At 33.0% G+C, this 122493-nt stretch overlaps 4 protein-coding genes across 4 annotated transcripts; 3 read left to right on the forward strand and 1 right to left on the reverse strand.

The window, feature by feature from the left end:
* Nucleotides 1-16509: 16509 nt before the first annotated feature.
* On the forward strand, nt 16510-64836 carry LOC123668919 (discoidin domain-containing receptor 2-like). The gene is made up of 14 exons (XM_045602611.1): nt 16510-16607; nt 32729-32960; nt 34161-34308; nt 38458-38608; nt 39709-39853; nt 40307-40514; nt 48897-49343; nt 49745-49920; nt 50714-50836; nt 53089-53207; nt 58964-59082; nt 61721-61859; nt 62133-62379; nt 64648-64836. The coding sequence occupies exons 1-14, from the start codon at nt 16525-16527 to the stop codon at nt 64834-64836; spliced, it is 2526 nt and encodes an 841-aa protein (XP_045458567.1). The 5' UTR covers nt 16510-16524.
* Nucleotides 64837-74877: 10041 nt separating this feature from the next.
* LOC123668920 lies at nt 74878-76952 on the forward strand. Its single transcript, XM_045602612.1, has 4 exons — nt 74878-75213; nt 75354-75485; nt 75984-76139; nt 76626-76952. The coding sequence occupies exons 1-4, from the start codon at nt 74878-74880 to the stop codon at nt 76935-76937; spliced, it is 936 nt and encodes a 311-aa protein (XP_045458568.1). The 3' UTR covers nt 76938-76952.
* Nucleotides 76953-77449: 497 nt separating this feature from the next.
* On the reverse strand, nt 77450-106970 carry LOC123669011 (exosome component 10). The gene is made up of 15 exons (XM_045602687.1): nt 106792-106970; nt 105628-105809; nt 100022-100196; nt 87657-87829; nt 86704-86918; nt 86080-86198; nt 84947-85110; nt 84291-84474; nt 82990-83138; nt 82266-82404; nt 81657-81772; nt 80194-80293; nt 79215-79292; nt 78343-78651; nt 77450-77613 (listed from the first exon to the last, which is right to left on the reverse strand). The coding sequence occupies exons 1-15, from the start codon at nt 106852-106854 to the stop codon at nt 77485-77487; spliced, it is 2295 nt and encodes a 764-aa protein (XP_045458643.1). The 5' UTR covers nt 106855-106970; the 3' UTR covers nt 77450-77484.
* Nucleotides 106915-115601, forward strand: LOC123668921 (syntaxin-6). The gene is made up of 7 exons (XM_045602613.1): nt 106915-106941; nt 107514-107623; nt 109377-109547; nt 111297-111390; nt 111670-111983; nt 112883-112977; nt 114575-115601. The coding sequence occupies exons 1-7, from the start codon at nt 106915-106917 to the stop codon at nt 114649-114651; spliced, it is 888 nt and encodes a 295-aa protein (XP_045458569.1). The 3' UTR covers nt 114652-115601.
* The last annotated feature ends 6892 nt before the right edge of the window (nt 115602-122493 follow it).

Below are 122493 nucleotides of genomic sequence, written 5' to 3' on the forward strand. Positions count from 1 at the left end.
ACCGTAGTTTGTAACTTTACATACATACCTACATACATATAATCACGCCTCTTTCCTGTAGGGGTAGGCAGAGACCACTTCTTTCCACTTACTACGATCCTTACATACTTCTTTCGCTTCGGCTACTTTCATTATTCCCTTCATACATGCTCTTCGGTTTAGGGTACTCTTGGCCTTTTTTCAAGACATCCCTTATTTGGTTAGGAACGTCCGCCTGGGTCTACCCCTTCCAACCCTTCCATCCCTTCTCTACTCTCTTTCATGGAAGGTGCGTATGTTGTAACCTGCACTTCCTCTCTTTCGAACAAACTTTCAAAATACTCTTTCCATCTCTTTAACACACATTCTTCTCCTTTTATAATGCTCCCATCTTGACTCCTGATTGTACTCAGTTCCGAGGTAGAAGTTTCTCCTCTGGCTGTTTTGATGGAATTCCAGAAAAACTTGATGTTTGACTGGAAATCTTCAGTGAGCCTTCTATCAAAATCATCATTTCGTTCTTCTTTCTTTCTAGACACAACTTCTTTCGCCGCTAATTTCAATCTTTTATACTTCGTTCTTGCTTCCTTTATCTCGTCATCCGTTGCCTTTTGAACTTTTTGGTTAGCTTTTGTCGCTAACCAATCCAACCACGCTTTCTTCTTTTCTTGCACAGCCTTTTGTACATCTTTATCCATCCACACATTATAGTTCTTTCTTGTTTGTAACTTTGCGTAGGTTATTTTGTTTTAAATGCAGTCAGTGATGTAACTTATTGCCAAATATAGTTCTTTTGAAAGGATTTGAGATTTAATTTCATCATTATTTTTTTTTAAATTAAAATTAAGCTTAGGATATAACGTCAGTTCCATGACTAACTTCTAATATGAAATAGGAGAGATTTTTTTTACAGACTTGTTAATATTGAAGTCGCTGTGTTAAAGTAAACAAATGATACAATTAAGATTATATTCATGTACATACATAAATCATTGATACCATTCATTGAAACTCAATATTCTGGCACTATTTCTAGCGCCAAACCTACGGGTGCTCTACCAACACCATGGCTAATAACTGTTACTGCTATTAGTCTATATAAATAAAACGTCTAACCTTACACTCGACAACCCCGCTAGGATTTGCTCCTGTGTTGAAGGTCAGGAAACACATAATACACAAGCTTAAAGGCTCAGAATAGAGCTAATATCTGTAGTCAATACAAAGTATGCTATGTGCAATTAAACCTCCAACCGCCAGTGCAAAAGCCATATGCCAGTACTGTGACCGTTGCGCTACCGCGTCGTCGATATGAAATAGTAGTCTTTAAATGTTTTTGAAATTAATTATCTCATTCGAAAAGCGGTCGAGTCGTGTCAACGCAGCACATAATTTAATGTATTACAAAGTAGCAATAACAAACACGGCGACTGATTTGAAAGCCTAGACCGTTGGTGCTGGCCACTTTCAATGCAAATCGAGACAGAACCTGTATAAAATTCCTGCCTCGCAGAACTACCGTTTACATAGCGGCCTTGTAGGAATATAATAGCGGATAACAGTCTCGATTAAATAATTCTATATGTTTTCTATTCTAAATAAAGAAAAATTAATTTTCGAAATGTATGTACTTGCATAAGAAAGACTGCGCTAAATTTTTTTTTTTTTTTTTTTTGTAAAGACAATGTTAATATAAAACAAAACTAAAGAATATTATATTCACGAAAAAAAAAAAGTTTGCTGTGTCAGTTTCTTCGATATAAAAGAATTGGTCAAGTTTGTTCTTAAACTTTTTTATACACAATTGTAATGTTAAACAATGCCTGTTTGTTCGGATCGTTAAAAACACGTTTTCACGTTTTTATGTGGGCATCCCCTTTACTTTCAACTTCGTTTTGTTTTTAGTCGTTTGTATAAAAGGTTATTGAGTAAGAAAATTTTAAAATGGTTAGCGGTCGTGACTTATGAAACCTACAAAAAACAAAGTTCCTCCATCCGTCAGTAGCATGTGAATCCTAACTGAAATCGGACACAATACAGTCACAAACCTTAAGATTGTGGCGGACCTACATATATACCTACGAACTCTTTAGATTGGGATAATATAAAACCTTACTTTCGTTTGTATGTTTTATAAAAATAATTTTTTGATACATTTCAAGGATTTATATTTTAAATTTATTGATTACAATTTATATTTTACGACCTACGTCATATTACTTTCTGGTTGTGTCATCCTTTAATAAAACTTTAGCAAAAATTTTAAGGATGTATTATCCATTTCCACTGAATTGGTGACACCGTATTTTAAAGAAAAAAATAAACGACAATATTTCATTTCACGTACACCAAGAGATAATTATTCATTATCTGTTAGACCCTTATTTACAAACTTTTTTTTTTTTGTGTTGGGATCTCGCTCCCTTTAATGCATCAGCTGTATTACGATACTGTAACTACGCTAACTCCTTGTCTTTTTAAAGGGTTCTACTGACATCTTCTATATTTTTTTTTTATATAATGAAAACCAATAATTAAAAAAAATAGAAATTATTAATATTTTTAAACTGTAGAAATAATCTAATATGTATTAAGTTAGTAAACCAATTAAATCAATACATATAATAAAAATGTAATGTGTTTGCGCAACCTAATCTCAGAAACGGCTAATCCGACATAGATGCGGTTTTCACTGTCAATCGGTTCATAAATAAAAAAGGTATGCCAATTTAAAAATCACGTTGAACATGTAAATATCCAAACGACGGTGTTTATAATCCAAATTAAACCAAAATATATATTCAAAAAACGTTGTCCAAAGTCACTATTTTATTATAGTAAATAAATATATAGACTCAACAAACATAAAATTATAGTTTAACTTCTCAAGATGCATTTATTAACATCGCTAGTGACAATAATTAGTAAAACAGTTCAAATTAAAATGAATTACGTCATCTTCGTAAAGCCGGTAAACATCTTCTAAGCCAGGTATTCGCGTGACAGCAGCCAGCATCACATTTTCCTACCTAAGTGGCTGATAGCTATTATCTCATACATAAGTTACTGATGGGTTTTATCAGTAAGAGCTAAAATGGGTACTAATTCACTACGACTTAGATTTACTAAATATGAATAGATATTTACTAATGCAAGTCTCGTGTGATTGTTAGTTTTTTTTTTATCAGACACATCTATTTGATAACGTTTATTTAATAAATTTAACAAACAAACCACATTAAACCGCGCGGACTTATTTTAATTATTGATCCGCGCGCGTTGATTTTCTATCAGAATTAACGTTTGATAACCATTACATGATGTTATCTGTAACCGTTGTTTTAAATCATTATTTGTTAATATTTGAATTTCAACAGTTAATTAGTAATTATTAAAAGCCTGCGTAAATATTATTATGGTTACCGTAGATAGAATCTTGACATAATTCGTGTGTTTGATTTAATAATTTAATAATTTGTCCAAACAATTTATGTTATAGATATACAATTATGTAATATAGCTTCCTAATATTAAAAGAATTATTTAAATCAGTTTGATAGTTTCAAAGACTCAAAAACATTTTTTTTTTATCTACAACACTAGATATCCTACGTAAGGTACTAAAAAACAGGAACCAATTTTTATCTATACTAATTTTATTTATAATTATTTGTTTGTAGATTTAACAGTTCTTATTCCGAAACCATATTTTTATATTTAATATATAGAATAATGTGTTAAAAATTATATATAATGTATTCTATATAAGCAATCAACTAGCCATATACTCGTAAGGCCATAATCGTTAGTATAAACAATAACGCATGTAAAACCACGCAGTTTGTCTAGTACCTATTCGATAAAAAAAAATATAGTTAAATAAATAGAGTAGAATTGAAACAGCGCAGGTGGTACGTGTAGTGGGTCTAACCGTTTGTGATCTACGTGTCACGGATAAATTCACATCCAGATTTCAGAGTTTTTAATTTTTTGAAGCTCTCTCTCCTCGTCGTCATTCAAAAGTAGAAACAGGTGCAGCAAACAGCGTGCTTTCTATTTTGCAATAGTTATAATTCAAACTGTTATCTGCACAGACGTGCGGTTGTTAGAATACGATATTTTGTTTAATAGTGAAGTCTAACTGTAGTAGGTTTAATCGTACTTTTAGTGTTAGATACTTAAGTAAAATAGCGTTTAGGTTTTATAACGAAACTAAAATTAACTAAGATAATAATGAATTAGATGATTTCATTGAAATAGTACACAGCAGAAATTATCCCGCACAAGATCTGAAGCAGTAAGCATACAGAAGATCACAGCGACATAAATATTACTTCTCTCAACTAGTGTCGAGTTCCTGTGATGAGTGAGATGGTCAGACTTTCTGGGGAGGGTCAGGGGGTAGGCTCGGTAAGCTCTTGAGGTGAGCCGTACGCTTGTTTATGCGAACTAAACTGTTCTAAAAAGGAGAATGAGAGTAGATGTGGAGAAGAAAAATATTGATAAACGTATAAGTCTCAAGTTTACCTGTTGCCCTGCAAAGTTTTTGTTCATTGGGAACTATACTTTAAAGATTAAAAGTTTTTAAAATCAATAATGTCAACCTAAGTCAGACTCTGCCACCATCTCTTCCATAACCACTTTATCAAATTATTAATAACTAATAAAATATGTAATTTTATAATGTATTTTTTTTAATGTAAATATTAATACGTATCTATACATCTATGTCTACACAAATAAATAAAATTGAAGAGTCTGTTTGTAATATTAAAATAACTGCTTTTTACTAAATGCATGTAATGGATGTATACACGCTAAATATATCAAAATAACATTTTTTAGAATTATTCGAAGCAGATTTTTTTCTGTAACATATACTGCTTTTATGGGTATGAGAGCGATGAGTTTGTCTAAAGAACTGGGATAACTTAATTAACATATAAATCACTATTTTTTTCAGACCGCTCTTGTAGTTGGCTTTTAATTATAAAATCGAAGTCGAACTAATGACACTTCAATACACATACACACACATACATACACTAGCCTGTCATCACGCCGTTGAGTTTAAGGACACGAATCTAAATATACAGTACAAAGTTCTATTCTAGGACTCAAATGTTTTACAATTATATCATAATAGTCAAGTAAACGCTTACAATAAATAGTTTCTCCAGTTATAGCATTCTAAAAATGTCATAATAAGTTAATCATAGTATTAACGGTGGTAATAATTTGGCCCATACAGTATCATATTTCCAATACAAACACATACACACACAGTCTACAATATTGCATTACATTATTTAAGTAAGCAGAATCAATTATGCTCTCGAATGAAAGCTACCAGTTATCATTATGTGATTTAAAGAGCTTTAAGCTTCGAAGGTTTTTTTTATGTCACTAGGTCGACAAACAAGCGTACGGCTCACCTGATGGTAAGCGATTACCGTAACTTATAGACGCCTGCAACACCAGAAGCATCGCAAGCGCATAGCCGACCCAATCCCCAATTCCCCCCACGAGCTCTGGTCACTTTACTCACCAACAGGAACACAATACTGCTTGAAAACAGTATTATTTAGCTGTGGTCTTCTGTTAGGTCGAGGTACTACCCCAGTCGGGCTACTCCATATTTTGAGCAGGAAATTCCTGCTGTGCCCTACCTCAGTTCAGTCAGCAGAAGGTGATTAATTTTCACTAATCGTTCAGAAACTTTAACATTTCCTGTATTCAACATTTATAATTGTGTTTGTTTGCAGACGAAAAAACCGATTTCAATTACATCTGTTCATCTCATTTAAATTTAACTGAGGTTGGGCACAGCAGGAAATTTCCTGTTCAAAATATGGAGCAGCCCAACTGGGGTTAGTACCTCGAGCTTAAAGATAATCACAGCTAAATAACACTGTTTTCAAGCAGTGTTTTGTTCCTGTTGGTGAGTAAGGGGACCAGAGCTCCTGGAGGAAACTGGGGATGAGGTCGGCAACGCCTTTGCGAAGCTTCTCGTGTTGCATGGTCACAAGTCTGCAATTGTCTATAAGCTACAGTAATCGCTTACCATCAGGTGAGACGTACGCTTGTTTGCCGACCTAGTTACATAAAAAAAAAAAACATCGACAAGTAATACGATTTAAGTAGTCGATAAAACAGTCAATTAAATACGCATTATTAGATATAATTCAAAAATTGCTCGTTAGATCTCTGTCAAATTCAAACGCAACTACACGACAAGCACCAGCTTTCAATTAAAGAATCATTAAAATCGGTACACGCACTAAATTTATGAAGTGGCAAATTTAAAAATGCAGTCGAATTGAGAACCTCCTTCTTTTGTCGAATTCGGTTAAAAACTTTTCGTTTGTATTTATGATAGTGCGTACTTCATTCTTTACGTGCAATAAATTCAGAAATAACGATCCGATCAAAAACTGTAAACATAACATAAGGAAAGAGATAAAAATTAAGGTAAACCGCATTCGACGCACTTATATTTATTTTTTCTACATACGAGCGCCTCTCGCACCGCCGATCGTAGCTCGAACGTACCCATTCGGTTTAAGTAAAACCACCTCCGTACATTACCCTTACCATCCAGCAAAAAGCGGCGATATACATTGCTATATATTACATTTACATTTACCATAGATGTGCAAAAGAATTACCAAAGTTACGCCGTGACATGTGAAAAAAAAGTTTGCACCAATAGCGAAGAGTTACGCTACGTTTCCAGTGGATGAATCACCCAGCGGTATATGGACGCCTTTAATATTTAATGAGAAACTTCCTCGCTCCGGACGCCTCGCCTCACTCCGATCAAGTTATACGAAGAATTATAAATTTACTAAGTATTCGCACTTTGTCTTACGATATTTGAATGAAAGCCGGGAACACTTTACTTGTACGACTTCCGTAAAAGTTGTACGAAAGTTGACAATTTTTGTTTTTATTCTGACAAACGTCGAAAGAGACGGGTTTGTTGTTTACGTTAATTTTACGCAACTGCTTCTGATGTACGCGTTTTGGTGTTGTTTGTCAGGCTTTTCAAATTGCAGATTTGTGAAGTCGAATACAGTTCACGTATAGGCGGTGAACAATGGCGGTCACGGGTGACTATTTTGAAGAATGTAAACGGAAGTCGCAAACTCCCTCGTGTTCCGAGCGATCGCTTCGCATAAAACAAGCGACTCGACGCGCGTTGCTAAATTTTGCAGATTCCAGATGCACGTACCGACGTTTCGTGGAAGCCGTCCTCACGCTTTATTATTCGGCGGGTATCGATTTCGAGAAAAAGTCATAAAAAATACAGTTTTCGTTCCTAAAACGTGGTCGATCGAAATCGCCTAAAGCATGATTTACAGTCGTCCATTACCGCACGGTGCGATATCGGCTTCCATATCGATCATCGAAACGTGTAATTATTACCGACGCATTTACAATTATATCTATGTATTGAATATGAATAGTTTTGAAAGTCATTACCGAAGCACCTCAGGGACCGTTAGCTTTGATCGATACGGAGCGACCGACTGAAAATTAGTGATCCGGCAAATATAAAAGAAGTCGAGCGGTGACGGCCCTCGCCGTACGAAAGTAATTAAAATAATAGTTTCGACGACATCACGCAAACTTGTTCACTCGTAAACCTCTTTGTGTACGTACGAGGCAACTTTCAAAACGTTTGTTTATATACGTGCCGTAGGTACGTGACCGAGTGACGGTACGTTCGCGGAGCCGCGGATGCTCCGATATTTATTCGAGCCGGTGCCAATATTGTAGGGGATTTAAGTCGACAACCAATCGTATTATGCTAAAAATATTATTGCCTAATGTGGATATTTATGAATGAGTAGCAAGTCGCCACTGCGCTGTTTATTATTCATTAGACGACTACATGTCACGCAAGAGCATAGGCACGCACGGGCACGCCGTTTCTCAAACTTTCTTCGTTCTATAAATTCGTTATTACCTCGCTGAATAGTGCAGTACGCGGCCGGGCTAAGATTTTATAATTACGCCGGCCGGCCCGGATCGATTCGTTGTTCGAGCTCGTAATTCGAACGTTCGTCCGTCGTTCCGACGATTCGCTTTATTACGAGCGAACTTTGAGAACGAGTGGTCGAAGTAAATGGTATTGCTTAAAGCGGGATCATTTATTCGCGTTTATTAATATTCAAAACTGGCTTTATGACGTTTGCAATTTGTTCCCGAGTTCGGTCCTCGCGACGAGAGGTGGTCGGTGCTCGGCGGGTACTTAAGCGTCGAGACACGCAAAAAGCGAACCCTATTTACATTTGACCTAAAACTGCCTTTTGTACCGCGCACAATGAGATTCTATTCGCTTGGAGACAAACTTTTAGTGCTGTTTTATCAAGTTTTCAATTACACCTTCGAAACGACATTTCTTTTAAAGTTCAACATGAATTCTCAAATGTTGCTTCGGTTATTACCAGCCAATCTTAATTCGACAAGATGCATTTTTATTATTAAATACTATTCATAGGTTAGTAAATACTATTCTCGTTGAACTCCTTATTGTTTTACTAGCGAAAATATTTATAAAATAATTTTCCTCGTAGTATTAAACATTATTATAATAGTTTTAGATATAATAAGACTTTCATAATTCATAACGTGCTTTTGCACGAGAGAGTTATTTTTATAGAGAGACGTGGTCTAAACTCATTGATTAGAAAGGCACGGTGAGGAACGAAAAAAAAATTGTTCATTTTTCCGCAAGAGAAAAGCGTTCAATGGTTATTATTTATCGTAGTTCAAACCTCTTGATCGCTGGAAGGCGGTCTCTCTTAGCGCCACTTAGGGGAGTCGCCGAGGTGGGGTGGGTCGGAGGTGTTTCCCGCGGACGTGAGCGACATTCGATACCCAAATTACTTTGATAGTTACTCCGATACCCGGCGATGTAGGATGATCTTTGCTACCACCTCGCATGCACAACGTTGAGCCTTTAAAATGCCACAGACAGCCGACTCTACCCCACACGTCTATTTATAGTTCGACGGCACACGATGCTTCCGTAACCGTATCTTAACATCATATTTAAAAAAAAACAGTAATCGTGAAACGTTTATGCTTTCCTAGGAGTAGCGAACGTAAATGGAATGTTATTTCCATACTTATCAGTGTATTCTAAAGCCATTGTTCGCGTCCACGTGTGGACGAGGCCGGGTTTACACAACACTCATCGGTCCGACTGATTAATATATATCTTTCTTCGGTCCCTTATATTACGAGGCATCGTAACACAATGAATATCAATTACGAAAAGTTGACTCGCGTTTGTCTAAAGCCGGGCGCAGATAAGACGGAGGCGTGCGAATGCAAATTATTTGTCGTTGTCGACGCCTCAACGCCGGACAAGAACTTACATATTTATCAATTTGAAATTAAAACCAATTGCAAGAGTACCTATATTATGGTATGATTCAGATATCGTTTTATTTCTTATGTATGTATATTTTAAATCATAATATAGCAGGTTAAAGGTTATAAATTAATCACGTAGAAAGAAACGAAATGTTAGTTCTCTTGCTTTATAAAAATATATCGAAGTTCAATAACACTCGAAATGTCTGAGTAGTATTGAGATGATATTATCTTAATTGACATAAATCGTTCACGAGCTAAAAAACGTACAAACCCAAATATAGGTCAATAAAGAAGGCACTATAATTAAAATTTTAAATGAATTTATCGTTTTATTCGCGGTATTGCGAGCACTTTAACTCGAGGTAAAAATATTTTAATGGAAAAAAAGCTAGTCTATTTTCTAATGACCAGTAGGGTACACCTGTGCTGGATTCCAGTACAGTACTCTATAATAATAGCTCGTGATGATTGGTACACTTCCCTTGTATCGTAATATTTGTACGTACCTACTCGTATTATTTGTAGACTTGTATTTGTTTCGCGACAATGGATTTTTATGTAAATTGATTTGTAATTTCGTATCGTCTATTGTTTTAGATTCATTTTGCTTTTTCATCGTTACTTATTTTATTATAATATCTTTCTATTCCATAAAATCCAACGTTTCTGAGTAATTTTTCATGTATGTGTACAGACTAAAAATGTTAAGGTATAAGGTGTGATATAATAATACTATTTTATCTAATAAAATTACATACATTCATCTACATGTACATATTATTGACTTTAATATTAAATTTAAATAATGTAAAATCCGAAATTGACTTCTGTTTAGATGCTCTGTATTGGTTTAAGAAACATAAAATGTAGCTGTGGATTTTTGTACAAATAAATGAATAAATAAATGAGTAAATAAATAAATAAATAAAAAAAATATGGTCGGTGTCTAGTATGTAATTCATATGTACATATTTAAACAAGAATAATATCAAAGTTGCATTGTTTTATACCGATTTGCCCCCAACTTAGACTAGAGTACGGCGTGTATTTTTTCGTCTATTTGTCCCTAGGGAGCTATTTCGGTTCCCGGGATGAAAAATGTCCTATCCTTTAATCTGGGGAAAGCTTTTGAAATGCCTAGTTTCATTAAAATCAATCCATCTGCGGTACATAAACAAACAAGATATTTACATACATTGCTCCCTTTGACGCAATATTGATATTTACTTTAAATTTGTATACAGCGAAATATTAAATAAATAATTTTGCATGTAAAGATGTATACACATTGAACTAATGGCTCCGCACGGTTTTTGTCTGCGTTAAAATTCAGTTTGTTTTTTGTTTTTTGTTTTTTTTTTAATTGACTTTTTAGTTTCTGCTGTAAATCTTAAATTATAATGCGATATTTTGTAGCTTACTGGCTGTGTCCTGCGGTTTAACATGCGTTGAGGTAAAAAATTGCCCCTAGCCTTCCTCGGTAAATATGATATATAACACAAAAACAGTTCTTCAGTTCGAAACACTACTTCCTGAGATTATTCAATTACAAAAGTTATTATTAAAGTTCTATTGACATTATTATTTTCTAATTTAAATAGAAGATATAAAACTACGTCACGTCACGCCACGTCTATGAGAATTATATCTGAATAATGTTAAAATGTTTCGCCTTTCTTGAATCTAATACGATTTCCCACAATTTATTGACAATTCAATCGCCTCAAGTTACAAACGGGCAGCGTGTTTTGATCACTGACAAATTTTTTTAATAGTATTCGACTACCTCATTGGTATAGTATTATAGAAATAATTTATTATAATATATTATATTTAGCGCTTATAGATTAGTGTGCGTTCGAGACACATTTCTGTTATCAAAGATAAATACATTGTTTAAATTTTTTTGAATTGTACACATGTGAACAGGCTACTAATGTAATGCCACAGATAACGTGTATTTTACGCACGTCAAAGCTTAGTATTTTGATGGCACGGTAAAATCGAACATTGTGTTCTATCCTTATTTGCAACGCTGTCAAACAGGGCTATTTCACTAGAAGTTGATTATGTTTTGACGTTCCAACGCAACTCTAATCACGCAACCAGTTTGACTAACGCATCGATATTTTTAAATATTTTACTTAATAAATCTTTGTCCGATATTTAAGCATTTGTAATATTTCAATAAATATTTATAATTTACAAGGTGAGTAAAAGTAACGTCGCCAGCGCTTCTGTCAGCTAATCATATATTCCGTTGACGACCCGAGTTATCAGCGACGCCACTGACCAATTAAGCACTGTGGTGGCATGCTATCCACGAATATGTATATACGAGTATCTTAGAGTGGTCCGTCTGTACATTTTCAATTAAAGAGCTCACGCCGCGACGAGTGTGGTCAGCTCAGTGTGATATTTATGTCGTGACTTTCGTTTACACTTAATCTGTTAACATATTACTCCTTAGAGACATTCGTTTCTACATATCTATATTTCTACATTGCTACGTATTTACATCTGGATACTTATTTAATTTCTAAAGTTAATTTATTAGCAGGTACTATATTTAATTATAAACGTAAGTGAAAATGATATTCAAATCAACAAAAAGCTTTAACGAGTTTATTAGTTAGTGCATGCTAGTATTTCATTATTAACTAGAAGTACGAAAAGTATAACTGTAGTTGGGCGTTGTTACCTAACATTATATTAAATTTGGACAGGATGCACTTTAATAACTCGTTACGAGCTGTTTCTGACGGCTTTAGTCTGAACCTTAAAGTTTGAACAACACGTAAGCCGCATTTCATCACTGTTCGCGATGGCCCAGCAGACAGCGCCGTGTGTGCTCGTATGTACATTTGTGTGTACTCACGCCCACATCGCACGCGATATCATTTGATAGATTGACTAATGGTTGACCCCTCGGAAATTATAATATACATGCCCGATGAGAAGTTCGCCTGACGAGTCGACTTCGGTTTATACAATTTCAATTATTTTCCCTCCCGTTTTTTACTTAATTCGTTAGCTGCTTAGTATTCTTCGATAACGTTTGTTTAGCTGGTATTTTGGTCGAGATGCCGCTTAAAAACAAGGGGATTAATTGCTTTGAATATTTTTATTTCAAATTAAGATTCTCTCAGTTTTTGTTATCAATACAGAGTTTATACGATGTCATTTTTTACAGACTGCCCAAAATGTCTAATGTTTTCCGCTTATTATGTATGTTTTAAGTTTTTTCTAATAAATATAAATCGGACAATTTATTTTGATATGTATTGATTTGAATAAAGAGTGTTTGACCTGTTAAAGTCTAAGACCTGGAATTCGATTGGCTATAAAAATGAGTTCAGTGGATTTTTGTGCATCTAATTTGACGTATTCTAATATTAAATCGATCGATTTTATATTAAAAAAAACCGCTACCTTTCTATTCTGAAATCATTTATGTTCCATTTTTACGCATCCATATCATTATGCAACGAGCTGTTTTCATTGTTTTATTAAAATGTACTGAAATTAATTATATAACGCGAAGCGCTGTGCGTTCTTTATTCCTCCTAAGGTAACTCTGATGAAATTGTTAGACGAGTCGGAATATATAACGTTTGCGAACATTAAACAAACTATGTCACCGGGAAAGCTTAGCGAACGTTCACAGAGGCGACTGTACCTCAGGAATCATTTCGACAATATTTAATATGAACATAACGTTTTGCTATGAGAGAAAACATCGTTAGGGAACAAATATTTTGTGATATATACGTTTGAAAATATTTATTTCGTTTGTCGAGATAATTAGCAAAGGAACGTATAAAGTTAAGTTTCAGAAATTTTTAAATTTTAAATAAGTAACAGTGCACATTTAGTCTATGACATACTAAGATCTTGTTTTATCGGTAGCTATTACTGTTTATGTTACACATAAGTTACTGTCAACTGATTGGTAAGTCAAGTAATAAACTAAAATTTCTAGATTCGTAGAAATAAAAAAAAATGTTACTTTGATGGCGAGGAGGAAAAATACATCATAAACTTTTATCTTTTAGATAAGGTTATGCATCAGATAGATGCGGTATGTGTCTGGATACGAATATGACTCGGTGACACAAAGTTCAATGTCGCCCGCTCTATCTTTCAAGTGTAAACAGTATAGAAATCAAAGTCTGATATTTCTGTGGCAATTTATATATCTTGTAGTCGAAATGAACGTTCGACGTTTTTATGATAATTATGTTTTTAGTTTGAAATTGAATGGTAAACAAAATTACCTTTATGTCTGTGTTTTTAACTCGGCGGTTTGTAATATTTGCCCCGCAAATGTTTATCGACGCGAGCCTTGCGAATGTTATGTAAGTGGCAAAGCGTCTGTGTATAATTGTGTATCCTGTGTATCTCTGTGCCGTCAATATTCTGCATAAAGTCATCGTTATATTCTTGACACGATTATGTGAATAACTTTTGACATCAAAGACTATGTTAAACTTGTATCCGTTTGAAAACAATTTGTGTGTTCTTTGTAAGAAATATGATTGTTACATTACTACGTCATTGCAATATATTATTTTACTTGAAGCGTTCTTTTGTTTGTTATAAATTTTGAAATTTATTTTTCGAAAATTTCTTGCTGGCGTTCCTTTGAGTAATATGTGTTTAACTGATTGTGTATGTTTGGTGACGATGCAATGATTTAATAGTAGTACCATGTTTTGTAAATCATCAAAATTATTTGTTTCAAAATCTATTCAATTTTTTATTTTATTTTAGTCTTGTTTTTTATTGTTTTTGTCATGTTTGTGTACGTGACATGTGTTTTACGTTTTTATTTTAATGTTTATAATAGACACAATAAAATGGTTTGTATATATGATCTACATTCGTGTTTAATTTAATGCAAGTCTGTTGTGTGCGGCTCACGACATGAACTTTCCGCAGCGTTATTTAATTAATACCGAAGATTTGATTGGATAAATACTGCAGTTTAATGTACCATCTGAGTCAGGCGGCGGGCGAATAGGCGACATAGTCTTACGATGACTTTGCTAACTTTTCTATGTGTATATTTATGTATTAATAAATGATTAAGTTAAGAAAAGTGATGATTCGCTCAAATTTTAATAGACTTGAGGTCCCTAACGCTATATGAATATTTTGAATATTTTGAGTCTTTGCCTAAAAGCACTAATCTTGGAACCTGACGTTCTTATGCCTGTCTAACAATTAAGGTTGTAGGTAAACCAAAAACGTTTGTGACGTCTAAATTATCTGCAATATAATAAATTTAATACTCGTAATAAGAGCATAAATTGTAAAATTTCTAACAGCAGAAAATACGTAGGACTTGTTAATTAATAAAGGATATGCTCCGCCGTAATGTATCTAAATAAAAATAAAAAAATGAACTTTTATAGACATTTCGCTCTTATAAAATATTGTGTTTATTTCGTTTCCGCGCGGCGCTCGAGTGATTTGTGAAAATCTCCGGAATGTTCCGAGTTACAGTGATATAAATGCAATTATAACAGATTGACCGACTTCCTTAACATGGCGGTTTATGATATAAACTTAGCGTATTTATAAATCTGACTTCCATTCGTCGCAGATCTTATCGTGATGTTTAAAAATATAACCGACGCCGGCGCAGTTTGCATTTCAATCATTTCTTTTTGACGATAGCCGATCACGAGCGCGATCGATTCACGAATATTCGTCTATGCGTGCAGTGAATAAATCGACGTTATTTGATCGACATAATCACTGGAACGGAAGTGGAAGCGCCGTGACGCGGTCGGATGATCGCTGGAACGAACGATCATCTTCGACGTATCGTGAAATAATAATGGTGACGGTCGATACACGATCGATTATATCGTATTTTAATTACCCGTTATGTTAGATTGATTTGATTTTGAGGTTCAATTACCTTATTTGTTAAGAATGTCATAAATCAAGTTGTCGATATTATAGCAGAAGGTATACCAACGATTTCGCCAGATTCGTTAAAAGTTTTCAGGTCGGTTTTCAAGGATGTATGTAGAGAACTAAAGATTGACGAATAAATATAAATAAGCTATAAGATTCATTAGAATTGGCTTTTGCCCATATTGATTGATCTAAAAGCTTTTTCATATATTTTTTCTTTCGGAGTGATATCTAGTATTTTTCAATAATAACACTTATTGAAATTTTCCCGTTTTATGATTTAAAAAAAAAACCTTGTTATTTATTTTAGCCTAATTCCGTGCTGCAACACGGAATTAGGTTCTTTATTGCAGTGTATTTTAAATATTTAATTCTGATAAATTATTTTCCGCTCTGTTTTATGAAATTCTCGTGAACTTTTATTCTTTTATATAACCCTCATTGTTCCGTTGCATGCATTGAAATGTAATGCTTACCAGGAATTATTGAAATTGTTGTTACGTATTTATTTTATATTGTATTTCTATTTTATGCTTTCTTTATATAATTAAAAGAAATAATTATGTATAATAAATAGTTCGTTTGAGAGTAAACGAGTGTTAAAGTTAATAGAAAAGTGGAAATTAGGTTTAAAATTTCAGTTTAATAAATATTATATTTCATAAATTTCAAAATGACGAGCGTAAAGTAATGGAATTGTGAACTCCAAACCATGGTCTGTTTATCTAATTCTGATAATTCAAAATTATGGAATCTATTCCAATGCGTTGTTGTAACAAGACCTAATCGGTGTTGGGTAAAAAGTAAATGTTAGCTACCAAACTTATCGTTTAAACATTAAAAAATAATTTCCGTAGCTACAAAAATAAATAATATGTAATCGTAAGTAGCTCCCAAATATATACCTATATTATACACAAACACAGCTCTTTAATATTTTTTATCAAAGTTCCGCATACTGGTACAACTTTTCCACTAGAAAATTCTAAATCCAAGCAAGAACTATAAAGTGGACGACGCCGAAAATTTCTGATAGTTGACATTAAGTCTAAAAAAGCTTTCCTTTAATTGACGTTTAGTTTCGAAGCGGAAACACGGTAGCTTGACATAAAATCAATACTTAAGAATCAGGAGTCCAAAATTTTTTCAATCATTAAATAAATATTAATTAATATGTTTGAACATGTTGGCCGTTTTCTTTCAGCCCAATGCATCGCACCCCTCGGCATGGAGAGCGGGATGATCCCCGACCGAGACATTACAGCCAGTTCATCCTTCAACGATGGCAACGTCGCACCACAGAACGGACGGTGAGTACTACTATACCAATCGACCAACACGACCAATACTTTCGAGACTGATTGGCATATTGGCCAAAACTACTTTCCTTTAAACTATCAAGCCAGCAATCATCAACCAACGTTGGCTATTCTTTTGGTCATATTTTGATTCTTGCAAAGAGCTGCTGCCATTAACTCTAACAATAGCATAGGCCGTTTGGGTGACCGGTCATTCACCTTTGCCAGTCAGTTAAAAACAATTTACTGATTTCCTTTTTTATAGTAATATACCCACTAATGATTATTGTGCACCAGTGTGTTTCAAATGTAATTTTACCCAGCTGTTGCGCTAATTAAATTCTAGCTCACAATCTTTAACTTATTCTGGAAGAAAGAGTCACCCTCTTCACTACAATAGGGAAACGAAATATATCATTATTGAAGAATTTTAGCTCTGCGCTATTTTTTATTAACTTAGTTAAAACTTTAATTGGAATTCGGTTTGCGATTATTACTTCGGGGGGTCGTTGTAACATGTTCCACGCCAAAGGTTTACGCAAGCGAAGTTGCACATGTTCATTGTTGAATATAAGTTTCCTCTGTTATATTAATATTTACTTGTTAGCATTCATTATGTGTTGCGTCCGCTTCGTATCTAAGGGCCGCCATTGTGATGCGCTCTCGGTCGCTTCAGATTTAGCAAAAGTGAATGTTATCTTGTACGTGCGACAATTTCGTTCCAAGTTTGAAATTACTTAAAGCGTATTTTACTTGTTTTAACAATTTTAACCGACTTCAAAAAAGTTGGAGGCTCTCAATTCGATTGTATTTTTTATTTTTGTTACATAATTATTACTGGGCATGCCGATTGTGATAGTCCTTTTTTAAATCGTAAGCTGGTGCTTGTCACGTGGTCCCGTTTTAATTTGATCGATATTTGATGTTTTTGAGTTGTCGCTAATAATACGTATTTAATTGACTTTTTATCGACTAATTACATCGTGTTACTTGTCGATGTAATTGAAGTCGACCTTTTTCGTTTGCGAGCAAACACAATTATTAACAGTGTTTTTGAATCAATACAATCGCGTCCAAGTATTTTTGTTAAAATATTCTCAATATCTTGATTTTATACTAATCTTCGCCTATTAACTTATTATTTAACATAAGCATAATAAAATTTTGTGACCCATACCTTAAAATACCCTACAATCATGAACCTAAACTGAACCCTATAAATAAAATATACTCTTCGTTGAGATAGAACGGAACGAATATAACGCTTAAATTTTTTAAATTATATCGGTTCCAACAAAAGTTAAAACTTGTAATAGTATAGCGTGTTCTCGTTCTCCCAAAAGAAAAAAGTAATCTTGCACTGTAAGTCTATTCCGCCCGATTACAACTCGCCGTTTTTTTTTTTTAACCGACTTCCAAAAAAGGAGGAGGTTCTCAATTCGACTGTATTTTTTTTTTTTTTTTTTTTTTTTTTTTATGTATGTTACATCAGAACTTTTGACCAGGTAGACCGATTTCGACAAATTTTGTTTTAATCGAAAGGTGGTGTGTGCCGATTGGTCCCATTTAAATTTATTTGAGATCTAACAACTACTTTTCGAATTATATCTAATAATGCGTTTTTACTTGACGCTTTTTTCGTCGACCTACGTTGTATTATACCACATAACTTTCTACTGGGTGTACCAATTTTGATAATTCTTTTTTTCTTGGAAAGGGGATATCCCTAGTTTGGTACCATGATAAGGAAACCAGGATCTGATGATGGGATCCCAGAGAAATCGAGAGAAACTCTTGAAAATCCGCAATAACTTTTTACTGGGTGTATCGATTTTGATAATTTTTACTTTAATCGAAAGCTGATGTTTATCATGTGGTCACATATAAATTTTATCGAGATCTGATAACTACTTTTTGATTAATCTTTGATAACGCGTATTTACTTGACATTATTTTCGTCACCTTACGTTGTATTATACCTCATAACTTTTTACTGGGTGCACCGATTTTGACGTTTCTTATATAAATTAAAAGCTACTATTCGTCACGTGGTCCTATTCAAATTTAATTGAGATTTGATTCGTAATTTGTGAGTTATATCTAATATTGCGTATTTACTTGACGGTTTTTTCGTCACCCTACGTAGTATTATACGTTATATCTTTTTACTGGGTGCACTGATTTTGATCTTTTTTGTATAAATCAAAAGCTAATACTTGTCATGTCGTCCGTTTTAAATATGATTGAGATATAATTAGCAATTTTTGAGTAATCTTTGATGACACGTATTTACATGACGATGTTAAGACGACTGTGGTCATGTTCAATACTTTGCCACAACGCCATCTATCAAAATGTTATGAAATTACTTCGTTCACTATCGATCAAATTACAATATTCCACTAGAGTAGAGAGTAGCAGTTTATTCGTTATAAATATATTTGAGCTTTTAATTTTTGAGTTATCGCTAATACTGGGTATTTACTTGGCTATTTTACGTCGACCAACGTTATATTAACCTCATTACTATTTTACTGGGTGGACCGATATCAATGATTCTTTTTTTAATCGATAGGTGGTGCTTGTCATGTGGTCCCATTTAAATATAATTGAGATTTGAGTCGAACTTTTTGAGCTATATCTGATATGGCGTATTTACTTGACTGTTTTTGGAGTTTTCTCCTTAAGAATCGATTTTCATTTAAGGCCCCGGAATGAAAAAATTGAACAGTAAAATCTACTGAACGAATGACCTTGTTAGAGATGGCGTTCAGACGTTTTCTAATAACGCAATTAAGTTCCGATAGATGGCGTTATTGCATTCATTTATTTACAATTTGATATAGTAATAATATATTTCTTAGACTAGTAAGCCTTTTTGTGCCTATTTAGACAGTTGATCTGAAGGGGTAAACTCTAGTCGTGCATCGGAGCTGTGTGAAAACATGAACATTACATATTTTTAATAAAAAAGACATAAACCGTAATTCAATATAAATCCGCTTCAACTAAAAAACCCGCCGTAATAAGCGAAGTCAGCGCTTCGCGCGAATCGACGACGGGCCTTTTATGAAATTTCTGCCTACAATCGCTAACAAAATGTTAGAAATAACAGTAGAACATTATATAATTCTACAATTTTAGAATGTCGCGTTATATGGAATACGAACAAAGTATTACTATTTTTTCGTCGATCTACGTTGTATTACTCTTCGATGTAATTGAAGTCGGTTTTTTTTTCGTTTGCGAGCAAACACAATTATTTTTTTTTTTTAATATATTTCAACCATTCATTTTTCAATCTCGATCGAAGCGTATTGATAAATAGAAAGGTTTTACAAATCTCGGTTATGACTAATTGATATACCGCAAATCGAATAACAATCGTTTGTTACTTAAAATATACAGTAGGTACTGTCTGTATTTGAACGTTTTCGATCATTTTTTTTTCTGTTCACTATGAATAAAAATAGCATAATAATGCTATCGATTTTCAAATGGAATAATAAACGCCTCATGAGATTTATTCATTTATCGCGGATCCAGAACACACAAAACGCAAGCACTAATGCCGAGACCAGAGCGGAGATGAAACTCGCGACGCGCGCACGAGTTTTCAACTCCGAATACTTGTGATGTGACAAAACTATTTCATATTATTTCATTTTTATAAGTAAAACAATCATTCTTAGTTTTTCTTTTAAACATCAAACCGGTTTCAGTAAATAATCTTTGTTTACTAAGAAAAGAATTTAGACATCAAACTAAATGCGAATTTCTAATGAAATCAGTTAGGAATCAACCGTGAGAGGATAAATTAAAAAACGACAATGCTATGTATTATTTATATCGCGCTAAATGACTAAGCCCGTTTATGTAAAGACTGTACATACTAAATTAGCATTCCCATAAACCGTTATTCAGATGCAATGATCAACACTAAAATACAAATTCTTAACCTTTTAAACAATATACGATGCTTAATTTAGCACTCTTTCTATTGTTATGAAGTTTTATGTCCTGACTTTTTGATAATTATATGAATAGAATGGTTACTATTTTAACTGCATTTACACAAGGCTAAAAATGTCTACCAATACTCCAAATATTAAATGGCATACAAATACGCTAGAGATATCTAGTAAAAAATATATAGAAGTATTAAATGACCACAATTCAGGTCAAAAGTACTTTATTCACACATATTGCAACGCATACAATAGGTATTTTCAAAGTAAACAAAAAATACAGCAATGAATCTATTACTCGGGGCATCACGTGATTTTTCAAAGCCTCCTCGCTGGCGCCGAACGACTTTTTATTTTCACAGAAGTCCAAACGACATCTATATATTTTTTTTTGAATTTACAATATTATTATGGATTTTCGTTTTGCTTTCATTATGTTTCATTGCGTTTACGAGGTTTGGTCTGTTTTAAATTTTTCAAGATTCGCTATGAGTACTAAAACTAACTCGTTGTTTATTACAACTATTATTAAAAAAAATCGTTCGGAAATTGAAAAACAGTTTCAATGACTATTATTTTTTTTTTACGAAAATGAATACATCGAATATAAGGATATATGCAGATAGAGATTTAATTTCATACAATGTAGTGATTAAAAATGTAAAAAATGCAAATTCCATAAGATTTTCATATTAATTTGACCCACTGCAATCGAAAGAGTACTTTATTAGGTCGTATGAGGATAAAAGCTATTGTTACCGAACGCTTAGTAACCAATTTAGTCGCCTGAATGGCTTTTTAAAACAATGCATGCCGTGCGTACGTTTATGATTACAGCTCGGCGAACTTAACGACCGCGCTCAAGCAATGCTATCGATCAGGCAAAAAATGTGCCGTACGATATTAACATACTTTAAAAACTAAGATTTTACAGCAAACAGTGTAATCTTTGAGCTTGTTTTATTTAAAGCCATTAAATATATCCACCGTCGACTGACGCTCTTGTCTTACAAGCGATTGAACATTTTAGCGCTTAACGTTACAAGTATTATAGCTTAGTTTTGTTTGATACGGTCGCGTTGTGAAATGAGTACGGGATGATATCAATTACGAGAGGCGCTCCTTAACGCATCATTGATATTTCGGGTGGCCACATAGGGGTACGACGGTTACGGGACATTATCTCGGTTAATACGCTAATTTCGACCCACTGACCTTTTGACTGTTCGACAGTAAACTCTTAGTCTGTTCACTCGTACAAATATTTAGAAAACATTTTAAAAATTATTCTATTTTTAAATTTGACAATATTCTTTTTGTGTTTATTTTTTTGTTCTAGGCAAATGTGTTTTTTTTTTTTTTTTTAAATATAAGAAAGTTAATATGTCATGTGTCTTGTCCGTCATCCGTTTTATAATCTGGTAACCCTACCGACACGTCAAGTTGAGCGCGCGCCAATAAGCATTAATAAGTGAAGCGAGTCACTTTGATTGGCCGGCGATCGCCGCGACACGTCGAGTATGCACAAATAACTCTGGAGTATACAATTGTCAGAAGTGTTTTATGTTCGACCATACGGAATTTATTTAAAAGTCGAGCTTCATGCTGTGTTACTTTTTACAGTTTTGTACTCATTTTATAATGATTCGTTAACTGTTACATTTTTGACGGCTATTTTCAGTAGAATCTATATTCCAAAATGAAGTTTATAAAATTTCGATTGAAAAATGAGTCTTGATGTGAAATAATTTTTCATTTTATAATCGATAAGTTGATATCAAGCTAAAAATAAATTCGTCATTACTTACCTACCTTACCTTACCTTATAGCCTTTTTGGTTTGCAGTAGGTAGGCAGGTTCGATTCCTGATTGGAGTGGCTATTTATTATTTATATTTTTTTCCGGTTTAGATGTCTGTCCTTGTAGATCTCCCCTATGGAGAGCACGTTAAGTTGTCGGTTTCGGTTGTTATCATAATTATACACCTACTAGGGATCGTTACTTGAAATAGTGTGTATCCACCAACGCAATGGAGCAGCGTAATGATTAGGCTCGGATCCATCTCCTACAAGGAGATAGATGATTTAGCCCAACAGTGAATGATACAAGCTGAACCTTACGTTACATTACTTCTGACTAAACATTTTGTATGATGTTTAAAAATGTATATTACTAAGAACAAAATATTAAAACCTTATCAAATCACTTAAATTGATATCAACGGTAGCAGGCGTAACTTTAAATAATACCCATTCTCTTGAAACATATTCGCGGATCAAGTGTGTCACTGTGACTGGCGTGTGTAGAACTGACAGGCGTCAAGTGGCGAGGGTATAATATTAAATAATATTTCATTACGTAATTCGCTAACTTTAGTTGCTAAGGCGTTTTCTAAGTGTGTACTCATAGTAATCAACGAGCTGTGAACCGCGGATTCACCCGCTTTAATTTAAGCACGTATTAAAATATATATAGTCTCCATCATCCTCGGTAAATGGATTATCCAACAAAAATGTTTTATTTTTTAATTTCGTCTCAATTTAATATCTATTACATTTTTTTTTTTTGTCAAATAAGTTATATTTCGAAGTTATCTTATGCGTCTGTGCTCTGCTAAGCATACGATTCGTGCAAGGCTCCCGATCATCGTTCGCGGTCGGCGCGGGAAATGGTTGCGACATTTCGTCCAAAAGCCGCCATCGTTCGCGGTTTCGACACTCCACTCACTAACATAGTCGAGGAAATCTTCGATTTTCTGTTTTGATATTTGTAATGAAATTCATACTAAATTAATAATCGACATCTCTACCAGAATTGTAAAGTTGAAAAGCTTTTTTTTATTTGTTTAAACGCGCTAATCTCGCTACTGGTTCGAATTGAAAAAATATTTTTGTGTTGGATAGCCCATTCACCGAGGAAGGCTATAGGCTATAGAATATTTTAATACGTTGAAATTGTCGCGTTCAAGCAAACTCTTCAGATTTTTAATATTAGTATAGATACATGTACATAATAAATGAGTAAAACTTTCATAAGAAGCCGTTCTAAGTCGATATATCTATGATGCAATACTTCATCTCAGCCGCATAAGTTCCACATAGCACGTGTTAGGAATGTGTGTCTGAACTAGATTTAACAATGTGTGAACAATTTGAGGCGGTGATAATATACGTAACTAGACATCGTCTGCGGTTTCGCCCGCGTTCATATTCGATACTTTTAAGGCTGTTTGGTGATGTGCTTCTTTTCTATGTAATTATATAGGAGATATATTTTTCTTTTATATACTAATATTTTATCTTGAAACAGCGTAATGATGAAGCTCAAATCCTTCTCCTACGTGGAGTAAGAGGCCTATGTCCAGCAGTTCAATGTTAGAGGCTGAATTAATCGTGATGGATACTGATTTCTTAATTTTTTAACTTCTTGCTCTATCTGTCACCGTATAAAGGGGAAGACGCAGTTTTTTGTTCTTAACCGACTTCCAAAAAAGGAGGAGGTTCTCAATTCGACTGTATTTTTTTTTTTTTTTTTTTATGTATGTTACATCAGAACTTTTGACCAGGTAGACCGATTTCGACAAATTTTGTTTTAATCGAAAGGTGGTGTGTGCCGATTGGTCCCATTTAAATTTATTTGAGATCTAACAACTACTTTTCGAATTATATCTAATAATGCGTTTTTACTTGACGCTTTTTTCGTCGACCTACGTTGTATTATACCACATAACTTTCTACTGGGTGTACCGATTTTGATAATTCTTTTTTTGTTGGAAAGAGGATATCCCTAGTTTGGTACCATGATAAGGAAACCAGGATCTGATGATGGGATCCCAGAGAAATCGAGGGAAACTCTTGAAAATCCGCAATAACTTTTTACTGGGTGTATCGATTTTGATAATTTTTACTTTAATCGAAAGCTGATGTTTATCATGTGGTCACATATAAATTTTATCGAGATCTGATAACTACTTTTTGATTAATCTTTGATAACGCGTATTTACTTGACATTATTTTCGTCACCTTACGTTGTATTATACCTCATAACTTTTTACTGGGTGCACCGATTTTGACGTTTCTTATATAAATTAAAAGCTACTATTCGTCACGTGGTCCCATTCAAATTTAATTGAGATTTGATTCGTAATTTGTGAGTTATATCTAATATTGCGTATTTACTTGACAGTTTTTTCGTCACCCTCCGTTGTATTATACGTTATATCTTTTTACTGGGTGCACTGATTTTAATCTTTTTTGTTTAAATCAAAAGCTAATACTTGTCATGTCGTCCGTTTTAAATATGATTGAGATATAATGAGCAATTTTTGAGTTATCTTTGATGACACGTATTTACATGACGATGTTAAGACGACTGTGGTCATGTTCAATACTTTGCCACAACGCCATCTATCAAAATGTAATGAAATTACTTCGTTCACTATCGATCAAATTACAATATTCCACTAGAGTAGAGAGTAGCAGTTTATTCGTTATAAATATATTTGAGCTTTTAATTTTTGAGTTATCGCTAATACTGGGTATTTACTTGGCTATTTTACGTCGACCAACGTTATATTAACCTCATTACTATTTTACTGGGTGGACCGATATCGATGATTCTTTTTTTAATCGATAGGTGGTGCTTGTCATGTGGTCCCATTTAAATATAATTGAGATTTGACTCGAACTTTTTGAGCTATATCTGATATGGCGTATTTACTTGACTGTTTTTGGAGTTTTCTCCTTAAGAATCGATTTTCATTTAAGGCCCCGGAATGAAAAAATTGAACATTAAAATCTACTGAACGAATGACCTTGTTAGAGATGGCGTTCAGACGTTTTCTAATAACGCAATTAGGTTCCGATAGATGGCGTTATTGCATTCATTTATTTACAATTTGATATAGTAATAATATATTTCTTAGACTAGTAAGCCTTTTTGTGCCTATTTAGACAGTTGATCTGAAGGGGTAAACTCCAGTCGTGCATCGGAGCTGTGTGAAAACATGAACATTACATATTTTTAATAAAAAAGACATAAACCGTAATTCAATATAAATCCGCTTCAACTAAAAAACCCGGCGTAATAAGCGATGTCAGCGCTTCGCGCGAATCGACGACGGGCCTTTTATGAAATTTCTGCCTACAATCGCTAACAAAATGTTAGAAATAACAGTAGAACATTATATAATTCTACAATTTTATAATGTTGCGTTATATGGAATACGAACAAAGTATTACTATTTTTTCGTCGATCTACGTTGTATTACTCTGCGATGTAATTGAAGTCGGTTTTTTTTTTCGTTTGCGAGCAAACACAATTATTTTTTTTGCAATTTATAGACTTGAAAGTTGTAACATCCCGCGGAGCAGAACGCAGAGTCACTATAAACTGAAATAATACTTATGTATGGATCTCAAATTAATAATATTGGTATATAAATATACAATTATGGTAGACATAGTCATACAAATAAGGCAAGTAATGCATAAATAAAAGGATGGAAAGTTAAGGGAAAAATAATATATTTTTAAAAAAAATATTCTCTACTAATAAATGTAGTCGGAAATTCAAACAACAATGTTGCTTGAGCTACGATGTGACCTAGATTGTAAAGCCTTTTGCTATATTATTCAATAAAATAAATACATAGTTTCAATTCCTTTATAGTGCCTATGTATCAACTCTTTATATTTCTTTTTATTAATAATTGTGTCCTTACATTTATACATAGGCAATAATTGTGTTTGCTCGCTAACAAAAATAACCGACTTCAATTATATCGACTAACTTAGTACAATGAAAAGAAAAGTCAGGTGTATACGTATTATCAAAGATACCGCAAAAAGTACCCGTCAGATATCAATCAAATTAAAATAATACAACATGACAAGCACAGTCGAATTGAGAATCTCTTTTTTTGAAGTCATTTAAAAATTAAAATACAATTATTTTTCCAATAATAATAAAATTATTATTACTATTAAAGTAGACTAGACGACGTATAAGAGACTTTCGATTTCAAACTTATATTAACATACCTTAGACTTTTACCCGATACTGCTTTAAAAAAAATAGGTCGTTTCACAGTTGGCTATGATGTCACAAACATACACAAAATATGTTCTAAGGAAACTAATCAACAACTGGCTGGATAGGTTTTCATAAAAAAGCAAATCTTAATCATAAAACACAGAGAATTTTAAAAATAGAACTCTAACATCTCGCAGACAAAAGCTATTGTTATAAAAAACTCGATACTTAAATACTTATAATATAAACAAAATGTGCCTGTGTGTGTTTGAAACGCAGTGAAACTGCCTTAGTGTGTGGTCATAGTAACATGTGTAGATAAAAATGTTTGTTCTCGGAAACGTTACACGAGATATTGTTTAAGTTACGAAATATTTATATTAGAATTTAGAACGATTAAGGTACGCCAACGTAACGTATTGAATGTACTGGTTGACTTTATATAATGATTGTTGCAATGAAAATGAAGTACATTTTTCGAAGCTTAAATTTTTTTATATAAATTGACGATACAAATTTTCAAAATTTCACAGTCACTAAACACTTTTATTTATACGGGGCTTGCGATTGTCTCTGTCTATTGATGTTTGTAACCAATATAAAATTTCTTTTCACACAGTATGTATATATGTGCATAACAAAAGTGTTTAGGTTGTACATAGTTAAAAAATAGCCTATTTTAACGAGTAGTGCTTTCAGAGTTGAGTTGCAATTGTGCAAAAATAGACTTCATTATGTTTGATAATTACCTTCCCGTCTATAAATTATTTTGTTGATTATATACCTCTTGTATGATGTATTTGTATGAGATGTTTACCTTTTGACTAGCCAGTCCTTAATGATAACAACCGAAAAGGGTTAACGTGCTCTCCGTAAGACGATGTAGATTGGAGATATATGTAGTTAGTAGGACTACCTATATATCTTAATATTTAGTAAGAGTACTATAATACAATACGTATATCTGTTCGTTTTAAGAAATCATCTTAAGCGATTAACTAAACGAATCAAGTGTTAGAATTAACACTATTTGGCGACTGATCAAATATCACACTAAAACAGCTAATTTAATAAGTCAAATTATCATTAAAAATGTGACGTCAGATTGTTATCGTAACAAAAACATTGTCTACGATATGAATAGACGAGCGTGTAGTTTTGCATTTAACTGACAGACATAGTCTTAGTAACATCACCCCTATAATGCAAAACCCTAAAACAACAAGTAATTGAAATCATACGAAAACGCCTTAAAATTGATACGGAATCCGTACCAGTGGCCCTAGGTCTCGACGCGTCGAATACTAAGGAAAACTGAGGAATACCGAAGAGTACTGAGGAATTAGGCGTAAGCCCCCCTCGTGACCGATTAACGCGCGATAAGGAGCGGGATTAAAAGTACTCGAGTTACCTCCGCGTTAGACTTCTTTTTAAATTTTAATACTCACCTTTATCGTTCGGGTTAAGCTCTGATAAGACTGTAATGTTGGGTACACTTTCACACTTTCTTGTATTGTAAACTGTTATTCGTATTTAATATTAATTAATTAATTAATAGTATATAAACATCTATGTTTAGTACATACACATAATACAGTAAGTACATATATTCTTCACACGCACATATCTCATTTCTCATTTCAATATGGTTCCTGGTTGTTATCAAAAATATCTGATAGCGATTTTTACTCATAGTAGGGAACATATCTAGCAACTAGCAGTGAAATATCGTGTTAGATTAAGCTCCAACATGAAGAAAGAGGCCTATGCCCAGCAGTGGGATATTACAAGCTGAATCATCACATATACCTATTCTTTATTGTATCAGGCTTTGTCGGTTGACTGGTATAGCGATCTTTACCATTCAACCCGTGATAGTTAAAGATGATGTGAACATGAATCAAAGTAGTGCAGGAATAGAAGAAGAAAAATTGCGGATAAAACATATACTACATAATAAAATATATATTTATAATAATAATAATAATAATTCAAACTATTAAGTGAAATAAAATAAAAACATGTCTCTATTTTTTTTTTTTCGACAGTATAAAATTACATAAATAATTTAAAAAAAAGGTTTACTAGTAATATTTTAGTTTTACAAACGTCATATTATACACTCGTGTGACTGATATTACGTCACTTCCGTTATATATATTTTTCTTACGGTTTTAGTATCACATTTTTTTTCAGTTCGGTCGCCCAGCCAAATGTCAAGCCTGCCGTAAGGACGTCCCTTACTCGAACTTTGTAAATTCATTTGTATATTTATATTGTCCATAAAATCCTATCGCTATAACACATATTTATCTCAATGTATTTATGTATCGATAAACAATAAAGTCGATTTTCTATTAAGTTCTCACATTGTGTGTGTCAACAAGTATTTTATGCCACTCTGATTGTACGGAGACGAAGCGATGGTAAACAGTCAGTAAGTAATCTAGAAGAAATCATATCGAAACGCAATTGCTCTCTGTCCCCTGATACATAGGAATTCAATTCAATCTGCGCCAGCGGTAAACGACTGAAAAACAATAATATACATTGCTGAAATGAAAATATCACATAGAAAAATAAATACTGTGTGTTATTGAATGTATTATTTTATTATTACTTAATGTAAATGAATAAAAAAAAACGCATATAGTGACTTCATTCGATTTTCAAAAACTTCTCTATAGACTAATATTAAATAAAGAATCAACTAACTATCGCTATGAAATGCCTAACAGACGCTTGGGTCAGTAAGTTCTTATATTGGATTTAATCTCTAAGATTTTGTTAAAAAATGATAAACTAAAGATCGGACTGCATTTTTACTTATGTATACTTTACTGAAGATCATTGCCAAAGCAGTGTCGTGTTCCTGTTGTGAGTAGCCAGAACAAAATCTCTGAAGGGAATAATGAAGGCGAGGTCGGCGACGCATTTGAGATGTAGCTAGTCATGCAGGCGTCCATGTCTAAGATAACCCTATCAAGTGGACCGTAGACGTATTGGCCGTCCTAGTGGTTTTAAAAATCTAAGAAAAATTCATTCAATGTAGTTACTGGTTTGGTAAAGTTTTCAATTTTATTCTGTGTCAAAGAAAGGTTGTATATCCTGTAAAATTAAGGAAATTAAACATTTATTACTATACTTGCTTTCGTAAAAAGTGTAATTAACTTTTCGTCCTAATCTACCACGAACAATATAAACGGAAAGTATTTTTTTATTTGTTTTTAACTATCACAAAGTATATGACGTTACCATTGCGTGTACGAAAAAAAAACCTGTCTCTATGCCTGTAATAAAACTGTAACAAAAAAAAAAAGTAAACCAACCTATTTTGAACTTTGCAAATATATAAAAAAAAATTGGTACTTAATCGTCGGTACTAAAGCCGAAACTATGTTTATTCATACCTGTATGAATATATCTCGATCGCGCATTACGCTAAAACTACTAACGGCCGGTTTCAGTAACTGGTGTTGCCTACAAGTGATAGTTTTTTGACACTAATTATATGGAGTTTAGACTTTAAAAAAAAATATCTCTGGTAAGCAAATTCAAATATAGAATATTGTAACTAGCCGTAAGTGAATTTCGATGAAACTCCGAATTTCCGTCCATACTACGTAGACCTATACCTAGGATACTACAATAAATACTAATGATGAAATGCAAGATATATGATGAGGAACAAAGTCGTCAGTCTTAGCTAGTATAATTATAATAAAAAAAGCTCCGTGTAACAAGCGTGCGTGCTTAAACCGCAGCCGCGCGATAATGACATCGCATGTTTTAACAAGTCGTATCCTTAACCCAAATGTACTGACATATTTACAGCGGGAAAGGACTTCTGCCGCCTGAAACATGGAATATGACAATGACTACAATTACAGAGAGTGACTCGTAAGCTATATATCGCAAGTACGATCAAAATACTGGATGCAGTATGTTGATATCGCACTGCTGGACCTCTTGCCCGTGTATGTTGAATTCGTTATTAAGGCGAAGAGTATCTCTTTTTTTCCTCAAGATATCCATTAAATAATTATTGTCATACTAGCAACCCTTGCTTCGCACGGGTACAATGCTGATATTAAATAAAAAATAAATATTATATATACTATATGCGCAAAAAATGTGTTTATTTACGACATCACATTAGAAACCTCTTAAACTAGCAGTGTTCCTCTACTATTTTATGCGTGTATTATACATATAAACCTTCCTCTGGGATCACTCTATTTATTAAAGAAATCGCTTCAAAATCCGTTGCGTAGTTTTAAAGATCTAAGCATACAGAAAGCGGGAAGCGACTTTGTTTTATACTATGTTGTGCTTTAGGTAAATTACTATTGGTTTTTAATGTTTTTCGATGGAGACTCACAATGGCAAATAGATATAAAAGAAACAGTTATTTTAATTAAAATGAACATTAAATCTCGAAATGGAATAATAATCACGACAGTCTTTTCCTGTACATACCTGTGTGTACCTGTAGTCATTACTGGAATATAATACGTACTGTTTTATTAAACAACTACTTCATAAGTGCTTCATAATAAACATTAAAAAGCTAACGACCGTTATATGAAAGTATCATTTTATATTAAATATGTTAGAACCTACAGTTAATTTAATGCCAATCATCGATCCAATTAGAATTTACGTATATATAAATAGCCAGTGATATTCAACTTTTTACTTTCATAGCAATCGATTTCGTAGTTTTGCGTGATAGAGTTATAAAAAACTATTTACATATTTCTTTCTAAAATAGTAATCACATTCAAAAAAAAAAAAATAATCATAGTGGGGAATTGTTAAAATACCTTATACTCGTATTCAAAGAGGAGTCAGAGTATAATCAGTTCGAGTGCTTTTTAATGTAATATAAATTCTATTTGTTAACAAAAATTAGCATATAAGTATTTTAATTATCAAGATACGTTCTGAAAGTAAAATAATAGTAATTATTTACTAACTTTTTTTTATGTATGCGTATAAAACCACTTTACATCATAAAACCTTTAATATTTTTTTATCACGAATTTAAAAAAAAAATTAGCTTAAACCCATGTTGTTTTAGGTTTAAGCTGTTTAAGCGTTGAAAAAAAAGCGCATCAACGCCCGTCAATGACGCTACGTCACGAAAATTTTAATTAATCTCAAATTCGTATACATTTATATAAAAAAGCTGCTCGAAATCGGACCGGTGATAATGGACTTTCGCTGTCCCTCAAAAAAACAACTACCTTAAAACTCCTGGAAGCGATACCATCGACCTATTTGAAATGATTTAAAAAAGAAATATAACTAAAGCAAGAACATTCGCATACTCATAGATACTTCGATTAATAACAGATCGTACAGAGGTATTACCAAACATCCGGTACAGGTACAAAGCTCTGACCACTGCAAATATTTGTCGAAAGCAAATATTAATATAGCTACAAAGTCCTCAGTCAGTCGTTTCGTATCCAAGCAATATTTGCTTACACGGCAGCCACGCGAGTTGTTTGTGAAATGTTAATTAAAAAAAACGTAAAACTTTATAACAAATACGTGTTTATTACGATATCGTTCGTACTCGTGATTATAAATTATAAGCTAACGTGTTACAGAGCCTATTAAATGTTCGAATAATTAAATTCAAACACCTATAAGTGCGTTTATTGTAAGGTTTTATTAATATTAGTGACCTCATCTAGATTAAGAGTAGCCGGGTCGCCGGTCGGTGTAGTGATTAAATGATGAGTTTAATGAAAGTCACGAACTCAAATCTCGACGGCGGACGAGGTTTTGAAATGCTAAGTTTATGTTTACGTTTAATCTCGTGCTCGCTGGGGGAGGAAAAATCGTGAAGATTGAAGAAGCGGTCTGGTTGATTTCAACCAGTATTTTTATGTTAAAATACTAATAAAGTTTTGTTCTGTTACTGTATTGGCTGTCACTTTATAAATGTAGTGAGTAACCACTGTTACTTATCTTAACCATAACAACCAATTAAAGCCTATAGTAAACTAGAACTCATTTCAAATGGTAATTTTTTAAGTCATAACTTTGAATAAGTCTGAGCCAAAATTATAAAAAGTGTTATTGAAAACACTGAAATAACTAAAATATAAATATTTACAGATTGAACCAAGAGATTAAGGGCGGTGCGTGGTGTCCGAAGCCTCAAATCACGACGGAATCGACGGAGTGGCTGGAGATAGACCTCCACAATGTGCACGTGATCACGGGGGCGGGGACGCAGGGGAGGTTTGGGAACGGCCAGGGTGCGGAGTATGCGGAGGCGTACATACTGGAATACTGGAGACCGAAGTTGGGGAAGTGGGTCCGGTACCGCGCTGCTGATGGACAAGAGGTAAGACAAAGGATTTTTCTAGATTGGTCTAGATGCTGAAGTAAATGAAAAGTTCAACTTGTAGTACGTGGCCCAAACCAGGAGCTCTCTTGTCTTATATAAGATAAAAAAGCAGTTTAAAAAATCTATATTACTTATCAGTTGGATAATTGTTTATAACTAAAAACAGAAATAAATCATGAACCGGAAATTGTTTACTAATGTCACGGACAAGGTGTGACAGCTTGGCGACGAGTTTACGAAACAAATTTGAGGGGGAAATAATCAAATCAATATTAATATTCATAATATCTCTCTGTTATTTTGCAGTATCTTCGTTCAAAGCGTAAGAACTGTACAAATGACTACAAATTATAATGAACTTTGTTTCAAATACAATATATTAGATTAATATAAGAGCGCTTTTGAATCATTTTTCCATCAAATAATAGTTATTCGTCGATTGTTTTAAAATAAAAGCAAGATAAATCTAAAGCATAGTACATAAGTGCATACGTGCTAGCCCTTTGTTAAGGTCAAGGATAATCAAATTCAGCCTGCTGTAAGTCTAGTTAAAGTTCCGCAGTATCTAAACGAATTATGGAAGATTTTATCATGGTCTAGTGTAGCTTGCCTTGCATTAAGTAAATTGTATTTTAGTTGAAACTTTTTTTTCTATATTCAGTGACGAACCGAAAATAAACTGCTGTTTAGAAAAGTTCTAAAACCATGGTATACTTCTTCTTCTTTTATAATGGGGCTCTCATAGGAATTGCCAAAGTCAGAGTGTTTTACCTCAATTGGTTTTGAAGACTCTGTTCATAAGATTTGATTCTGATTAGCGTTGTAATACTACAAGGTTATGTACAGTTTGCTTCACACCATTTATTCGTCTAAAAAAGCAAACACTACAAATGTTAGTATATTAGAAAAAAACTTTAGAATTGAATATTGTTAGCTAAAATAAATGTACTTAAAATATTTAACCATGGTATTGTTGTTACCATACCATACCATATTAAATTACCAAATTGGCAGAAAGTGATAACAAAAGAAATTGATACAAAGTAACAAGACGAAAACAATAGTTAAAAATACTTGAAAATATTACTATAGAATTGGGTATATCAACTAATTTTCTATCTCTCAAGAACTTTGTCCTCGCTCTCTGGACATATTCTAGAAGCAAAGTAACACGATACATCTTTCGTTCTCTTCTAGATCCTTTCGGGCAACACGAACACGTACTTAGAAAAGAAGAACCACCTGGAGCCGCCGATATGGGCGTCGAAGATCCGCTTCATACCCTACAGTTCCCATCGACGTACAGTCTGCATGAGGGTCGAGCTCTATGGGTGCTATTGGAGCGGTGAGTCCATATGAACTATAGATGATTAGTACGATTTTACTCACCTTCATGGTTTGGTTACAGCGCGATATTTTATAGCCAACATTATTCGATTTCTAGTATGTTCTAAAGATTTGAAGAAGCTTCGTGTATCACAACAACCTTTAAAAAAATTACAAATATTTAAAAATAGGCTAAATAAGTATTTCAACTTGTAAAAGTGAAAAAGCTATAAACGTGTCATGAATATTTCACCTTTTATAAGTTACACGAAATAAATAAAGATTATACCTTTTATTCCCTCTGTGTTAAGTTTTGTCGTCCGGTAGTGTGACTTTTACTCACGCAACTCGTAAGGCAGTTTTGTACCTAATTTGTATATTTCAGTAAAAATTGTTAACAATTATCGTTATTATATAATAATTGACACGTTGACTGCAATCTAATATATAAAATTCTCGTGTCGTGGTGTTTGTAGTTAAACTCCTCCGGCTTGACCAATTTTTCATAAAATTTTGTGTGCATATTGGGTTGGTCTGAGAATCAAACAACATCTATTTTTCATCTCCTTAAATGTTAAGGGTAATCCACCCCAATTTTTTTTTCTTTTTAATTTTTAAATAAATTATTTATTCTTTATTTTATTATGATTTGGCGTTGAAAAATACATACAACCCTAAATTTTCACCCTTTTTCGGCAAGACAACGTTTGCCGAGTCAGCTAGTAATTGTATATTATGATCGTGCTGTCATTCCATTAAATAATTTTTATTCGTATTCCATTCAGTGTAAGTCTGGCGATAGATTTTTTTGTCATTATCTGTACTTATAAAAAAAACTGTCTCAAATCCCCTTCTCTACATTTAACGTATTTCATTGCTTTTTTTTAAACTAGCTTGTCTATAAAAATATAAAACCAAAAGATAGTCATAGTTTTACGTTTAAATTACGTATAAAATGTAGAAAACTATTAGATCTACCAGCTAACCCCGCAAACGTTGTTTTGCCATTACACAAAATTTCAAATATTTTTCTCAATTTGATCGCAGCACGAACTGTCAGGACAATGTGAAATTAAAATAGAATAATATTTAATATTTTATGCTGCGATGGTAGCGCAGTCTACCGGATCCAATGTAAAACATTCCAAAATTAACAACTACTTATAAATGAAAAATTAGTTAAATAAACATTTCCCAAAGGACCAAATTGTGAATCTAAACCATCCTCGAATCCCCTTGAACTTACACAAAAAATTTCATTAAAATCCGTCCAGCCGCCTAGGAGGAGTTCAGTGATATACACACGCACACAAGAAATATATATATATAAAGATGTACAACAGTTAAAGGTTAGCACGAAGGTATATTATACGTGAAGAACTAAACAATTTTAGCAAATTCCGGTTGCAGAATACACGATTGAGGGCTTGTTTAGTGCTGAACTGAGTTCGTATTGAAAAGAGAATTATAAAAAAAAAAAAAACTGAGAGACTTTTAGTCAAGCTACTATCAGATTATTTCCAATATTATGTCTCCTAACGCAAAAAATATTGTATACCACAGCTTAAAAAAAAATTATAACACAATAAAAATCATTTTATAATAAAATTGTTTTAATATTTTTGACGACCTAAAAACAATTTACTTGAATGAATTTCCCTTATATAATGTATTCGACTTGTGAAATTCATCCATTACTTCCGATATTATGCAAGTCGAACAAAAACCGTACAGCTTGTACGATAACCCTTATGATAAGGGACAGGGTTGACGCGCTACAAGAATTTAAACGAAATTTTTATATAAAAATAATTGTTTTTATTTATTTATATGACTTTGTCTTTGTAGAATAGTACTGAACTGAACTCTTGTGAATGATAATTTGACTTATTATTTTCATATGGTTGTGATTTTGTGGTTGTGCTTTCGATTCTTATTCATAATAAAAGTTTTAGTCGTGTATATAAATGCCGTTGAGTGAAAGACGCTGTTTTTTATTTTCCTTTGACTGATTATTATTTATTTGATTGTTATTTTGTAAATATGAAATAGTGGCTTTGAATTCGATTCTCACTCATAAAATGAATGAATGAATGAATGAATGAAGTTTATTTTCATATGTAGAGGCGGTTGAGTGAACGGCGCTTATTTACCTATATTTATATGAATAATTATTATTAATAAATTATTAATATATTTTATGCTGATTTGATCATTATCTTAAATTAATAATTTAAAGCATTTTTTCTACATACCTGAGTATATATAAAGAACATAATGAATTTATTTAGGTTCTAGGAATGAACGAATAAAACTAAAATAATTACGTAAATAAAAAAAAAACTCGTAGTGTCATCAACCCTGACGAAATGTCAACAAAAGGCACGAATTCGAACATATCTTTCATCAATACAGTAATAGTCATACATAGAATAATTGTTCGTATGCTAATACCGGGTAATACTCGGAAACTATCGTTCTAAAGCATGCAATGTATGCAGAAAATTGCTCCTAATCATACGTCTAGAAATTTCGAGCGTTTTTTTTTTTATATTTTTCATCCACTGAAATTGTAAAACGAGGCGGCAATTTTCGAAATGTCACGAAACAATGACGGACTTTTCGATCTTTATAGGTTTTAAGGAATGTGCATTTTTTGTGAAATTATTAAAAATACGTTAAATACTATTTATTTTTATGGAATCAGATTAAATTGTAACATGAAAAGTTATGTATTAAGGTGTTTTTCATTATTGTAGGAACAGTAAAAATACATGTGACATGATTATAATCCTTTTTTATTTATTTAATTACAAGTATTGTTTTTAGTATTTTTTATATTTGGAGTTAATTTGAAAGGTTTTTGTTTTCTAGATATTTAAAAAGTAACTTCTAAAACGTATGTGTATGCATTAAAACTATTATATGTATGTATGAATAACACCAATAATACAACTCTTTGTCTATTCAACCTTTTTTGGTTATATTTTTTAAATTTACTAAAGAGAAAAATATACCTATTTACGTCGGCTGCTAACCATAAAACAGACATTAACCTCAGAAACAGACGACCATCTATGTACATTAAACATATTAATATTTAAAAACGGAAACGGAAAGCAAATTTAGGGGCAGTTTAAAGTACCTTTAAAAACTTGTATGCAGTGAAAAAAAAACTAATTTTCAAAGCGCACTTTTCTCTAACGTAACTCAAAGTCGACGTCACGTAAGACAAAGCTCGCTAGCCCTACACATTAAACATTAGCGACTGTGTGGAAAAACCGCTGTTGTTATCATAATATTCACATAAAACAATACCTCTTATATAAATCAAGTGTACGGGAATATACATGCCCTCACCTGCTATATACATACGTATTATATAAGCTTATACTTTATTATATAATATGATTTTATTGTGTTGTAATTGAGACAAAAACAGTCTTACAATATAATTTACTTTACAAATATTTTTACAATTATTTTGTAACTCTGCTAACTGAAATATGTTTTTTTTTTTTAAATCACAGATAGTTTATAATAAAATACTGTCGAAAGCAAACGATAGCAAATATAAAAAAAAGTATTACTAGGCAAGAGATCTGACAAGTGTTTTTCGAAATTTCTCTAGTAATGCGCATTTACTTGACTGTTTTTTTCATTGTATTACATGTAATTGCAGTCGGTTTTATTTTAGTTTGCAAGAAAACACAATTATTGTAATTTTTTTCACCTATAATGAAGTATAAAATACAATAGTAAAATAGGCTATAAAATATCACTTACCAAAAAATAAATATATGCCTATTTTATGTATAGATTTTTCTAAAGTAGCTCTGAAATAATTATAATAGGTTAATGAATATTTGAGTTGATTTCGACACTTGAAAAAGGATAACTATATCAACTGTATTTTAGAGATTTTCTGTTTTACAAGAGGAACTAATCCCAATTTTAATTAGTAATATGAGAAAGTAAAGAATCTTAAGCCATATTTGGAGCAAAATAAGGTTACTCCTCTTTAGCTATGAATATATATTTGGGTAGTATTCCTTGGAGGTGACTCTTTGTACTCTGGTGTACGCTGGCATTCCACAAATAAATAAATAATATATAAATATAATAATATCCGCAGCCGTATCAATAATAATTTACTTTTGTTCCCCAGTGGGTATCGTGTCATACTCGATACCGAAAGGTGACAAACGCAGCAACGGTATCGAACTAACCGACATGATATACGATGGGCAGTGGGGTGATGAACTTCGCGGCGGTCTGGGGCAGTTGCTCGATGGGCAGTTTGGAGGAGATGAGATAAGGTATGATATTTGACAATCCATAACAGAATTTTGTTATCACTGGGATTTTCGAAGTGAAACTACTTTGGAGTCTTTGAGTTTTGAAACTCAGAGAAATGAAAATATGTCACGAGAAGGAATACAATACACAGTATTTTATATTATCGGTGAAAAAAATCACTTGTTGCCTCAAAGGGCGAATATATGAGACTCTGACGCAGATGGAATATTCCAAAATACCTACTATAATCCAATGAAACTATTCCACCATAGGAAGACGCTATGGGACTATACTGACTGAAAAAATAATATCTTGAAATGAATTTAGTGTCACTAAATTATAGCACAAACTAAGCTTAAAACATAAATAATGTGGTATTTTTATGAATTAGCAAACCCAAAAAACGTTACCCTGTATTGTTAACTATAAAAAGTGTGGATCTGATCGTTACGTTTACTGATATTTTCCAAAATTTGTATGCGAGGAACATTAAAAAGACTGGATGAACTACAGTTTGGACACAAAATAGGTTTACAATTTATGAATACTGCTTATATGTGACTGATGTTCCATATATTGAATTATGAAATGCGGCTTATTTTTTATTATTTTCTGGAAGTTATACTTCTTTTGGTGTGTTAGGGAAAAATGATACACAAAAAACCGACACCCTGAAGTTAGCTAGTCAACGAAGACGAAGTTAGCAACGTGAAGTTAGCTAACCAATGAAGCATAACTTCATACGTGCGTACATAAGTACACACACACACCCTTTTTTTACTATAAACAAGCATATATGTCGCCTGATGTTGAACTCACGTAGTAGGCTATGAACAGGACATTGCAATTGCGTTGGCAACCCTTACCCCGACCAACTCCAGGAGCTTTGACCACCTTACTCAATACAGGAACACAACACTTATTAAGAGCAGTGCTATTTAGCTGTGATCTTTCGTAAAGTTTAGGTCTTCAGTCTGCAAGATGCTCGAAATTTTGAGCAAGACATTTCCTACTGCCAACCTCAATAATTTGATGACTTTCTACTCTGAATATGATTTGGTATAGTTTTAGAACCATCGAAAGGGCTTAATTAATAATATTACGTAATAAACTTTTAAAGGGAAGCGGCTAAGAGTTCAGCCTGGGTGGGTTGGAGAAACGACTCGAGGCCGAATCCGCCCGTCCTTATCTTCGAGTTTGATAAAGTGAGAGAATTCAGCGCCGTTCACCTCTACTGCAATAACAAGTTCATGAGAGATGTCCAGGTAAGAACTGACGAACAGGATTTTATATAAGTCACCATCTGACCTAATATGTAATGTAATATGTCTGACAAAATTAGAAACTAGGCGGTTAAGTCAGCTTCAAAACATTTTTTGGCACATGCCATATTGCTGTTTCGTGGTTGTGATGCGATAATGAATCTCCGCAACGGCGTGTCACTGAAAATTAGAACTATAAATTTACGTAATCAACTTATCGATTTCACACGATTTCACTCCTCACAACTTTTTGCCTTTATATTTCACTCCTCACAACTTTTTGCCTTTTATATTTTTACTCCAAAAAAATATTGAAAAATCATAAAAATATACTTGATTGTGGAAACTCTATTACTTCATTCGTGTTTTTTTTATATATTTTTATTAAATAATTGTTTGTTACCCGAACGAAACAAAGAAATAAATCATGGTTTAAAATCATCTAACTTCCTCCAGGTATTCTCCGAAGCGATAATAACATTCTCAATAGGAGGTCGACATTTCCAAGACGAACCCATCCGCTACACAACAGTCGAAGACAATATATTCGAAACATCTAGAAACGTTAGCATCAAACTACACCATCGTATAGGGAAGTGGGTTCGGATAGAGCTGCGCTTCTCAGCGAGGTGGATCCTCATTAGTGAGGTGCTGTTTGACTCTGGTGAGGATATTGGGTATTTTTTTTTTATTTATTCCTTTTCTGAGTAGGGCAAAAGATCCGTGACTGTCCAGCTTAAGAGTGTATGTTACCTCAAATTGCTTATTTTCCACTCGGCAGGATGTCCATATCTTCCAAACTACTGAATATTTAAGTTTGAAATTTATGTATGGTAAAGTTTAGGACATAAACTATCTTTCATATGTTTCGAAAACACGATTCCATAAAATTTTCTCGATACAAAAAAATCGCAAAATTACCTCTATTTTTGTATTAAAACCCTAAAATCTCACTTGAGAGCCAGAGTATGGACTTAAGCATGGTAATTAAAATAAGTATGAAGAACATTTTATATGTTTCGTTTTTTAAAAAATAACTATTGGTAATGTTTGTGGGGAGAAAATACATATAATTCGCGCGATGAACAACCAAGCGCTAGTTAAGGTTGATGCTCCCTGCCAAATATCCTTTGTCAGCACTCCCACTACCAAGGCAACGTTAAGCTGACTATACATTTATAATTACTATAAATACTTGTAAATTAGTTAATAGAATGGATTTTGTATTGGAATTAATACATAGCTGTAGTCTTTGTTTCAATAAATAATTATATTTTTTAATCTCCGTGTTCTCAATAACTTAATTGGCGCAGCCGGTAGGATCCCTGTAGTCTGTACCAGAGGGTTACTGCGTCATTTGATAAAATTCTCAAAGACAAGTAACAGTACGGAACGTCCGTTTTTACGGTTAGATAGGGATCGCCGAACAAATAAATATATTAAGAAGAGGACACCGAGGACAAGGACCAGCAAAATCCAGGAAGACATGAGACGAGTCGGACAACTGTGAGTAGATCTTTTTCACCAATTCCGATACTCTGTTTCCTTCCTTTATTTTGTATTGTAAGGATATACATCTCCGGTACAATACCGTTTGCTGTACAATAAAATCTTGTCGGTAAACTTAGTATTTATTTTTTTTATTATTTTTTATTTTTATATTTTTGTACTGCCGTAATTCACAATGGAAAATATTGTAAGGGTTCCCGTAGAGATGGTAAAAATCATCCCTACTTTCGATGGTGATGCTAGATTATTACCATTATTTATTAAAAAATGTGAATACATTTTACAGACATTTCAAGGGGGTAATTTACAAAATGAATATTTATTTCACGTAATTACCAGTCGTTTAGCAGGGGAAGCTGCTAATTTAGTGGGAGAACGGGAACAAATCCAGAACTGGGATGAGCTAAAGCTGCTTCTAAATCAGCACTTTGGTGACCCTAGGTCTGAGGAGTGTTTAGCTTTGGAATTAGAAACTTTAAAAATTTATAAAAATGAAAGTTATTTAGAATTTTGCCATAGGATACAACACATACGAAGTATATTATTTTCAAAAATTAATGAGACGATTACTGATATCAACTTACGGCAAGCGAAACAAGCCATATACAATAATAGTTCATTGAATGTTTTTCTGTATAATTTACCCTATTATTTAGTTAGGCTTGTTAGGTTACGACAAGTTTTAACATTAGAGGACGCTCTTAAAACTGTACTGGAAGAACAAAACTTTCAAACAGTTTACGATAGTAAAAATTCAAGGTTTAATCAAAATTTTAAACCGACTTTTCAAGCTAATAATTACAATAACGCTAGTCCCCCTAGGCAAATATTTTCATATCAACCCAATCATCAGATCGACAATCGTAGGAGAATAAATAATATGAATAGTTTTTCTCCGAATAATTCTCAACAGTTACGAAATCGACAAAATTCATTTAATAATCATAACAATCAGTTACAAACAACAACTAGGTCACCGCGACCGTCGCCACAACAGCAACGTCGGCAATTTGCGGACAATACGCGTGTAGGTTCTTTCACAACACCGACGACGTCGGAAAATAATACCGACGTCACAATGAGAACAGCTAGCTCACGTCGAATAAATTATATTGATTATAACAATATACAACCTTGTTCTTCGCGAGATTGTAACGAAACAAATCAAAATATGGACAGTACTCAGATTGGAAATTTTTACATAAGGGCCTCAACGAAACCTATAGAATAAAAATTAATTGCACAAAACTCCTTAATCTTCCTCACATTTTTATACCAGAATTAACGGCATTTTTTATGATAGACACGGGTAGCACTAGATCTTTTATAAGTCCTAAATTAGCGGATCAATTTTACAGTAATTTTAAGCAAAAGGAAACGTTCGAAGTAATTAGTACCCATGCAACAAGTAAACATGGAGAAGTCGTTTATATACAATTGCCAAAAATTTTTAAAAGTAATTTAAGACATAAATTTTATATATACAGTGTAGACGACAGATATGATGGTTTGATAGGAAGTGACTTGTTAAAATTACTTGACGCCTCTATCGACATGAAATCCTTAAGTTTATTTACGAACAACACTGTTATTCCTATTATATATTCTAATACCTCTTTACCAATGAAAGAAACATATATTTTGCCTCCCCGTTGCGAATTAAAGGTTAATTTACCAGTTAATTTAAAACAAGGTGAAGCGATATTAGATTTTCAACAATTTTCGGAAGGGGTTCGAATGCCCACCGCATTAGTCAACTGTGTGAACGGTTTCGCATCAACCGTCATACAAAACTGTACCGAATTAGAACAGACTTTAACTATTATTGCGCCTTTTAAAGTAGAACCGTATATTGAAAATAAGCAGTTTACAAATTTAAATTTTACGTATGATCCAAATAGTATAGATAGTTTATTGGAAAACAATCTAAAAAAGATAAGATTGGAACATATGAATGAAGAAGAAAAAAATATTATTGAAAAATTATGTAGGGAATATAAAGATATATTTTATTGCGAAAATATTCCGTTATCATTTAGCAATGAGGTCAAACATTGTATTCGCACAAAGAATGAAGACCCGATTAATATTAAAGCACATCGGCTACCGCCAACTCAAGCAAAGGAAATTAAAAAACATGTAGATAAAATGTTACGAGATAATATTATACAAGAGTCACATTCACCTTGGAGTGCTCCGGTACACTTGGTGCCAAAGAAAAGCGACTCATCAGGGGAACAAAAATGGAGAATGGTAGTTGACTATAGACGGCTGAATGATATAACAGTAGACGATAAATACCCTCTACCAAATATCAATGACCTTTTTGATATGTTAGGAAAAAGTATATATTTTACTACATTAGATTTAGCATCTGGATACCATCAATTAGAGGTCCGTGATGAGGATAAGCCAAAAACCGCATTTAGCACACTTTTTGGACACTATGAATTTAATAGAATGCCGTTCGGGTTAAAAACAGCACCTGCAACTTTCCAACGAGCAATGGATAACGTGCTGCGAGGGTTGCAAGGTATACATTGCTTGGTATATCTCGATGACGTCATAATTTTTTCAAAAAGTTTACACGAACATGTTGAAAAATTAAAAGCTGTTTTTGATAGGTTTCGAAAAACAAATCTTAAAGTACAACTAGATAAATCCCATTTTTTACGTAAAGAAGTATTGTACTTAGGTCACACAATAACGAGCGAAGGTCTTAAACCAAACGACGATAAAATCAGTGCCATTCTGAATTACCCGATACCTAAAACAATTTCTGAAATCAAAAGCTTTTTAGGTTTAGTAGGATATTATCGCAAGTTTATTAAAGATTTTGCCAAAGTAACACAACCAATGACAGCATGTTTAAAAAAAGGTAGAAAAATAGTTATAGATAGTAAATATAAAGAAAGTTTTGAAACATGTAAAAAGCTTCTAACAAATGCACCATTATTACAATTCCCGGATTTCGAGAAACCTTTTGTATTAACGACCGATGCATCAAATTTTGCAATCGGTGCAGTTTTGTCACAAGGAACAATAGGTAGTGATAAACCTATTGCTTATGCAAGTAGAACCCTAAGTGAAACAGAATGTCGTTATAGTACTATAGAGAAAGAGCTTCTCGCAGTGGTATGGGCAGTCAAACATTTTCGGCCATACCTATACGGCAATAAATTCACAATATATACTGACCATAGACCATTAGCATGGCTGTATTCATTAAAAGAACCGAATAGCAAACTAACTCGTTGGAGACTAAGACTCGAAGAATATAATTTTGAAATTAAGTACAAGAAAGGACAACAAAATACAAATGCAGATGCACTTTCTAGAATTAGGATTAACGCTTTAGGTGATGATATCGAGTCTATGATAGCTAACATAGATAATGATGATGAACGAATTAAAGAAATTATTGATGAATTAAATTCAGAATTTGTAACAGCTAGGAATAAAAATAGGAAAAGAATAAATGAAAATGAAGAAAGAATTTTATCATCAGACACGGACAATGAAGTAGAACCTGTAATGATCGATATTTCAGATGACGGTGCTACTGCTAATTCAGTGTCAAATAGGGAACATGAAGGAATACCTATATTAAAAGAGGCTATAGATACAAAACCTAAACAAATATTAGTCTATAAATGGAACTTAGATAAATTTACTGTAAAAGATAGTTCAAACAATAAGCAAAGAATTTTAAAAGTACATTTACCAATAAATAATGAGAAATTAGTTAAAGAATTTTTAAAGGAATATGTTGATTTTAAACATAAATACTTTATTTATTTTGAAGATAGTAGTTTTAGAAAAACATTTGCAAATGTAGTAATTAATCTGTACAAAAAGGGAACCTGTAAGTTAATAGAATGCACAGAAAGGGTAATAAACTTGACAGGATCAGAAAGCGATCAACGTGATGTAGTTTTAAAATATCACGAAGGGAAAACTTGCCACAGAGGCATAAATGAAACATTAGCTAAATTAAAAAGACATTACTGGTGGCAAAATATGAAAGAAACAATAACTGCTATAATTAACTCTTGTGAAGAATGTAAGAAAATGAAGTATGATCGAAAACCAATAAAACCATCTATTCAATTAACACAAAATCAAAATTCACCTTTGCAGGAAGCTTTTATGGATGTATTATATATTGAAAGTAAATATTATCTCACTATTGTAGACGCATTCAGTAAATTAGGACAAGCTATTGAGATTCCGAATCGAAGTACACCCGAAGTAGTTCGAGCTTTAATTAAATATTTTAGCATGTATGGATTGCCACGAAAAATAAATTGTGATTCAGGAACAGAATTTAATAACGAATTAATCAAAGAACTTTTAGCTTTATATAAAATTGAACTACACATTAGTACTCCAAACAACCCAAACTCTATGGCTATTGTTGAGAGATTTCATTCTACTCTTATCGAAATTTATCGTTTAGCGAAATATGAAAAGAGTGATCTCGACGCAGCTTCCGTAATGACATACGCTATCATGGCATATAATAACTCGATACATTCAGCAACTGATTTTACGCCATTTGAAATAGTCTTTGGAAACACTGATTCTCTTAACGTTTTTGACTTAGATAAAGAACGTAATTTAATGCAAAAGTTAGTCCAAGATCATAGAAAACGTCTCAAAGTATTGTACGAGTATGTCGCAGAAAAGTTAAGTGGAAATAAAATTATAGTTCGAAATAAGAAAGGCGGAGAAGAACCTCCGGAAATTGAAGTAGGAGATACTATTTTTATGAAAAACACCAGAAATAGAAAAGCCAAGAATTTACCACGATACGAGAAAGCTAAAGTCATAGGAGAACCATGTAGAAATATAATACCTGTTCAATTAAAAAAACGTAACACTAGAGTAGCAATTAAGAATATTAAACGTCCTCCACAGATCATGGCTAGTACTTCTAGTACTAACGAACCGGTCGAGCAGCCTGGAACTCCAGAATTTGAACACGAATCTGGGAATAGCAGCTCTGAAAGTTGGAACGGCAGTGACTAGGAGCGATTCGTGGGTTATATTTAAAACTCTAGAATTAGATTATTTGTTAGACCAAGTTAGCATTAGTAGTAAAGAATATAGTAAGGTAAAAAATTTAATAAATAATAATACTGAGTATAATAATGAATTAGTTGGATTAAGTAGACAAGTAGAATCATTGATCGAAAATACGTTTAGTAGGATTAAACAAATTTTACCAAGTAGGCTATCTAAACGAGCAATTTTTAGTTCATTAGGATCTTTAGTTAAAGTTATTTCAGGAAATTTAGATGAACAAGACGCCATACGTTACGATTCTGAAATAAATAAATTATCAAATAAAGAACATTCAATAGAAAATAAAGTTTCATTAATAGAAAACGCTTTCGATAAGTTTCTTAATGTTTCTGAAAACATGAACACAAACAATATTATACTGACCAAAAAGATAGATAAAGAAATAAAAGAGGAAAATAAACTTCGTGTTGTCGTATCACTTTTTAATAAATTATACCAAATTTTAAATAACTTTCATATTATTTTTAACATAATACAAGAAGTAGAGACAGCAATTGCATTTAGTAAATTACATACTCTTCACCAATCAATTATTAATTCTACGGAACTTTTAGCAATCCTTTCTAATGTTGAAAAATATTCTAAACTCATTTACCCTGTTAGTAAAGATAACCTTGTAAAATTAGAGAAAAATATTATAGTTAAATCGTATAGTAATTTAGATAAACTTGTATTTGTACTTGAAGTACCGTTAGTAGAACCAGATGTATACTTATATTACAAAATAATCCCTATTCCTATTATTGATACTAATATCCATAAAACCTACACTATAATTCCTAAATATCCCTACCTATTGGTGAATAGATCGAAATACAGACCTCTGAGTAGTCCGTGTGAAGAAATAGATAGTGAAAAATTACTCTGTAAGGAAGAACAAATTGTGCAGAGCCCAGACGAAACTTGCATTGAACAAATTATGATGATTAAGAACAATTACACCAGCTGTCACCAGCATTTTATAGAAATTGAAAAAATTAAAGTTCAGAAGATACTCAATAACTATTGGCTGTTATATACTGAAAACAATTTTATAATTTCTGAACAATGTAATGATTCTGTGAAGAAATATAAAGTTCAAGGAACTTATTTAATATCTCCAAACCCGAGCTGTAGAACAGTATTAGGAGATACCAGTATAATAATCAACCCTGCAACAAATGCTTCACCAGTCAGGGTAGAAATTCCAGTTCTCCAGATTCCAGACGAGAAGCCGGATATACAGAAATCCACCGCCCAGTTGAACATGAAGAACGTCGATTTCAGTGACATAAAAGACATCGTTAACAGTGCTAAATTCAGTGCAAGTGAAATAGAATCGGACTTTGTAGTAAAAAAGGATATAAGTGTATGGACTATAAGTTTATATTTAATGTTAATGTGTTTTATGATTGTTTTGATTGTAATAAAATTTAATTTAAAGTCATATTTTCATAATCGAAATTCTCCGAAGCTTTCTACGACACCTTCGGATAATTTCTCTCTTAAGGGGGGAGGAGTTAAGGTTGATGCTCCCTGCCAAATATCCTTTGTCAGCACTCCCACTACCAAGGCAACGTTAAGCTGACTATACATTTATAATTACTATAAATACTTGTAAATTAGTTAATAGAATGGATTTTGTATTAGAATTAATACATAGCTGTAGTCTTTGTTTCAATAAATAATTATATTTTTTAATCTCCGTGTTCTCAATAACTTAATTCGCTCTCAATTCTCATGTGTTTTTAGTACGGGTGAAATCTGAATTCGAGCTGAGGTAGTGTAGCCCCTTAATAAAAAAAATTACATCGGATTGTCTAATTTGTTAGATAGATTATAAAAAAAAATTGGTTCTCAATTCGACTGTTTTTTTTTTATGTGTGCTGCTTAATAACATTTTACTGTGTGTGTCGATTTCGATCATTCTTTTTTTAAACGAATGTTGATGAGGTCTGACGATTATTTTTTGATTTATCTGTAATAAAACGTGATTGACTCACCGTTTTATCGACTACCCACGTCTTATTACTCGTCGATGTAATTAAAGTTGTGACAAGTGTGATTATTTGTACATTTTTGTGCACATTTATATAAATATGGTTACTAAAAAGTTAAAAAATTGTAATGAGATCGAAAAGAAATAATATCATATGCATCATTTATTGAATAAAATTCCAATTTTCCCTAGATCTTTTTGACCATATATCATATTCAACTAACAGTACTATAATTATATTTGCTCGCAAACGAAAAAAAACCGACTTCCATAACATCTACAAGTATTACTACGTAAGTAGACGAAAAAAATTAACAAACGCACTAATCGTTACTACAATTTTCGAAGGTTCTCCTCGATTTCTCTGGAATGCCGTCATCAGATCCTGGTTTCCTTATCCTCCTCCTTTTTTGGAGTCGGTTAAAAAGAAATAATCGTAATTAATAATTTAATATTTAACTTTGTCAACAGATGTCGCTCAAGGCAACTACACGCCAGAGATCCTCAAGCCCACAACTAAGGACAAAACAAAAATACCCCCCACGAAAGACTTACCAATATCAACCGCCCGTCAAGAAGACCCGTTATACATGGCTATAGTAGTCGGAGTACTAACTGCTCTAGTAATACTGTTAGCAGTCGCAGTATTCCTGATCATACATAGACATAGGCACAGGAAATGCTTTGCATCGCCCTTAGCTAAAACGGCTATAGCACAAAAGAGGACGGTCGAGAATTACAATCCGTGTGGCACTTCCATGTTACCTGAGAACAAGATGATAATAGAATGTCCGGACGTCAAATCGGATGAGTATCAGGAACCGTACCAAGCTTTAAAATGCGCTCCGTATTTCAATTATAGCACCGTCTTGTTGGAAATGAAGGACTTCGTAAAGGATTCGAATACCGCTTTGTCTGGTAAGAACTATATTTAAATTTGTTGTGTCTCCGCTACGGATAAGGGGGTAATTTCCCGATTGGATTATATGGGAGGTGTTTATTATAACAATCGGGGGCCAGCTTAATATGTTATCTGAGGCTCGGTGTGGGTTCCAACTAGGACAGACACCAACGCAATACAACCTTTCCTTCAATTCTCGAACTTAACCATCATCGTCGCCACTACCTGAATGTTTCTTAATTACGCATTGCAGACAAATAACTTCGCATGGTAGGTCATCCATAATTCTTCAAGTTCTAATGCCATGCACATTAAATTTACCAACTATTTAAGTGACTATTGCTATTAATTAATAATAAAATTATTACAGTAATTGTATTAAGTTAATTTTTATAGTCTTATTCTATTCCCCCATTAGATAGTTCAAATTACGACTACGCAGTCCCTGAACTCAGCTCAGCTCCACTTCTTACCAAGCGGAGGTTAGACAGCCTCTCAGATCGAGCCACTGAGCTGGTCAGCGACCACATGGAGACCCTGGAACTGGAGACGAGGAGGTCAGCTGGGTCCATCAGATCGAAACATAGCACCAGGGTGAGTAGAAATTTCTTGATAAAAATGGCCTATTTTTGATATTTGAGGAAAATATTTTTTTAGTTTATTATGGTATAAAAAAATAATAACATTTAAAAAAGTCAACGCCTAATATAGTTCAGCTAATATGATTACTTAATTTCATTGTGGTAAGGTAGTGTGCACAGCATAACAAAACAAAATGAAGCTTTATCACGCCTTGGTCACGTCCGTGTGATAAGATGGAATATTTTTTATCAGTTTTTATAGAAACAATCATAATAATATTCTTTACTACACACCAGAGAAGTGTGTGTGCGCAGTTCACACGCGGCAGAAGTGAAACTTCTGAAAAGTCGTAGGATATCGCCGTTGCGATTTGTTCTATCGACGATGACCACGGTCTCGTAAAATGAGGTCGGAAGTGCCAGACAAAACGATTCGCTTACGCGTTTTGAAGAGTACATTTATGTTTTTTTATTTCTTTATCGTGACGCATTTTCGTTTCATCTAGTTTTAATAACGATTCTAATTAAGTTTCACTTCAAAAGTTACAGAAACAAGAAAAAGTACAAAAGGCGACCTTACCGCATAAAACAATTTCTTCCAGGCAACCTTACTTCAGAAAACGATTAGCGAATACGTGTTCACCATCTTCTAAATGTTATGACATATTAGAGTCGTGTAGTGTGACATATAGACATGTATTTATCAGATTCAAATTCAACGTTTTATAATTTGTTTCGTTTATATGTTAAATGACAAGATATTTTGTTTAATTTGATATGTTAATAATTAATAATTCTATACACAGTCTCCCAGCCAGCAAGAAGTCCTGATCGATCTGAAGCGTCGTCTGGAAAATACGAATGTTATCGAGTTCCCTCGACATCGCCTTCGCATGATATCGAAACTAGCTGAAGGTGCATTTGGCACTGTGAGTACTAAAATTATCGTAATTTACTTAGCTCAATCAATCAATCATTACAGCCTATACAGTCCACTGCTGGACATAGGCCTCCACAAGTTTACGCCAAAAACAACGTGAACTCATGTGTTTTGCCCATAGTCACCACGCTGGGCAGGCGGGTTGGTGACCGCAGTACAGGCTTTGTCGCACCGAAGACGCTGCTGCCCGTCTTCGGCCTGTGTATTTCAAAGCCAGCAGTCGGATGGTTATCCCGCCATCGGTCGGCTTCTTAAGTTCCAAGATGGTTGTGGAACCTTGTTATCCCTTAGTCGCCTCTTACGACACCCACGGGAAGAGAGGGGGTGGCTAAATTCTTTAGTGCCGTAGCCACACAGCACATTACTTAGCTCATTTGGAGGAAATATTTGTATGAGTCATACGGATTTTTATATTGGTCATACAAATTTTTCAGTGTTGATTGGTCGTTTGTGTTTTTACTGTGCGTGTCTCTTAGGGTTGCCAACCATACTTTATAATAAAGTATTTTACTTTATTTTTGGTAAATATACTTTATACTTTTGCATACAAATAAAGTATATGAAAATACTTTATTTTCAATCTTTACTGTGATGCGTGAAACAAGATACTCATTATGGGTACTTAACTATTTAACGGTACACATAAGGTAAAACGGATGATGGAAAGGATTTAAAATTACTGAACGAAATGTTAGATGACAGATGTGGTGTTTTGAATGTGACAGGACAGGTGACAATCTGACATTTGTCACAGATGTCACTACTCACTATCAACGATATTGTAGAAAAATTGACCGTTGGCTTTGTTTATATGCAGTTAAGGAATCAATGGTTGGAAAAATTGTTTGACCTTAGCGAAGATAACTGGCTTTCAATACTCCCTAACGTGTCCTTAAAAAATGCGGTTAAATTTGAAAATTTTGAAATGATAATTATAAAAACTAAATTACAAGACGGATTAAATGTTAAGATGCAGGATATATATTCCGAATGTATAAGACAAAAAAAAATCACTAATGATGATAAAAAAATTTCAGTGAAAAGTACAGTTGAAAAATGGCAATATATACTTAAAAATGCACCTGATAGCTTACCAAATATAAAAAAAAATTCTTACTTACTTTCTGTTCCCACTACTTAAGCTTTTACTGAAAGGGTTTTTTTAGTAATGAATCTAAAGTAGCGAGAAGAGAGAAATATAGCGTCAATAAATTTAATTAGAAACGAATTTTTATTTATATAAATTTAAATAATGATTTTTAAACAAGTTTGAAACATTTAAATATAACAAAAAATTGTTAGCATGTGCTAAAGGCACACAAAAATACGTTTTTAAAGCAATAAAAACATAAAATTTGAAAAATACTTTTTTTTTCTTCCAAATACTTTATTTTTTCCTATCCAAACCATTTTATACGTTTTTTTTTGTCAAAAAAAGTTGGCAACCCTAGTGTCTCTAGATGTCTTACGATGAATCCTGTCTTACAATAGTTACTTACTAAATATTATTTATAATTATTATCTATACATATAATAAAATGGTAGGAAAGTCAAAACTGTACATTGAATATTTTTTTAAAAAAATACTTAAGGTGTGATCAATAATCGATACCGAAGCCAAAAATATGGTTTTTAGGATTTTTGTCTATTTGTCTGTTTGTCTATATGTATTTTCAGAAATAAACTCAAAAAGTACTGCATGGATTTTCTTCAAATTTGGCACGAATATTATTAAGAAGTCGGGTCAACATATAGGCTACATATTATCACGCTATCACCTACGGGGAACGAGCAGTGAACCTTTATTTCTTCAACGCATTCTGTAACAACGTGTAATCTAACGACGCATATTTGAATGTTGTTGTTATTATGTTAATAACCATGCTATAAGCTAGCTTCACACTATAAATAAAGACATTCTGTAGTGTATTTAGTATAAGCATTACACCCGTGCGAAGCCGGGGCGGGTCGCTAGTTAATAATAAACCGACCAATAACATATACGAGTATATAGGTTTTAATATATTTTTTTATTAATTTAATGTGTGCAAGTTGTCCGAAATAAAAGGATTTTTATAATATTTATTTGCTTATAGTTGATGTTACTATAAATTCGTAACGGAATGTTTTACGTATACGATTTATACTAATTAAATTCGTTCAATTATAAAAATTCGTTCAGTCAAATAGCGATTTAAATCAAATATAAAAACATTATTCTCACTATAACTGATCCTCCAGGTATACGTAGCTGAAGCAGATGGCGTACCAGAATACAACGGTACCATAACGTCGGAAAAACGCCTAGTGGCTGTCAAGTTTCTCTGCCACGACGCATCGGCCAAGGAGAGGTATATCATGTATGCGCTTCTTTTCATTATATTTTATTACTATATAAATAACCATAGAAAAGGTTCCTTGGTTCTGTATGTCATGGAATATAGCCTATATATGGGGGTAGATTTATATTTTTTTATTAATCTGTCAGTTGTAGCCTGATATTGGTAATATTACTAGTTTGTTCGATAAAACTAAATTTTACACAAGTTTTACCCATGACTTTACCTCTCTGCAACAATACAATACAAATATACTTTATTGTACAACCAAAAACAATACAAGTAACATAAAAGAAAAAGAAACAAGCGAGACATAATAATAATAACAAAAAAAAGGAATGTACAAAAGGCGGTCTTATCGCTAAAGAGCGATCTCTTTCAGACAACCTTTAGAAAAAGGACATGAATAAGAATAAAGCGGCAAAGAGGTGTACTTTAAAATAATATCATCAATATCATCTATCTCTAATATAATATCATCAATTAAAATACTTCTTATCAATATCCATAAATAAGCTTAACACTGACATACATACAATCTGCTACCCAAACATAATTACTCAAACAACACTCTCATACACTTCATATCACAAACATACACATATACACTACTATTCTACACATGCACAAACTCTTTCCATTATTGTAGTCTTTAGACCGTCTACAAATCTTGAATATAATTTTGTTTTTGTCAAACATTCGATAACATAATGAATTTACAGAAAAATATTGATCAGTTATCCGTATCACACTCACAAACCGCGGAGCTTGATGAATGTCATAATATCATTACTTCCTCTTCTGATCAGTTAGTTATATTGACACAAAATATACGTAGCATAAACTGTAACCTATCCGGCCTAGAAGTTTTACTCCAACGACTTAATCTAAAATGTGATATACTCATTTTAACAGAGTGCTGGCTCAAAAACTCAACTGTGATCCCTAGCTTACCTGGCTACTCTCACTCAGCAACAAACGTAAATCCTTTACAAAATGACGGAGTAATCATTTACTACAAAGATACTTTTGACGTAACTATAAAAGAACCAGAGTTTCATGAAAGTAATTGTCTACTAGCCACCATAGGAAAACATGTAGCCATACTTGCCTTATACAGATCGCCCTCTTACACTAAATTGGAGCCGTTTCTCATGTCATTGGACAAATCTTTACAATCTGTGTCTTTTTTTGAGCACATCGTTGTTATAGGTGATATGAATATAGCGATTAATTCTGATAAAATTAAGTTTGAAGGGGAACAATATTTAACATTAGCTGCTTCACACGGCCTCCTTCCAGCGCACACGTTAGTTACACGTAGTGCTCACCAGACATGCATTGACCATGTCCTTATTAAAACTAAAGTTTCATCCATTACCATAGTCCCAAACACCTCACTTACTGACCACCACCCCGTCTTGTTCTGTTTAAATTTAAAAAATAAACGAATATACGCAAATGAAACAAAGGCTGTAGTTGATGATAAAAGATTAGCATATGACTTACTACAAATAAATTTTGATCTCATTTATCAAACAAATAACCCTAATACTAGTTTACAATACCTAACACAATGCTTACAAAATGTTATAGAGAAGAATACGAAAATTATTACACTTTCCAGACGTCAAAAAATCATTAAGCCATGGATAACACCTGGACTACTAAGATGCATGCGAAACAGGGACCGATTACACAAAAAAACTACCACTGACCCAGACAACGTAGTCTTGAAAATAACTTATAAACGATACAGAAATTTCTGTAACAGTTTATTACGAAGATTAAAAATAAATTACGAACAATCCCAAATCATAGAAGCACGGAAAGATAATAAAAAGTTATGGAAAGTCATCAAAAACATCACACACACGTCAAAAATTACACGGCACCCTAAAGAGCTATTAAATAGCTCATCTTCTCCTATCCAATCGCTAAATGAAGCAAACAACTATTTTATAGGCGTGGGTAGCTCATTAGCTGATAAAATCTGTCAACAAAATAACAGGTCCCGGAATCTACCATTAACTTATTGCACTCAAGGCAAGGTTTCAAACTCCTTTGCTTTAATGGATACAGATATATACGAGGTTGGACATATTATCATGGATCTAAAAACAGATAGTGCACCAGGATGTGATAATATAAGCAGTAGATTCCTTAAACAGCACAAAAATATTCTAGTATATCCCTTGCAAAAGATCTTCAATGATTGTTTGCGATCTGGAGTTTTCCCTGATTCCCTAAAGCGATCGGAAGTGATTCCAGTTTATAAGAACGGGGACAGAAGTCGTATAAATAACTACAGGCCGATCTCCATTCTACCAGCAATATCTAAAATTCTTGAAAAAATCATTAACATTCGTTTAGTAAAATATCTTGAAAAAAATAAAATCTTATCGGTAAATCAATATGGTTTTAGCCAAGGTAAATCTACTGAACAGGCCGTCAGTAAACTTGTAGAATTTATAAGTTCAAAACTAGACAAAGGAAAAAAATGTATAAGCATTTTTCTCGACCTGGCTAAGGCATTTGATACGATTTCTGTCTCCCTCTTACTCAACAAGTTAGAGACGCTGGGTGTCAGGGGCACCCAACTTAAGCTTTTTGACAGCTATCTCTCTGGGCGGACTCAGTGTGTTCGAGTTGGTCAATATAAAAGTACACACCTCCCAGTTACACATGGCGTTCCTCAGGGGAGTATACTGGGTCCCACACTATTCCTCGTGTACATAAATGAGCTCACTAATCTCAAACTGACCAAAGGTGAGATTATCTCTTTCGCAGATGATACTTCTTTGGTGTTTGAAGGTGATAATTGGGAGGAGGTCTTTACTAATGCACAATATGGGTTTGATAGGGCAAAGGGATGGCTGGAGAGTAACATGCTTACTTTAAACGTAGATAAAACTAAGTATATTTGTTTCAGCATTAGACAGACGGGTTATGTTTCTTGCGATCGTAAAATCACCTCACACCAATGCATTTTGCAAGATAGTTGCGCATGTCCATCTCTTGAACGTGTCAATTCCCTAAAATACCTTGGTGTTACTTTAGATAATAACCTTAACTTTAAAGAACATGTTAAAATCCTTTGTAATAGAGTACGAAAATTAGTATATGTCTTCAAAAACCTACGTCAAGTAGCAAGCCCGTCATTGCTGAAGCAAATATATCAGGCTCTGTGTCAGTCGCTTATTTCCTACTGTATTTCGTCATGGGGGGGTATCTGCAGTACCACGCTGAAGGCACTGGAGGTCGCGCAAAGAGCTATTCTGAAAGTCAGCATGTTTAAGCCGGTACATTTTCCTACTGTTATATTGTTTCAGTTGTGCGGGGTTTTGACAGTCAGACAGCTATTTATACTAAGAGTAGTCCTGAATGAACACAACAAACAGCCTTACAATCCACTGCTATTGCAAAGACGTCGTAAACATTATGTATGTGATAATTTAACTACATTTAATACGCACTTCGTTAAAAAATTCTTGAGTTTTCTAGGCCCTTACCTTTACAATAAGATTAATAGAATACTAAATATATACCCCTTGACAAGAAAACAATGTAAACTAAAAGTATACCAATACTTACAAAATTTAAGCTACGAGGAAACAGAAAAACTATTAAAAATAACACAGTAAAAACTAATTAAAAACATTGTGGACAAATAGAATTTACTGCAGCGTATAGTGACTTAATAACACAAATTATAAAAAGAGTTTACATAGCTTACTAACAAACAAACTTAATACATACTTACATACAGACACACATAGCACTCTCTCACACGCAACACACACATACACACACACACACACGGAACACACTCACAAACTCACATATTAAAACAATTCATGAAATAAATTAGAAGTTTATGTAATCGTCGTCTTACAAACTTAAAGCTAATGTATATATTAAATGAATGTATAAGATATATATTTCCTGGCACCTATTATGGTATAATAAATAATTACTGGAAGGGAATGGTGCTGATAGCCGAGATACAGGCTATGCCTAGTTCGGTTACAGATGCTAATCTCATTACTTCTGATATTGTTGCCACATTATCATTGTAATATAGTTCTAAGTTTGTGAAATAAAGATATTATTATTATTATTATTAATATATGTAAACATATATAATTATATAACTATGCATACACTTAAATAGATATAATTACAGGCATGAAACTACATATAAGAGTACATACATATACATACATACAATATAAACAACTAATAAATATTATGAATATAAACGACAGAGTACAAGAGAAATATAGCACTAAATCAGTAACGATATTACAGCAACTTTAAGTAATGGTCGCAACGAGGAGCGTAATAAATTTCGAGATATAAAAACAGTGTCAAGTTGTACTCAAATCTGTGGTTATATGTTTACCGTTATCAAAGATTTTTTTTTTCTGTTTGTTTTCTATTAACTCCTTGGTATATAATTTTCTTGTCATACAGAATCAAGGTTCTTAATCGTCCGTTAAATGTCATTGGCTAACAATAACCTAGAACAAAATTATATTAGATTTATATTACGTTAATTTTAGTTTATAACTTTAGTTTTCATTCTATAAATAACGACAATTATGAAGAATGAATTGAAATGCTTGAACTTAGAGCTGCTTGAATGTCTACTTAAAATGTAACAAAACTTTGACGACTGCCAATTAAAATAATTGATTCGCTTCTATTATAGCCTAAAATGTTCTTAATAAAGCCTATTCTGTAAATTAACATCTCTTACAATTTGGCCTAATAGATTCTTAGATTGGCGCATTCGAACTTAAACATTTGCTTAAACAATTTTATATACTTCCTGTAACTTTCATTCTCTTATGCTTAAAAGCTTACGATAGAAATATCTAGAAACTAGATTTTATATAGATGTAGATTGAAATTAGAATTTAATATTCGTTTAGTAATATTTTGTAAATATGGAACTAATGCTAATTATTTTACATGATGTTGGTTAATTAGAGTGATCTAAACAATCCTAAACTTTAAATAAATATGCAATGTATCACGGTCGTCGCGGCTAATAAAAAAATAATTGAAGCCTTGTTTTTTTTCTTGGCTAGTCATTATTAGATGACCGTTCGTAAAATGCTGTACATTTAAATAAATGGCGATGCGCCACGAACATAAATTGTTGGATTTATTCATAGTACAAAATGAGTATTTTTCGATTTGCAGTAAAATATCGCCCTATAAATATTATATATATATATATATATATATATATATATATATATATATACACGCAAAGGGACTAGGGATGAGGATTTTACCAACAATTTTGGAGTTGAAGCAGACACGCACGCTACTAACTCAATCCACATCACACAAAATAATTAATCAACTGGAATAATACTCGTACAATATATTATACCAGTATATTATTAATAAAAATTACAATACACACATATTAGGTCACTATGTACATTTTTTTTTCTATACAACTAGGTCGGCAAACAAGCGTACGGCTCACCTGATGGTAAGCGACTACCGTAGCTTATAGGCGCTCACAAGCATCGTGAACGCGTTGCGGACCCTACCCCCAATCCCCTCAGGAGTTCTGGTCACCTTACTCACCAACAGGAACACAATACTGCTTGAAAACAGTATTATTTAGCTGTCATTTTCTCTAAGGTCGAGTTAATTTTCCAGTCGGGCTACTCCAGATTTTTAGCAGGATATTTTCCTGCTTAGCCCTACCTCGGTTTCACAAGTATGTCTTATAACGAAGGATATGTTTTCAGGGAGGATTTCGAAAGGGATGTTCGCATACTCGCCGCCCTATCTTCTCCCCACCTAGCAAGAGTTTTAGGGGCGTGTCGCTCCCCACCCCTGGCTGTCGTGTTGGAGTATTTGGAACTAGGTAACTATTACCCTTTTTTTGTTTATTGATTTAAAACTTATTTACGCACACTTGACTTGGGGTGTAAGCTAGTAAAGGCATGACGACGAGAGCGTTACGAAAAGTGCGAGCGGGTGAGGTGAATGGAAGTTGAGAAAGAGATATAAGTTAAATGGAACTAAAAAAGTTTTACTTAAGTCGTGTGGTCTGAAGCACACACATTTTTTTTTTATTCCATCTTCTCAGCTGTCTAAATTTCGATTGAACAGTAGCTTTACATTTATTAATAAATCAACAATTGTAAGTCGTTTTTACAATCATTATAAACAGTTGCTATTACTTGATAATTAACAAATTGTTGATTATATTATATTATATTTAGTACCTGGGTGACCGAGCTCCGCTCGGTATTTTTAGTAAATCGTGAAGGATTAGTAGTAGAAAAGAGTTAAAATGATTCGCTGCCAGTTTGGATGAAGTCTTTTTTAACCGACTTCAAAAAAAGGAGGAGGTTTCTCAATTCGGCTGAAGGAAACTCAATATATATATATCGCACCTTCGGTGCAACAAAGTCACAATTCAGGACACTTTTTTTGTTATGTCTTTTATTAGGACTTTTTGATAATTTAATATAAGATTTTTAAACTATAGCAAAGAAAGTAAACTATTAATTTTATAAAGATTTCAAACCTACCATAAATAATAATCCAGAAAAGAGGAAGTAAAAGCGAAAAAAAAAATTAAAAGTCCTCTCCTGTAAAATTAAGAAATAAGCTGTTGTGTTGCACCGAAGTTGCGATATATATATCACTACATAGCATAAAACAAAGTCGCTTTGTCTGTCCCTATGTCCCTATGTATGCTTAAATCTTTAAAACTTCGCAACGAATTTTGATGAGGTTTTTTTTAATAGATAGAGTGATTGAAGAGGAAGGTTTATATCTATAATAACATCCATTAAATAGTGGAGATATACTGTTATTTTTGAGGTTTCTATTGTGATGTCGTAAATAATTACAATTTTACCGCTTACATTGCAAACGCAGCCTGAACCCTACGAGATTTATAAAAATAATGTACTAAGTATCATACACATTGAAAAGTTCTACAGAAAACTCCGCTATGGTATATATGTCTATCTCTTATGAATATCCCACAATAATTTTTTTTTGTCATTTACTTTTTACGACAAATAATGGCTAATTTTCAAAGCGATTTTAATCAATACAGCATTAATCCTTATCTAATTAAATACCTTAAATACATTGTTGATTTAATATAGATCTATATGGCCCTTTACAGTATATGATTTAAATAAATATTTTTGAAGATATTGTAGATTTAAAAATTGCGGTACGTAGCGTTTGCGGCAGCTCCTGCCGGCTTTTACTCTAAAGTTAACGCGTGCGGACCACAGGCAGTAATGAATAAATCAAAACTACTGGATCGATATTAATCGTTTTTTTTCAGTGAATGATATAGGCTATAATTATATTTTATACCCGTGCGAAGCCGGAGCGGGTCGCTAGTATATATATTAATGTATGTTCAGGGATAACTTCGTCGTTTATGAAAAGATTTTGATAATTCTTTTTTTGGTGGAAAGAAGATATCCCTGGTGTGGTAGCATGATAATGAAACCAGGATCTGATGATGGGCTCCTAGAGAAATCGAGGGAAACTCTCGAAAATCCACATAACTTTACATTAACTACATAATACTTAACATACTACTGGGTGTACTGAATTTGATGATTTTTAACTTAATCGAAAGCCGATATTTATCATGTGGTCATATTTCATCGAGATCTGATTACAACTTTTGGAGTAATCTTTGATAATGCGTATTTCTCGACTATTTTTCCGTGTACCTACATTGTATTACCTGTCGATGTAATTGAAGTCGATTTTTTTTTCGTTTGCCTGCAAACACAATTACTAATAATTAATTAACACAAAATAAAAATAAAAAATAACGATGAATTAAAAATTGATATAAAATACACAATTACAAGATTGAGAGTAATTGCTTCTCAAAACTGATAGGCGCTCCAACAAATCGTTTTTTTTTTGAAAATCATATTTACGAATTACATATTTATAAAATATGAATAATATTTTTTTTTACCGACAATAATAAAAACTATAAATAAAAATAAAAAATCAAAAATCAAAAATAAAAAATAATTAAAAAATAATAATGATAAAATATGAATAATATTTTTCGATTTTACCGACATAATAAATAAATAAAAAGGAACAGCCTATTTAAATAAAAAATAACCAGTGCAATTAGAAAAAGAAAAAGAAAAAATAATTGACCAGGGACATGGGGATTTGAACCATGATCTTCTCGGTTGGTCCCGACCGACCGATTTCCCACCGAGCTATTGCAACTAACTTGACAAATGCGAAATTTACTTTCGCATTCTAACGATATTTTTTTCGCTCCCTAAAAACAGGGATAAAACGACATTTTCTGAAAATGAATCCTAGCTAGATAGATTTATCTCCCCCGAAACCCCCTATATACTAAATTTTATGAAAATCGTTGGAGCCGTTTCCGAGATCCAGATTCTATATATATATATATATATATATATATATATATATATATACAAGAATTGCTCGTTTAATAGTATAAGATATATATTTCGTAGGTGACCTGTGTGCGTTTCTACGCTCATCGCCGGCGGGTAGTGTGAGCTCGGGTACTCTACTTCATATAGCGACTCAGGTAGCCGCAGGGATGCACTACCTGGAATCACTCAACTTTGTACATCGGGACCTCGCGACCAGGTATTTAATTCTAATGCCGAATTCATTCTAGCGATCAGAACGATAAACAGTAAAACATCAGGATTATAGCAAAAATTGTTTATACTTCGTGTTGTTTTTTTTAATTTTTTATTTATTTAAAAGATATAAGTAATTGCAAGAACAGTTTTGCTTATAAATAATTTTTTTAATTGTCTATATCGCACAATTTACACAAAGATATCGATATATTTCAATTAAGAACATAAAGTTGCCTGACAACTCCAAAATATAAAATAAATTTTATAATTACAGGAATATTCTAATCGGGAAAGGTTATCAAATAAAGATAAGCGATTTCGGAACAGACAATGAGGCCTATGCTTGTGATTACTACAAAGTCGATGGTAGGATTCCTTTGCCCTTGCGGTGGGCGGCGTGGGAATCAGTACTTAGAGGAAAGTACACCACTAAAACTGACGTTTGGGCCTTCGCCGTGACCCTTCACGAGATATTCACCATGTGTAGACGACGACCTTACGAACACCTTAATGACGCTGAGGTAAGTTATAGTGCACATACAAATATACTTTATTCCCAATCATTAGCCTACACACACACACATATATATAAAGGCATGGGCTTTTAAGAGCTCGTGGATGTTTATGTAATGTAAAATATGTATATATATTTAGGTAAAGCTTTAGATTAGGATAAACCGAATTTCGCGACCGTGGGGGGAAGGGGGGGAGGGTGGGGAACGCTACCCCTGGTACCACTGTCACACTTCAAAACCCCATGGTTATGGAGATATCCATGGTTATAGTTTTGAGGTTAGAAGAAGAATTTCGTAGCTTTCACACGTTATTTTCACATTTCACACGCGTTTTTTCACATTTCACACGCTATTTTCACATTTCATACGTTATTTTCACGTTTTATAAGTTATTTTCAAAATAAAAACAATTTCGACTCCAAGATCAACAAACGATACAACTTACGTTACTCATGCTCCGTTCCATAGTTTTCACATATTATTTTCACATTTCGTACTTGATTTTAAAATTCCACACGTTAATTTAACGTTTTCACACGGTTTTATTAACAAACGATACAACTAATGTTTAACAACTGAGAAATAGATGTTTTAATAAAAAATGACAGGCCACTTATCGTTTCGCTCCAAAACAATGTAAGCATAAATTCATTGTTTTTGTTTAAATAACTGTAAAGGCAAAGGTCTAAGACCACACAGCCTTGTTTCATGTTATGTTTTTTACTTAAATATATTTTATTTTTATTTATTTACTATTATATACGAAAAATAATATTTTAGTTCATTTTATATGACAATAAATAAATAAATAAAATATAATGAAGTGAAAAACATGACATGAATAAAATTTTTTTACCATAATCTTACTTCAGAAAGGGGCCGTTTATAGGCATAATTCCATTACAAAAAAAAACCTTAACCTATCTAATTTAAAAGTTACACCGTTTATAGACATAGTTTTGTTACTAAAAAAAAATAACCCCAACCTATCTAATTTAAAAGTTACACCGATTATCGACAGTTTTGTAACAAAAAAAATAATAACTTTAACCTATCTAATTTAAAAGTTACACCGTTTATCGACAGTTTTGTTACAAAAAAAAAATGAACCCTAACCTATCTAATTTAAAAGTTACACCGTTTATAGACATAGTTTTGTTACTAAAAAAAAAACCCTAACCTATCTAATTTAAAAGTTACACCGTTTATCAACGTAATTTTATAAGAGTAAAAATAAAATATATTTAATAAAAAAAAACATAACACGAAACAAGGCTGTATGGTCTTAGACCTTTGCCTTTACAGTTATTTAAACAAAAACAATGAATTTATGCTTATATTGTTTTGGAGCGAAACGATAAGTGGACTGTCATTTTTTATTAAAACGCTTCTCAGTTGTTAAACATCAGTTATATCGTTTGTTAATAAAACCGTGTAAAAACAATAACTTAACGTCTGAAACGTTAATATCAAGTGCGAAATGTGAATATAACATCTGAAAGCTACGGAACTAAGCATGGTTACCGCAAGTTGTATCGTTTGTTGATCTTGGAGTCGAGATCGTTTTTACGTACTCCTGTTCGAAAATAACTTATAAAGTTATGAAACGGTGCATGGATTTCACTGCCCGCAGCGCCAGAGCTAAGGTGAAGTCAGACGCGGAGCTCAAAGGTATTATAATAGCTTTAAATTCTTCCTCTAATCTCAAAACTTTAACCATGGATATCTCCATAATCATGGGGTTTTGAAGTGTGGCAGTGTTACCTTGTATAGATTCCCCTACACCCTCCGCCCTCCACACCCAAAAACCCCATAATTCGGTTTTTCCTAGTCTAGATCTTAGCCTATATTTATATAGTGACTGTGTGTGTGTGTGTGTGTGTGTGTGCGCGCGTGCGTGTGCGTGCGAGCGTTCGTGCGTGTATGTGTGAGAGAGACGGTGAGACTAGTGACCCAGTAAGTCCATAAAATTTTCAATTTTTCAATTTTTAATTCTATAATAATCTTTTACAAAGTATTAGATCATTAAAAAAAAGAAAATCACCAAAGGCCTGAAGTTATAGCGTGACAATAAAAATCTCCTTATTTTCTAATCACAGTACTTGGATTTAAATTATCATTCCTACATCATAGGTACAGGAACATAATTACGTATGTTGTGGGATTTAAAGAGCCAGACTAGAAGCCAATCTTAGACACATTGGTGCCTAACATAGGACAGTATATTTTTGTATGTATATTATCAACAATAAATAATAATTATATACTCCACAGGTACTTGAGAATCTTTCTCATCACCAAGCTGACGACGGCCTCTTCGAATGCATAGACCGCTGCCCGGGTCTGCCTCGAGACATATACGAATTAATGTGCGAATGTTGGAGACGAGACGAAATCGAGAGGCCGACCTTTGCTGAAATCAACCTCTTTTTACAAAGAAAAAGCCTCGGGTACCCTTCGTGACTAGAGGTCGCCTCGGGCCGCCTCTGGACTTAACTTAAAATGCAGGTGCGATCGTTTTCGATTGATTCGTTTTGATTCTATTCGCTGTTTCGGTTTACGATTCATTTTTTATTGTATACATTTAAAGGTTAAATCGGATTTAATTAATTCAAATTCATAGTAATATTTTTTTATTGTTTACATTTTCATAATATTATGATCAATTACATAATTGGTAATGAATAAGTTTTATTATCTGTAAATGTATTTGTTTAAATAAAAAAAGTGTCTCAAGTTTCTTTCCGAAAATGGTCATGAAACTTGGAATTATGAATATCGTTTATTTTGTATGAAGTATTATATTCAATTTAAATATATCGTTCTAAATTTAAATTATTTAATTAATTTTATAGTTAATCAATTTGTATGTATGGAAAAATTATATGTAAAAATATTTTCGATTTAAATTAAGTTTTCGAATGTTCTAGAACGATCAATTAAACATTTGTAATCAAAAACGGAAATTTGATATATTTATAAATTGTAGTGAATTTTTATATCTCATTTGACGAGTTAAGACGTGATTTTATTTTGTAATATTTCGTTTACACACATAATTGTGAAATATGTCAAAAACACCATTTTGAATTTACAGATATGAAAGAAATTCTTTGATCAATTTTATACTGTCTTATGTTTAAAAGCATATATAGTTAGGTGCGGCCGTTAAATCAGGCCTAAAAAACCGTAAATATTTTTTTTAAAAAATAACTTTTTTTCACATATAAAGTTTATTTTACAGATAGTAAATTGTACTTAATAATTTATGAATATTCAAAGCTTTAATCCATAACAAATATACAACGAAATTTTTAAAACAATAATTTTAAGTATGTTTAATATTATTATACATTTAAAAAAAAAAAAACTATTTCGTGCCATATACAATAAGTACAGATATCATTTACAGCTTACATTTTAATGAAATATTTGTATAAATTATAATAATTTCTTTATATGGTTTATTAATTAAATATTTTACATTTTCATCTGCGTTGACGTCGCTATTTTCTCTTTTAAGTCGTAGCAATGTAATATAGTCTATGCTACCACTAGGTAACGTAGCTGTATAATCGTTTAAGAATTATCAAAATCAGTACAGTAGTTTCAGAGTTTATCAACTAAAAATCAAATCATTCTTTACTATAGTATAGATGTTTATATCGATATCGATAACGACCGCACCTCTCTAGTGTTCTCTTTGTTGTCGATAAGAGAGCGCTTTTAGATAATATCGACTGAATCGTACGTAAACGGTGAAAAATTTTGTACTTAATGTTATAAAAAAAGTTAAGTCACTTCTCGGCTTAAGCACGGCCTACCGTAACATTCGTACGAATTCAAATATGTATTATTATTATTGATTTACGACTGAAAAAAATTCCATATACCGTAATATTAATAAACGTTAAATTTCTATATATCTCTCTCTATTTCTAAAAGGGCGTTTATTAATAATACGTTAGTAGTACTTAGGACGTTTTCGAAGTGATTTAGTTGACCACGTGACCGCTAGGTTTTAGAACGCTGCGTAATTGAAGAGGCTTCTTATTTGTGTTGTACTTAGTTTTAACGGCACGTATTTTCATATTATGAGCTTAATAGCTGTCGTAGGTCGCGTCGAGTGATGCAAAAAAAAAATAATTAATTCGATTGTGTAGTAATTTTTTTATTTACGTGTAACATGGATTTTTACTTAAGTTCGTTGATTTGTGTAACAAAAATTACAAAAAAAAAAAATTACAGAACAAAATATTCCGTTTTTTAAAATCTAATATAATAAAAAATAATTTCTAAATTGTTATAAAATAATAAAATTGCATCATGCTATTAGGGTTACATTAGTTGGAATTCATGTTACACGCCCCCCCCCCACTGCCATGTGACTCACTCATGACACAGTGAGCTACGTTTAATAGACACTGTACCCCCCTCGAATACTGACAACATCGATTAGTAAGTTACCCACCTAGATAGTAATTTATTTTCATACAACACATATATTACCTACGATTATCAACAGTGATTTATATTTGTGTATTTGTGTATATGTAAGTTCATATAGTTGCATTAAAAAAAAATAACGTAACAATGAATTATTTTAAATAAAAATAATAATAATTATTAATAAATTATAAACAAATAGTTGTATTATATTAAATATATATATAAACATATGTCTATTTTCCGTAGTTTGCTGGTTCCGAGTTAGTGTTGACAGTTAACGACAATATATCGATTAGATAGTGATTTTTATTCGATAAATCGTATCGCGGTCGGACCATCGTATCGTCGACTCGTCTTGTCGTGATGTCATTTCACGTAAGTTGTGCCACGTAAGTCGTGATGTCATGTCACGTGGCCAATAAGCTAACGTGATCGTATCCCTATGTCGCGTAAGTCGAGTTGTCGACACGACATCCGATCGCTTTAGTGTATCACTAGGTGTTACGTTTCTGTGGACCGAAACTGACGGCTTGATATTAAGAGCCTATATTTAGCACGTTAATGTTAAGTAGTGTAAGGCGACTTTAGTTTGCGACGTAGACATGTTTGAACTTGTACACAGATGGAACCAATGTAATAGGATAATGTTGTATTCTTATCGATTAGACGTGTTCTCATCCTTTCGAGTCGTGTCCTGTCCCTCTCACACTTATTGAAACCAATCACGTGTGAAAGAGACAGAATATCGGCTCAGGGATAAGGCTCGAGAGATATATGTAATTTCTAACGGCCGAACCCAATATTCAATCTAAAGATAGAGATAGGTAGTTATCATCGACTGCTAATAACTAACTATCTATCCTTTGTAGTTGTCCCAATAATTCGCATAGGGGACTACTATCTCCAGTTAGCTGTAGATAGACCGGCTACCTGAGCTCTTCCTTACATTCCAGTATACGTAGCGTCACAGACGGCCTCAGTTATGTTACACAGATGTTTTGTAGTATTTAAATTTGTCATACAAATTTTATTCATATTAAAGTAATCTTGTTTTATAAAAATATGGACAAATTAATTTTTACATAGACTTTTTAATTTATAATAAATGATATTATTTTAATATGGAATCCATGGTAAATCTAGTAACGGAACGTTTTAACACGACACGAAAAGACGCTACGACGCCATTACGCTTTATTGAATCGTTGTTTCGCTTGAATTTGTATAATTTTTTTACAAATCAAAATTCAAATTATACAAATCATTGCAAATTATAGGTACAATCATTCACCAAATTGTTTGTTTTATTCTCAAGATGAGTAAAGTAAGTATTATTTCACAAGAAACATATTATTTTTATTCAATTAATTGTTGCAAAAGAGCAATATCACTTGAACTGCTACTTGAACTTGAGTCTGCCATTATTTTTCACTCGAAATTAATTTTATTTTAAACAAAGAAAATACTTTTTCAATTAATAAATCTTAGTTATCCCCCGAAAACTATAGATCGGATATTGTTGTTACTAAAGATAACCAACGTTACTGACAGATAGAACTCTATTATTATTGGGACGCTTACACTGTCATTTTCATACGAACTGTTATCTCTAGTAAACTATCCTCCCTCTCGTCGATAGACAGCTTTGAAGGATAAGATTGCCTATCGTCGACAAGTTTATTGGGTCAGTAAAATGAATGATAGATAGATATTTCTGTCTCTAGTAGCACATAACCAGAGATAGATTGAATATTGGGTTCGGCCGTAAGTAAATAGAAAACTATAAGACTTTTTACTTTACGAATCAGGCCTTACTTTTCTCGTTACTGTCTAGCTTGTTTGTAGACAATAGATAGCGTAGTTATATTATAAAACCTCCCCCCTACCCCTCTCTTCCCCTCCTACCCCCCCGTCTATAGTGCCGCGTATATTTAGATAATTAAAATTAGTCACTAATAACAATGTACAATAATGAACACCCTTTCTGCCTTAGTGTGCGACTTTTAACCCTAAAGCGAATATCACGTTAGATGTTTTATGAATTGTAAATACGAATATGGCTAATGTAAAAAAAAAAAAAACTAATATTCTGCACTATGGAAATCTTAAATTCCTAACAATGGTCCAAACTTCATTCGCTTTTTAATTTGTACTATACGATTATACAATTTCTATTTAGATAAATAAATAATAATTAGGTCTATAGATATGTCTTACGCTTTAATTTTTATTTTATAGTGTAAAACGTGTATTTGATAAAATGCTTAATTTTCATAAAAGTTTTATGGAGGTTGATACCAAATGCAGTATTTTTATTTTATACTCTACATCTTTGTACCCAAATAAAAGCAATATTCTAACTTACACCGTGTTTCTATTTCACCGCCCAACCGTCCGCAACTAAACAAAAAATATTGTCTTTGAGTGTCATCTTATCTTGTTATAAATCTGTGGCGCACTCACGAATATATATAAACTTTAAACTTCCCATACATCGAACCACATTTGATTTTCATTTTTATAAAAAGAAATTTTTGGTACATATAAAAAAAATTATGGTCATTACATTACGCAGTATAATTATTTTCTTCATACTTTTGTCATTTAACTCTATAAATAATCACTAAAAAACATTAATGATATTTTATTATACCGAACATTAAAAGAACTACACTACAAAGCAATTATTGTAGATAACTGACAATTTATTGTAAGAAATAAAAAATGTGAGTAGTTAAAAAAATAATTGCGTTTGCTCGCAAACTTAAAAAAAAAAAAACAACTTCAATTACATCTACAAGTTTCTGGAAGACATTCCGTTCATGGAAGCAATAGACAAGCAAGGACGGAATACAGATCAAATATATTTTTGATAAAAAATACAAAATACAGCTGGAAGAAGATTCACGTGTAGCCTCAAATGGGCGAGACCTGAGTATCTTCGCGGATGGCTCTAAAACGAAAACAGAGTCAGGAAGCGGTATCTTCTCCGAAGACCTAAATATTAATATATCACTACCCATTGGCACCTATAACACTATGTTTCAAGCAGAGTGCTTGGGTATACTTGAGGCAGCCAGAACAATCGGGAGAAGGAACGTAAAGGATTCTCACATCCGTATATTTTCAGACAGCATGTCAGTATTACAGGCACTAGATAGTAACTCAACCACTTCAGGTATAATCTATGAATGTCATAACACCCTGATGCAGGTAGGTGAAAATAACGACCCACTCATGACCACACGGCAATGGATCAAAGATCACAACAACACACGCGGTAACGACAGGGCAGATGAGAAAGCAAGAAGGGGGTCAAGTATGACGGCCATAGGAGCCGAATCGATTATACCGTTACCTTCTTGCTGACTCAAAGGCCAAATTTGACAACGCATGAAACGCAAACACATTACACTATGGTGTTGAGGACGAGTTGAGGACTGTAGGCAAGCCAAGTTGGTGCTGCCAGAAATTGATGCTAATTGACAAGAATTCTATTAAATTTGGACAGACGTCAACTAAGACAAATAAATGCGGCACTGACTGGACACGGTCCGTATAACAAACATCTATTAAATATAGGATTTTTTTTTTTATATATATATAACAATATATATTCACGGGCTTATAATGCCCGTGCTTTTGTTATTCCAATTATTTGTTTGTTACTCTCGATACCTTGGCACCTACATATGCCACTTAGAGGACTAATTAAACTAAGCTTAGTATTTCTAATCCTACGTGAGTCCACCGACCAAAATTTAAAGTTAGCTAACTTAATTTACTTATATATATAATTACTACTATTTATTATTACTTTTTCCTTTTCTTCACTTTTTTTTCATTTCTTTTTTTTTTTTTTTCATCTTACAATAATCCAGGGGTAGAAGCTGTGTACATTTCTTGAAATTTTTGTATTCATACTGTTATTTTTATTATCCAAGTTTATATTTACACTTATATGCTAGTTATCATATAATTATGTACACTTATTTCCTAGTTACCTTATATATACACTTATGGCCTACTGGCCTACTTACAATATACACTTAGCCTAGGTTACTGTTAGTAAGATTTTTTTTTCGTTTTTTGTTTCTTTTTTTTATACATATTCTTATATATTTATCACCATATATGTATTAATAATTTTTTTTTAATTAATCTATAATATAATATATATAAAAGCGAAAGGTCACTCACTCATCACGAAATCTCCGAAACTATAACACCTACAAACTTAAAATTTGGCAAGTAGGTTCCTTATAAGACGTAAGCATCCGCTAAGAACGGATTTTACGAAACTCGCCCCCTAAGGGGATAAAACGGGGGGTGGAAGTTTGTATGAAAGTCCTATGTTTTTGAAGTTAGAGACTTGAAATTTAAAATGTAAGCTCTATAGATGGTGAAAAGGTGTCCAAATAACATATCTTTAGAAATCAACCCCCTTTTAGGGTTAAAACGGGGGATGGTATGCTGACTCACTCATCGCGAAATCTCCGAAACTATAATAGCTACAAACTTGAAATTTAGCAGGTAGGCTCCTTATAGGTTGTAGGCATTCGATAAGAACGAATTTTACGAAACTCGACCCCTAAGGGGGTAAAACGGGGGGTGGAATTTTGTGTGAAAGTCCCATGTTTTTGAAGTTAGAGACTTGAAATTTAAAATGTAAGCTCTATAGATGGTGAAAAGGTGTCCAAATAACATATCTTTAGAAATCAACCCCCTTTTAGGGTTAAAACGGGGGATGGTACGCTGACTCACTCATCGCGAAATCTCCGAAACTATAATAGCTACAAACTTGAAATTTAGCAGGTACGCTCCTTATAGGTTGTAGGCATTCGATAAGAACGAATTTTACGAAACTTCGACCCCTAAGGGGGTAAAACGGGGGTTGGAAGTTTGTGTGAAAGTCCCATGTTTTTGAAGTAAGAGACTTCAAATTTAAAATGTATGCCTTATAGATGATGAGAAGGTGTCCAAATAATGTGTTTTTAGAAATCAACTCCTTTTTAGGGTTAAAACGGGGGATGGTAGCTTTACTCGCTCATCACGAAATCTCCGAAACTATAACACCTACAAACTGGAAATTTGGCAGATAGGCTCCTTTTAGGGCGTAAACATTCGTTAAGAATGAGTTTTACGAAATTCGACCCCTAAGGGGGTAAAACGGGGGTTGGAAGTTTGTATGAAAGTCCTATGTTTTTGAAGTAAGAGACTTGAAATTTAAAATGTACTTTCTTTAGATAGTGAGAAGGTGTCCAAATAATGTATCTTTAGAAATCAACTCCTTTTTGGGGTTAAAACGGGGAATGGTAGGTTGACTCCCTCATTACAAAATCTTCGAAACTATAACAGCTACAAACTTGAAATTTGGCAAGTAGGTTCCTTATAGGGCGTAAATATTCGCTAAGAGTTGATTTTATGAAACTCGATCCTTAAAGGGCTAAAACGGGGGTTGGAAGTTTGTATGAAAGTCCTATGTTTTTGAAGTAAGAGACTTTAAATTTAAAATGTATGCTCTATAGATGGTAGAAAGGTGACCAAATAATGTATCTATAGAAATCAACTCTCTTTTGGAGTTAAAACGGTGGATGGTAGGTTGACTCACTCATCACGAAACCTCCGAAACTATAACAGCTACAAACTTGAAATTTGGCAGGTAGGTTCCTTATGGGGTGTTAACATCCGCTAAGAACTAATTTTACGAAAATCGACCCTTAAGGGGATAAAACGGGGGTCGGAAGTTTGAATGAAAGTATTATGTTTTTGAAGTAAGAGACTTGAAATTTAAAATATATGCTCTATAGATGATGAGGAGTTGTCCAAATAATGCATCGTAATCTATATATATAAAAGAGAAAGGTCAGTGTTTCTGACGAGTTTCTCAATTTCCAACGCCCATTGTTGTAGTCCTTCCCCTGAGCGTTGGACTCTGTCACGCAGTTGGACACGATTTTGATGATTTTTAATTTAATCGAAAGCCGATGTATGTATATATATATTATATATTTTAAATATGACCACATGGTCATATTCAAATTTCATCGAGATCGGACTACAACTTTTGGAGCAATGTTTGATAATACGTATTTACTTGACTATTTTTTCGTACTCACTCATCACGAGAACTCAAAAACCGCTGGATGGTCTATCCATCCAGGTTGAACAAAGATAAAGTTTAGCAGGGGTGTAGATTATAGTGAGCAGACGTAGTCCGCTAAGAACGGATTTTACGATATTCCATCGCTAAGGGGGTTTAATTGGGGTTGATAGTTTGTATGAAACATATACAGCCTGAAAATAAAACCAAAAATGTGGTGTATGAGGTGAGATGTGGTGAGAGGTTTTATAAAAATAACTATTAAATTATACTAAACTGTGCCTTTTAAAAAGTTACTCAGTTTGATAAGCATTTCAAGTGACTGAAATAAAATAATAATTTGCGTTAAACATCTTAATAGTAATACATATCTTCATAACCACGAGGACGTAATCGCGGGCAACAGTTAGTGTATTATAAGTCGCCAAAAGTGTATGTGATCGATTCGCTCAAAATTTACTGAACGGATTTTCATGCGGTTTCAACATTGTAGAGAGGACTCCACCATTGGCAAGAGGAAGGTTTACGGAACGGCTAAGCCGATTTTGATGAGAGTTTCACTGGAAGTTTGCTGGCAAAACTTTGTGACACACTAATTTCAACGCGGGCGAAGCCGCGGGCACAGCTAGTATTATATAATTAATCTTAATTAATTTGTTACACATGTTAAATATAAATAATTTGTACACGTTATGTTATATGTAATTAATCCTATTTAATTTAGTAATTAGTATTTATATTTATATAATTAATCCTATTTAATTTAGTACTTAGTACTTATGTTTATATACACAATTTAATATAGGCATTACCGACAGCCCCCTGTGCAGAGCTTTCATGGGAACAGAAGAAACGGCTACGCATGTACTTCTTTATTGTCCAGGTGTAGCGGCTTTCCGGGCACAACATCTTGGCACCCTGAAGATACTTCCGGAGATCTTCAAGAAGCCAAAAACACTTCTAAAGTTTCTGGAGGAGCTTGGGTGGCGAGAGTGAATCAGATTACTCCCACACACGCAAAATAGGCGCAAAGTCGTCGAGTTGCGGAAACCAGCCCGTGTCAACCATACAATACCATACCATACATCGACAAGTAATACAATATACAGGTAGACGAAAAAATAGTCAAGTAAATTTGCGTTATGAATGATTACTCAAAAAGTAGTCATCAGATCTCAATCAAATTTAGATTAAAACGAGTACCATCAAAATCGGTAGACGTGGTAAAAAGTTATGTACAACGTAGGTCAACGGAAAAATAGTCAAGTAAATAAGCATTATTAGACTCGAAAAGGACTAGGCAGATCTCAATTAAATTTAAATGGGACCACATGACACGCACCACCATTCGATTAAAAAAAAAATCATCGAAATCGGTCCACCCAGTTAAAAGTTCTGAGACAGGTAACATACATTAAAAATCCAATCAAATTGAGAACCTCCTCCTTTTTTTTGAAGTCAATTAAAATCATCTTCGGAACGGTTGAAACCACTTATTTATATGTTTTTTTTCCTAAATGCCGGAAATAAGCGTAAGAAAGACTTCTAGAAGATGAATAAACTTTTTAAACCTACATGGTAATGTTCAATCAGTTTTTGATGGAACAGAAAAAAAATCCAATTTATTAGCCTTATAAGAGTTTAAAAAATTTCTATACAGAACTCGTATTTTTAAATATTAAAAAAATGCCATAAAAGGAGCAGGCCATTGTTAGCGATGAACAACAAAAAATATCTAATGTTGCCTTGATTCTTTCCTTTTCAGCGAATTGCTTATAAAACACGTGCTCTTATCGATTCGTGTATCAACAACATCCTCTCGGAACAAAGAAGTACGCTACAGGCCGATACGCTAACCACACAGTTCTAAACATTCGAAGATGAAGCTCTTCTTAGTTTTTATAATTATCAATTTCTTACAAACCGTTCTGCCGGTTAAAGTAAAAGTTATTATGCATTCCGATGAAGACTCAAAAATAGACGAAGAGGATACGCAAACGGAATTACCAGAGACAAAGAGAGTTGATAAAGTTATGCTGCCTTTTTTAAAGGAATCTCACAGACAGAAGGTCGAGTTTGGAGATGAGAAACAAAGTGATAAGCCGAAGCAGATGCACCCAAACGAAATGTTATTCCCGTTGATATACCGTCAGAGCCACATAAACAGCATGTTTAAATTCGGCGATAATTGGTACACTTGGTCTAACGAAAAGCGTACGGATGGATCGAAAGCTGTCAATTACTTTATTTGCTACGACGAACCGAAGCACTGCGATGATATTGGATGGGTAAGGAAATTTATTTAATTTTACACATTACTTACGTAAATATTGTGCAGTATATGACAATACTACCGCTAATAAAAATAATTTAGGATCTTGAAAATTATTGTAAAAATTATAAATAAAAAATAAATTTATTGATACAGGAACGTACAGACACAATACCGAAGTGCGCTTTCCAAATCGAAGCACTCACTCCCGACGACCGAGCTTGCATCAACGGCTTCGGAGTCGAGTCCCGCGCCAATTCTGCTTGTGATGGTGGTGAACAAATGAAGGTAATTTTTAACTTTATACATCTTTCAATAAATGTGCTAATCAAAGACCTATACCGTAATTTTTAGAAGTAATTTAAAGTTAGTCAGATATAATCTTTGACGAACGACCTATTACTTAACTATAGCACAATTACACAGAGGTAATCTATGCTTGATTATAAATAATTCTGGATAACACGTGATTTACGTTTAGCATGTCAGCGTATTCAAACTAAAATATTTGTATTTATATATTTATATGTGTACTATTTCTATGTGTATTTACCAAAATAAAAAATAGTCAGTTGACTGTTACCTAAGTTGCTTACCATAGAAACAAACGACAGTGTGTGTACGTTAATAAGATATGTATTAATTTATACTGTAACTGCTACAAATTATTTCATGTTAAAAACTCAGTAGAGAAGACAGGCTAAAGCTGTATTAATTATTAATAGAAAGATTAATCTCCAATCAATAGCAAAACTTTATTTCAAATTAACTTTCTCAACGTATCAGCTGAGCGAGATAGTCCGTTCCTGTGGACCCCGCATACGTTCGCTGTGGCGTTTCGTACGTGTGGGACGTCGCCCTACTAGCGCTGTTAAACCAGCCGATGTCAATTCCCTTGTTTGTGAGGATGAAGATGAATGCTACCTCAGCGTAGAGTATAGAGTGAGTATTATAAAACGTTATGTTTCTTTTTGTCGTTCATTTTTACTAATCTAAAACTGTACCAGTGTAGTTATTTGAAATATAACACAAAACCCGTAACTAAGCGTCCAGATTTTTGAATTTATACTTATTTGGCGCGTTAGGGAAAATTTTTGAGAGTAAATTCTCCGATGCGCGCCACACCGTCATCAGTATAATTAATTTGACAAAAATATCTTAAGGTTAAAGGTTGTCTGAAAGAAATTCGCTCTTAGCGATAAGACCGCCTTTGTAAATCTATCTTCGTATGTATTACTTTTTTGTAACATTTCTTTGTAGTGTACAATAAAGAGTATTTATTATTATTATTATTAAAATCAAATCGACAACGTATATAGTTGTAGGTACTGAAGCTTGTCATCTGATGAGTAAATGTACTATTTTATATAGTGGCAACACTTAAGGTAAATTAATCTACAAAAAAACTAACTTTTATCATTTATTTAGATACATCACGACAGGATAACGTTCTCATTACACGAGCCAAGTCGTGGACAGACATTCAAAAGCGCCTTAAAGCGTGATACAATCAGTGAAGACGACAAAGCCACTGTCACTGAGGGTCATCCAAAAACTTCTCACCGAGGGAAGAAAGTTCTGGAAATGTCGAAGAGTAAGAAAAATCATATGAGAACCAGGAAAGTAGCGGAAGGGAAAGGCGTGGTTAAGGAGAGAGACGATTCCGGATACTCAAACAGAAGGCAAGCGAAGAATAAAATTAAGATAAGGGAAAATATTTCCGACGATGTTTCCGAATAAAATTATTGAAAAGTACTTATGGATTTCATTTTAATACCTAAATGTAAGCATTACAAGCTTTTGTAAATACACTGGGTCAACTGGTAACTGTTTTACGCACACTTGACTGGGGAAGTAAGGTGGTGTGCTAAGCGTGACGAGAGCGTTAAGAAAAGAGTGATCGGGCGAGGCGAACGGAGTAAGAATGAGGTGCGAGCACACGTTTTCCTTCTCTCATAGCCAGTTACATTTCGTATATCTAAGATACATTGTAGGCATTTTCCTAAAAAAGGTTTTACTTCAGTCGTGTGGTCTAAAGCGCACTCGTTTTTTTTTTTTTTTTTTTGTTTAGAATGACTGATATGAATTTGGCCATTTTGCCATGTCTTTCTTATCCTCATAAATAAGCTGTCCATTTATGAGCGTCTCCTAAAGAACCAGATTTTTTATTATATGTAAGTTTCGTAGTAGTTCTCATTAAGTATATGCGTATCAAGATATAACAGGTGAGGCGAAATAAAAGCACAGTTTGTTTACATATGTTTACTTGCGCTTACAACTAAAATGTCTATTTATGTTTTTTAAACTTCATCTTGGGCTGTTTGTGCGCTTTTTCGGAATCGTCGCGGAACTTCCTGTAGTTGACGTTCTTGTAGTTGAAAGGCTTCACGTTCATTTGTTCCGATTTGTTCTTTACCTGAAAACAAAATAAAATAAATAAATAATTGTGTTTGCTGGTAAACGAAGAAAAACCGACTTCAATTATATCGATAAGTAATACAACGTAGGTAGACGAAAAAATAGTCAAGTAAATACACATTATCAAAGATTACTCCAAAAGTTGTAATCAGATCTCGATGAAATTTGAATGTGACCAAATGATAAACATCGGCTTTCGACTAAATTAAAAATCATCAAAATCGGTACACCCAGTAAAAAGTTATGCGGATTTTCGAGAGTTTCCCTCGATTTCTCTGGGATCCCATCATCAGATCCTGGTTTCCTTATCATGGTACCAAACTAGGGATATCTGCTTTCCAGCAAAAAAAGAATTATCAAAATCGGTTCATAAACGACGAAGTTACATAACAACATAACAAAGAACATAAATTTAAAAAAAAAAAAAAAATATATATATATACGGTCGAATTGAGTAACCTCCTCCTTTTTTGAAGTCGGTTAAAAAACCGCTAAAAAACCGCTTGATATTTGCACATCCAGTAGTACGAGATCTTATTTGGTTGGCGGTGATATAGTCAATTTTTAGTCCAATTTTTATGTGATATACTCTAAATTAGGACTTTTAACTGTTATTTTACTGTCTTGTACGCTCATAATGTCTTAGTTATTTATCGTATAATACATTTCCACGTCAATTTCATTGTTTGTAATTATTTTGAGGGAAAAAAAAGTTCATATGCCGTACCTTGTTTGGATTTTTGTTCTTCGATTTTTCCGATTTCGCTTTGTTCGGGTTTTGTTGGGAACATGGCTCGTTTTTCTTGCCCTTTTCGTTAGATATCTTTCGTTTCCTCAGGGTCTGACCTCCATCGTCGACCACGGATATAACAGCCTCTTGTTTGATCTCCTTGTCGTTCGATTTGTCGCTTTCCTTTTCAATGAGTGTCTTCGCTTCTTGTAGTTTGATCAACACCTCCGTCTTTATGTACTCGTTTCCCTTCGATATCGCTGCAATTTTCGCTTCCTTTTCTTTGTATTCTTTTATTTCTTCAACCTGAAATAAATACCGTTGTACAAAAAAGTTTTGATATATATGTAAACAACCTGTGCTCCGCGGTTTCACTCGCGTTAATTTGAGAAAAAACATAATAAAATATTATATAGCCTATAGCCTTCCTTGGTAATGGCCTATCCACCACAAAAATAATATTTCAATTTGAACCAGTAGCTCCTAGGATTAGCGCATTCAAACAAACAAACAAACTTTCCAGCTTTATAATATTATGATAGATGTAAGAATGCACTAGTGCACGTTTCTATATTTTGTTTATGATTCTCTCGTATGTTTATCTCATCTATTTTCAAGCATTCGAAGTTAGAAACAACATTTTTTTTGTTACTTTAAAGACTATGCAAGTTCCTTAATAATAATAATAATAATAAACATACTCACACACATACATCGATATACAGTAAAGACAAAAAAATAGAAATCACAACATAACAATTCTATTACAATATAACTCTATAGATATTATGACAAATAGCTAAATTGGAAACAATGAACGCAATATACAACCGAAATAAAAGACAATGAAATAGAAAACTACAACGCACCTGTGCCAGCGACCGATACTGCTTGTACCTGTCGTACGGTGGAATGAACATCTTGGCGTCCACGTTCAGTCCCGACCCCTGCGAATATTATAAGCACAATAATTTATTTACCATGTTGTTATGTATGTAACTGATCATTTTAATGTCTTAATAACTATATAATAATAATTAAAAAACCAGATAAGAACGAAGTACCTTATTATAAAATATTAATTTCAAGTTGTATTCGAGGTATAAGGAAAAATAATTATTCGGGTATACATTTTTTATTATGATTTTTTTATCGATAAAAATCAAAAATACTACTTTACAAAGTTATCTTATCATCTTTATTTTATTTACAATGATTTATAAAAATATATAATAATTATGGAATTATATTAATAATAGCAAACTGCAATAATAATAAGTCATCGTAAAGGCTAAACACAAAAATCTTACAATTTTTTTTACGTTACCGACGTTTTTTGCCGACTACCCACCCCAGGGGTACCCACCCCTCCGCTACGCCTCACAAGGAACTTCGTTCCAGAAATAGTTATCATAAATGCTTCAAAACTGTCAGTATGCATGTCTGGGAAATTATCCAGAAAACACAGAGCATTGTGGAGAATGATACGATTGATTCAGCCGGTAACGTTCCACTGCTGGATATAGGTCTTTTTCTCAATGTAGTATAGAGAAGGATCTGAGCTAAATCCACCACGCTGCCCCACTGCGGGTAAGCGGATATATTCACTACGAGTAACGATCGCCATCAGGTGTATATGATACCTTAGGCTTAGCGTTTTCTCCGAGGCTCGATGAGGTGACCGACAAGAACGTAAAACCAGACCGAAAACAAATATTCGTACAAATAAAAAAACATCCATCCCGAGCGGGAATCAAACATTCAATCACATACACCAGAACGACCGTCAAGCTGTGTTACATTACAGGCTAATCCAGTTCAGTTCATAGTTTATCAAGCATAACTCACAGAGCCGGGCTCAGACGCCTTGAAGACCGGTATATCTGGCTGGTTGGGAGGCTCCGTCTCGAGGTGGACCGCTGCCTGGTCTAGGTTGATGCTTTCTTCTCTAAGAAATACAAAAAAAATTACATCTTAAACATTATTACATATATAATAAACCATAACAATACACTTTAGTGTACACCAAAACATAAATAATACATAGCAAAATGATTTCAACAAAGTATCATAAGGTACAAAGTGCGGCCTTATCACTGAAAAGCGATCTCTTCGAGGCAACCTAGGGGCAGAGGAGATGGTATTGTATCGGTTTAGATGTACAAATTGTGATATGCCATTTAAAGTGTATAAATGTATTTACGTAAGCACTTATACACATACAAATACATACATACATACACATCCATACATACTTACAGACATACATATCTATATAAATAAAAATGAATGTTGCTAAGCGTATAACTCGAAAATAGCTCGACCAATTCGGCTAATTATTTTTTATATATGTTCCTTAAGGCCCACGAAAGGTTTTATATAAAAAACAAAATAAAAATAAAAAGTTAAGTTTCACTATTGACTTTTGACAGAACGAAGTTTGTCCGGACTAAAATCAATTTCATTGTAACAGCCAATAAATGAATTAATAGTATCAATATCCGTGGTTACGGTTAAAGCTTAAGATTAATGAGTATTAAATCCTTTGATTCTTATAACACAAATGCTAAATTTCGTCTATTTATTTAGAGATAAACACATTTCTTCATGTCTCGAAAATATATACTGTTCGTAACATTTTTGCTTATTGTGAGCATATATTGTGTATGCTTTGTATCAATTACAAAGAGTAAAATGCCTCCAATTTCTTGCCCTTATTCGGGGCTAAATATTACAAGATCTTGATCCCTCCTTACTCACATGAAGCTAAATAATTAGTGTGTAAATTAGAGTATATACTAGTATGTAATGTTGTATGTAATTAGAGTATATGTCCTAGGCACAGATAAAAATTCTTAAAATACCCTCACCTCCTGTGCTTATATGGGGTAGAAAGTGTATAAATTATTAGATATAGTTACTTAAAGTCCCCTGAATATCCTATCTCTAGCGCTTTGTAAGTAAAATTGGAACAGATAAAAAATAACTTAATCCCTCTTCGCATCTGAGGAAGAATAGTTAATGTGTAATTTAAGATATAGTTACTTGATGTCCGAAAAGTGCCCAAGATCCAGCATTTTATACGAGAAATTAAATCATAGGCAAAAATTCTTAAAATACCTATGCTTCCTCGCTCATCTGGGGCAGAATATTGTCGAGGAACTATTCTAGACATACTATGTAAATGTAATTAGAAAACAGGTAAAAGTTCTTAAACTAACTTCATCACACCTCCTATAACTGGAGCAGAAAAGTTAGTGTATGCGTCTGAGGTCGAACAATAAGTGTATAAATAATAAAGATATAATTACTTGTAGTCGGGAAAGTGTCCCAGATCCAGTACTTTGTAAGAAAGCTGCGGTACAGACATGGTGTTGACGGCGGCCGGCATCTGGTACAGCTGCGGCTCTAAAGGCAACTCGCGACACTGGGGACAATGACGTCACATTAGCTACGTCACTTCACAAATACACATACACTATTTTATATGTCGAATACAGTGTTATACTAATCATTCTGGTCACGCATGAACATGGCGCTTGCAACGACGCCCGAATATAGCGGTGTTTCTAAATAATCCCGGTAAGTCCAGTTAAATCAAGTGTTCATTCATAATGAGAAAAGTTTAAAAACTTACACAGCTTGATTTTTCACAAATAGGTCGAACAACAGTCGCACGGCTCTCGTGATAGTAAGCGATTACCGTAGCCCATATACGCCTGCGACACCGGAAGCATCACAATCGTGTTGCCAACCCTACCCCCAATCCCCCCAGTACCTCTGGTCACTTACTTACTCACCACAGGAACACATCACTGCTTGAAAGCAATATTATTTATCTGTGATCCTCTGTAAAGTCGTGGAACTTCCCCAGTCGGCCAGAGCAGGCAGGCAAATAATAAACTGTTTGATAATCTCACCGATAACAGCATCCTGTGAACGGTGACCAGGTTCTGCTTGAGGAATGGCGACATGGGATTGCAGCAAGCGCTCAAACCTTGCACTTCACGAGGAAGTGCCTCAGCGAGCGCCAGAAGCATATGATTCGGCAGCAGGTAACTGGAGTGAACGAGTGAATGGGTTATATTGAATGATTTTTACGTCAATTGATCGGGTTCATAGTGAGTGATGTCCATATATATTCTATTCGAATTAAGAAAATATTAAGTCATTGGCATTAGTTCACGCTTCTGACCAATCAAATAGAAATACCGTAGTTTCTTGCCGGTGCAATTGGATCCTACTAGAATACAGATTTTTTTACTTTGGTTTTGTTATTATCTAATAATATTTACAATTTTACACGTTATCATTGTTTTACTGGTCTAAAACTATCTGCCATGTCATATGACTGACAGGTGTTGTAACTGACAATTGTGCGTAAAATATCCATTGAAAATCCGCTAAAATTCTCACTATGACACCTACATTGTCTTTATTTAACCGCCTCCAAAAAAAGGAGGAGATTCTCAATGCAACTCTTCTCTCTGTCTCGTTTTACTGGATATACTAATTTTGATAATTCTTATTGTAGTAAAACTTATTTACGCACGCTTGACTTGGGGAGTGAGCTGGTGAATACGTGACTAGAGCAATATTTTTTTCTGGCAATATTATTATTTATTAATAATTTAGTGAGCTCACGTGGTACTCTCATCCAACTCCCGCGCCTGGGCGTCACGCCAGCGATAGAGTAGTCTCAAAGCGGCCATTTGCTTGGAATTGAACGATTTCTTCGAACGGAGGTAGATCGCCATGTGACTGTTCTCGTTAATCACCTCCTTGTTGTATGTCTGTTCAACAAAATTATAATACACGCATAAACCCTTCTATTTGCGTCAGGTTACTAAGAAAGAAAATTATAAAGATAGTTCGAATATTATTATTTTCATTAACTTTTATATTTATTTTAATTGATTTTTTTTGTTATTAGTAAAGAATATTTTAGGTGTTTTTTTTTTTAAATTATTGAAGTTTTAGTAAGGATCCCTAATTTGTTGAAAGTATAAGCCTATGTTAATCGCGGATAGTGTACCCGCCAATAGTGAAAGAATTTTTCAAATCGATTCAGTAGTTTCCGAGTCTATTCAATGCAGAGAAACAAAGAAACAAACAATAAAATCTTTCCTCTTTATAATATTAGTATAGATTAATTCAAATACTACAGCTTTAGTACCTAATACGATAGTAGAGACTAAAATATATAACAGGAAAAGCAAAAATATCTATTATAAAATATTATAGTTTTAAATTTAAATATAAGTAATACATGCAACTCCTTTAAAATGGGAATGAAATAATCATAGATATTTCGACTAATTTTATACTAACAACACCTGCGACCATGTCAAACACAGGTTAATTATATGACATTGTCTGATTTGAATATATTTTTTTTTCAATTGAGTATATCTGAGCATGACTACAGATGCACACGATTTTCTTTCGACTTTCTTATCTCATTCTCATATTCGTATCATAATTATATTGAAATTGTTTTTACAATAGAGTAAATAGTAATTGAACTAATAATTTTCTTTTGTATCGTTTCGTGGTAAGATAATTCATATTGTAATATAACTAAATATGTCAGAATATCTATTATCATTCGTTCACATCACACATAAATAACAAAGATGTGTGATTTAGTGACACTGTATTTCATGCATTACCAATTTTGTATTAAAACACAACTTTCGTTTTTTAAAGAACAACTGCAGAGTTTTTTGCTGATTCTCTGTAGAATCTACAATCCGAATTGATTAGAGCTTCACTTTTAACGATGTAACATGATGATTCGATAGTGTTTTTGAAGTCTATTTGAATAAAACTATTTTGATTTTGATTTCATCAAATCTTATAGCACTCTGTCAAGCACAAGCCTACGAACAACACGTCACTATCATGATTTGATCTTTAAAAGCATAATATTGAGTGTAACATACCGCTCCACAGATCTGTCGACTCAGTTCGAAGACTGAGAGCAGGAGATGCTGCTGACCCCCCACAGCATCCAGCAACTCTCCTTTCATACGATGCCAGATGTATAGCAAGTAGTGAGTGTCCATACGAGCGTACTTTATAAGTTCATCGGGTAGGGGACGTACGCGCCAGTCAGCTAGCTGGTATCTAAAAAGAAATTAAATAATAAATAAATATCTTATAACTTACACAGACGGTAGTATGTTCCTAAGGTAAGCAACTTAATGCTTACGTTATACGTAACAGCCAAATGTTGTAGCTAAATTTTTTTTCTTGAATAATGTAATCAATCAACCAACAATACTAATTGTAAGTATAAAAAAAATTTAGTTACAATAACTGCAGTTAAGAATCATGTACCACCTAATCAGTATAGATAGCCACATAAATGAACCTTACTTAAAGACTCACGAAAAACAAAAACAAAAAAACACATTTTTTAACTTTCATATGACAGAGTATATTCACCAGATCTACGAATCTCAAGTTCAAAAGACGTGCTTCTTTTTTTAACTCACTGCCCACCAGTTTATTACAGTACTCTGGACTAGTTACAGACTAGTATGTCGTAATACTTATTTGCAAAAGTAAATAAAAAATATATAATGGCAATACACACTTCTTATCTGCGTCTACAGAGCAGTATCTCATTAATAGCCTCTTGAGTGAAAGTCCTGGGAGGCTGAGGACGCGGGCCGCTTGGTGGGTGTCGAACATTCCCACAACGTATACACCAAAGTCACGTTGAAGCCATAGTATATCCATTTCAGCGCCGTGGAACACCTGATCGTGACAAAAAATAAAAATTATCATAGGCAAAATTATTTTAAGAATAATATAATTATATCATATGCATGATATACCTAGCCAAAAAAAAAATACAGAAAATTTGGAACATATTTCGACATAATCATAAATTTTAGGTTTTATTTAGTTAGATTATAGTTGGAAATAAATTTTTAAAAATTTTATAGTTGAGGGCGACTAAGGATGTACCTCATTTTTCTCAAAATCTAGGCTCAAAACACGTTTGCAATGTTTCTGAGAGGCATCTTTTGAATACGACATACCTTCGAAATTTAGAAACTTATTCAATAAGGTTACCATGTATAACTTTTTAACAAACTCGTGTAATATTTATTGATTTGATTTTTCTATCTCTCCATTAAATTTCGAAAAAAATCTACCAACCAGTAGTAGCGGGTATAGTATATAAGAGCTGAGGCATTTGCGCAAGTGACATTTTTAAGAACTGTTGTAATTTTTTATATTTATTTTTGGAACCCGCCCATATCCCACTATGGGTTGACAAATAAATTCCATACTGCGAGTACCAACAGCTTTACTCTTTGCGAGGTAGTGGGTAGACATAAAGAAACAGTATTTGAATAATATAAAACATTTGGACAGACTGAAAAGATAATAAATAATAGAAGAATAGCAGATTAACTGAGGTCGGGCACAGCATGAAATATCCTGCTCAAAACCTGGAGCTGCCCGACTGGCAAGTACCTTGACCTTACAGAAGATCACGGCTAAATAATACTGCTCAAGCAGTGTTGTGTTCCTGTGGTGAGTAAGGTGACCAGAGCTCCTGGGGAGAGGGGGGGGGTTGGATAGCGCGCGCTTGCGATGCTTCTGGTATTGCAAGCGTTTATAGGCTAAAGAAACCACTGAACATGATGGTATCTAGGTATAGGTTTGTTTTTCATCTTATCTTTTTTTCATATAAATAAATAAAGAGTGACTCACCTTCAATTTCTTGGGGTCGGTGAAGCAGAGATTCAGCTTGTGGATGTGCTCACGTACAGCGAGGGCGTCGATTATGAAGTCGCCGGCAAATGTCGATATTTGAATCAGACACGTGATGCCTGCGAGAAATTATTATATTATATTACATTATCAATGTATTTATATGGAAAAAAATAGTATGTGACTATTTTTTAGTTTAATTATATGCGTCGTGACGTTTGATAGTTTTTTTTTTTTTTTTTTAATTTTGACTGAGTGGACTGATTTCGATGATTTTTACCACGCTTTTTTTAAACTATAATTTATTAAATTATCTTTTATTATTTTTTTTTAATCGATAGGTTGTGCGTGTCATGTCGTCCCATTTAAATCTAATTGAGACCTGACAAGTATATTTCGAGTTACATCTAATATTGCGTATTACTTTACTGACTACATTTTCTTCGACCTACGTTGTATACCACATAACTTTTCACAAAAGTTGCAAAGACAATTTTCAACGAAAAAATATCAAACAAATGACTGCAGCCTTTAGACAAAAGCAGGCAAGCACGAAAACTTACACAATTCGAACACCAAGAAGCAGTACACCCATCTAGATACGTTTTTAACATTGGCACTCACCCTGGTATGTCCTATAGGAGTGGTGTTCGACATCAATGGCCAGCTCGACGACAGTGTCAAGATGGGTCACTAACTCATCAATCAGGGCTTCGGTATCCACGTACGTGAAGGGTGTCGCCTCGAGGGGAGGGGGGAAGGCTGGCGACGGTTCCGGCGAGATGAACGTAGCCGGAGGCTGGTAGAGATCCAGCTCCATTTTGTATGGGTGTTCGTATCTGGAATGTCGGGTAGGGTTATAGAATTAAGCAGTTGCTTAGGTCTCTATGAGTATTAAGATTAAGAAAGCCACAAATTATTCCCCAGACGGTCAACTGAAGTGAAATCAGCCAGTGGCTGGTAAAAATCGAATTCCATTTTGTATGGTTGTTCTTATCTGGAATGTTTGGGTAGGGTTATATAATTACGCTTAACCGTTGGTTAAGCCCCTTTGAGTATTATGGGTAACAGAATTTCCGCTAATTATTACACCAGACGACGGTCAAATGAAGTGCTCTTGCTATGAAGAAAGTCTGAATTGTTTTCGAGAACAATTTCGTTCAAGTGAAGGTAGGTTTAGTGGTAGTGATAGAACTACACTCCCCGGTGGTTTAGGCCTCTTTAATTATTTGATTAAAGAGGCCTGATTTAAAAAAAAATCCGCATATTATTGCCACAGACAATCAACATAAGGAAAGATAAATTCGGAAACTTTTTGTTTTTGCACTAAGTCTTCTCAATAAAATAGACATGATCAGCTTAATATATAGAACTTTAGCTAGTAGCCTATCAAAGCAGCTGCTGCGTGGTTACGGCAGTAAAGAATATAGCGAACCCCTCTCTTCTCGTGGATGGGAACTATTGTACTATGTATGATTAATAATTACTGTCAATATAGAGGTGAATCTATATGGATTTGTATTATATCTATAAAGGCATTAAAAACACATGAATTCAAATAATTTAAATGTACTTACCCAACGGCCTCGCCTTCTTCATTATATAAAATATTTAGCGCCAGTGGCTTTATATTGTTCGGTTTGTCTGATATCTTTGGGACCCACAAGCTGTCGGAGTTGTCTATGGGGTCCTTGAAAGACAACTGGGGTCTTGGTATATTTTTAGCTCCAATGAACAACGTGGAGCCCACCTTGAAAGAAAGATACACCTTTTCATTGACCTTTTCTCTATTTATAATTTTTTTGCCCACAGCAAAAGGTTTCGTTGAGAAAAATTAGATGTTCATTTTTTAAAATTATATTAGAAATAGCATTATTAATTTGACCTTTGAAGCAGCCTATTCAACGCAGGAAAATTTGGGGAATGTCTTGTGTCCCTCTTTATGTTTACCGTGAATAAAGCCTTGAATATTGTTTTAAGAATGTCTACAAAGCGTACCCTGGATAACTAGTATCTCCAGTTTTTTCATACTATGTAATGTATCCTACATTTTACAAAATTAAACTCGTTCAGTTATAAAATTAAATCCTACAGCAGGCAATGAAGAACTTTTTAGGTACATTAAATCTAGTTTTTAATTAAAATCTTTGATTTAAGTTTATAGATTCTTTCGATACACAACACATACTTTGATTTAGATAACATGAATTAGTTAAAAACCCAAACTTCATAATGAAGACAGCGAAATAATTGGAAAACATAAAGAAATTCTTTACAAATAACGTAAGAACAAAATTTGTACAAGTCGTATGTACAATGTGCCCGCTATTGAGGTCAATAAATGACGAAACAAAACAAAAATCATTGAGTTGTGACAGAACTACATAAAAATCTCGATTATACGACATTACGTTTACTTCGAAAACTATGACCTTTGAATTTATTCAAACATAATTTGTAATTATAGTAATTTTAAGAACCTTATTATGTAACATGGCAGCCGGATTTTAAGTGACGCTAGAAATTTCGTAGGTTTTATTTGGAATATTATATAATTAAAGTAAAACAATTATTAATTATTGTTGTACTTACATAATTAATTTATAAAGATATGTGGTATTAAGACTAGCGCTGTTTTAATGCTCCCGCATCACACGCACGGTATAAATTTTAATCTATACATTACCAAAATTAATAATAGTAAAATCGGAAACGCAGTGTGAGATGCCCTCCGGTCCGCTGGACCGATGATCTACGTAAGATTGCCGGTGGTGGCTGGATGAGAATTGCGGAAAACCGGGATGTTTGGCGCGAACTTGAGGAGGCCTATGTTCAGCAGTGGACTGCGATAGGCTGAAGTGATAAAAGAAATGGTAGCTTCTAATTAATAATAATTACTCTAAAATGACGATTTCAAATAATTTAATTTAAAACTGGTTTCAACGCAGCTTCAAACTAATTTTACATGACAAAAATCTACATTTTTGCGGTCTTCCAATTCCTTTTTGACCGGTTGCCAAAAAACTGTGACTCGGAAAAACTTACTGATTGGATTTATAAGCAGATGTTAAAACAGACAGAAGATTCACTATTCAGCCTGTTATATCGCATGTGGTGGGCATAAGCCTCTTTTTCCACGTATGAGAAGGATTGGAGATTAATGAAATTTAGCTGATCCACTGCGAGTTAGCGAATATACTCACTAACGGGAACAAACGGGACCGACGCTTAACGTGCTCTCCAAGGCACGTCGGGGGGACCCACAAGGACACAAACACCTTACACCACGGCAAACATCTGTATGGCCAATACAAATGTTTTTCATTTGCAGGGATCGAACCCCATCGAAATTTTGTGTCGTTCGTGTGTAAGCTACTACTTCTATTTGACTGGTATTTTGTATATAGCTTGCAAATCGAATGTCGTCTATGTGGTAAAATACGCGTCGTTTGTATTCATCTTTACAAGCAAAGAAAATTGTACGCGAAGGAAATTGTACAATTTTCCACAAAGTTTACAAATATTATTTCGTTCTTATGAGTGACAGAGTAGTACGAAGAATTCCACTATATCATGTCAAGTTCAAATGCTACAACTTTATTAAAATTCAGAATTGAAATTCACTTGAACTGAAATTCACATTTCAGAAGAGCAAAAAGTCCTATACTGTAATACAAACAATTAGTTACATATTATTTATTATTTGATCCGATACGTAGGTTATATATCGACACTAACCCTAAAATAAACAAAAAAGTCAAATATATATAAACGACCCAACGTAGAAATAGTCTGACCTAGTCCTAGACCGAATACGAATACAGTGCAACCTCGATATAACAAATCGGAGGGGAACAAGAAAATATTCGTTATATCAAGTAATTCGTTGAACTGAGGTTTGTTATGTTGAGGTTAGGTTGATCTAAAATTCGTTATAAAGAGGTAAAAAAATAGTTTTATTTACCTCAACATTATGTAGGTACAGATCTTGTTATAGCGAACAGTTTCTATTAATAAATGATAACACATTTTTATCAAATTATTGCATGTATTTTCTATTTAAAAACAATTAGGTAGGTAACAATTTATTTTTTCTTGCATTAATAATCAAGATTAAATGCAGTAAAATCCGTAAAAAAAAAATCCGTAAATTAATGATGTTTCGCTTTTCTGCGACCTATAAGGAACTTATTTTACGTTTCTGAGCCATTCTAACTTAAATCTTTAACAATAGTGACGAGCAGAAGTGTTTACATTACTTTCCATCAAACAACAATGATTGTTTTATGAACAAAAGCGTGTCGAAACATGTCGCGACATGAATCACATAGGTACTATGAGATTAAAAGTTATACATTGCTGGGAACTTTATATAAAAGTTTTGGCGAAATTCGTTAATTAGAGGTATTTATACTTTTTCTTGATAGTTGAAAATTCGTTATAAAGAAGTTGTTCGCAAAAAATGTTCGCAATGTAAAGGTATATGTATTTTATATGAAATCTTATGAATTCAAGGGGATTACGAAAAAGTTGTTAAATCGAGGAAGTCGTTATATTGAAGTACGTTATATTACGGTTGCACTGTATTATACTTTTAATATCTGATCGATGATTTGATGCAGCGTTGCAGACACTTCGCTAGCCAGTGTAAAACGACCCCCAGACGCCTGTCCACGACTAATCGATGCACATTTTTAAGCTTTCACGGTAATTAAAAAAATAAAACCTCTCATTTCATTTTGCATTGTTATTGTTTTTTAATAATAAAAGACACTTTTAAAAGATTCTTCTTTAGACTGAGTACTGATCGTTGATTCATCTATCGTATAAAATAATGATTTCATATAAACTTTTTTTTTAATATACATAATATGACACCTCTTTATTGACGGTTTTCCTCCTTTTTAGAAATTCGTTTACTTAGCGTTATGTGTTTAGTTTTTCAATTCTTTTTATTAGATTTTGGAGACAATATTATCAGTAGAAGATTCGGCTCTTCTACTGATAGTTAGTTGACTTATAGACCCGTTCCTTTTATTATTCCTTATTAAATAGTGTTCAAAAAGACTTTCGTTACTATTATATTACAAGTAATTACTCCAAACGATCAATCAACAAACATGTTACAATTCTCGTTTAAATAAATAATAAGACAAAAATTCAACATGTCTAATTCACTTAGCAACAAGCAACGGCGATTAGAATAGTTCGAGTACGATAAACAGAAGCAATCAATAAATAATTCAGTGTAACACTTCGATGTAATGTGAAATCAATACACCATCTTGCTTTTGGAATAACATAATTGCATACTGTCGATTGCTAGACTATAATTTCATGTCTATATTAGAACTTAACGTTCCCTTACAAAGATACACCCACTAAATGCTTTTATTAATAATTAACACAGGGCCATTATCACTTCAATTAATAAAGTACAAGTTTTAGATCCATATTTGCAAATAGAAATATCTCATAAATACAGTGGAATTCGATGATGTAAAAGAATAATATATCCAAAACTTTGATCTATTACTAGCGACCCACCACAGCTTTGCACGGGTGCAATGCTGATACTAAAAGTAAAATTAAGCAATGTAAGCGCAAAAAAATGTGTTTATTTGCGTCATCACATTAGAAACCTCTAAAACTATCAGTGTTCCTCTACTATATTATGCATGTATTATATATTTAAACCTTCATCTGAAATCGCTCTATTTACTAAAGAAAACCGCATCAAAATCTGTTGCTTAGTTTTAAAGACCTAAGCATACAGACAGCTGGAAGCGACTTTGTTTTATACTATGTTATACTAGTGATATATCATCATCCGTCAAAAACCGTTATCCACAAATGGTGAAACAGACCCATATACATATTACATTAAAATACTTCTAAAAACGATTAATTCTCGGTAATATGTTTCTGTCACAGAGTTCTATCATATAAAACTCCACAATTAATAGTTAGGTACCTTAACGTCCGCCTGTCCGTGTCAACGCGTCAAATGGAACGTACCGAGAAAATTACTTTCGTATTTGGAATCACGTAGTTTCCGTTTAGTCACAATCAAATTTAAAGCTAAAATACAAATTCTTATTGTTTTTTTTAAGTAAAACTTATTTACGCACGCTTGACTTAGGGAGTAAAGCTGGTGAATGCGTGACGAGAACGTTACGAAAAGTGTGATCTGGCGAGGCGAACACATTTTCTTTCTCTCTTTCTCTCATACCTGGTTACGTTCCGTATATCTAAGACACAATGCAGGCCTTTTGTTAAATAAGTTTTACTTCGGTCGTGTGGTCTTAAGCACTCGTTTTTATTTATTTTTAAATTAAAGTATATTACTCATCATCTAAACTTCAATTATAAACGGACAAATAAGCTTTTGTAATCTAAGCCTAAAGGTCGTTATAGTTAACTACAGTTTAAGGGTATATGCACGTATTGTCCAGCCTTATAGTATGCAACAGGCCATTAAAACACCATGCACTATCGACCAATCAATGCAGCGAACGGGTCGGCCGGTATATAAATTTAATTAGCAATCGATGAACTCCATTAACCGAAACACTTAACCGGCGAGAGTATCGCTAGCGGATAACGCAATAAAGACACGTTCAAAAGTTAGACGAAGTTAGAAACTGTTCGTTTGACGTGGGTTGAATACGTAGTATGTAAAGCTATTTAAGTTGTTATAACAATATTTGTTGCATTATTTTAAACCTTATCGGTAATATTATAGATAAAGCTTTCTGTAAGTAACGATATCCAACAGATAGACAGGCCTATGATATTTTTGTCATTGTGATTATAAGACCCTTTCCTAAGATCCTAGGACCCTAAGACTTCCCTAAGACCCTAAGACTTCCCGTTAGAAATTTTTATTCGCAACGAATCTAGAAAATGATTTTTCTTCTAAAGAAAAATTTAAACTAAAGTTGTATTGTAAAGAATTATTCTTATAAGAAGCTTTGATTTTACTATTTAAATACTTGCGATTAGTTACTCTAAATGAAATTTCATGAAATACATTGCTAGCCAAAACCATCCATTCGAATTTCTATTGTCAACAGCTGATGAGACTTAAGTAAGAAATTAAGAACAAAATAGGTCTGTAGCCAATCAACAAAAATTGTGAGTTTGACTGGGAAGCTTAATGCATCTATCATATAACCCCGATCTCGCCCCCGCAGAATACCATATATTTCGTTCTCTTCAGTATTCTTTAGGTAGTGTAAAGTTAACATCAAGAGAGGACTGTCAAAACTACTTGTCGCGGTTTTTCAATGAGAAGTCCTAAAATGTCAGCAACGGAGTCCTGTCACTACTTACGAGATGACAACGAGTTATCGAACATAATTGTGTTTACAGGCAGACGAAAAAAACCGACCTCAATTATATCGACAAGTAATACAACGTAGGTAGACGAAAAAATGGTCAAGTAAATACGCATTATCAAAGATTACTCCAAAAGTTGTAATCAGATCTCGATGAAATTTAAATGTGACCACACGATAAACATCGGCTTTCGATTAAATTAAACATCATCAAAATCGGTACACCCAATAAAAAGTTATGCGGATTTTTGAGAGTCTCCCTCGATTTCTCTGGGATCCTACGATCAGATCCTGATTTCCTTATCATGGTACCAAACTAGGGATATATCCTTTCCAACAAAAAAAGAATTATCAAAATCGGTTCATAAACGACGGAGTTATCCCCGAACATACGTAAAAAATCCTCCTTTATTTGAAGTCGGTTAAAAATAGTACATTTATACATAATAATTAATGTAAATAAATTTTGTAAAATTTTAACTCGAATTTTATATAAAATATGAAGAAACTTTTTTTCCCGACCTAATTACATGTTATAACTAATACTAAACAGTAGTCAATAAGTAATCAGTAAGTAATCTAGCCGATAACACACTTAATACGTTGCACGAATGATACTTGAATTACTATAATATATATATATTATAATATTATTTTCCATTTTACAAATTAATTACTTTTTTAACAAGTTGCTCAAACGAGGCTAAAACCAACATAAATAAGAAATTGTCCGTTAAAAAAATATATGTGTCTCCATAATTACAGACTTACCGCACAATATATTAGCGAGACTGCTTCAAAGTAAATATTATAATTATAAAAGTTAATATAAAACAACAACACAAACACTAGATCAAAGCGTCTGTCTGGCCGTTGCACTGATCAATTAATTACAAATTTAGCAACGTCCAACAAGCAAATGGTTTGAGTAGGGGGAGAATATGGATGACATTTTGTATAGAGGTATCTCCATGTCTGGACACGGTTTAATGAAAATGTTTACGTAAGCGCGTCGCGTCTATTTGAATGTATGCACGTATATACCCTTAGTACTTGTTGTCAGGCAGTGTTTCCCAAAGTGGGCGATAACGTCCCCTTGTGGGCGCTGCAGTACTAAAGGGTAAGAGACCTAGAAAAAAAAATGGAGCCATTGTGTAGAGGCTTGGGGGGCGATTTGTCATTTAATCTATAAGGACTCTCGACTACAACTTTTGAACATCAACTGATATTCATTAAAAGATTACTCTATAAAATAATTTATTCTCTTAGTGGGCAGTAGACAAAATAACTTTGGGAACCCCCGTTGTAAGGTTTTGTTATAATTAAAATAAATCGAAAATTTCGTAACCCAAGCAGGCTTCAAAAGAATTTTGGAATTGCGTTACACAGTACTTTAGAATTAACTAAGTATTCATAATCAATGTGAAGCTACTAGAATGTAAATTCTACAGAGAAGAATCGGCAGAGAACTCAACAGTTAAAACTAATAAAACTTATTATATGCACAAAACGATTTTGATACGACGATGGACGGATAGATAAATGATCTTTACCCTAGATATATTTAAGAAATTTTGTCGTTGCCACAGAAAGACAAAGTATATATGTAATTCTAAAAATATAGTTTTGTTTTTTACTGCTCTCATAAATAAATAATAAATAATCCGTACCTACGGTGAGCAACTTAACGCTTGTATTACAGGTAACAGCCGACTGTTATAGCTAAATATTTTTTTTTTATTATAAATATACAAAAAAAAATACAAATTTGTAAATACCAATATTACACCCAGACTCGAAGGCGGAAATCTACACCGCAACCCGAGGAGCAGAAAGCAGAGACTACAAACTGCGCCAACGGGATAGTGAGCTAATTGAATGCCACTATAATTCTATTTACCTACATTTTACTCATGTACAGACATGTACAGACATGTCCAATTATTTTTATTATACACGAATGACGTTGTTCTCTCTATTTAACTATTAAAACCGAGAAGTTAATATGAAATATTAACAAGTTTTATAAAGTTTTTCAATTTCCTGCGACATTTTTTAATATTGTATTATATAATAAGAACCTTCTAGTGAGTACGAGAAAACTTTTAAAAATAAATGAATAAAATCGATTCGTTGCTCTCAGGTTACGACGTTAATAACGTAAATAAGGATTCACATACAGAAGACATATAAAAACGTTTTAATATTTAAATGTAAAAAGTAATATTTTGTAGACTGATTAATTTCTCAGATTATATGGATCGATTGCAAAATGTAAATTTTTTAACTGGAATATCAAATACGAGGTATATATATTTGGGTGATATCTCCATCATATTAGTGTAATCAGAATAAGGAGGACTCGATACAAAATCAAAAATTACTTCTTACAATGAAATAACTTTTTCGGATTATATCGTGGTTTAATAAGTTAATTTTAAAAAATATGTAGTTGAGTCTTAGTTTAGGAATCAAAATAACATTCCTTTTATTATAATTAACTAACTTTAATTAAAACAAAAGCTACGAGCGTTTTGGTATGTAGATTATACAGAGAAAATTGAAACCGAGAACCCATAATTGCTCTTTGAAAAAGCTGTTATTTTTTTTATTTTTTTTTCATTACAAAATCATTCGTCCTAATAGATATCTACATAGGGGAATATAAATGGTCCGTCTGAATCACGTTCGCGTGTTGAAAGGAGCCAGCGACATTTCCCCCTGCGACTGTAATTGAGTCTAGGTGCGAAAATTGAATCTGCTCCCTGTCGCGGGCATTGCAATATGGCGCCGAACAATAATAAGTGTGTGTGCTACACACACACAGAAGTTATCTGAAAAGTAGCCTACTAGAGATTTTGTTACCGAGAATTTTAACTACAGTGTATTCTAATCTATCTCATTTTATCATATACAGCTTTTTTTATCGTGACGCATTTTCGTTTCATCGAATTTAAAATCGCGTTTCTAAGGAAGTTTTACATCAAATATGTTTTCAAAATTATTTTTTTTTTAAGATTTGTAATACAGGTGCTCTCAAAATATTTATCATCCACGTAGGATAACGATTACGCGTTAGATAAATTGAAATTTGAAAATGAAAAGAATGTACATTATACATTTTAATCAATTGGATAATGATCCGATCTTTTATAATAGTTCTGATAAACCAACCTCCTTTTTATAACTGTATTGTCTTATATATAAAGTCCTACAGTTATCTAAGAGACAAAAGCTTCTAACTTTTCTAACTTCAAGCTTCTAACGTGTTTTGTTCTATTTCATCAAAAAAAGTCCTCATTGTCTATTAGTTACATATATCTAAGAACCTGTGAAATCATATGTAGTCATCTATTTATCAGATAAGATACTAAAATCTATCACAGTGTTATCAGTAACCTGTAAAATTCGTCCTAAGTCGGTTATAAATGTATCACATGCAGATATAATTCAATTATAATCTAACGTAAACTTTGGTAATATGAGACCTAAAAGCTAAACCTAAACTGGGCCAAGGTTTAAAAATTGGATGCGATTGAATAATTAAAGATTTGAGCTTTCTATTGTATCATGGAAGTAACATTTATTTTTGACTAGCTGTGCCCGCGACTTCGTCCGCGTGGAATTTAACAAAACGGTTATTGTTCTGTTCGCAGTTAATAAATAAATAATAAATCTAAGATAAAAGTAGCCTAAGTTACTCTTTATTACATCACCTATCTGTGTGGTGATGAAAGTCCCGCCGAAATCGATCCAGCCGTTTCAGAGACTAGCCGGAACAAACAGACAGACAAGCAGAAAGACGAAAATTATAAAAAATGATATTTTAGTATATGTACCGTGTATACATACATCCATATGAATTACGTAAAAAGCGGCCATTTTAATATTACAGACAGACACTCCAATATTATTTATTTGTATAGATATAGAAGAGAGCCTCTACACATTTTAATTTTTTTTTTAAATTATTTAATTATTTTTAATTTAAAATTCCATTAAAAAAAAATTCAATTTTTTTTTACAAGAACGCAATCGGTAAATAAACGTTAAAATATCAAACACCCATTTTGTTTACTGACATCCTTAAGTAACTTACAAAATAATCTTTATTTTCTTAAAAGAATTTGAATGGATATTTTTTATCTAAATAGTAAGACAAAATAAATATAAACATTTTGATATTATTTAAGCAAAGTTGGCAACATCAATAAAATATATAAGAGATAAAAACAAAATCTTTAAATTTAAAGAATTTCCTTTTTCTGTTGTTTTTCTATTCATCTATACATATAAATAAAATTGGAGTGTCTGTTTGTAATATTAAAATAACCGCTTTTTACTAAATGCATATGAATATGGTACTGGTATGGAAACAGTACATATACCAAAATAACATTTTTTACAATTTTTGTCTGTCTGTCTGTCTGATTGTTCCGGCTTCCACGGGCAGATAGCTGATGTAATAAGGAGTAACTTATGCTTCTTTTATTTTAAAAATTTATTTATTTTATAACACTGCGAACTGAATAATAACTTTTTTGTTAAATTCCACGCGGACGAAGTCGCGGGCACAGCTAGTTATAAATATGAAAATAAATTTTGTATATCATTTTTAGAGGTTAAAATAAGGTTGTTTTAGAGTAAACTTAGCAAGAACTACAAATTAAGGCTTGGTCCATTTACATCAACATATAAACATATATACACAAACACATACATAACACACGCAAGATAATATTTTTTTCGTCTTAGATAAAAATTTATTTCAAAATGAAATTGTAAAATTTAAATAACTTTATACGAAAAAACCTTTATATATAAGGACTTTTGTATCAGAATTTCATTTTGAAAAACGTTATATAAATCTCGAACTTAATGAACCAGTGAAATAGGCCCTTATAGTGGTTACTTGTTTCGCGACTTTGACAAAGACATTTGTAACGAAAATTTTAAATTAACATTTTAGTAATAAAAACCTATTACTAAAATTATTCTCGTGAAAAAAATTAGACTCGTCTCGTTAACAAGATATTCGCAGTTAATGTCGAAATATCGATCTCCGCAAAATGAAAATAAAAAACATGGTAAATATACCGTTTTTGAATAATTTCAGGAATTTTTAACGAAATAATGAATTTTGAGACATTCTGCATTAAAGCCAAACTTAAGAACACGTTTTTAATCGACTTAAAAAAGAAGAAGGCTCTCGATTCGACTGCATTTTTTATATGTGTATCGATTTAAAGGTTATTTATTTTAAATTGAAAGTTGGCGCCTATCGTATTGTTATCCAATGTTTACGCGAATTTCACTCATTATAAGAAAACAAATTTTTCATGGTCACGTGACCATGATTGCGATAGGCTGAAATGTGTGTGTGTGTGTGTGTGATAAAATCCGAAAAAGTTTTTTTCATTATTATCGATGCCTTTCGTTAGGTCTCAATTGGTCTAGATCTGAAGAGTTAACTTTGGAGCTATCCCTACTAATGTGTATTGTACTGTACTTGTGTGGGTTTGTTTTCGTTTCTGAGCAACGCTTCAACAATTACATATAGATAGAATGATGAGTCTGAACTATGTAGACTTCTCTCATTACAGTGTTTATCTGGACGTAATGTTTCAAATAACACTAGGCAATGCTTGACACTGTTAGAACACGAAACCCACAATAGGTACGTAAATACAGTTTATATATATATATATATAAACTGTATATATATATATATATAATCTGAATCTTGGAAACGGCTCCAACGATTTTCATGAAATTTAGTATGCAGGGGATTTCGGAGGCGATAAATCGATATAGCTAGGATTCATTTTTAGAGAATGTCTGAGAATGGACTGTTTTTAGGCAATGATAAAATGGCTACAATATCGTTAGAATACGAAGGTAAATTTGGCAATTGTCAATAAAGTTGTAATAGCTCAGGTGGGAAATCGACCGGTCGGGATCAAACGGAAAACCACGGTTCAAATCCCCATGATTCCTGGATCGATTATTTTTTTTCATTTCGTTTTCTAATTACACTCATGATTTTTTTTATTATTATTATGTCGGTAAAATCGGAAAATATTCAGTCACCCAGGTACTACTTCCTTATTTAAAATATTGTTTAAACTTGATCGAGATCTGTTAACATTTTTTTGAGTAAACTTTGAAAACGCGTTATATAACTGGTCCATGTAATTGAAGTCGATTTCAACACAATTATTCGCCGTCAAAATTAAGGCATTATTTGCTATTATTAAACTAAAAGTTAGTTTATAATTATGGTGAAACAGGTCCCAGAGGCCTATTCTACCTCCTACAGTTTAAGTATTCATAACTTATTTTCAGGATAAACTTGCATAGCTAAAATAAAATAAAATAATTTTTATTCGGAAAAAATAACATGGTAAAGATATGTATTTGCACGTTAGTGACAACGGTTAGTTATTAATAATTACTGTATTGCATTAACCCATCTTAGGAATAAAACGGAACAGCGTTCCATGAAAGTTAAGCAAATTAAATAATTATCTGGCAGTACGGTCATACATGGCTGCGTCCTGAAAGAACGATATAATAGTTATATGATTAAATAATATATTTACCTGTATCTTAGTGATAACAGGCTTGTTGCTCCAGGCTTGGGTCGGTTTGACGCCTTGCAGAAACTGCTCGCATGGTGCGTTCACTCTGCACACATTGTCAATGTTGATGTTAACTCTGTCCAAAATGTTGTCGTTGACATCGATTATTTTCTCTGTGTTGTATTCGATATCATTTCTGTTCGTGCAAAACTTATTCTCATTAATAGTACATATACTTGTGATCAAATATACCACAGATATATTTCGAGTTTAATCGCTCAGGCAAAGCAAATTATACATAGTGCCGATTTGTACAGAAAAAAAAATTTAAATTAAGATCAAAGTAGGTTTTACACAAAAAGAAGGTTTTATGTATCGTCTATATTCTGTACAAATTGGAATGGAACAAAATACACATGCAAATAAAATATGGCAGTAAATGGTATACACGTAAATATGTCGGCTAAGCAAGTAATATGCAGATTCATTTTACATGGTAAGAATGCAAGCAGATTGCAATAGTGGTAAGTTGAGAATGAGATGTTTGTCCTTGCCATCTACACGATACCGTCCTTGTGAAGATGTATGCAATAGATTGGTGCAGTTTATTTGAGATGTATTGATTTTACTTACTTAAGATATTAGCAACAATGACTAGGCGAGTATGAAATAAAAAAAAATTGTTTATTTATGTCTACAACGATGTCGGCAACTAGCGTGTAAAAAGGATGTGTGTCAATAACCTAATAAATTTCCCCTGTAAAACGTGAAAAATAAAATAATACCATAGAGTTCTATTGCTATTTTGTTTTCGATACTGAAAAACCGAATATTTTAGTTTTTGTTTATAGTTTGACAGAATATTTTTGGTATTTTTTTACGAAAACTGACCATTTTCGCAGTTATCGCTTCTTAATATACATCAGCGCAATCTCTTAACACTTTCTTGTTAACATATTGTTGGATTAAAAGACGTAGCTCAGGTTTTATAATCACTATATATTTAAAAATAGAAAAATTAATAGTAATACGCCGGTCGCTTGATGTAACAGATTATAGAGAAACAAGTATTTATTAAAGCGCATAGACTGCACAAATAGGCGCGAAATTCAAATAAAGAACATTATGTTCAACACATATACTATTGGACATATTTTCAAGAGGTAACTTAAATAAGTAAAAAAGAGATAGTCCAGTGCGATAGTATATTACACATACATTTATGTATGTGCGTATTACGTAGATTTAAGACGATGGAAAGCGTTAGGTCTAGTCGTAGGTTGTACTATATTCCTCTTATTTGTGATCATGTACATATTATTCGCTTTATATGCAATTACTTTTCGACCTAGTCAAAAAGATAACGTTAATGCTCGTAGAATGTTTAATCTAGCAACTTTGATAATTCAGGACTAGAAACTATACATCCATAGTGATAAGACATTATATTACCCGTGTTGGATTACATTCGCGAGACTCGTCTTCAATAATATATAACGCACGGATTCAAAATAAGAACTGCTTCTTTCTACAATATGGGGGGGGGGGGGGGGCCGCTTGTAAAATAAGTGCTCGAATGCCATTTTTAGTTTTTAGGATACAGGTAAATGGAAAGAGAAAATCAAACGGTTACTTACAATCACTACATCCGAGTCATCACAGTGCTCTGATGATAATTATAGTGACAACACAAATTAGTCATATTTACTATTATTATGCCAATTTCAATATCTGAGAAAAAATACACTTATCTTATTGACACCCATTCTTTGCCTTACATATGACTTGTAAGATTTGCACGCATGCTAGTATACTTTGCATTCTAGCAGTATTTAAATTACTATAAACACTATAACGTCGGGGATAGTACAAAACCGCGTAACTACCATTGATTAATTCCGCATATCTGACAAATGTAGCCAATTTAAGTTTTCGCGAGCAATTAACGCAAAATCTCGATTGACTGTCACCACTTTGATGTGAGTTCATTTCGACCGATAGAAAGCCAGAAATCGCACAATAACAATACCACGTATCTTCGGCCGGCAATCTGATGACACCGGAAGCGCGTTTACGGTTTATTTTTTGCTATCAAACTCTGTACATTCTTAAGGGCTTAATATGCCCATAATGCCTTCTCACTCCTGCAGAAAAGAAAGTACGAAATTATATTTAGAGCCAATAATACAATCTAAACGTAAACTATACCGTATCTACATTGAAGAGGCAACAAAAAAGAGAGTGGCTTACAAAAAACTTTTTGAAGATGTTCTGACAGGTTCAAACATAGCTTTGTTTCAACCGAAAAAAGATGTATGTGATCTATGTTGTTCATATAAAGTAGGTGATATTACTGAAGATGAATATCAGCAACATTGATCACGAAAACATTTAGCTAGACAAGAAAATACTTTAGACAAAGAAGATGATTATTGTTAAAATAATAATCACAAAAGAATAAATATAAATAATAATAATAAACAGTCAGCTTTAACCTTATATAGGACACGGCAAGTGAAAGCGGTAGGGAAATGTACAAAGAGAAGTGACGAATAGTGTCACCTAAGACGATATCAATTATCGAGTAAAAAGACAAATCTATATACAGTACATACGCAGACGCACACGCATATGCACACGCACACGTACATGCAGACTCACACGCATACGCACACACTCACGCTGAGGCTCACGCTCACACAAATAAGTAACAAGAAGTAGTATGGGCTGGAGTTTCGAGCATCAAAGTAGACTCAGATCTAAGGGTGCAGTCGTGCGTATTACAAAGATACTTGAAACGCTTCTTAACGTACAAAGGGGTATCAGAATGAAAAAGTATACAATATAGTAACGAGAGTATGTGAGTATTCCTGCGAAAGCGAATCGGGAGCCACTTGAGACGATTGCAAAATTCGAAAACATGGCCATTTTATTACTCCTCTTTAAGATCATGATAGCAAGTGTAAGCATAATCAAGAATTGGTAGAAGGAGTGACTGTGCTAAAGTAATTTTGGTAGGCAAAAGGAAATAGTGCAGTTGTCACAGTGATCCGACAGCTGCAAATAGTTTACGGCTCATCTCACTCAGCTGAGGTGCCTAAGGAAGATGTCTATTGAAGATAGCACCAAGATTTTTCACTTTGTCGTTGTAACTGATTACGGCGTTTTTAACTGACTGGTGATATAGGCGACCAGTCTATTCGACATAAGTTTAGGACTACCGATAATAATGACTTGCCATTTTAGGTATCAATGTTTAGTACGTAGGATTTACTCCATCTATATAAGTTCTTCATGTCATTTTATAAATTGTTTATTGATGTAGGTAAATCTGCCAGTTTAGCGTGAGAATAAATTTGAAGATCATCGGCATACAAGAGGTAGAGAATCTTCTCTATATGTATGTGGAGATTTATTGAATTTATAAAGAACGAAAATAAGAAAGGGGACAACACGCCATCTTGCGGAATGCCAGCATTTACGTTAGACCAGTTTCAATAAGAATCCTGAATTCACACGCGTTGGCGACGACCAAGTATGTAACTATTAAACCAATAATTTGCTGATGGAGGTATGTTAAGTAAGTACAAGACGCTTCGCTTCGCTTCAGCCTGTAATATTCCACTGCTGGGCATAGGCCTCTTTCTCCATCTAGGAGAAGGGTCAGAGCTTAATCTGCTCCAATGCGGGTCGGCGGATACAGCACAAGAAAGCCAGCATTAAATCAAAATTCACCGGGCTAAACGCATGGCTAAAGTTCAGCAAGGGGTCACCACGGTGAGATTCTGACTGTCCATTACTTGCCTAACGTCATCAGTGATTTTCACAAGGGCCGTAGCCGTGATGACCTTTACGGAAATAGGGCTGACAAGGATTTAGGAGATCATTAGAGGAAAGAAATGAAGTTAGCTGTTGATGGACAAGACGCTCTAAACTTTGGACAGGAAAGAGAGAATGGCTATCGGGCAAAGATCGGAAAACGTAGAGGAATTAGGTTTTTTAGTTAGTTTTGTTTCATTTCACCGCGTAACTTACTCTGAGGTTCCAATGTGATTAGTTTATGATCGAATCAAATCCGCATAATTGTCGTAGAGCCTAAATTATTTACTTTAAGGGAATAATTTTTCTAACAAGAGATGGAACACATAAATAATTACTCTCTGTGTAAAATTGAGCTCAAAATTCGTTTCAATAAAAAACTTAGTAAGTTTTAACCTTCCCCTGTAAAATTACATCTATTAGATACGCGCTCCCTACGTGTAGCAGATACGCGGATTTGCACTATCCCCGACGATAAGATGTTCATGAAAGTCTTTGATATGGTAGAAATCAAACAACATAATAGATAGCCGTGACGCTGCATAGCAAAATGGGAAAATACAAGAAAAGTAATGCAGTTTATATCATAACCTTCTAACGCGAGATGAAAATTTGTAGGACATTACTGTATAGTATAGGCAGTAGATTTGGACTGAGGTAGGGCACAGCAGGTAACTTCCTGCCCAAAATGTTTTTAAGCAGTGTTCTGTTGCTGTTGGTAAGGTGACCAGATCTTCTGGGGGGAATAGAGGATAGGGTCGGCAGCACGCTTGCGATTTTTCTAGTATTGCAGATGTCTTATAAGCTACGGTAATCGCTTATTGATATTAAAAACTCTTTCTCTGGGAGTATACTGTGTTATCATTGGCTATATAGTATACTAGGTGACCTGGCCAACTTCGCCTTATTTATTTATTTTTTGTTAAATATAATAATTACATATATCAAAATAAAATATAGCCTATCTATTAAGTTGGATCAAACTAACTCACGGTGTGCCAATTTGACTAAAATCGGATAGGTAGTTTAGGAGTCCATTGCAGACAATATAATGTGTAATTTATATATCAATAATCCACACAAAGCCGTAAGCGAAAAGCTATTTACAAATATATTTTAATACATAAATAAAACACGATATTATATAGGAAAGGATTACACTTGACAACTGATTTTATCTGGTCTCCTTGATCGAGTTACATTGAGAAATGCACATGAAAATAATACTTTAAAACTACATAATTAAATAAATAGCGCTGAAGCATAAAGTAGGACATCTAAACAGGACTCTGAAATATATGTACAGCGACGAATGAAATTTCTAAATTACGATGAAATTTTACGAAAACTATTTTTTTTCATTTGGTTGTCTAAATAATAATACTGTTTAAATCAATGTAAAAAAATATATAATTTTTCAAGGGATGTATGATAATTCGCATTGCAGGAAGCTTTAACAATTACGAAGTATCGAGAAGAAATGATGAACTCAAATGTAGCTACACGTACATTTAATGAAAGAAATTAATTTATGACATATGTTGGTATTAGATGACAATTTATTTTTATTTTATTTATTAAAGTTTATTGCACACACAATTAAAAGATACATTTCAGAACGATTAGATACAAAAACAAGTAATGTATGCAAAGGCGGCCTTATCACTTATAGCTATCTCTTGTGTGATGATCTTGACAATATTTATAAACATTAATACCAACAAATTGATTAATTCTAACATCCAACATTTCAAGAAAGGAATGCAAATTTATAAATAAATAAAAAAATATATCAATGTCCAACTTACGGTTTCAACTTCACAGCTGGCAGTTCTTTGATCACGATATCATTTGATTGTTCGACAACATTATTGCTCATTTTACACGACACGATGCTGAAGTCTGTGAACGTTTTGAATATTTTGTATGACACTCCTGCTGGTAGGTGATTTGACAATTTGATTGTTTTGCTGACTTTTGTGTATCCATCCTGAAAATGTATTGATATATTAATATTGTACACGATTATTTACATTAGGCAAGACATTTAAATAAAAAAAATTTAATTTTTATTAATATTAACTATGGGCAAACACATGGGTTAACGCCTTAATGTCCGCTAAGTCCAGCAGTGAATTGCGATAGGTTGAAGTGATAAGTGATTCATATTAATAAATGAAAAGATATGAAAGCATAGGTACAAAAAAGCATACAACTAAATTTGTTTTCAAATTATTATAGTTACAGAGATAGTAAAGGATTATAAAGTTACTCATTTTTATAACTTTTCTCATACAATTACTTAACAAAACTGTCAAAACTTCTATTTATTTGAATAGAATAAAAGATATGTTCATTAATCTCATTAGACACAAGTTTAGTCACATATTTACTCTTTTTTACAATACACCTGCTCTCAAGGATGGTCAAGTTAGTTTATATTTATATAGTTTTAAAAAAGTAAATAACTATGAAGTTTTAAAGTAACAATTTACACTTAAAATAATTTTAATGATTTTTTTAGTAAGTTAACTTCAAAGTTTGTGTTTTAGCAAACTTTTTGAATGGCAATTGTGTATATACGTCAAACTAAGCTCTACAATTACAAACCGAAAATTGTGTCCCCAACAAGACAAAAAATACGAATTAACACACATAATTTTGTCGTCTATCGTAATATTGTCTGCCGTGACGCGAGTACAGTTTCAATTCAAAGTTTTCTTTGTCCATGAAATATTCAGTATATCAAATTTACTTTGTTCCTGAACTGAGCATATACGTAGTATATTGTAGGCACGCGAGCCAGCGTTTCACGAACGAAACGCGATTGGATCAATTGAAAACTATCGAATTTGACCTATTTTAACAGAATCAAGTTTTTATTAAAGCCAAGAAACTAGTACATATTACGATAAAAACACATGCTAAATATTGACAGAGGAAAACGAACTAGATCAACATAACATAGGTACCTGTGTTACTGATGTCAGATGTGGATAAAATTCTGGAGCTTCTGGATTTAAAACTGAATTCATTTTGTATCGATAAATTAATTAAAACATAAATAAAATGAAATAAAATATCACTTCTACACCATGCAGGAGATGAGCTGTGAAGACAATGTGAAGAATGAAATGAACAGAATATGACTCCACAGATAAAGAAGTGACGTTAGTCGGTTACAGACGAAGTAACAGCGGGCAGCAGCACTGAGCACAGACAATTTTGTAATTTTGTATTTACGAGGTAATTTAAAATAATTGCTAACAATAGTCACTTTTAATCTAAATCACGATCTAATTAATAAGATGATATTGAGGATATTGTTGATATATGGATATTAGATATTGTTGATAATTAAAATCTATAATATTGTAATACAAAAATTAAGATACAATTGACTTTATTAAAATTTATTATTTTTTAATTTTATATTACTATAAAATAGCATATTTTTTGTTAATATTCTTTAAAAAATTTATATTAATAAATTCAAAATACAGCACTGTATTACAAAATTGTATCTCACAAATTAATTTCAAAACGAAAATAAGACGTCAACTCATTTTCTGATAATTTTGACATTCATGTTTAGAACAATTTCTCGGGAAATGTTTACGTATCCCTTCGGGTTTAGGAGGAGCCACTCGAAATAATGTAATTTTGCTTGTGGTGCTTATGATGTACGTCAGAGGGAGCGCTTTCGTATTACGATTTGCTCTCCACCTCGTACGGTACCGCCCTTGGCGATTGCGCACTGAAAGACATTGCAGTACGCAGCTGCAGTAGAGCTTCTCCGTATAGGTGGGTAAGGGACGGAGAATAGAATATCATCGAGCGAAGTGTTTTCTTGGTAGGTTTTAGGCTGTCGATATTTTGTGGGATAGGCAGCGGAACGTCTGGATTCCTTGCAAGTTCGTTTTTATTGAAATGTAATTGTTGCTTAATTTCAATTGTTTGTGTTAGTCAGCGTCACATGAGTCGGCTTCCGCAAATACGTTATTATTGTTTGACATGACTTTAGAAGATCCATTTTACGTCGTCAAAGAGTAAGTGGCTTAAGTTCTCATACTGTAGAGCTTCAGCAAGTATTTATGGTCTTAATGTGCGGTGGTCATAGCACTTATTGTTTTTTTTTTTTTTGTTTGTTTTCGCTCTGCATATTTTTGTGCGTGTTCCACATAAAATCACTGTTCTATGTCCAACATGTAGTTAACACTACTATTGTGTCTCACTTGTGATATTTATTTTGTAGTCCTTTTGATACATATAACAGGTCCATTTCATAGCAAGCTTGATACACTTTTCTTACAAGTTTGATATAATAACAACAACATTATAAATAAAGTAAATAATCTACTCTACATTGGATTTTTATTACAACTGTACTGTAATCGTACATAAATTTTAATAATAGACTCACTATTAATCATTTATATTTGTCACATATTACTAGGAATGTAAACACTGCTTCTGAGAGTTAGAATCAAAAGGCATTTGCATAATGAATTTTGTATACGAATCTACTACTCACTTTACAAATATATTAATTACAAAAATACAATATGCATACCTTTAACAACTTACACATATAGACTATTATATTGACAAAGAAATGAAACTATTTATCTTAGAATTACTCATGTGTATAATATAGCATATATGTGTTATAAAGTAAATAATTACTTTTAAAGTTATTTCAAACTAGCAAACCCGTACCCACTTCGTTGGTTGTTAATTATTATTTTTCTTATGCAATATATAGTAAAGTTTTCATCTCGCTCACATTTCTGTGACTTGATTTACTTAGTTATACTATTATTTATCACTGAATTTTTTGTTCAGTTATAATAAAATAGCCTATATCACTCCTGAATAGTGTAGCTTTCTGTTAGTGAAAGGATTTTCATGATCGTATCAGTATTTCCGAAGATTACCCCCTACAAACAAACAAGTTACAAACTTTACCTCTTTATATATAATATTAGTATAGATGAATGATACTCATAAGTAAAACTTAACTGTTGAGAATATTATAATATTTACAAAGTAAAATATTGAAGAAATTATTTCAATTCATACTATTTAACTCAATCTGTTATAAAATATAAATATAAATTTACTATAAAATTATTAAAAATCTAAAGTATGAATAAATTTGCTATAGATCTAGAATTGCCCACTATAAACATTAAGAAACATAATTTGTCTAATGCCACTAGCTGGCCTCACTTGTAAAATTTTGCATTGATGCTCCACTCCTATTAGTTGTAGTGTGATACAATAGTCCTAGTCCCAGTTTCATCGCCTCTCTATAAATATGTCATCCAAAACAAATAAAAATTGGATTCAATAGCTTCTGAAATTAACACATTGAATGAAAGAAACATATAAATTATATTATCTTAGTTACAAATGTAATCACATTATTTTACCAAAATAGATAAATTTTGATTTTTGTTGTTAGTAGACGTTACTTGTTGTAGCTACGTAGATTCAATTCCAACTGACCTTAAAGACGAGATAAGAACCATACTAATTAACAATGAATCATCAGTGAGGTGTTCCGAGCGTTGAACAAGACTCGAGGACTCTATCTACGCTGGCAGGAGATTTCAAAGGCCCCCATCGTCCCCAACAGTCCTGAAGTAGAGTGGACGTCCACGGAGCTAAGGAATGCACTCCGTAGCATTGAATGGGACTTGGAAGACCTCGAGGACACTATAAATATCCTTTTTTAAATATTAAAATGCATTTTATAGTAAATAAGTAAAAACTAATCAATTATTTCTCACTGAAAGACACTTATTTTTTGTATAATTTTATAATTTATTTAATTTTACAACAATGAAAACAACTGTTCTGTGTCAATGCTCAACATTGAGTGTCTATAACATGCTGAATACTTTTAATGATGTCAAAAACTGAGGGGGGTGCACGATAACAAACAATCTCATATAATAACAAATTATTAGTCCAATAACAATACCTACCTTTTATGATATGTTTGTATTAATAAGTGCTAAAATAATTAAATTGACTTATAGGGGTATTCTTAAATGAGTTGCTGTTAGTTCAAGGTTTGATAATAATAGTTGTGTTTTAATTGCAGTAATTCATTTTATTAACAAAAAAAATCAATGTCAATTTACAAAGTAAGAGCTTAGTTAAGTACTAAATTCGTTTTTTACGCTATCCATTCATTACACATTCTCAAATAAAAATATTAACTTTATTTATCGTTGTGTCCATTTGTTATAAGTATTCTTTGATGGTTCGCAGGAAAGTGGACATAAGGTGCCAATCAAACCACTAATTGTAAATTCATGCGACGTTTCGATCCTTTGCAATTAGTGGTTTGATTGGCACCTTATGTCCACTTTCCTGCGAACCGTCAAAGAATAAAAATATTAACATTGATTATATATACTTAGATAAAACTTAATTCATAAGGCCCTTGATATCTGACAATGTTTTTGTAAACAAATACAACAATATACAAAACAAGTTAAATGCATTGACACGGTTCCTGAATGTCATCTGTCCGTTTATATTGGACACGGAGTCCATAATATGTAAGGACCAATCAAGCCTGAGGCACAATATTGCAAACTGCTGACATCCTGATAGTCCCCTCGCTGCGATCTTGATTGAGTGTAAATGAATAATTTAGCAATGTCGATTATTTACTTATTGCATTTCCTATATCAATTTTGTTATCTCGTTGCACCTATTGAAATAAAATGGATCAACAGATGTAGGCTGCTCCTATTACCTTGTTATAGAATCATTCTCATAGTTTTTATATTTGTAAGGCTTGTAAACAAATTTTCAAATACTCTTGCTTCTTTGAACTGATGAGATATGAATGGATATGTTTACAGTAAATAGAGGTAGCACAAAAGGTACATTTGTGTATGTTATGAAGCAATTTAGACATATCTATTTCTAAGCACAAGTAACCATGGACATACCCACGGATGGGCAAAGTAAGCATTTGCCGCAACCTGACTCGAAGCTAATAATTGATATAATAATAATAATAATAAATACTATTTATTGTACACTACAAAGAAACGTAACAAAAAAGTGGTACATACAAAGAAAGATGTATAAAGGCGGTCTTATCGCTAAGAGCGATTTCTTCAAGGCAACCTTACTTAGGGAGACTTACCTGGGGTATAAGGGCAGGGCGTAAAAAAAGGGGAAGTGGTAGGAAAGTGTACAAAGAGTTGATAAAGATAGATATTTTAGATTTCCACTAGGAAACTTTAGGTAGATTTTGTATCTAATTAAGCTATTGTTGAAGTAGTGCAGATAGTGAAAGTATAATTATATGAAGTTGAGAGCAATTTTTAATTTTAACTACTTATTGAGTTTATCATTTTTTAACATCAGTTAATATAATTATAACATAGTACTATAGTGCATTTGAATATATTGCATGAGAATATTTCCTTGACTATTTCATATCAAGCATTGTTGAGAAAAATTCATCCAAGTTTAAGATTGACAATAAAGAAATCTCCGACAGAAGGTCATTCATAGAAACTACCAAACAAGAAGTAAAGGTGAGTTACAATGTATCAAAATTAATTTATTTTTATGTCATGTCATGCTGTCGTAATTATTTTATTACATTTTTGCTTTTGAGGAATTAGATTTTCTCAATACTACTTTTCTCCAATATCATTCAAGCAATTAAATATAAATAAATAAATCTTTTCTTTTGTTAAATAAAGTTTTTAATTTAATTTTATTTTTTTTTTTATTTTTTTTTGTTTTCAATTTCTAAACATTCTCAAAAAACTTCTAAAATCCAGATTTCAAACAAGTTACTATTTGTTTAGGTAATGAAAGGCAAGATGAGTTTAAACCGGAACAGAGACAACGACGGAACAGCCAGGGAGCCCCTGCTCGCTGAAGAGAGCCCCATGCACTTCGGTAACTCCTGGACAGCGACTCCCAAATACTCAAAATATTCTAAATTGGCGAATCAAACCGATAGTCCGAGTCGCTTTGATACATACGACAGTGATATAATGTCGATGCAGGAGAAAATGCTAATGGGTCAAGATGATCAACTCCATGTTATAAGCAATTCGGTCGGATCGTTGAAAACCGTCTCCAAACAAATCGGCATCGAATTGGACGAGCAAGCTGTGTATGTTGATTTTTATTTTTTTTATGAATTAATTATTGTTAACATTGCTTTCTTAATAAATAATATATATAGGTTGTGCATTAGAAGGCGAAGGTATAAATAAATAATTAAAAAAATATTTATATCACCTTTTAATAATATAAGTAAACTTTGACTAGCCCGTTGGCGCAGTTTGTAGTGACCCTGCTTGCTGCTCCGAGGGTTTTCGATTCCCACCCCGAGTCTGGGTGTAATATAAATATTTGTTTGTGCATTTATATATGTATTATTTAGAAGTAAGTTTATCGAAAAAAACAAATATATATATAGCTATACCAGTCAGCTGTTACCTATAACACAAGCATTAAGTTGCTTACTTTACGAACAGACGACCGTGTGTATATTGTGTAGTTATTTATTTGTAGATATTTATTTAAGTAAAGGCGGTTTTATAAGTTGAAAATCAAAACGCATTTTTTTTTCTTATTAACGTGGGCTTCATAAGCATTTTTGAATCATTGGTTATAGAACGTATAATACAAGTTATTCAGTTGTCGTTAACATGACAATCCCACCAGATTGTGTATGTATCTCGATATTTACTTTATTAAAATTGTTCCATACATTATTTGTAAAAATAAAACGAGTGTGCTTTAGACAACACGACTGAAGTAAAACTTCTTTAGTTACTCCTAAAGTAATATACGAAACGTATCTCTCTCTCTTTCCATCTTCACTAACTTACATCTCCCTCTCGACTTCCGTTCGCCTCGGCCGATCACACTTTTCGTAACGCCCTCGTCACGCATTCACCAGCTTAATCCCCAAGTCGAGCGTTCGTAAAGAAGTTTTTCTTCAAAATATAGGTTATATACGTATGTATAATATAGACATATGCATTAAAATATATGTCCGTTTAGGATGCTCGATGATTTGAACACAGAGTTGGAGAATGCCGATTCGAAACTCGACTCGACACTCAAGAAAGTCGCTCGAGTCTTACACATGAATAATGGTGAGTCTTTGAACAAAGATTTTTATTTATTTATTTACTCTAATTATTTATTTAACGACATAAAATTAGACCACGCTACTTTTGTTTTCAGTATTAACTAGTGCTGTGTGGCTACGGCACTAAAGAATTTAGCCACCCCCTCTCTTCCCGTGGGTGTCGTAAGAGGCGACTAAGGGATAACAAGGTTCCACAACCATCTTGGAACTTAAGAAGCCGACCAATGGCGGGATAACCATCCAACTGCAACGGCTTTGAAATACACAGGCCGAAGACGGGCAGCAGCGTCTTCGGTGCGACAAAGCCAGTCCTGAGGTCACCAACCCGCCTGCCCAGCGTGGTGACTATGGGCAAAACACATGAGTTCACGTTATTTTTGGCGTAAACTTGTGGAGGCCTATGTCCAGCAGTGGACTGTATAGGCTGTAATGATGATGATGATGATGATTAACTAGTACTAGTATTAATTTGTATGATTTTTATTTTTGTGTTACCCTCACATTAGGAATTCTAAACATTTTTGAATATCATATCAAAAATTGACCTCTCCAGCGGGATTCGAACCCGCGTCTCGGTCCCGCGACACGGTCAGTCGGAGACGCGGGTTCGAATCCCGCTGGAGCGGTCAATTTTTGATATGATATTCAAAAATGTTTAGTATTAATTTTTTATCTTAAAATAAATGAAAACATATAATATGAGCGTAAATAAATGAATACATATAATATGAGCGTAAACACCAAATATTTATATAAAACAATATCGTAAGACTAAAAAAATGTATATACAGATAAAGTTTTATACATATTTTTGTCTTAATTTAATTATTAACATTTGTAAAATAGTGAATTAAGAAATTCTGATTTTATTGTTTGAACGAAATTAGTATTATATATGTTCACACGTTTATTTTTATTCAATTTTACAACCATTTATATTATTTATTATCTGCATGATATATTTATTAGCGATAAAACTCTATATCTATGGAGCAGCCCGACTGGGGTAGTACCTCGACCTTACAGAAGATCACAGCTAAATAATACTGTTTTCAAGCAGTATTGTGTTCCTGTTGGTGAGTAAGGTGACCAGTGCTCCTGGGGGGATTGGGGATTGGGTCGGCAACGCGCTTGCGATGCTTCTGGTGTTGCAGGCGTCTATAAGCTACGGTAATCGCTTACCATCAGGTGAGCCGTACGCTTGTTTGCCGACCTAGTGACATAAAAAAAAGGGTTACCGGCAGTTAAATAAAATCGTAGCGGTGATATTAAGTTATCTAGGTCAATGTATTTTTCTCCATACGAAATAAAAGTTTACATTACATCCCCCGAGGACTGAAGTCGGTCGATACATGTCGGTTGACAACTTAACTATTCCTTCACTTGTAGGAGTCTGTACTCGTTGTTTTTAAAGACTTAAAAAAAGGAGAAAGTTCATAACTTTTTACTAGATGTACCGATTTTGATGGTTCTTTTTTTTATTCGAAACCTGTTGCTTCTCGTATAAATTTGGTCGAGAACTGGCGAGTCGTTTTCGAGTTGTCCCTTCCCTTATTGTTCTCATTTTAATAATAAATAAATATGATTCTTTTATTTTCCAGATAAGCGACAATGGATGGCGATCGGTATACTCCTCGGGCTCCTAATGATAATATTGATTCTTTTCATTTTGCTTTAAGCTACTGAACGTTGTTGTCAGCACCTGAATTTTATCATATTTCTTCTAAATGTACTGAAAGGCGTTGGAAGGGTTACGATGGAGCACGTATACTTCCGTTACTATAAGAATGTCGGGATAAAATTAACCCATATGTCATCATAGATCCCAGCTATCTACGTACCGAGTGTCATTGCAAACGGTTCAGTAGATTTAGCGTGATACAAACAGACATCCATCCAAACTTTCGCATTTGTAATTGTAGGACTATAAAATACAATAAATAAAATATTCTAGTTACAGTGTCTTATACAAAAAGATTAAGACATATTTTAGTCGCCAATGTAGCCTTTTATCAAGATTTCAGTCACTTAACAGTACCAAAACTCGTAACTCGTAACCTTTAGACACGGTAGGAAAAATTCTAAAGTAGTGACGTAACTTTATTACTAGGTAGGATACATACTTTAAGGTAAGGCGTTTAGCGTAGAAACGGTATGTCGCATGAAGAAAATTTTTTACGACAAAATTGACCCATTACCCCGAGTGTGAGTGTGCCAGGAAATTGATTTTCATTGATTGATATGATTTATACAAGTAGCGAAATCTTTTTTTATAAATAATCGAACTTTTGTTAGAAATTTAACGGTTTTTTTTGTAATTTCCGGTTTGCAGTAGACTCACACTCGAGCGTTAGTTTCATTTATAAACGATTTCGCGACAGTTTGACGTTAATATTTAAAAAAAAAAAGTAATAATTTGATAAATTTTACACGACTACTTCTGCTAAAGAACGTAAAATTATTGGCAATTTCGTTTCTAATTTAAAAATTAAGTAAGCTCATTTAATATTGACTTAAAATAAAAATATTAAATTATTATTTCATTGTATTTTCACTTATTTTCATATAGCAATACATTAATCTCAATCAATATTAAACAATTCGTAATATATTTATTACTAAAGTTTATTATTATTTAATTTTTCGATACTATCGCTTTGTGCTAAAGTTCTAAATTAATAATAAAAGTCGTAAAAGATCCAATGTAAAAAATATGTATACCATATATCAGTCATGCTGAAATGATATTTTTATAAAAAAAAATGGAACCATAAATAGTCAGTCAATAATTCTCTATAAGTTTATGACTTACTTATGATAGATTACTGACACAACTAAAACTGTTGCGCCCGACTGTACCTCAACCACGGTCTTATTACACGACCATGACCTGAACCTTACAGAAGATCACAGATAATTAATGCTACTCTTAACTGGTGTTTGTTTTTTTATACATAATTATTTAATTAACTTATTTTATTAAACTTCTGGTGTTGCAGGTGTCTATAGGCTACGGTTACCTCTCACCATCAAGTGAGTTGTACGCTTGTTTACCACTATTTGTGTTATAATAGTAAAGAAGGTGTCAAAACTGTACCTCTAGTAAAACAAAAACAGAGATTGATTGAAACCACAAGTGAATAAAGACGCTAGTTTTTAGAAAATATTTATAAATATTTATCTTAAATATAATAATTTGTCTAAATGACCGATATATAGATGCGTATTTCATTTTATTACGCCGATAAATGGAATGAAATCGCAAGCTATACAGATCCCTATATGGTATCCCTATGAGGTATGTGTTGTATTAAGTGTATCAAAAATAAATGTTTTATTCACAAATCATTACAAGCTTTAATGTCTATCACGTAATATCGCGTTTATTATTGAAAATAAAATATTTTTTTACGATTAATTAATGTAGTCGCAGCCTTATATTTTCTCGGCCGATTGTACGCTTTAACTTTTCATTGTTGATATTATTGTAAGTATGTTTGTTTATTACTTTTAAGTTGTACATTAGTTATGTACAGATTTTAAACGAAAATAAGAATAAATGTATGTATTGGGGCTCTGTAATCAGGCTAATGTAGGTAGGTAAATATTCTTTCCTTGTCACTCGGGAGTAAAATTTCCGTAAAGATAATTTAACCTTCTTGGTTATTTTACTCCGTTTTAAATAATGTGAAATAAAGTTATTTTAATTATAATTTGTAATTATATTAGTCTGTATATTTTTAAGTCGTGAATTCCCCTTTCTCATCTGCTTACGGGGCCCTAAGAATCTAAACTTTTATTGTTATTTAGAAATTAGTTCACTTAAAAATTGTTTTATCTATTACCGCGAAATAAAATTAAAAAAAAAGTGTCAAAATCATATTAGTATTAGACTATAGATTAAATCTATTTACTTATATTAAAATAAATTTTTGTAAACACGACGAAAATAGCTTCCTTCTTAGATCCTCTTCACGTTTCTTTGTATTCGTATTTTATTAATATCTTAGCGTTGGTAATTATTGTAATTATTTATACTATACGTATGTATGTTTTGGGGGTCATTTAGGGACATATTGTTGACGACAATAAACGCGATCAGCAAAATCAGCGAACCCGCTAGTTTTGACACTAATTTTAGCTGTCCGGTAATACTATAGAGGGTATGGAGGGTAGAAAGGAGGAGAATAATCTTTATATATCAAAAAGTATCAGTCGAAACGAATTAAATTAGGGTAGCGTCACATTAGTCAGGGTAAATCTTAAACTTCACGTTCTCTTGGTCATGTGGCGGTAAATCTTAAACTTAACGTTCTCTGTAATTGGTCACTTCATATCAAACTTTTGGTGGTATTAGCGCCATTTCGGGCCAATTTTGAACTACATTAGCTACATTCATACATATATACCCTTTGTTAGCATACAGCTGGACACTTTTTCAACTTCTCCCATATAACATTATCCTTCTCCCTTCTACACTCTATAGGTAATACTTTGACTTACGCAGTTGACGGGCTTAACTCCGACCGTAAGGCGTATTCAAATATGTCGAAATACAGAATTACATATGAATAGACTTGACATAGTATGCGGTTATGTGCTTTACTAATTTCGTTTATATATTAGAAACGATTGTTTAGATTAAACACGTGTGAATTGGGGCCGGTTTCAGGGGTTGTGGATTAAAATTTATCTTCCATTTAAGTTAAGAATAGACTTTGACGGTATTAAGTTAATAAGCTGTTTCTTTTCTATTATTAAACTACGACTTTTAGATTTACATTTGCGAACAGAGAAATATCGAATGGAATTCGATGGTAAAAAAGGATAATATATAAAAATTTTATCTGTTGGATACCGTCATCCGTCAACAAGCGTTATCCACAACCCGGTGAAACAGGTTCTAAGTCTGATAACCAGAAAAAGGAAAAAAGTCCAAGGTTTTGAAAATCACGTAAGTCGTGATAGCAAGTCAATTACTGTGTTAACAAAAATATAAACAACAACATATACAATGTCGATTATTACAGACTACTTACTAATTATTTAAGGGCCTGTTTCAACAGTGGACATTTGTGGATAACGCTGTTTGACGGATAACGAGACAAATGACTTTGACAGCAGAAAGTAGAATAAGTTATTACATGTTTCTCCTCAATCAATAAACTGCTTTAAGACTTATATATGCGAATAGAAATATATCAAAAATACAATAGAATTCCATGGTAAAAACAATAATGAATCAAAAACTTTCAACTGTCAGTTAACGTCATCCGTCAAACGGCAGTATCCGCACCTGGTGAAACAGGCCCTTAGTACATAACAGTTGTGTGTTAAGTGCATTATTTTCGTGTGACAATGTGTGTCTATATGGACTGATGGTTAGGTAATTATTTTAAGAATATATTAATGTTTAAGAACAATAGATCGATGTGATGTATATTTATTTGTGCGTTTCTATATGGGAAATAAAATCGACGAAATGACGATATATTTTTATGTGTATTATTTTCTCATACTCACCTCAAGTTCCATAATTATATTGCTACAAAAAAAATTAGACCTTACACAGACACTTAAGATTTGGCGAATAATTTCCCTAGCATAAGTAACATACATAGTAATACATCAGTAACATACATAGAAATACATGAGTAAAATATCCGCCAACCCGCAGTGGAGCAGCTAGGTGGATTAAGCTCCGATTCTTCTCCTGCATGGAGAAAGAGGCCTAAGCCCAGCTGTGAGATGTTACATGCTGAATGCGCAATGCAGTAACAGAACTATTGTTTAGTAGTAGAATGATAGTCTATACTGATATAATAATTATGTTTGCTCGCAAACGAAAAAACCGACTTCAATTACATCGACAAGTAATACAACGTAAGTAGCCGAAATAATTGTGTTTGCTCACAAACGAAAAAAAACCGACTTCAATTTCATCGACGAGTAATACAACGTAGATCAACGAAAAAATAGTCAAAATCGGTACACCCAGTAAAAAGTTATTGCGGATTTTCGAGAGTTTCCCTCGATTTCTCTGGGATCCCATCATCAGATCCGGGTTTCCTTATCATGGTACCAAACTAAGGTACAATCCTTTTTCCAACAAAAAAAGAATTGTCAAAATCGGTACATCCAGTAGAAAGTTATGCGGTATAATACAACGTAGGTCGACGAAAAAAGCGTCAAGTAAAAACGCATTATTAGATAACATACATTAAAAAAAATACAGTCGAATTGAGAACCTCCTCCTTTTTTGGAAGTCGGTTAAAAAATTAACAAACGCACTAGACATCACTACGATTTTCGAGGGTTTCCCTCGATTTCTCTGGGATTCCATCCTCAGATCCTGGTTTCCTTATCACGGTACCACACCTGGGATATGTTCTTTTCAACAAAAAAGAATTATCAAAATCGGTTCATAAACGAAGTTATCCCCGAACATACATAAAGAAATAAATATATATACGATCGAATTGAGTAACATCCTCCTTTTTTGAAGTCGGTTAATAAGGAGGGAAGATTTCATTGTTTGTTTGCATCGAATAGGCTCCGAAACTACTGAACCGATTTGAAAAATTCTTTCGCTGTTGGGAAGCTACACTATCCCCGGGTGACATAAGCTATATTATAAATATTAATTTTGTATTTTTTCTTAAATACCCGTGCGAAGTTAATCATAAAAAAGTGGATTGATTTTTCAATATTTCTTATTCTATGGACGCCTGCAACACCAGAAGCATCGCAAGCGCGTAGTGACTCTACCCCCGCCCCCGTCCAGGGCTCGCTACTTTACTCACCACAAGAACATGACACTACTTGATAGCAGCATTAGTTAACTGTGATCTCCTTGATCTCCTGTAACGTCGAGGCAGGCAATTTCCTGCTGAGCCCAACTTCATTAAAAACTTATAGGAACGAAACGTAATTATGCAACAAGGACTCAGTCCTACTATTTCTGGCATCAAAGGGTATATCGTTAAAGCCGTTATCGTGTCCAGATAACTGATATTAATCCCCTTAGTGTCACCATAACCGTATTACTGTGTTAGTTTTACCTTTAGGCATAATCACGTTTACTGCCATGTTTCAGTGTGGGTCATCAAATTAATGTTAGGTCAAAGTAGTTCTAATTGCATATTGAAAATTATGCTACGGACCTAGATTAGAATAATGCAAATCAGTTTGTATTGAAGTGTCAATTTTTATTATAATAATAATAGTAATAAAAACTCAATGGCCTCCACTAGGATTTTTTCCTTATGATCTATATATTTGTCATGTGCGGGGATCGAACCCGCGCCAACTAGTGCATCGCTTGACAACGTGTTGTTAATTAAAGTGTTCAATTGTTTTTCTCTAATTAATTAATTATTTTCTGTCGCTCTTGCAAAACAATTCGCACTGCAATGTGAATGTATTTTAATTATTTAATATTTTAAAATTGTCTTACAAACACAGATGGGGTAGATAAAAATTTTGCACAGCAATTGATGTAAATAGATTTAGTATTAGCATTAAACATAAGTTCATTACAATCGCAAAGCAAATATTACCACGACAACATAATTTTGATCCTTTATCTTGTTAACTGATAACAATATGTGAAAACATATAAATTATATTATGTAATGAATGTTGTTTCGAAAATTCGCAAGTTTCAAAATAGGTGGGTATAAAGTAAACAACAATATTAGAGGCATTTTTTTTATTTGATTGCGCCATACAAACAAGAAAAAAAATTTAAATACTAGATACAATATTATGCAAGAATTGGTATTTTTTTCTACAATTATTTAATTATAAATTTGTGTAGTTTATTTAGGTATTTAAATGAATGGTGAAAGTTAACACTTTACAATAAATAAAATAAATAACATCTTCGATTATGCACTTATTACATTTACACGCTGAAAATTATTATTGGGAAAGAAAAAAAAATCCATAAGTACAAGATAAATATAAAATGACTTCATAGTCAAGGATTATTCCCATCAAAATACATAATTAAAATGGTTACAATTTGTCAAAAATATCGTCCAATACAATAGAAGTTAAAGGATAAGGTTAGGTTAAGGATCAGTCACACTGCACGAACAAGCCTACGTTCCCCGAGGAAGTAATCTTCTAAGCGTCATAAAAAGATGGACAAATCCAGACCAATTTCTATTATTTTATATTATGAGGTTTATGAGATTTTTTTATATAGGGTTGTCTGTAAAGCGCTAAGCGAACACGTAACTCCTACATAACGCTTATTCGTGCGAAAGTTAAGCCACGTATGAACACGCCATCTAGCGGGACTAGACAAAATTACATATAAAATGTTAAACCAATTAGTCTATAATGTTTCAACATTTTCATACATTTTGATATATCAATCAAGCATTGTATTGCTTTAGAATTTCGTTAAAATATACCCCCCCCCAACCTCATTTTTAAGCGTAGTATAGTCACGTTTAGCACATTTTCATCAAATATCACTCTCATACAAGAACGATGACCGCGTCAAGTTCCCGCAGTTCATACACGGCCATACAGATCCTCACGTCACAAACATTTCGGTGACAGTTCCGTCACATAATACCATCCAATACAAGTTAAGCGTCACACATATTACATTAATGCCCTGCGATATTGCGTTGTGTATATATTTAAGGCATCCTCCTTACCCTCGACCTATACAATACATAAGCAAAACAACATAAGCCTTGCGTTTTATCTATAAAGGTCGTTTGTTGACTAGGAATCGAAGCGTCAAAGTTGACTGAGCTTCGGTCACATGTCTTTAACTTTACAATTGAATCCGAACGATTTTACGTCAAAACTAGTTAATCAATCTAATAAATTATGCCAAATGTATCGTCAAGTTTCAATTTCTTAATCTTAAGAGCTTAAGATACAGAAAATAAAATTTGACTATAAATATGTTACTGTCTTAATTTCATTCATTAACTACTTGACGTAAAAAGCACTCGGGTCTCTGAACTCATTAATAAATACTCTTATATTATGTACAACCAAACATATAACAAAACTTAGATATATGGTAAAATAATGTATTAAAAATAAATAGCACGTACCTTAACGATATAATAATTTCATTTAGTACGAGTAAATTAAAAAAAAATCACATGATGATCTAAGAACACACGATAATATTTAAAAAAAAAATTATTATTCACAATTTAGTCTAAATTAATTATACTATAAATAAATTTGCACCATAAATCTTTTGAGAAATGAAACCAGTATCTTTAACTTTCGACAGCATACTCTGTGTGCCGGTAGATGGTGTTCATTTACTTGTTAATATATTATAAAATATTATTTCGTCGCACAATCAATAGAGGTCGCTTAAATAACTTTTCACACTGACACACAGAGATGTTACTCCGTAAATAAAACTAGTACATTCTTCTCAAAACAATGTAATAAATTACACGGTAAAGTTAATTACCACCGGGTCACACGTGGCTTCGCGAGTGATCCTCGATTACAATCGAACGATTAATCT

The sequence above is a fragment of the Melitaea cinxia genome, chromosome Z (assembly GCF_905220565.1).
Source record: "Melitaea cinxia chromosome Z, ilMelCinx1.1, whole genome shotgun sequence".
NCBI classification, from domain to species: Eukaryota; Metazoa; Arthropoda; class Insecta; order Lepidoptera; family Nymphalidae; genus Melitaea; species Melitaea cinxia.

Excerpts from the sequence above, each read along its gene's own strand:
- LOC123668921 (XM_045602613.1), top strand. The coding sequence starts at position 106,915 with ATGCAGGAGATGAGCTGTGAAGACAAT. Across the intron at positions 107,624-109,376 it reads AGTAGAGCTTCTCCGTATAG|TGAGGTGTTCCGAGCGTTGA; the intron begins GTGGGTAAGGGA and ends ATGAATCATCAG. Across the intron at positions 109,548-111,296 it reads GACCTCGAGGACACTATAAA|CATTGTTGAGAAAAATTCAT; the intron begins TATCCTTTTTTA and ends TTTCATATCAAG.
- LOC123668919 (XM_045602611.1), top strand. The coding sequence starts at position 16,525 with ATGGAGAGCGGGATGATCCCCGACCGAGACATTACAGCCAGTTCATCC. Across the intron at positions 34,309-38,457 it reads CTATGGGTGCTATTGGAGCG|TGGGTATCGTGTCATACTCG; the intron begins GTGAGTCCATAT and ends TTTGTTCCCCAG. Across the intron at positions 53,208-58,963 it reads GCCAAGGAGAGGTATATCAT|GGAGGATTTCGAAAGGGATG; the intron begins GTATGCGCTTCT and ends ATATGTTTTCAG.
- LOC123668920 (XM_045602612.1), top strand. The coding sequence starts at position 74,878 with ATGCATTCCGATGAAGACTCAAAAATAGACGAAGAGGATACGCAAACG. Across the intron at positions 75,486-75,983 it reads ATGGTGGTGAACAAATGAAG|CTGAGCGAGATAGTCCGTTC; the intron begins GTAATTTTTAAC and ends TCAACGTATCAG. Across the intron at positions 76,140-76,625 it reads ACCTCAGCGTAGAGTATAGA|ATACATCACGACAGGATAAC; the intron begins GTGAGTATTATA and ends TCATTTATTTAG.
- LOC123669011 (XM_045602687.1), bottom strand. The coding sequence starts at position 106,854 with ATGAATTCAGTTTTAAATCCAGAAGCTCCAGAATTTTATCCACATCTG. Across the intron at positions 87,830-100,021 it reads CTGTTATCACTAAGATACAG|GTGGGCTCCACGTTGTTCAT; the intron begins GTAAATATATTA and ends CTTTCTTTCAAG. Across the intron at positions 79,293-80,193 it reads AGGCGTCTGAGCCCGGCTCT|GGGTCGGGACTGAACGTGGA; the intron begins GTGAGTTATGCT and ends TAATATTCGCAG.